Raw genomic sequence first — 144,179 nt, 5'->3', positions numbered from 1 at the left:
CACCATTCAGCCTCTCTCTCTCTCAAACACACACACACACACACACACACACACACACACACACAATTCACATTTAAAATTACTTACTTGGTCTGTATATGCTCCAGAATGGCTTGCAGGTCGTCAGATTCGTTCTCATTTTTAAAGAGGAGACCAAGGGGATGCTATGAAGAGTATATTGACAATATAGTGATTATAACAACACAGGCTTATGTCTATACACATTGACAGTGAAGGTTAATACTAATTGCATTGTTTAGCTAACAGCACTTACATGGGTGGAAGCCTTTGACATGTTCTCTGAATACTCATGGGGAATGTGATGGACTGCAACGTTGCGTAGGGGTTTGAAGGCGTCAAGATGCTGGGTGAGGATTCTTGCTCCGAGTACAATGAATTCCTGTTCCATGCTCCATTGCGATTCACGGCTAGGCATAGATGTCTTAATGTCGTACCCTGTGAGAGACAGCCGGGGTTTCTCGTTGCTGAGGTGGTGGGTGGGTACTCTGTCTTCCACAGCCATGAGATGAGTCCAGTGTATAGATTTGTTGCTTCTATCTATTGCCTGGTGGTGTGTGGGCATGTAGAAGTCCAGATTGTCTAATATTATTGAGTAGCTGTGTGGTGGCTGGTTGGTTAACTCTAGGCTTAGTGGTGGTGATGCCTCTGCGGCAGCCATTAATGCATTGAAAGTCTGGAATTCTAATTCACTGGTCTGCTGTTGTGAAGTGCTTTGTTGTTCCTCTGTGTCCTGGATGTCCATGTCTAACCAGTCCATGTCCTCTCTGACACTTGCCTCGTCTACAGCTGAAGTGCTCGGTGCTCCCTCTATTGCAAAAACAAAAGTAAGAATAATAGGAAATCATTACATTTATTATAAGGCTCTGGGTATGAATAATACAAAAAAAATCACACTGGTGTTAAGTCATGCATCATTATAGTAATACACAAAGAAAAAATAAACAACATTTATTTTCAATTTGAGGGTTAAACATTTAAAAATTCTGTCCCTCTTACCAGACAATTCAAGCATTTCCATACATCTCAAAACATCTCCATCCGAGCCTTGCTGGGGGTTGAGGTCCAGGTCACCATCTGAGTTTGGCTGGGGGTTGAGGAACAATTCGTTGGCAGCTTTGAGCTTCTGAAGTGCTTCACCACATGTGTTTGCCAGTAAACGTTGCTTCTTGACTGCTGAGACATGGCTGGTTGAAATCCCTAACTTGCAAAGTCTTTGAAACACAGCCTTTTTTGCCCCACCATACTGCAGAACACTGTTTATATAATATGCAAAAGCAGATGGCAATTTTTCATGTCTTCCTCTCAAGAGTACAGATGCAGCAGCACAGATTTGGAGTGGAGACTGGTTTGTGATGGTGGACAACAGTGAGAACAGGAATGGAGCTAGACGTTGGAGATCTGACCCCATCTTGGCAAATGAAAAGGATTTCAAGTTTTTGGGAGAACAACGAAACAGCATGAAATCTTGTTTTGGCTGGCAAAGTCTCTTGCATTCATTGTTTAGGAGAATGAGCACAGATTCTTTGATTGTGTCCAGCAGTGTGTCGTGTTTCATGATGAGGTTTGCAGCAGTTGACCATTTTTCCTTTGCGATGTTCTCCAAAATCCCTGCTGCAGATTTGGGGCATCTCAGTGTGATTGGTTTAGCCGTAGGATAATGAATGATAAGCTGAAAGATTAAGCAGAGTGTGCATTACAACTTAAATACATAATTATAGGTTTATAATAGCCAGTGCAGCATTCCTTTTTGGGTTTATGATCCGGTCGGGAACGGATGATATCGTTGCAGTCATTGTTTTGTAGTCATCAGGCAGGAACCATCAATCTGGAACTTCCTTTCCCTCAAACCGATTTTTCTCAATAAAAGCTGCAGGCTACGAGAGAACGAGTCACGCTTTTATTATTTTGTTATTCTTCCGGTTGCTGCCTGATGACTACAAAACAATGACTGCAACGATATCATCCGCTCCTGACCGATTCACACAGCAATTTTGTAACACAGACTAGGCTTTCCTCAGAGGTGGAAAGCCTGGTGACGTGAGGTTAGGTTTATATTTTATAATAGGCTACATCTTCAGTTATCAATAAACGGGTGATGATAATAGGTTTTGGAGCTTTATATTGCCAATTTTAAAACAGAAAAAGACAGTCCAACAAAACACATTTTTCTTACACCATACTTTGAACACAAAGTGGTATGCAGACTTGCAGAGCAAGAGCAATGTCAAAGTAAAACTTAAATTTTAAATTGATACAGGAAAAGCGCAAATGCTTGATCTTAGTCAGTGGTTTTCAACCAGTGGTCCAGGGACCACCAGTGGTGCTGGTCCCCAGCTAAATGATGGAGTTTGTAACCAATTGGACCCTTATAAGTTATTTACCTTTTGACCCTTATGGGTCCATTTGGTTTCATTTTACGGTCTCAAGAGTTAAATCAGTTAAATCATTGTTACATCTGCATTACTTAATTTAGAAGAAGTCTAGTAACTAGTCTACATAATTAGAGAATGAAATTGTGGACAAAATCGTATCCAACGATAACAGCATTCTTTAGTGTTGGGTCAGCAAGACTAAATCTCATGAAATGGTGGTCCGTGGCTCAAATGCTAAATAAAAAATTGGCATTGATGAAAAAGGTTGAAAACCACTCTCATCTACTCTACCTAGCTGTAAATAACAAACATAATTCATGTTTGTGATTATTTAAAAGGTATTATCATATTAATTTATCATTGTTAAGTTCACTCTGTATATCCACGGGCATAATAGCATGATGATGCCATTACAAATCATGGGCAACATGGAAGAAATGTGATTAATAAAAACGAAATGAACTGCTAGAAGGTCTTAACTTAATTAAGCAGTCACCGTCTCTATGACATGTTGTTCTTTATAAAGTAAGTATAGAGATCGACTACTATGCAATCAAATAAATCTGTATACAAGATCATTTCAGATTTCAGGGAAATACTAAATTAACTGTTACATTTAAAAAATTGCGGAGCGAGTTGGTAAAGGGGCGAGCAGTCTCGTATTCCTCATTTTTTAACTCATAATAAATAGCAGGTTAGTACATCGTTGTGATTGTGAACTTCTTACCTCTATCACACTTTGTCTTGTGGCTGTCCCAGGAGTTTTTAGTGGGGTTAACTTGCGATTTGGTGTAGGAGGATAGTATCTTTTCCTTTTCGCTGCCTGTGGTGTTTTCATAGGGGAATCTCTCATCCTTTTCTCTGTTTGGGGTGGTGTAGTTTTCGTTGTTGGGGACTGGCTACTAGCGGCCGGTTCGGCACCAGTTTCTACCTGTTTCCATTTGTTGAGTGTTAATAACGACTCCTCTATTGTTGTCATCTGTCTGAAGCACTTATTGCAAATACGCAAAGACTTGTCATCTTGTGGAAGCAGCTGTAGGCCAACGGAAACCAGACGCTGATATATGGTTCTTTGGCTAGGATCCCGTTCGTAAATCTTCCTGGTGTTAGATAAACGGCCGGCTTTCCGACAACTCTCTTTGCAGAGACGGCAAAAATCGTTTACATTCGATTCAGCCATAACAAATAACGATCGTTTGTTGCTGGTTTGATTTCGAAATAAACTAGTGTGGCAAGGCAAGAAGATTTCAATAGCTGCTGTGTGCAATGCATAGAGACTATGTAGGCTACTGGTGGAGGAGGAAGGAAGTAGGAAGTAGGAACAGGAAGTAGGAACGGAACGCGTTTAGATGACGCCACTTATTTTGATATACGCTGATTGGCTGAAGGGGTTGTCCGTCAACGCTACTCTCCCGCCCCACGGCTAAACAGCCACACAGGCGATTATGCCAGACTCTCCCCGCAGGCAGAATGAAAATCTGGCGAGGGGGGAGGGGTTTACCCAGGCTAGGCACACACACGCAAGAGACAACTAGATAGACAACCAATCACACTAGACCCCACCTACACATAGTAGGCCAACCCCATACATACCCCACCCACACACCCACTGACTAACCATTATACAAACCGGTTTCTAATATATTTGCGGCATCCACAACACCAAAGCTGGTTCAAGCTTTCTTCTCTACGAGGTCGCACGTACAACATTAACTCCAAAGTCTGGTGAGTTTCATTAGTCGTGTTTCACCAAAGTACTGGATACATTTTGGCACCGCACAATGTATATTGTATTATAAATGCATTATAGCATTATATGATGATAATATAAATCATATTCATGAACAATACATATGTTTTAGTATATGCAGTACCATCGATAAGACACATTACCCACTAAAACTTCTTGATTTTCCCCATTTTTCTACTATTTTCATTTTTTTAAGTTTTTTAACTGTTTTTGAACTGTTTAAACTTTTTTTGAACTTTTTTAAACTTTTTATCCTTTTTTTAACTTTTTTAACTTTTAACTTTTTAACTTTTTAACTTTTTTTTTCTTTTTTTAAGTTTATTTTTTTAATTTTATATTTTATATTTTTTAATTTTAATTTTAATTTTTTTAATTATTTTAATTATATTAATTATATTAATTATATTATGAATAATACATACATAAATTAGAATTAAGGGGGGCCAATAGCGCCACCTACGGTGATATATGGTATGTACAATGGAATTTAAATAAATTAACATAAATTAACATAAATTACTCACTAGCGCCCCCCTAGTGGTAGTGGCCAAAATGTGTAACGAACACCCACACTACTTAACTACTGGTGTGCGTTTGCAACCTGTAGCGGAGGAGAAACACAGAGGTAGGCCGATGTTTATTTTACTCCCGAAAAAGATGATTAAAATGCCTCTATTTAAACACTAATCCCGAAAGAAAAAGGTTCACTGAACACATAGCATTGTGTGTTAAAGGTATTTTGGTTTTGATGTTTGATGTTTGATGTCATGACTGGTACTTATTTAAACGTGATAAAAAGTTGATTTATGCATTACTTGGTTTAATAGTAGGCTCAATGGCGATGCATGTATGATGGAACCTTTTATATGAAAACAAAAGTGCTGAAAACCACTGATGCATTCCATAATTTCAATGTATTTAGAACAAAAAGTGAACAGACATGTCTCTAAATGTTCTGATGAATTCAACATGGTGGACCCTGTTGTAAACCAGTGTAATGCTTTATCAGTGTGTCGTCTACAGTAACAGTATTTGTATTGAGTTGTGCTTTCATGTGAAATGTAGCCATTCTGCAAACTGTTAAATACTTCAATCAATCATAAACCTGGTCATTTATATGTGTATTCTTTTTTGTTTGTACATGATTGATGAGACAGTGTTGAATGTTAACATGTGTGAATGATCATTTGTCCCTGCATTGTATCTGTACTTAACCTATATACAGTATTTATTTGTTGAATAGCAAAAATAACCAATTGTCATTAATTGATATATATCAAAATCAAAATGTCATTATATCAGTTATTGACAATAATGGCAATCTTGGTTTTTATTCAGGTTTTTGCATACTTTTGAATGAGAAATTGATTAAGATCATTGTTTGATTCTGCTTTTCTTTACACGTAGAATGGAAAGCAAACCAACACAGAGTCATTTCCCTGACTCTGTGTTGTTTTCGTCAAAACATCTCTGCAGGTGGAGCGTTCCGGCCCATGTATGGACAATAAGGACGCCCTGACCCGCTACGTCCAGCGGTACCCTGAGGTCCAGAGAGCCATCAGTGCTCGCCGGGTCAGGGACGGCGTAGCCTCACACCAGGAGGAGGACAACAACGTGGTGGGCTTTGGGCCGCATGCCGTCAAGACCTACAGGGCCCTGTATGACTCTGCAGAGACGGAGAGGTTAGTAACTAAGAGTTATATTGCTTCTTGTTTGTCTCTTAATGCATATATATATATATATATACTGTTATGTTACCCCCCAGGTATGTCCAGTCCATAAGGGACATGGTCCCCAAAAAAAGGGGGGTCGCCTGGAGATGCTGAAGAAGTATGTAGCGCGTAGGGATCAGGAGAGGAGGAACTCAGCAGGTTCCACCTGTCAGCCTCCTGACCCTAAGCGCCCACGACTGGCATCTGCAGGCCCTGGTGAGTGAATATACAAACATTGAATTATGTGGTGTGTGTAATACATATTAAATCTCAGCCTGTCTGTCTGTCTGTCTGTCTGTGTGCGTCCGCCCACGCAGGTGTACCCTCCTCCCAGGCTCCTGCTGCTGCTCCAGCCACCAGCTCTGTGGCAGCAGCCTTGGAGAAGGACAACCCAGGTATAGAAATGTATTTCATGTCAGTGTGTACTGTCCACACCTATCCACAATTGAGGTAATATGAAATGTAACCCGTTGTGACTGTTCTGTCATTCATTAGCTTAAACTGGATAACAATTGAAGCAGTAAGGTAGGTAACAATGACGCCTGCAGGGTAGGTATGTTGTGTTTGGTAGGGCAGGTAGGGGTTTATCAATTGTCTGGGGCCAGTGTCACTTGCTCCCCGAGTGGGAATCGAACCCAGAACCCTCAGCATTAGAGTCAGTTACATTGACCACTAGGCCATTGCCCACCATCCATCCTGAAGAGATCCAGATTTTATATAAATGGATATTAGCTTGCTTTAAATAGCTGTAACTTGGGTTTGCAGCATGTTACACTCTCAATTTTTTTATGGACATCGACCACCGATAGGGGCATGCTGTCACTGTATAAGCTACGCCCCCTCCCGTCTTCCTATTGGCTGGGCTTTAGACAGCTGTAACGTTGGATTGCAGCATGCTACAGTCTCGAAAATTGGTGTATGGACATAGACCACCAATAAGGACAAGCTGTCACTGCCCCCTCTGTCTTCCAATTGGCTGGGCTCCTTACATGCTATATCTCTACATACCAGCATGCTACAAGTCTCAAACGTGGTGGGTGGTCCCACAGACCTCCTATTTAATCAAAATGTGCCGTTTTACGGGCTCCCCACGCCAAACTGGAGCACCATAAGAGGACACCACTTTGCCAGGTGGAACCAGAGTAAAGCCTATTTCTGTGGTCTGCAGCCTACCCGGGTCTTCTACACTGTAGTGCCCCTGGTGTTTCTCCAAATTGTCCAATATATTGAATGTGTGTGTGTGTGTGTGTGTGTGTGTGTGTGTGTGTGTGTGTGTGTGTGTGTGTGTGTGTGTGCGTGCGTCAGTGTGTGCGTTTGCGTCCGTGTGCACGTGCGTGCGTGTGTGTGTGCGTGCATGCGGGCGTGCATGCGTGCGTGTGTGTGTGTGTGCGCGTGAGCGTGCATACGAGAAGAAGAGAGGGCGATACGAGAAGAAGAGAGCACGTGCAGAGCACATGCGTGTGTGTGCTTGCGTCTGTGTGCGTGCGTACGTACGTGTGTGTATGTGTGCGTGCATGTGTGCGTGTTTGTGTGTGCGTGCGTGCATACGTACGTGCGTTCGAGCTGTTCGCCGAACTGTCATCCGGGAGCACCCAGGGGAGCCCGACGCCCGCCGGCGCCGGGAGCTCGCCCTCCATCATTTCTGACACCTCCAGCACTTCCAGTGTTGCTGACGCCGACAACACAGCCGTCGTCGCTCCGGCTCTAAGCGCCGCCACCGCCGTTCCTCAAACCGAGGGCGCCCCGCGGTCCAACGGATCCCCCATCCCGCCGTCCGGCCACGCCACCACCGCGTCTTCAGGTCTGCCCCGATCCCACTCGCAGAGCAGCACCCCCAGCAGTTCGCCCTCACACCGCCGCAGCTCCACGAGACAGCACAATGCTTCTCGCAGCTCCGCTGCCTCGCGCCACCGCAGTCAGCCACAATAACCCAGCCAGCCACAACCCGCCATCACGGACTGGACCGTCTCCAGCGACAGCTCCGCGCTCGGAACATTCTCTTCCCTCGCGCCACCAACAAGGCGGGCTTATTCCAGCTGCTCTGCAACGCCGACTGCACAACAACACCGGGGCCTTCCTCGAGCCGGACGCGCGATGATGACGTCACGAGTCGCGCTCCTCGCGCTACAGCCGCGACAACAGTCGATGACGTCACCCGCCGATCCAGGCGGTCCAGAGCCAACCCAGTCTCCCTCCCCCCCCCACCTCCAGCTTTGGGTATCTTACATTATATTCGGAATATACTTTTCATTACTATTACCTCTCCTCCCCCCACAGAAGAAGAAGACACCAACCATGCTGAAGCTGGCAGATCTTCAGGATGCATTCAACAAACGCATCAAAACGATGATGGCTGGCTATGATGGACGCATTGTCTTTGATCGGTACATGGATCAGTCTTTAAAGAATAAGACTCGACAGAAGAGAGCAACTTCATCTGTAGAATACGAAATCCATCCAGAGATGAAGCTCACCATGTCCATCAAGGAACTCCTATCTGCATCATCAACCAAGAGGAAGCTGACATGTGTGTTAGGCCAGGGACTGCTTGAGTATTTCTCAAGGGACAGCTCTTTCACGCTGGTTGTCATATATAACTTCATCAAGGGACGTGATTTTGAGAAGGTGCACACACATGAAGAGGCTAATACCCTGATTCCTCATCATGGGCCTCTGTTGCTAATGGTGCTTTGCGAGACATATGTGTTTGGTCACCCGACACTGATGTTCTCCTGCTGTTACTTGACTTGGTGTCTTGTGAATGCATTGCAGCTCCAACTTCTCTGAAATGTTCTCAAACAATAACCTGCCTTGCACTCCTCTCTGCAAATGCTATGGTGGAGACTGTGTCAACACTATTAGGGAGGACATTCAAGAGTGAGAAGTTGCAATACCTTTATTCCCTGCAGTAACACCTGTCAACCATAATGGTAGAATACTAATAAACTATCAAAGTACTTTACATAAACGCAAGATATTCTAATACTATTCGAAATACTTGCAAATCACATACATGGGTCCAAGAATATGGGCAAAACTAGTCCCGGACCCCCTGTGGAAGACCCCATGTATTAGCTACTACTCATTTTTTAATCAGTGCCCAGCTACAAAAACTTTGAATGCTTAAATTATTATCTAATTTGACATTGTTCCGGAACAGGAGCAGAGCGAGGAATGTAATGAGTACTGAGATGAGTCCGGGGGGTCACGGGTGAAGAAAGACCCCAACCAAAAGTCAGAAAAGATTAATCTGGCTACTTTCAAAGTGTAAGAAATCAACTCAGAATATTAAAAAACCTAGAAAACAACCATAATATTATGAAAATTGGACATTAATTGTCTGGCGTACTATTATGGGTGGTCCCAAAATATATAACCCCCCAAATAAGGGGTGGGGGTCGGGAAAATTTGAACCCCATCATTTTCTGACTGTTTGGTCCCCGGAAATACACCTCGTACCACACTACCACCTCCCTCGAGTTCCTGGGCATCACTTTGGACACTGTCTCATTCCAAGCCTCCCTACCACCCGACAAGCTCAATCGCATCTCACTCCTCCTCTCCAACTACCTGGACCTCCCCCAGTGCAGCAAGCAACAGCTCCTCTCCCTGCTCGGCCATCTCAACTATGCGATCCGCATCATCCCCCAAGGCCGCTCCTTCATTTCCAACCTCCTCCACCTCTCTACCTCAGTCCCCTCCCTTCACCACCAAGTCACTTTCAACTCCCCCTGCCAGATGGAACTGCGTCTTTGGCACCTCCTCCTTTCCAACTGGAACGGCATCTCATTCTTCTACAACGATTTCATCTCCTCCCCCGAAGACCTCCAACTCTTCACCGACGCAGCCCCTTCAGTAGGCTTCGGAGGCTACTATGCCGGACGCTGGTTCTCCTCCCCCTGGCCCGACGAACTCCACCTCCTCGACCCAGACCATTCCCAATCCTCCACTCTATACGAACTCTATCCCGTCGTCATCACCACAGCCCTGTGGGGCTCCCAGTGGACCAGCAAGAGCATCCTCATCCATACAGACAATCTGGCCGTGGTCCACATAGTTAACAAAGGCCGCTGCTCCTCACTCCCTGTCCTGTCCCTCCTGCGCCGCCTAACCTGGCTCTCCGTCACCCACCAGTTCCTCCTCCGTGCCGCCCACATCCCCGGCCACCACAACGCCATCGCTGACTCCCTTTCCCGCTTTCTTTTTCAGAAATTCAAGACCTTGGCCCCACACTCCGATCCTCTGCCTGTCCCGGTCCCTCCGTTTTCAGACATCATCTTGCCCTAGAACACCCCCTCTTCCACCTCATTCTCCAGTCCCAGCGTTCCGTCCTGCAGAGCGTAGCCGACTCCACCCTCTCATCATACCGGACAGCGTGGACCAACTTCCAGTCCTTTCACCTCCGCCACCACCTCCCCTTCCCTTCACTCGATCTCCTCACCCTCTCCGCCTACATCAGCTTCAGCGCCTCCACCCTCTCCACCCGCTCCTCCACAATCAGAGTCTACCTTTGCGGGATCAACTTCTTCACTAAACTCCTGACCGGTTCGCCCCATCCTTTCACCCAGCACCTCCAAATCACCCTCCGACTCAAAGGCTTGCAGCGCGGCGAACCGCGGCTTCCTCCCCGACGCCTCCCCCTCACCATAGAGATCTTGGCATCCTGCATTCACACCATCCGGTCCGGCTACGCCAATCAAACCCTCAACTCCACACTCGAATCCATGTTCCTCCTGGCCTTCTACGGCTTCCTCCGCTGTTCGGAGTTCACGGCCGCCAACCAGAACTTCGACCCCACAATCCACCCCTGCCTCTCCGACATAACCTCCCACGACCGCGACACGCTGGTCTTCACCCTGAAACAAAGCAAGTCCTCCCAGCATCGCCCAATCCCCATCTACCTCTTCCGCATCAACTCCCCCACCAGTCCTTTCGAATCCCTGGTCAACCACATCCGCCTCAAACAATCCCAGCACGCTCTCCCCCAGGACCCCCTCTTCACCAACGAACACGGGACCGTCGCCACACGCGGCTGGTTCCTCCTCCACCTCCGCCAGATCCTCACCACCTCAGGCTACCCATCGGAAAACTTCTCCGGTCACTCCTTCCGCATCGGCGCCGCCTCCACCGCCACTAGCCGAGGCCTCCAGGACCACACCGTCCGCCTGCTCGGCAGATGGTCCTCCCAAGCCTACCTGACCTACGACATCAAACAGGCCCACAACTCCCTGGTCTAGTGGTCGCCCCCATCTTCCTTTTTGGGGATCAAGTCTCCACGTGTACCGCGGGCTGACCGCCACACGACCCCCTCCCCAAAGACTCCAGGGTTGGCGACCCCCCGGAACCCGCGCCCCGCTCCCTCATCATTCATTAATTCAATAAAATCTTTAAACCTTCCACAATGTGTGTTCCAACTAGTGAAATGGAGTTGGAACAACAGATGTTCAGGATGCGGAGGAACACACCTTGACCATACCTTCACGCCAATCTCCGCCCTCCACGCCAATCTACCTGAGCCTACTTATACCCGCCCAATACAACCCAGCATCCTCTATGCTTTTCGTATCCCACCTCCATCCCCATCACCACCTCAGGACCAGCAGTATCTTCACTGCTCCATCTCCTCCTCCCTCTCTCCTCACCTCCTCCCTTCCTCGCAGTTCCCACGGGGGGATCAAGTCTCCACGTGTACCGCGGGCTGACCGTCACACGACCCCCTCCCCAAAGACTCCAGGGTCGGCGACCCCCCGGAACCCGCGCCCCGCATCATTCATTCATTCAATAAAATCTTTAAACCTTCCACAATGTGTGTTCATTCCAACTAGTGAAAATGGATTTGGAGTCCCAGGGGCGCGGCCGCTGTGCGCCCGGAGCTAATGGTGAAGATTTCAGGGGGGTGCTTAAGAGTGGGTACCCGGGTTCGGATGGAGAGCCGGGTTGTGGGTTTAGCTGGCTTCGGGCCAGGCCCCACCGGGGTGGTGGGGGCCCAAGGCTCCCTGGGCCCGCGTGGAGAGCCGGGCAAAACGGCTTTCTGCTGTCCACACTTAGAAGATTTTACACTTACGCCGGAAGTCACTTTAGAGCCACCCCCTCCCCCGTGGGTTACCCCGGTTCGGGTGGAGAGCCGGGTTACAGCTTTGGCTGGGTTCTGGGTGGGCACCCCGGCGGGGTGACAGGGCTCCCCGCACTGTATTTCCAAACGGTCAAAGCCCCATAAAAAATGGAGTTGTCTGACCTAAAAGATGCAATAAACATTATATCACCTCAAACGGTGTGAGTTATCAGAGCACATTTCAAACTTCAAGTGAACAATCCTTAGCTTCTTTAATTCATTTCAATGCATGTCAGTACTGAGTGCTCAAAGCTCCGCAGCGGCTCCGAGTGACGTCACGTACGTGCTGAACGTCAGTTTCCCTTCTCAAAACTGGAAATCCGCCATTTCTTCAGTGCGCTAAAAACCCCGCTCAACAACAACAAGCTGTCAAGCCTGCTGCAGCCTGCAACTAAACACCGATATGGGTACGTTATTAATTATAATTATAGACATTACTCATTAAATTGTTTCAGTTGTTGGTGTTACTTTGTGCATGTGTACATTTGTAGATTTAGCTATAGTATAGTAAAGGCTCCCGCCGAGTCCCGCAGTTACGCAGTAACCTCCCGCCTCCTCCTCCCGTTAGCGTAGCATGCTAGCGATGTTGTTTTAGTAGCAACAGTCTGCAGGCTGTATTAAACATTACGAACGTTAATGACGATTATGCCGACATATAGATCTTACTCATTAAATTGTTTCAGTAGTTGGTGTTACTTGGTGCATGCGTACAGTTGTAGATTCAGCCATAGTAAAGGCTACCGAGTCCTGCAGTAACCTCCTCCTCCTCCCGTTAGCGTAGCATGTTAGCGATGTTGTTTTAGTAGCAACAGTCTGCAGGCTGTATTAAACATCACGAACGTTAATGACAATTATGCCGACTTTACATGTCAATGGAATTATGTCCATGGTCGTCATCCTGTTTCAGTAAAGGTATTAGTAATATTATTTAAAGTCACGCCACCAGGCTACTGTGGAAAGCATTGTTTGTGGTGGTCGACGTGCCCAGTAATCATTTAATCTTGTCGGTGGAAATATTTCCATTAACGTCACCATATGTTTCAGTAAAGGTGATATAATTTAACGTCGCACTACCAGGCTTCTATTTATTTATTTATTAATGCTTAGATTGTCTTGTTTTTAGAGCCCCGTTCTGATACTGTGGTTTTGTGTTGGAAAAAAAGTTTTGCAGCCTGTCTTAACTTTTAATATCATCTCTTTTCAGTTTGGAAACAAACAAGAAGAGCTGAAGAAGAAGTAAGTGTGGTATGTACTATTGACATGGTCAGACAATGGCTTGGCGGTGCAAACTTTGTACTGCCAATTTTGAGAAAAGAGCTCAGCTGCTGGAACACTAGCCCTAGAATGGCTAGTGTAAAGCAAAGCACTGTTTACCCAGGGAAGTGGACTAAGCTCGAGATGCTTGTTTACAGCCACACTCTGCTCATAGAACATTTCATGGTAGGGGTTCAATGCCTTGCTCAAGGGCACTTCAGCGGTGGTAATTTTAACGTGCCAGTCCGGGGATTCGAACTGGCGACCTTCCGGTATCAAGACCGCTCCGCAAACCGCTCCGCAAACCGCTCGGCCACCGCTTAGAATGTATTTCACATACAGAGCCATTTAACACCCAGGTTAATTTCTGTTCGGGCGCAACATGGCTGCATTAAACGTGAGTAAAATATGGTCCTCTAGTTTCATATCCATGTGAAACTTCTGGCACAAAACGTGTATTTAGTCAATTATCTCCACCTTTTCACAAGACGTTTTTCTCTCCGGGCAAAGGGGCCCGGAATGACAGCTGGACTTAATTTATCAAAATGTCCTCTGATCACCCACCCTGGGCAAGACCTATGCTGAAAAGACTATCAGCGGAAGTGGCGGAAGTGTTGCGTGTAAGATAACTACGTCACGCGGTGCGGCTGTGTTTACTAGTCCCCACCCAATGATCATTTCAGCGGGAATACATTTTCGGGAACACAACGCTGCGATTGGTCAAAAAACGTTAACTTCCGGGGGGGGGGGGGGGGGGGGGGGCTGGGGGTTACACGGCGGAAGTCCCGCCTTTCGATAGCTTCTCTGCCTTAGGTTGTGACCAGGCTCTTCTTTTTCGCAGTTAAGTGAGCCTGGGACCGAGGCTACTGATCACCACAAACGTCATCACCAATTGACCAGGGAAGCACAAATGTTTGGGACACACAATTGGCAGGTGCCTTTCGTTAGGTGCTGGGTAATTAATCACACCACTTGCCAATTGTGTGACCCAAACTTTTGTGTTTCCCTGATCAATTGGTGATGATGTCTGTGGTAAACAACAGGAAGTATTGGTAAAATCAGTCCATCGATCATTCCGGGCCCCTCGCCCGGAGAGAAAGACGTCCGTGTGCATCTCTTGAAAAAGTGGAGATCATTGACTAAATATACGTTTTGTGCCAGAACTTTCACATGTATATGAAACTAGAGGACCATATTTCACTCCACGTCTTTGGAATTATTTAATGGGTTGGTACAAACGGAGCATTTATCACATTTAGGCCGCTCATAATTCAATTCAACCAGGAGCGGATGGAAGGGTTCTATGCCTGTGATACATGATAATTTACGAAGTTAATATGAATGATCACAGACATTTTAGGTCTACTGGAACACTATCGTTTGCATCATAGCAATGTCTCCTCAGTCAGTCAATAAATGCTTTGAAATGTCACTTATCCAGGCTACATACCCAGAATGTTGTTCCAAGTCACAATGAGCTGGAAAATGTGTAATTTGTCTGTGTAGCGTGTAAATTCAGACAACCTTTTAATGACACAATTAACTCTAGTCATTTAAGGACACATTTAAGCACTCCTGCAAGTGGCCAAAGACTTCATTGAGACAAAGACAAACAGCCAAATCATATACAGCACATCAAAGATCTCAAAGGGCACAGAGTTTGCAAATGGCATGTTTGTTTCTGTAGGCCACAGTGTAGGACTTCCAAACTTCAGAATTGATCAGGTTCAGCTTGTGAACAACTCTGTGTCCTTTCTTTGCAATAACTACGAGTGCTGGTACAGTGAGCATTTGAGATCATTTGAGCTGACCTCCACATCTCTGTGCATCAATTGTCAGATTTAAATCACACATTACCTCTCACAGCGTACAGTATTGATGAGCATTTAATGTTAACGCAGATAATTTTGATCAGAAACTTGCAGGACTAACCACTAGAACCATAATGTCCATATTCTGGGGTGAACATTCAGTGGAAATTGCCAATCTACAAGCTACACGATCACGTTTAGAGATGTGACGTTCGTGAACGAATCGGATCATTTGAACGGCTCTTTGAAAGGAACGATGGGATCCGGTTCACAGTAGGGAGCCGTTCCTTTTTAGAGGAGGAGGGGGGCAGGGGGGTTTCAACCAGGGCCGGTCCTGAGCAATCTGGCGCCCTAAGCAGGATACACTGGGGAGGCACTGGGGTGGACACTGGGCACTGGGGAGACACTGGGGAGGCACTGGGGAGTCACTAGGGAGGCCCTGGGCAGACATTGGGGAGGTACTGGGGAGGCACTGGGGGGACAGAGTTTCTCTTTTTTTTTTGGCGCCCCCCCACCCATCGGTGAGCCCCGTGAGCCAGTCTTTTGAGCCAGTCTTTTGAACGACTCTTTGAAAGGAACGGATCCCATAGATCCGGCTCCCTTCATTTGGTGTACAGGGAAGTACAGAGCCTGGGGGAATACAAAAAAAGTATATAGGGTTTAAGTGAATGGCAATCATTAATACATTATTTGTTTTCTTTATTCTAGGAAATGGCTGCAATATTTGACCTCCATGCCACTGATGTAGACAGGCCATGGCCACCTTCTGTGCCCACCTTCTCATATGAGGTAGAAATCATACTTGGTGATGGAAATGTAGCCTATGAGAGAACGGGGAGAAATCTGAAGTTATATTGGGGACAGAAGCATAACATTCTAGAGACCCTTGCTTCTCTTATATATAGCTTCAACAAAGCATACCCGAGTGAGAAGGACGTTTCAGTGATAGCAGAAGCACTTGTCACCAAGCATCCCTGTCTGAAAGAGCCAGGATCTGGGACAGGATTCTCTGGTTGGAAAAATAGTCTGAAGTTGAAGATGGGGAACTACCGTGCTAAGTTGAGCCATGCAGGATGCCAAGAGGTAGCTGTCAATTCAGGGAAAAGAAGCAGAAACAATCCAGACAGAGAATCTCCCCACACTAACATTAAAAGGCCACAGAGGGGAGAGGTGAATTTCCTCCCTAACTTCCCAAGGGGTGAAGATGCTGCAAGCCTTGAGCGACAGAGACTGCAGATTGTAGAAGAAGTTAAGAAGACCGAAAAGAACCTTCCCCTGATTGGAAAGTTAATGCAGACCACCTTGGCTTTGCGGCACAAATAAATCATCAATGATGGCCCAGCTGTGACTGAGATCCTGGAACGCTGGCCTGCCCTCAAACTGCAGTCACAGGTAAAACTTTGTTTCTACAGTACACATATTTATTGAACTTTCTTCTTTTTTTTTTTACAGCAGCGGTGGCTCAGGAGGCGGTAGTATCTGTCTTGAAATCCAAAGGTCGATGGTTTGATCCCCTGCTCTTCCTGGCAAGGAGGAGCAAGACATTTAATCCCCAACTGCTCCTGATGAGCAAGTTGGTGCCTTGCATGGGTTTTCCTCTGCATTATGTGTGAATGTAATGCACAAGTACTTTGGTGAAAGGCACATGAATGCCAATTAATTACTCCACATGAGTTGTTACTGGTACTTTGTGTTTGTGGTCAAAGGTTTTGCCATTCACATGCATTTAATGTATCATTTTTCTTTTCAGATTTTCCCTTTCAGAAAGGACACACTGTACACACTATTATGTCTATACAGTATACTGTGACTTAAAGTCATTGTATTGTTTTGCAGATCTATGCAGAGTTCCACAGAATCTCAAACAGAAACCTGAGGAACTTTTATGCCGAGTTGGACCGTCATGCCCCTCGTCTTCAGAGCCTGTTCAGGAAGAAAGCTGCACGGACAGGGAAAGTTGCTGAAGTCCTCACTCAGCTCTTCACGACTTATGACCTCCAGGTAAGTTGTTTAAACGGATAGTTCTGTTTTTAGTACTAGCCTGGCATGCCAGGTATTTTCACCATGTGCGTGCCACTGTAAACAATGATTTATAATACAGAAATGTCGACCACGTCCACTTATGTTATTTTATGTGCTCAAGACTTGGTCGGATACTTTTGATTAATTTAATTCTTTAGACTGTCCTTGGTACAGTACAGGAAGTAATTAATTTGAACATCTTTCTACATACTGAGAGTAATAGATTTGTACTGATGACTCTTAAGTTTAGTATATACTGTCCCCACGCCCCCCCCCCCCCAAAGTGGGTTTAGTACCGATAAACGCGGCACAGCGTCGGGCCCTGCACACTGTCACCTTTTTCACCGTGGGCCTGTTTGCATGCCTGTTAACAATACAACACAGATTATCTATTCCATAGTACAGATCGTCTGTGTTGTATTGTTTAGAGGAAGATGAGAGCCCAAATTTCTAGTAACTGGTGTACTGACCATGATATTACTGTGCTTGACTGGCCAGCCAACTGGCCTGACCTGAAGCTCATAATCTGTGTTGTATTGTCAAGAGGAAGAGGACCCCCCCCCCCCCCCCAGAAGCAAATATTTGAGTTAAAAATGTTTGAATATATTCTTTCACAGCAAAGGTTTATGCCACATTTTCACAATTGGAGAAATGGCAGATCTACAAGCTCATAGTGTGGCAATGGCAATGCCGCGCTATGAGCTTGTAGATGCCATTTTCCAACAGCTGAGTTTAAAATAATGGTTAAAGTCGTTAAAAGCGAGACAGGTGCGTCCTCGGGTCTAAATGGGCTAATATGGACATCGTTTCTGCCTGACTGTGACAATATGTTCTCTAACTAAAGGAACAAGTTGATGTCCAGACCAGACGTGCTGCAGTCCTCCGCGGTCTCACTGCATACCTGCAGGAAGATGACGCCAACTTTCTGAAGAAGTGGGATGTAAGTCACATTATCTAATACGACTAAATTACATTTTAGTTCCTGTCAGCCTACTGTCTGTCCCTCCATAAAAAAATAAAATAAAGGCGAAAGCAAAAAAAATACATTTTAGTCATCAGAGGATAGACGGCTAAAATCAGAAATCAAGGATGTGTTGAATATGCTGTCCAGTCATGGATGCCTGTCATAGAACATGAAGTGCTTTTTTTTCCTGTGTAGCCTACTGTATGATACATAAGGGGTTTTAATTTCTATTTATTTCTATTTTGATTGCTGTTGTGCTTGAGGGTAACATAATCATTGATTTCCCCACATATGCTGAAGCGTTTGTTATGCTTTTTGCACTGATCTATGCACTGCATCTAAGTTACCCTAAAGCACTGGCCAATACATTTGATTTCACCCAGAAAGTGTTGATGGGCTGGATGATGGGAAGCTGAAGCCCAGGGTGTTGAGCCTTAGAAATGACCTTTGGCAGTAGAGTAATGGGTGTTTCTGTTTTTGTTTTATTCGTTTTTTGCACACAGTGAAAGGTGTTTTATTTGATTTGATCGTAGAGAGGTTGCACCTTGATTGAGATCCTTCACTTGCACTAAAATAATTTTCTTGCACTGAAAATGTATAGGCGTTTTTCTTTTTCTATTTTTGGAAAACATCCTTCTGATGTGTTAAGTTTTTTTCTTACCTGAAAACATCTTAGTGATGGCTTTTGAAAGTGTTCTTATTGCATTTGAGTGTTACTGTTTAAAACAAGTACCACTAGGTAGATGTGTAAACAGTATGGCATATTTGCCATGAACCAAACATTGATGTCATACCATGTGGGTATGGGCTCTTCTTGATAAATGCCACGTGCTTATGCGTAGAGAAGATTGCGGTCGTACTTGAGGGTAACATTGATTTCCCCACATGCACTGAAGCGTTTTGTCATGCTTTAAGTTACCCAAAAGTTGGCAAATACATTTGTTTGCACAGTGTTTTTCCTTTTTCAAATTGTAGAGGTTGCACCTTTAATTTATATGCTTTAATTGCACTACAGTTATTATTTTGGACTGCTCTTTGATATAATTCCATTTTATATTTTTTTGAAAACATCTTGGTTTTTTTAAAGTTCTTATTAATTTACTGTTACAAAAAAAAGTAAATGCCTGAGATGCTTTTACAAGGCGTATATCTATTCTATGTCCGAGCATAGACATGGTAACGAGCTGAAAAAGTGTGGTATGTACTATTGACATCTAGTCAGACAATGGCTTGGCGGTGCAAACTTTGTACTGCCAATTTTGAGAAAAGAGCTCAGCTGCTGGAACAATACCATCATAGCAATGTCTCCTCAGTCAGCCAGTTGCCCTGTCTCTACAATGAAGGCTTCATACCCAGAATGTTGTTCAAAGTCAATGTAATTTGTTCCGGTCATTTTGTGCGGGCACTGGGGCCACGCAGTAAAAGTAAATTAATTCACAAAACTAGCGTAATTTCTATTGTTGACCTATTTCTAAAATATTAGCGCAACTTTCGTTCAACTTTGACCCCTCTATCACATGGAAAAAAAATGTGGGCGTAGTGATATGGACACAAAAAACATACTGTAGTTCTGTGTGATAGAGGGGTCAACAATGAACGAAAGTTGCACTAATATTTTAGAAATAGGTCAACAATACAAATGACGTTAGTTTTGTGGATTAATTTACTTTTAATGCATGCCCCCCTGTGCCCCCCCAAAAAATACCGGAACTACTTAATATTTTACCAAAACCAGAGCAGAACTCCCACCACGGGACTCGGGCAATCAATTAATTCAGTTGCAACCACTATATTAATGGCAAGTATTTCATACAGCTTAAATTAAAAAAAATCTGAAGTATCCCTTTAAGACACAGTGAGACGATGGTTTGTCCATTCAAAAATTGTAACTACAGCACAAATATTTATTCCTAATTCAATACCCACAAAAGTAGGAGTCATCCAAATTGTGAAGTCTCTGATTTTAAGACTGACATTGTCTTGATGGAAACAGACAGTCAAAGCAAAGTTCAAACTGATGAGGCTGGGCCCTCTCAGAGTCAGAATGTTGAACTGGATGCTCCAGATAATCCTACTGAGTTTAATGACCCTGGTGAATTGCAATCTCAACTGAGAAACAATATGGCTTCTCTGTTCTTGAAAATGCAAAACACTCTGCACAAATGTTTATTCCAATCAGAGGCCCTGCCTGCCTCTGATTGGCCTACCGACACTGCCGGCCTTACCACATGTTTCCTCCGAGGTGGAGGATACATGCTGGATAGTCTGCTGCACGAGGTTACTCCGTGGTGGGAAATAAAAAATACAAGTACGATATAATTTTTGTAGAAGACAGGCAAACTGTAATATTGTTTATGCCGTTGGCCTGTTTATTTGTATACATGTGTACACTTGAAACATTATTGTACTGTAAAGTTCTCTTTTCCCCTGAGCTTTATCTTTTTTTCACTTTCATTTAGAACACAGACAAATCCAACCATAGTACATTCAATCAAAGCAAAGGCACAAGTTGAGTTTAGTTAGCCACAAAAATTAAGTTACAGTCGCGCGTGCCAATAAAGCTGCCATTCTCTTGTACTATTATTATTTCCCACCACGGAGTAACCTCACGTATCGGAGGACAGTCTGGTGAGACCAGACTGGCTAGAAGGGCAGTGTCGGTAGTGTCGATAGGCCAATCAAAGGCAGACGGGGCGTTACCATGTCTATGCTCGGACGTAGAATAGATATACGCCTCACCAAGTACTATGGGCCATACTGTTTGTACTGCTGTGGTTATTTCTGTGATGTTACTGTATTAGGTCACCATGAGAGATTTGGTAAATCAATGAACTGAACTGTCTATGGCAATATTGGATTTTTATTTTAGCAGATTAAATACTTTTTCAAATTGGTGAATTAGCCAAACACATTTCTTATCTGATTGGATCCATAAATAGAGCTAGTATAGAGTCAATCCTAAAATACGGTGTGTCCAGCTGGTTTGGCAATCTAACTGTGAAGTACAAATCTCAAATAAGTAGGCTAGCAAACATGGCTGGGCATGTCCAAGGGAGACAAATAAAGACAACCTTGAACCTTGAACCAAGTGGTCCCCAAAATAAATATATCAGAGCTATGTGAAAATAACCGATCTACAAGCTCACAGTGTTGGGTGAACTATTAGTCGGGGTGGAACAAAAAAAAACTTGTTAATAGACAAAATCAGCTATGAGAAAATAGTCAATCTAAGCTTCTAGATTTGATTATTATAGGCTATTTGTCTAGCATGGACAATCTGTTAGAGATAGCACACAACTTATAGCCTATTATAAAATCCCAGGTTGATATAATACACAATCCTCTGTGATCACCAACTCACCAGAACATCTCACATTAAAAACGTTTGGATTGTCATGTTTGAAAGTGTTCTATTCATGAAACACTGAGGGCCCTATTATGCGTGTCTTAAGTACCAGGTCTTATTACGTAACTTAAGACCTGGAGGCGTGATCAATGCCATTTGGCTATTCTGAGTGGCCAACAGACCATGCTAACGCCGTTAGCATGGTCTGCCTTGGTCAAATAAAAAACGGGCAATCTAGACACACAAGGTTACATGAGTTTATAATGTTACATCATGTGTTTCTGTGGTAAACAACACGTTACCTGTGGTCTGCGCACACTGTATGTTGCTATGGTAACATGTCATCAAATGCTGCTAACGTTGTGGTCCCCACTGTTAGCATGTGTGCTATCAGGCAGAAGCTGAGATAGATAGAAAATTACTGGCCAAAATGTCATAAAAGACACAACACCTAAAATCAGAATGTTAGTGTGACCTATTGAGCACAAACAGACCATCATGATTTACTTGCTGGGCCTATAATGAATTAATTGGCATTACATTTCCACTCGCCCATATAAATAAAAATAAAGATGGCTGCCGGTCAAGTCAGGGAGGCTATTCCATTGGCCTGTGTAATATTAGTGTCAATGTGGTATCTGGTGGAACCACATTTCATCAATATAGCCTAAATCATGTTAAACTAGACAGACTAAATTCACATCTAAAATTGTAAGCCTGATAATACTAGGAGGTCTCACCAACAGGACCAACAGGGTAGACGTTTAGGCCCCATTCTTCACAGCTGGCACCTATGCTAAATAGCTAGGCCTACTTTGATCTAGGAGCATTCAGACCAGAGGTCTCCTGTTGTGCTTCCTGTGACCTGTCCAGACATTTTGGTTTGAGTGTTAACGACTGTCTGTTTCAAATGTGTATTGGGATTTGAGCTTGTATAAAACTCCACTCGAATGTTCAATCTGTAGTAGTGTGTCCTGCCGTCAGGCTGGGTGCATGCATGGCTCCGGCCATGCATCTGATGCTGTATTGAACTCTGAAAATAAACCTGGACTCCGAAACCTTCATTCATCTGTCTGCCTCCGCGTTTATCCTGAGTACTTTTGCCTAAGTATTAGAAGTTTGTTCATGAGCTTTATAGAGAGAAAGGCACTCTCTCTTTGGAGTTTAGATACTTCAATTGGTGCGTCGAAACCGGTGTCTTTGATGCATTTTTTTGCGCCAGGCAGAAGAGAACCGGCGGGGCCTTTGGTGTTTTTTCAGTCTAATGGATGTTTCGGTCGGCGATTTTTGGACGGAGGGGAACGACGGCGATGATGTGCGCAGCGCTGCACATGACCGGCGGCGTTCAACACGATGGCGGGTGGCGGAGTTCACCACGACGGGGATGGCCTGCTCTGGGGGGCGGCGATGCGCAACTGCGGTTCCTGGACGGCGAGGACGGTGGAGCTGCAGTCGGCGTCACCAGCGTTGCCTCTGCTCAGCGGCGATTCGAGGGGAGTCCCTGGCTACTCTGCTCGGCAATCAGTGGTCGAAGGGAGGCGGAGGACCCGCTTCTTCGGCTCTGCTCTGCTCTGCGACGGCGAGGCGAGGCAGCTGCTCTACGGGGCTCACTACGGTCTGCTTTGGTGACCATCCGCGGTTCTCGTGGATTCGCTTTGTCAGTCATGTGTTGCGATTCATGACTGAAGGGAGGAGGTGTGTAGAATTCATTTCGAAATGGACAAGAGGACAGTGTCAAACAGCGGCCGTGTAGTATACAGTGTACTGATCACACATTGTACACGACACGGGCCGAAGAAAGACATCTCCGTGGCGGCGCGTCGAGGAACTGCAGCCTTGACTGCCCGTGCGTGATGACTGATGGACAAAGAGGTTATGTATTGTTGTGAAAGTGATTTTTAATTGCATACTAGGCAAATTGGACAGTCGAGAATAATGTATTGTTTTCAACATGAATTAGTAGGCATTATGTTGATTGTATGTTTTTGTCGTATAATTTGATAAGTTGAGTCATGAGTAGCCTACTTATGGAACAATGAGGTAATTTCCTAGAGACGTGTAGAGAATATTAGTTGAATATTGCTTAGACTCTGGCCTGTTAACGTATTCTTACCTGTATTACCCTAGTAGAGCAGAGTTTTATTTAAAGCATTATAAACTTATATGTTATAGCATGTCCTAAATTAAGCAGTGTAGTATAGGATGTTTTTTCGCTTTATAGTGGTGTCTAGTATTTAATGTGTTGATTAGCAGGGTCGGGCCTTCGCATAAACACGCCCGATCTCGCTTATTTGTAATCAAGCAACATTTCAGATTAGATTTTAATAGAACACTAAAAGATTCTACTTAAGCTGAACCGAAAATTAGTTATGTGTAAAGTGTGTAGTGAGGATCACCTGAAGAAGTTATGTAACCTTGATTCCGTTTGTCTCTGTAACCATTTGAGTTCTAATGTAATTGTTTGTTTGTCTTAGGCCTATCTGTTGTTTTTAATTTTATCTTTTCTTAGTGTCAAGGGAGGAGGTCCAAATGTGGTTCCTCTTATTTTGTGATAAACGTGTAGTACGTTTATCAAGGGAGGAATGTGGTATCTGGTGGAACCACATTTCATCAATATAGCCTAAATCATGTTAAACTAGACAGACTAAATTCACATCTAAAATTGTAAGCCTGATAATACTAGGAGGTCTCACCAACAGGACCAACAGGGTAGACGTTTAGGCCCCATTCTTCACAGCTGGCACCTATGCTAAATAGCTAGGCCTACTTTGATCTAGGAGCATTCAGACCAGAGGTCTCCTGTTGTGCTTCCTGTGACCTGTCCAGACATTTTGGTTTGAGTGTTAACGACTGTCTGTTTCAAATGTGTATTTGGGATTTGAGCTTGTATAAAACTCCACTCGAATGTTCAATCTGTAGTAGTGTGTCCTGCCGTCAGGCTGGGTGCATGCATGGCTCCGGCCATGCATCTGATGCTGTATTGAACTCTGAAAATAAACCTGGACTCCGAAACCTTCATTCATCTGTCTGCCTCCGCGTTTATCCTGAGTACTTTTGCCTAAGTATTAGAAGTTTGTTCATGAGCTTTATAGAGAGAAAGGCACTCTCTCTTTGGAGTTTAGATACTTCATCAACATTAACAGAAAAGCATGTGCATTATGTATGATGTTTGATTTATACAACAAATTAATAAAAAACAAAACCACAGTCATTTTTAGACTCTCTCTCTCTCTCTCTCTCTGTTGGTGGCTTTGACTGGCAGCAGATTTTTATATAGCTCTCTACTCCCCCTAGTGGACATATCTACATTGTGAAATGCGCAGGTCACGCAAACCTCTCAAAAAACAAATGGGTCAAGGTCAGTGGCATTCAACGGTACATGGGCTACTAAAATGCCTTTAAAATACAATATTTATTAATCCTTAAAATGCAGTAGCAAAACTAACTAAGAAACAAAAGAAACAAAATACAAAATCCTTAAAAACGTTCAACTACAAAAGTGTGCTAAAGTGCGTTAGGTTAGACAGTTATTTTCCTTAACAGGGAGGCTCTTCAGGTTAGTCCAGCATCAGATATGTTGAATCAACACAATACGTCCACTTCAATTCCTCATGGAGCTGAAATCACATAAATAGAAAGCCAGTTCCTCCGTTCCATAGATATACACTGCGAGCAGCCTTTAACGGGTGGTGGAATAGACAGACAACGTTGCATAGAGCGGTACTCACTCACACGGACAGTTTCCTGCCCGCCAATGTTCAAAGGTACAGCAACGTTTCTGATGACACCTCCCCTGGCTCAGCTCACTCGATTCCCTCCGTCATCAACAGCTCTGTCACACACGAGTCCTCTCTCTCTCGACTCGTAACAGTGGTGCGCCAACTGATCCACGGCCCTCTCTCTCTCTCTCGGTCCTCCTGTCAACCTCTCGATAACGCACAAGAGCAGCACACATACAACCTTCCTCTCCAAGTGTCCTTTTCAACTGATACAAAAGTCTGTTCCTGAAAGGCAGCTCCTCCTCCTCCGTTCCCCACACCTGACAGCTGTCAGTTAATGACGCTGACGTCATTCTTTAGTCCGGTGGAACCATAAGTCCTGCACAATAAGATCATATATCCAATCAACAGTGGTAAATATATATATAATAAGGAAGGATATCATGAGTCACTGATAGATATACAATAAATAATAAATAATAAATATGCAAAACAATAAAGGAACAACCAAAAAGATGTAACCCAGTTAAGAAATATGTTATGCTTAACTATTATTAAAATCATTTAGATAAGGGTTTGTTTAAAAAGTGTTAAAAGCCTTTATATATGTATGATGTGTTTTTGTTTAAAAACGTTTTGTAACTTTATGACGTTCTATTGGAGTTTGTTTGTTTTTGTTTTAAAATAAACGTGAATCTGTTATTTCTATACCAGCACTCATGGGGTTAACATTCTGTATGGGAACGTAGTGAGAGAGGGTGTTGCTGCACGGACGGGAGAGAGAGAGACACGGTTGGAGGAGAGATGTTGCGCAAGGGGCGGAATGAGTGAGCAGTATTATTCAGATAAACTCTGTTTATATTATAAGTTGCAGTGCACAAACCTGCGTGTATATGTTGTGTCTCAAGAGTGTTTACACAACAGTCAGAATGAGAGGACAATCGACACGTTTGGAGAAGCAACTGAATGTTCTACACGAAATTCAGTGACTGGTTTGTGTTGACATGCTAACGCTAATGCTAACGCTAGCTCAGTGAGTTTAGTGCCTGTTCATTGCATGTGGACAGACGTTTCTAGACATAGTTTAACTTCCACAGTTGGACTGTTGATGTGGTAGTCTGTTGTTTTCGACTGGAAGACACAAAGAGGACATTCCAGTTAGAGCTAGAACAACCAGAGCTTCACTCAAAGTTCTCTGGCAACGTGGGATGAGGATACTGTCTGGACTGCACACATGCTAGGCTGCTGCTGTACCTACAACTGTGAGTGACTGTGCTTGGAGATACAGAAACGTCATCTTTCTTTTGGCTCACCGAGGAGTGAAGGGACCATTGCTGGTTTGAGGCCACAACGCACACGAGCAACAAACAGGCCTGCAACTTAAAGGTTTTGGGGAACTTAGCATAGTTGTGCCGGCTTTAAGGGACTGTGTCATTGTGTGAGTGTGTGAGTGTGTGTGTGTGGGCCCACAACTTAGTATAGGCGTCCTTAAGTGACTCAGAGGTAAAGGGAAGTGTGTTTACTGTTTTACATTCAATTAATATCTCTGAAAGGGTATTATTTATTTGTTGGTATTTTACCATAATAATAGTATTATTGGATATTTGTATTCCTGAAGGAAGAGGGGTATATTCTTAAGGTTTTCAACCTACAGTGTTCACAGAGCACTTGGTACATTTGTTTACATATTGTATTTATTGTCTATTTACTATTTTTGCACAATCTTTGCACAAACATAACTAAATAATTGAGAACTATTTTTCTATATACTGACTTGTGTGAATTCATTTTGATTGCCTATTTCTGTTTAGAATAGAGGGTTCATTTGGTTACAAGTAAGCGCTAAGGTAAAACTGAAGTTAAAAAAGGCTTATTACTATATGCTTTGGGTTAAAACTGCATAAAAAGGTCATTTCATGATAGTGTGGTTTTAAAAACAGCTTGAGCATTTTATTAGTAAAAGAAATCCAAGATAATTAAAACTGAGTTAATCAGAGTTAAGTTAATTTATTTAAAAGAACTCAAAAGCCCTCCCCTCAACTGCATGACTACCGAGGGGACCGCTACATAAAATGGAGGCACTGCTGGGATGATTTTGGATTTCTAAGTATTAATAATTAAAAAGTTAACGTATTAAAAATAAAAAAAGCTACATTTCAAAGTTTACTTACAAGCAGTATTAAAATGGATCAAATCGCACTTATATCAGAGCTAAAGAGCTGGTGTCGTGGCGAGGGCCTAGATGTGACTCATGCCTTGATGACCATCGTCCCAGAAGATGTGGAGATCAACAAAGTGGAAGAATCCCTTGAAACTGTCAAGTGCTTGGGACGGGTGCGTGTCAGAGGGAAGAATTTCAGTGCAAGACTGAACCGTCGGATGGTTTTATGTGAGACCAAAGAGACAGTTAAGGATCCGAGTGTCCCTCCTGAAGTTGTGCCTATTGATGGTGGAGAGGCGTGGCCTATTATCATCATAGGAGAAGCACAAGCAGCTGCTGAAGAGTTTAATGATAAACTAAAAGGGCTACTACAGGCTGAAGGAAAGACAATGGAGGACCTTAAATCACTAATACCCAGTACAGAACCGCCCCAAAGCTCCACTGAATCCATACTACGTGCTGTCGGTGATTTGTTGGACAAGACAAACAAACCGTCTGATGGGGGACACTATGTTCGTTTACGCATGTTCTCAGGAGTCCTACCAACCCCACCAGGAGAAGAACCATTTGACCATTGGCTAGAGCAAGCATGGCTTATGGTGGAGGAGACTGACTGCTCTGACAGAGAGAAAAGAAGAAGACTAATGGGAAGCTTGAGAGGGCCAGCCCTAGAAATAGTGAAAGCAGTGCGACACGCCAGCCCAGACGCCAGTCCAAAAGAGTGCTTGGAAGCCCTTGAAAGTGCGTTTGGAAGTGCTGAGTCTGGCGATGATCTCTACTTCGCATTCCGACTGATGCAACAGCAATCAGGAGAAAAGCTATCTGATTGCCTCAGGCGCTTAGAGCGGTCTCTAGCGAAGGTGATACAGAGAGGAGGCCTTCCTGCTAGCTGCATGGATAAAGCCAGACTGGAGCAACTGCTGAGGGGTGCTACCACCTCAGACTTGATGCTGATTCAGCTGCGCTTGCGTGAAAGGAAGACTGCTCCGCCAACATTTCTACAGCTCTTGAGTGAGATTCGCACTGAAGAGGAATACGAGGCATCTAGGAAGAAGCTCAGTGCTTCAGTACGCCAAGTACATGTCAACCCAGAAGTGGATGTGAAACAAGCTGAGATCCAGAACTTAAAGGCTGAACTAAAAGAGCTAAAGTCAATGGTTGCATCAGTGGTGACCAAACAAGCCCACTTCAAAGAAGACTACGCAGAGGCTACGCACATGAGTACGCCACCTGGTCCGGAGAACCGCCAAGACTCCGAACTAGCTGCTTTGAAGAAAGAAATTAAACGAATGAAACAGAAAGTCAAGAACAAAGTAACTGAGCCTGATGCTGCAGTTGCAGTTTCGACAGTGGAGGCTTCTAACCAGTTCTCCAACTCCCCAAAGAGACCACCGAAGAAGTCAGAGGAGAATTTCTGCTATCGGTGTGGTGAGAACGGGCATTACGCGACCAAGTGCCGGAGCCCTGAGAATCAAGCCAAGGTGATAAAGAAGCTAATTCAGGCGTTGAAGGTGACCAAACAGCAGTCTGGTGAGACTACAACCAGTGAAGTTGGTGTCAAGAAAGGTGCTGTCACCACATCAGAGCCTGCTGGCATCCCTGAAGGTTTGATTGGCCCACCAAGCATTGTTCCGCTGAAAGTGAATGGATATTCTTGTGATGCCTTGTTCGATAGTGGCTCTCAGGTGACCATTATATTCGAGTCCTGGTATGAAACCTACCTGTCTGATGTTCAAATACGTCCAGTGTCTGGTCTAGCCCTCTGGGGCCTAAGTGAGTCTGACCTCAGCTACCCCTACCGTGGTTATGTGGTGGTTGATCTTGAATACCCAGCGAAAGTAGCAGGTGCTGACAAGATCGTGACAGTCCTCGCTCTTATCTGCCCCAGTCCCCGAACTGCAGACCAAACTTCTGTCATCGTGGGGACTAATGCCAGTCATGTCCGACGTCTGGTTCAGCAATGTAAGGAGAAGGGCATTGACATCACCCAGACACTGGGAATTAAAGCTTGTCGCAGAGAGACTGAGCTAAGACCGCATGGTACTGCAACAACCATTGAAGAGGAGGATGATATTGGTTATGTGACATGGCAAGGCCCAGGCCCACTGACTATACCTCCTGGTGGTGACTGCAGTGCAGTCTGCAAAGTCGACTTCAAGCACCAAGTTAACAAAGAAGTTCTGATGGTTGACTCATCGCCTACAGCTCCACTCCCAGCTGGTCTGCTGCTGCAGCCTATGGTGGTGCCCAGCGAAGAAGTGAACATCAACCACTTCAGAATCCTGGTCCAGAATGAGTCGCTGACAGAGACCATCATACCAGTGGGAACTGTCATCGGACACATGTACCTGACTGACGCTGTCACTCCACTCACTCCTTCCAAGACAACAGCACCGGAGTTGGATGCTAATCTGATCGACTTTGGAGACTCACCTGTCTCAGAAGAGTGGAAAGGAAGACTCCGTCAAAAGCTGTCCACAAGGTCTCAGGTGTTCTCACTCCATGAATGGGATGTCGGATTAGCCAAGGACGTAGAGCACACGATCCGATTGTCAGATACCAGACCGTTCCGGGAGCGCTCTCGACGTCTGGCTCCTGCAGACGTGGAAGACGTGAGAAAGCACCTTCAAGAACTGTTGCGTGCAGGGATCATCAAGGAGTCAAGGAGTCCCTACGCGTCCCCAATCGTGATTGTTCGAAAGAAGAATGGGAGCGTAAGGATGTGTATCGACTACAGATTGCTCAACAGCCGAACAGTCCCAGATCAATATACAACTCCATGCATCGACGATGTCCTTGACTCAATGACTGGAAGCAAATGGTTTTCCGTACTCGACCTGCGGAGTGGCTATTATCAAATCGCCATGGCCGAGGAAGATAAGGAAAAGACGGCATTCATCTGCCCACTGGGGTTCTTCCAGTTCGAAAGGATGCCACAGGGAATAACTGGAGCCCCAGCCACGTTCCAAAGATTAATGGAGAAGGCTGTGGGTGACATGAACCTGCTGGAGGTCCTAGTTTACCTAGATGACTTGATTGTGTTTGGCCGAACTCTGGAAGAGCATGAAGAGCGACTTCTCAAAGTCCTTGATCGTCTTGCAGAGGTTGGACTGAAGATCTCAGTCGACAAGTGTCAGTTTTGCCTGCCCAAGGTGAAATACCTCGGACATATTGTGTCGGCCAATGGAGTCTCGCCTGACCCAAACAAGATTGACGTAGTCACCAACTGGCCACAGCCGACGCACCTGAAGGCTCTTCAGTCGTTCTTGGGATTCTGTGGCTATTACCGCCAACTATTCAGCCGTTGTCAGGCCGTTGTCAGAACTCACTAAAGGCTATGCCCCAAGGCAGCGGGGTAAGAAGCAAGAGAAAGACAGCACAAAGACTTACCTTAAGGACTCTGAGCCCTTCGGTGAGAGATGGGACCTGTCCTGCACCGAAGCGTTCCACCAGATTATTCACTGTCTCACCCACGCACCTGTCTTGGCTTTCGCAGATCCAAACAAGCCATACGTCCTGCATGTGGACGCCAGCTTGAAAGGGCTTGGCGCAGTCCTCTATCAAGAACACAATGAAGGACTGAGGCCAGTTGCATTCGCCAGCAGGAAGTTGAAACCGCCAGAAAGAAACTACGCAATTCACCAGTTGGAGTTTCTATCTCTGAAGTGGGCCATAGTGGATAAATTCCATGATTATTTGTATGGTGCCAGATTCACAGTGCGTACAGATAACAACCCACTTACGTATGTGCTCTCAACTGCCAAGCTTAGTGCGGTTGGGCACAGATGGTTGTCTGCATTGTCCACATACGACTTCGATGTCAAGTACAGACCGGGCATACACAACATAGATGCCGACCTGTTGTCCAGGATGACGGATGAGAGTGAAGAGGAATGGGAGACCATACCACAGACTGGTGTGAGATCCATCTGCAAGAAAGTCTGCATCCCTGGATCCTTGATCAACCCACCAAGATACGTGGATCAGTTAGGAGCCTCTCCTGACTGTGTGCCTGACATATATGCATTCCCAACGCACTTGGAGTTGAAGTCATTGGGCCAAATGTCAAAGCAAGACCTGATTAAAGCCCAAGAAGAGGATGCAGTCATCAGATCTGCAGTTCAAGCTGTGAAGCAAGGAAAATGGCCTGAAGAAAAGGGTTCCAGCCCAGAACTGGCTCGTCTGAAGAAAGAGATGGGAAAGCTGATGATGAAAGATGAGCTGCTACATCGCTTAAGTAAGAGACCTTCTGGAGAAGAAGTCACCCAACTCGTCCTACCAAGAGAGTTCAGAGAAGTTGTGTTGAAGGCCTCACATGATGACTTGGGACACCTTGGTGTAGAGAGGACTACAGACTTGTTGAGAAGCCGCTTCTTCTGGCCTAAACTGGCGTGTGATGTCGAACAGTACATTAAGAATTGCGGAGCATGTGTCACACGAAAGACTCCGTGTCACAGAGCAGCTCCGTTACACCAGATTGTGAGCAGTGGACCGATGGATTTAGTCTGCATCGACTTCCTGTCCATGGAGCCAGATTCTGCAGGCATCAGCAACGTGTTAGTAATGACTGATCACTTTACACGTTACGCTCAGGCTTTCCCCACCAGGAACCAGAAAGCGCAGACCGTTGCGAAGATACTGGTGGACAAGTATTTCCTACATTATGGATTACCAGCTCGGATCCATTCCGATCAAGGAAGAGATTTCGAGAGTCAGTTAATCAAAGAACTCTTGAAGATGATGGGAATCCGAAAGTCACGGACCACTCCGTATCACCCTCAAGGGGACCCACAGCCCGAAAGGTTCAACCGAACTTTACTTTCCATGCTGGGAACTCTTGGCTGTGAGAAGAAAAGACAGTGGAGTAAACACGTTGGTTACCTTGTTCATGCATACAACAGTACCAAGTGTGACGCTACCGGGTACTCACCCTATTTCTTATTATTCGGCAGAGAAGCAAGACTGCCAATAGATGTGTGTTTTGGAACTTCTCCGGACGGAAAAGATGAAGCTTGCCATTCCCGCTACGTAGCCAATTTGAAAGAGGACTTGCAGAAAGCTTACAAGCTTGCCTCTGAAACTGCCGACAAGACACACCAAAGGAACAAGAGGTCCTACGACAAAAGAGTCGGATTCCAGAAGTTGGATATCGGCGACAGAGTGTTGCTGAGGAACTTAGGACTGAAGGGGAAACACAAGCTGGAGAGCCGGTGGAGTCCTATCCCTTACGTTGTGCTGGGAAAGATGCCCAATCTTCCTGTGTACAAAGTGAAACCTGAAGATGGAAAAGGAGGAGTAAAAACCCTTCATCGAGATCATCTCCTGCCGATTGGACAACTAGTGAGAATGCCGACTGTGAGTAAGGAGGAAAACTCACCTGTCAAACCAAGGACAAGAGCTGAGACTCAAAAGAGAACAAAGAAAGTCTTACCTGACGAAGAGGAAGCTCTGCAAGAGTTACATGACCTTACAGACTCATCTTCAGAAGAGGAGCACTACTTACCTAAGAAAAAGTACAGTACTTACCTGAATGAAATCCTACAAAGGGAAAGAGATACTGCCAGAATGTCAGACCTCGTCCAAGATGACAGTGATGCTCAACAGTCAGATGGAAATCCTGTTGAAGAGGACTTATCGGAGGATGAGAGTTCAGAAGAGGAGAAGCACATCGTGGAAGAAGTGGATACAGCTCAAGATTCCGTTCCTGAGGAAGAAAGTGATCGCGAAGAAGAGAACGATCCTGAGTCTAACACTCGCCACGATAACCAGACAGAGACAGAGTCTAATTTGACAAATAAACCAGAAACCCGCCCAAAGAGAACCGTGAAACCAGTCATTAGGTTAACTTATGATGAGCCTGGTAGAGCAAGAGATCAGCCTCTCACAATAGTTCATAGAGGTGTGATCATCAAAATAGGAAAAGGTTAAGCTACTACATGCACCTTCTTCTCATAACTTTTGAGGTTATGTTTATGTTGTTTGATGAGGACATCAAAGCCTTTAGAAGGGGGAGTGTGTAACCCAGTTAAGAAATATGTTATGCTTAACTATTATTAAAATCATTTAGATAAGGGTTTGTTTAAAAAGTGTTAAAAGCCTTTATATATGTATGATGTGTTTTTGTTTAAAAACGTTTTGTAACTTTATGACGTTCTATTGGAGTTTGTTTGTTTTTGTTTTAAAATAAACGTGAATCTGTTATTTCTATACCAGCACTCATGGGGTTAACATTCTGTATGGGAACGTAGTGAGAGAGGGTGTTGCTGCACGGACGGGAGAGAGAGAGACACGGTTGGAGGAGAGATGTTGCGCAAGGGGCGGAATGAGTGAGCAGTATTATTCAGATAAACTCTGTTTATATTATAAGTTGCAGTGCACAAACCTGCGTGTATATGTTGTGTCTCAAGAGTGTTTACACAACAGTCAGAATGAGAGGACAATCGACACGTTTGGAGAAGCAACTGAATGTTCTACACGAAATTCAGTGACTGGTTTGTGTTGACATGCTAACGCTAATGCTAACGCTAGCTCAGTGAGTTTAGTGCCTGTTCATTGCACGTGGACAGACGTTTCTAGACATAGTTTAACTTCCACAGTTGGACTGTTGATGTGGTAGTCTGTTGTTTTCGACTGGAAGACACAAAGAGGACATTCCAGTTAGAGCTAGAACAACCAGAGCTTCACTCAAAGTTCTCTGGCAACGTGGGATGAGGATACTGTCTGGACTGCACACATGCTAGGCTGCTGCTGTACCTACAACTGTGAGTGACTGTGCTTGGAGATACAGAAACGTCATCTTTCTTTTGGCTCACCGAGGAGTGAAGGGACCATTGCTGGTTTGAGGCCACAACGCACACGAGCAACAAACAGGCCTGCAACTTAAAGGTTTTGGGGAACTTAGCATAGTTTTGCCGGCTTTAAGGGACTGTGTCATTGTGTGAGTGTGTGAGTGTGTGTGTGTGGGCCCACAACTTAGTATAGGCGTCCTTAAGTGACTCAGAGGTAAAGGGAAGTGTGTTTACTGTTTTACATTCAATTAATATCTCTGAAAGGGTATTATTTATTTGTTGGTATTTTACCATAATAATAGTATTATTGGATATTTGTATTCCTGAAGGAAGAGGGGTATATTCTTAAGGTTTTCAACCTACAGTGTTCACAGAGCACTTGGTACATTTGTTTACATATTGTATTTATTGTCTATTTACTATTTTTGCACAATCTTTGCACAAACAGAACTAAATAATTGAGAACTATTTTTCTATATACTGACTTGTGTGAATTCATTTTGATTGCCTATTTCTGTTTAGAATAGAGGGTTCATTTGGTTACAAGTAAGCGCTAAGGTAAAACTGAAGTTAAAAAAGGCTTATTACTTATGCTTTGGGTTAAAACTGCATAAAAAGGTCATTTCATGATAGTGTGGTTTTAAAAACAGCTTGAGCATTTTATTAGTAAAAGAAATCCAAGATAATTAAAACTGAGTTAATCAGAGTTAAGTTAATTTATTTAAAAGAACTCAAAAGCCCTCCCCTCAACTGCATGACTACCGAGGGGACCGCTACAAAGAGAAACCTGTTTTTGACACCGGTCACACGACCTGCATAATGAGCAACGAAAAAAAGGCAAAGTTCTGTCCCCCCACCACCTCCTTCCACCACACCGAATCGCCGAGGTTTAGTTTGTCCGACCTCCTTACTGTCTGAACTGAAGCAGTCAAAGCCAAGGAGAATGTTACAATACTAATTCACCATCGAGCAGCCTCTGCACTGAATGTCACACTAACATGATAGAACAGCAGGATAAAAACTGATAACCCCGGAGGTCGCCAAACCCGTCAGATGGCGTATAGTAAGGGTTATATCAATACCATGCAGCCGAAGCTCAACACTAACCTTCCGTGCTGCCCAGGCTGCTAGACAGCCTACGTTCTTCCCATCGTGAGGAACAATGCGCGCGCCTCCCTTAAGGATCCACTCATTGTCATTTCTTTGTTGCTTGTTTTCTACGACAAATCCTCCAAATAGTCCAAACCGCCCGGCGTTAAGATGTAAACAGTGATTTCTGATCACATCGCGCCAGCCATGTCACCGCTTGTTGTGAACAGATGTCGGCTGCTGCTCGAAAAAGTTTTTGCCCCTCTTCTCGTTGTATTGGGCTGTATTGACGGTAATATAATGGTGTCTATATAGGGGATATAGCTGGCTCCCTGCGGTTATTTCAAATGAACAGCAGGGGGCGCTGAAAGTGTTAACAGCAGAATAATTCAGTGTTTGTGATGACAATTATGTGTGTCCTGGTCCATTATTCATTACTACAGTTTGTTCGCTGTTCATGTTTTTTGAAGCCTGCTTTCAGTGCTGTTTGGCATGACCCTCTACCATACTGTAAAGTTGCAAAAGGATATGACACTGCATGTATGTATTAGGGACAAAATACAAAATATACTATACTTTCCCATGTCCGTATAGGTCCAAAGTTCACATGTAGAACTTTTCGTGCATTTTGATCAAAGATTCTGGGAGGAGATGCATTTTAATTGATTTTCATATAATTCAAAATGGTGGTTGATCTAGAGGTCAGAGCTCAAAAGTAAGAGCACAACACTTGTTCGGCATGAGGAGACATATGTGTATCGAAGATTCATTGCCAACGGTCAAACGGTTCATGAGCTATGCGTGGTCAAATGTTGCATTTCCAATTGAGTGCTATAGCGCCACCCTTTGGCCAATGGTTGTGGGCTTCGCATCCTCACCATTTGGCATGGCCCTCTACCATATTTCCAAATGTCACGAAAACCGACTGCAAGGTTCAGCCAGAACTGCTATTTTTGACGGAAGGAGAAGAGAAAAAACTAACAATAACAATAAAGGACCAAGTCCTTTCAGGACTGCTTGGTCCATTAACAATAATACACAAATTCAGCATGACGTCATAGAATTGCCATAATTTAGAAACGAGATCGCACATCTGTCAAAATCAAGATATATATATATATTTTTTGTATTAATCTAAAAATTATATGAAATACAATTCCAGCTCATAACTCATAGCACGGCACTCTGTGCCACGATACGAGCTTGTAGATCTGTTATTTTTCAACAGCTAAAGTTTAAAATAGTGGTTAAAGTGGTTACACGCTAAAGCGGCACATATGCATTTCCGTCCTAAATGGTTAAAGTCCTTCCTTATTCACTTGATTTCAGACCGGAGTCCAGACTGCAGGTGAAGACGAACTCTCCAGAGTTTTTGATTTGATTTTTGGTATGGTGTTAGGTATGGTTATAAGGTTTTCAAAAACCATCGCAAACGAGTTGGGCTCGCCCCCTAGTGGTCTGTTTGCAATGAATCAAATATTAAAGTATATGGTTAAAAACCAAAATAATTGATAAAAATAGATTTTCCAATGGATTCTATTAGTATTGGGTATGTTAAATAGCATTACAAATTAGGGTGAAAATAACTTATGGAAAGGCATCATTTTCAAGATGGCGTCCACGGTGGCCTCAGTAAGCTTAAAATTCCTATAAACTTGGATTTAATACATAAAAAAAACATAACAATTATGCACTTGGTGACAAGTTTTTGATTTTTGGCATGGTGTTAGGTATGGGCATGAGGTTTTCAAAAACCATCGCAAACCAGAATCCAATGTTAAATAGGCCAGCATTGGATTCATTGCAAATAGACCACTAGGGGACGAGCCCAACTTGTTTGTGATGGTTTTTGAAAACATTATGCCCATACCTAACATCATGCCAAATATCTAAAACTTGTCACCAAGTGCATAATTGATTTTTTACATATTAAATCCCAGCTTTATAGGCATTTTGCAGCTATTGTGGACGCAATCTTGAAAATGATGCCTTTCCAGGAGTAATTTTTTCCTACATTTTTAGTATTTTATTTAGCATACCCAATACTAATAGAATCCATTGAATTTTTTATTTTATCCATTATTATGGTTTTTAACCATACTGGCCCATTTAATATTAGATGCATTGCAAACGGACCACTAGGGGGCGAGCCTAACTCATTTGCGATGGTTTTTGAAAACCTTATGCCCATCCCTAACACCATGCCAAAAATCAAGAACTTGTCACCAAGTGCACGATTATAACGAATTGGGACCCAGCTATGATGCATCTCTTCCAGGTGAAGATGAACTCTCCAGACTCAGCCAGGGACGATTCTATTAAACAGGAAGCTGAAGACGTTTCTATTAAACAGGAAGCTGAAGACGTTTCTATTAAACAGGAAGCTGAAGATGTTTCTATTAAACAGGAAGTTGAAGACCAGCCACACCTCAGCAAGTTTCATGTTCTCTTCCTTTCTTTAATATGTTCTGTTCTGTAGGGTTTAGGGTTTTTAGGTTAGGTTAGGGTGCATTTTGAGAACCCACACAATTTCCGCGTGCCACAAATGGCACAAAGCGTGCATGCTGTGTGGCCCCGCCCCCACACAATCATTCTACAGCTGTGGCCCCCGGCCTAATCTAGTTGAATACCCCTGGCTTAGAATCTGCACTTTCTTACTTGTTACACAACTGAAACATTACCATTATGTGCGACACAATCAGGTGTGGATAAATACTTGCTTGGCCGACTGGCAGCGTGAACAGGACATTTGTGAGATTTGATCGCTACAGTAGTTTGTGAGATTTGATCGCTACAGTAGTTTGTGAGATTTGCCCCAGACACACAGGCAGACAGATTCACAGACTCACAAACACATTTCCAGACGCACAGACACACAGGCAGACAGATTCACAGACTCAGACACATTTCCAGACGCACAGACACACATGCAGACAGATTCGCAGACAGATTCACAGAGACATTTCCAGACGTACAGAGCTACTCAGTGGAAATCTTTTACATAGATTGTTAAGCTACCGGTACTATCGGTCCACATTTCAAGCTTTCATTGTCGCATGCGACGCATTCACTGAGTCGCATGTCTAATTTACTTCCAAATCAGAGCTCGGGTTTGTTTTTAACATCGTTTCAAAATGTCATGATTCAAATGAAATATTTGCTGTAACATTATTCATGTTGGTGTTAAAGTAACTAAATGTATATTACTTCACATTACTTTTTCAGTATTTTGTGAAAGGTGGCGATGAAAATGATGATGAAGATTCCCACTGCTCTGAGGTTGAAGTTGAACTTGAATCTGACACTGAACTCACTGAAGACAGTGATGATTGGGAGGAGACCAGTGAAGACGATGATGACGAACGGCGTGACAAGAGTTTCAGTGACTCAGGTTCCTTGAAGAAGCACCAGCGTGTCCACAATGGAGAAAAACCTTTTAACTGTAAACATTGTGACAAGAGTTTCACTCAGTCAGGTGATGTGAAGAGACACCTTAGTGTCCACACTGGAGAAAAACCTTTCCCCATGTAAACAGTGTGACAAGAGTTTCAGATATTCCTGGAATCTGAAGACACATCTTCGTGTCCACACTGGAGAAAAACCTTTCCAATGTAAACATTGTGACAAGAGTTTTCTGCATCATCTTCCCTGAAAACACACCAGAGTGTCCACACAGGAGAAAAACCTTTCCAATGTAAACATTGTGACAAGAGTTTCAGTCATCTGACCTGAAGAAGCACCAGTATGTCCACAATGAAGTACAACCTTTCACCTGTAAACAGTGTGACAAGAGTTTCAGATAGTCAAGTGAACTGAAAACACACCGGCGTGTCCACACAGGAGAAAAAACATTCCACTGTAAACATTGTGAAAAGACTTTCAGTGTGTCACGTTCCCTGAAGAGACACCAGCATGTCCACACTGGAGAAAAACCTTTCCAATGTAAACATTGTGACAAGCGTTTCATCAATTCAAGTGATCTGAAGACACACCAGCATATCCACACCGGGGATAAACCTTTCCGTTGTAAACATTGTGACAAGAGATTTACTGCATTATCTTCCCTGAAATCACACCTTTGTGTCCACACTGGAGAAAAACCTTTCCAATGTAAACATTGTGACAAGAGTTTCAGTAGGTCAGGTGATGTGAAAACACACCAGCGTGTGAACAAGGTAGGATGGTCCTCCCTGACAGAGAGACGAAAACTGCATTGGCACCTGTTCTTGTATAAAGCCATGCTTGGAGATTGTCCTAAATCTTTTCTGAAGTACACCCGCACCCGGTCAAGTAGTTTCCCCAAATTCAAGGTACTGTCACGGTGGCAGAATGACTGAACCCAAATGCAGAGGAAAGTTCAAAATAAGGTTTATTAAATGTAAACAAGGTCAAGCTTACAACAAAGAGTTAGCTGTAGCTGCAAGCACAAAAATCAGGAATGCAAATGCAAAACTCTTCAAAAGCAGAATGCTATAAACAGAGAGTCAAAAAGGCAAACCTTACAAAATGCACCAAGAAGTAAAGTCCAAAAACCGCCAAACATTTGGAAGAGCTAAGCAAGGAACCAGAATCTTCAAGGACGAACTCAGGGACAACACTGTAGAGCACCAGACAAAGATTTATGTTCTGACAGTTTGCTTAGTGCAATGAGTCCAGCATTTAAGGGTGGTGGGTTGATTGTAGCAGAGTTCACAGGTTTGTAATGGGCTGGGCTGATGAGAGTGGAACCAGGTGTGTAGGACTGAGGGCTGCAATGGGAAGAGGGAGTGGCCGAGGTGGAAAGACAGACAACTGCGCAGAGGGAGAGATACAGAAAGAGGGGAATAGGCAGGCAGATGACCATGACAGGTACCAAAAGTTAGCTCTGAACTTGGTAGATCTGTTTTTGACTTCTGTGGCCCTAATACATGGAATGACCTGCAAACAACATTTAAACTGACCACATTGGTACCCTTAAGACTTAGAACGCCATTGGCCGAGATCTACGTCAATTAAAGCTCATTATTTAATAAAACCCTCAACGCCGTTGCCGTACATCAATGGCAGTTGTCCAGGACCCGTTTGACTTCCTAGTTTATGTTCAGTACCGTAAGTCTGGAAATGTGGCTTTTCAAAATGGGAAAATGCTGGCATGAATTATATCATTTGTCAATAAATGCTAGCGCTGTAAGTGTTAAGTCATTTAAAACCTTGGTGAGCATACAGATCCCCACAATATGTAACTGTTTTTAGATTGTTTTGAAATTTGTCTTAGCTTTTTATTTGTAAACCTATGTAATTCACATGTATATCTTTTGTTTTTCTTTTCCTGATCTTCTGATTTAGTGTGATGTTTTTTCTATATGATATTGTATTACTCGACGACACTGAAAATGAGTTTGATTACTAAGTGTAATTTCGAGAATAAACAACTTGAATGAATGAAAAATGAGCTCACTGGGAGGATCAAATTAAACAGCTGTATGTTCCTTGGGAGGACGATAGACAAGGACAATATTATGGATTATTATACTGCTCCTATATTTCAAAACAAATATGGGTAAATTCTCCTTCTACAGCACGGCCACCCAGGCGTGGAATGCCTGGGGCCCTTCAAAAAATGCAGATCACTTATCTTTTAAAACAGGCCTGAAAGTCCACCTTTCAGCAGGCCCAATGGGGCGCTAGCTCCTCCTACTGGGCTTTGTCTTTGTGTGAACACAAACACGATGATTTGATTGGCTGATCATCATCCCATAGCGATGATTTGATTGGCTGATGTATATATTGAGGATAAAAAGTGAGGGCAGAAAAAGTGAAGACGCCAAAAGTGATTGGCCGATTGACATTTGTGATGATTTCATTGGCTGAGCATGGAATGTGATGTATGATGATAAGAGCACCCCTCACTACACACAAGTGTGATTTTTGTTATTCTTCATGTCTATGAATTGATTGCATAGGGCCTGAATGGAAACAAGTCTGCAAGGACTTTGTTTTTGTGTAGTCCCTTTTGGAATCAGTGTTTGACTGAACTCTGTTGCTGTTATGTCCAATCAATAGAACATAGAAATGACTAAATTGTTACTAATTTGTTTAAAATGTTTATTTTTCCTCCAAAGCATTGGTTTGATTAATACATTAGTATGTGTATTCATTAAGATTAATACCAATATATTGGTTTGACCTGTTCAATATATTACATTATAATTTACCTGTGGAAATGAAATGCACAGCATTGTTGAAATGAAACATTGTAATTGTACGTATGCAAATATATCTGAAAATAATACTCATACCTCATTAGGGGAGAAATTATCTCTGTAGAAAGTTTGATCATCCAATTACATCATATTTGATATAGTTCTGTGTTGAACTAGTAGTAGAAAAAAGTAGAAATATTCAGTAAACTATTAAAAAAAGTACTACTCTATTCTACTGCCTGCCATCTAGTGTTCACTCCCCCTCGTGCGCTCTCACTCTCTTTCTCTGTCACACACACTGTTTTTTGGGGACTAGTGGATAACTCACCCCGGAAGTAGAGACATCTCACCCCGGGCGACATGTCCGGACTTTCGTCCAGACTTTCGGGCGACATGACCGGTGAGTTATCCGGACTTTCGGGGTGAGATGTCCGCACTTTTGACTCTGAGTTGTAAAAGGGGTGAGCTATCCAGTTACCCATTATTTATTCTGCATTTGAGTCCCTGGGCAAGACCTACGCTGAAAAGACTATCAGCGGAAGTGGCGGAAGTGTTGCGTGTAAGATAACTACGTCACGCGGTGCGGCTGTGTTTACTAGTCCCCACCCAATGATCATTTCAGCGGGAATACATTTTCAGGAACACAACGCTGCGATTGGTCAAAAAACGTTAACTTCCGGGGGCCTTTCGATAGCTTCTCTGCCTTAGGTTGTGACCAGGCTCTTCTTTTTCGCAGTTAAGTGAGCCTGGGACCGAGGCTAATTTGAGTCATGGTGTCACAGTCTCCCTCTCCCTCAGTCTGTGACTCCACCATGGCCACTCCCACATTCATTTCCACCACACTGCAGTCCCACTTACACACCTGTATCCAACTCCCTCATCAGCAAACCTGTGAACTCTTTGCTAATCAACATGCTCCCTATAAGACTGGACTCTTTGCAAACACACAGGCTGCGTTCTAATTGCTAGGGTTGTTCCCTACTCCCAGACTCAGTGGACTCAAATAGTGATTAATTCGGACAATACTCCCTGTATGGGGAGCACCGACTCTGACGTCAATATCGGTAGAGGGCGCTATAGGTCCGCGGGTTCATGTACTTTTTATTTGCATTGTAATCCCCATAGGGTTTTTTCAGATCGCCTCATAAAGAACTGTATGAAAAATAAACAAATCATCCCGGCCGTTTCACTCATTTGGATATGAAGAATCAACTGACTACAAAAAAACAGTCAAAACGCTGCTGCTGAAATGATGATAAAAAGGTTATTCTTTTAAAATAACATAGGCCTATGATTATTATCAATAAATTAATATTATATCCATTATCCAACAATATGAAAACAGTGCACCACCTTGGCAATATGAAAATATCAGCAGCATGAACCCCCGCTAATCCTGGGGGGGGGGGGATACGACAAAAATAGCCGATCTATAAGCAACGCGACGTCCGTGTTGTGAGCTTGTAGATCGGGTACTTTTGGTAAGAATTACCAAAAGTAGCCGATCTACAAGCTCTGCTCACAATACGGACGTTAACAGAAACAGCAGTCCAATAAATGACTGCCTACATAATGAAGTTTTAATGTATTTAGCGCAATTCAATGAAATAATGTTAGATAACATATATTTTTTAATGGCAGGAATTAATTAATATTAATAAAACATATGTTCGGAAACACAATTAATGTGTCTCACATGCATGTACAAAAGATATATTGGACTTTAGCACATAGCTTTACAACCTCACAAACCTTAATCCAAAAACTATTAAAATATAAGGCCTTCTACAGCAAGCAACTCATTCCTCTCCTAACGTCATGCGCTGGGCCTGGGTGATACAATGAATCAGATTAGTAATAGCCTACTATTGCAAATGAATTGTTTTATTATAAATAAATAAAACAAAACAATTGCAAATAAATGCACAGATCAAATTTTGTCTCGAGATCTGTAGCTTCGAGATCCGCCAGGGAAGAAAAGAGAGGGGAAACGAAAGTTTAAAAAGTACATTTGTGCTGGTTCAACTTCTGCCTCTTCTGAGTTGGAGCGCAATAAGCGCATGCATGCAGAAGCAGCGCACGTGCGCGCAAACGCCTGCATGTGCGCTCAAGAGCGAGCTTGCGCAATGCATTATGGGTCAGATTTGCTTCGCTGTGTTTTTGTAGTGACCATCGGATGGTCCCTACAATTCCCGGTGCATTGTGGGATACTTCAGTCCACTACATTAGGGTGCAAAAATGCTCACTACATATTCGGACACTATAACAAAATGGCGGAACCCCAAAGTAGTGCACTATATGGGGCATAGGGAATGAATTCGAACGCAGCCACACTTCAGTTCATAGCTTGTTGTTGTTGATGCAGTTGCCTGTTCCTGGTTCCCTGTTCTTGACTACTTTGTCATTCTGATGATTCCTGTTCCACTGCCTACTTCCTGCCAGCAAGATCCATGTAAGGTTTGCCTCAGTCTTCATTAAATACTTAATACCTGCTCTGTTTCCTGTGATCCATGACACATGGACCACCATTTGATGACATTTAGCCTCTCGGACCCCAAAGTGTCGTTGGATAAGATTTTGTCCACAATAACATGCTGTATTGATGTTGGTACCATTAGGAGCGATAACAGGCTGTATTGATGTTGGTACCATTAGGAGAGATAACAGGCAAATGTTGATCAAAATAACAATTCTTCTACATTCTCTAATTGTGTAGAGTACATTAAGTAATGCAGATGTTTAACAATGATGTAACTCTTGAGAGCATAAAATTAAACCAAAAGGGTCCATTTGGTTTAATTTTACACTCTCAAGAGTTAAAGATATATATAGGCTAATGGTTAAATATGTAATAAGGATCCATTTGGTTATCAACTCTCCATCATTGAGCTGGGGACCACCTGGAACCCCCTCAAGGACCACTGGTTGAAAACCACTGCAGTAGAGCATATATTTCTATATTGCAGGAAGTATAGAGAGTATGCGCGTGACATCATCATCAAACCAGGAAGTTATGCAGGAACGCCTACTGAGTGGCAAAAAACTACTTTCTGGCCTTGACAGCCCTTACGAAAGAAAAATATATTGCAATATATTGGACAATATCATGCAATATATTAGGCAATATATTCCCATATATGAGATTTAGTATTTATATTTTACAATATATCGCAATATATGCATATACCATATATGTGTATATATTGATACATATAAAGATATATATTGCAATAAAGACCAAAAAGGGCAATATATTTTTACATATAGTTTGTCTTTATATGCTCCAATATATTGCAATATATGCATGTGCCATATATTGTGCCATGTATGATTATACATTGTACCATATATGGTTATATATATACTTTATATGCTCCAATATATTGCAATATATGCATGTCATATATTGTGCCATGTATGATTATATATTGTATCATATATATGTTATATATTGTACCATATATGGATATATATATATACTTTATATGCTCCAATATATTGCAATAAATGCATATGCCATATATTGTGCCATGTATGAATATATATTGTACTATATATGGTTATATATTGTATCATATATATATATATATAAGTGTTTTTTCTCAAATAAACAACCATAGCATATACATGGACCATGCATAGCATAGCTATATAGCCTAAAGAAAATACATTGAAGACAAAATAATCTGCATTACACAAACAAGTTTATTGAAACAAACATTAAATGCCATCGACAATGAAAGGATAATTTAAGTCATGTGTCTGAGCAAATCGGCTTTCTTGTGACCCTTTTTTTTCCTAACACAAACATTAAATGCCATTGATAATGCAAGGAGAATTTACATCATGTGTCTGAGCAAATTGGCTTTTTTAATGTTAAATTGATATTTACTTTAGTTTTATTGGATGATCTACGATGATACGAGCACCCCTCACTTCACATAGGTGTGATTTTTTTTCATGACAATTGAAATGTTCTTTGCGTTTATATTTTCAATCCTCCACACTGGATCTTGGAGGTATACATGCATAGAGGCTTGCATATTGTGGCAGATCAATTAGCATACATTTTCTTTTGAACAATGTCACATCAAATATCTGTTTCCTGCCCCGAAATTCCCTTTTCAGACCAACTACATTCTCAACATTAATCAGCGTACTATGTGATCTGTCATACGATCTTCCAAAAGCAAAGCATTTTCTGTCACCATGTTGCACTACTACAATGTAATAGTATACAGTGATGATGTGTCCATTCTGCAACAGCACAGTGAAACTGTTCCTTTTCACTACTCTTGTGAACTCCTGAGAGTAATACAGCTCCCCGTTGACTAGAAGTCGTCTGAATATTTTCACGACTGTATCCGTGGTGACTGAAAGTTGCTCTCTCATGACCAGTGTCTCTTCACTAGAAAGTTTTCGAGAATAATGTAAACCAAGGGTAACAAGTTGATCGCCTACTCTTTCAAACTGCTTCAGTCTTTTTCGTCCAGTTAAGTTATTAAATAGCTGGATGCATTCAGGAACAGCATTTCTCAGTGCATCATTCCTCAAAAGAGGCAATACTTGTCTATACGTGAATTGTTTCATTATCTGTAAAGGAACACACTGAGTGCCATGAAACATTTTCAGTATTTCACCATTATACGATTCAAAAATATACCCAGAATGAGCCCACAAAGGTCCCCAATTCCTGACAGATTCAGGCAAATGAAGACATAAATGTACATTAAATGACACATGGGTCTTTCCATACAGTGTTTCAAATTGTTTGACAAAATCTACAACAAGTTTTTCACATTTTGTTACGTCCTCTGTTGTTATAATGTCCTTGCAAAGAATGAACATAAAGGTGACAAGGACTAACCAGTGCTTGTAAAATACCTGGGGCAGAATTCCTTTTAGCACAAATATACTATAAAACAGTAACCAGTTCTGCCATTCACTAGCCTTCCAAAATCTCCTTTGCTGAAAAGATCGGGGCACTCTTGTTATATTGCAAGGAGGCTTAATTAGCAAGAGCTGTTCATCAAGTTCATTCACTCTATTGCCAATGTAATATGGCTTCTCATGATTCTCACTGTCCAGCCACATGCTTGCCATTTGGCGAACCACACCAAGATGTACATTATGCATATGGTCAGGAGGCAGGCCCGATATGATGTCAAAGTGTGGAATCTTTATCAGACATTTGGGCCCTTTAACACCTCTCACTGATTTTTTGGTATGCAACGCCTCTCTTGCATCACTTATGGTTGAAGCGTGGTCCCTCTTTGGGACGTCTTTGTATGGGTATACCCTGACGGTGCCACGACCCTTTTCAACTTGTTCACCGGGATGTAAACAGAGGCTGCAACCATACTGACCATTAAACTGGGTCATGTTTTGAAGTATGGGCCTAGCTACGGAATCACACATCATAAGAGCTGCCACAACTCTACATTGTTCCAAAATGCTGTTTCTTTTAATCTTAAAGCCCACACTTGACAACTTCTGACACTCTAAAGTGAATGGCTTTAAAAATGAATTAACATTTGGCTTTTTATTACCAAACCACAAGCCAAACATTAGAACATTTTCTTTGCGCAAAGCATAAGGAAGCTCGTTTACAATCCCATATAATGGCCAAATACTATAGAGTGATGATTTGAATACAGGCACTCCATCACAGTTAAGTGTTAAGGAGTATCCATGAGTACAGTCAAGAGGGCCTCCAATTTTGTTCAGATTATGGTACATTTTACCATTTCCAATATCTTCATAAATGTCAGAATTACATGTGCCATCTCTTGACTTGAGACAATGTGCAATATCTTCCCTTTGAAGGAGATGTTCCAACTGTGTTTGGATTGGTAAGTATATGAAGAAGTTTCCATTCTTTAGTGAGCTGTTTTTATCCCATGTTGTGTTGCATACAACACATTGTCCTTCACTATCCTGGTCACCGATGTAGTACTCACAGTTTGGACAATATATGTGACATTGTAGGTGACATTCTACTGGCTTAAGCTCTTTTAAGAACAGATACTTTGAGGTTAACTGTGTGTTTTCTGGACAGTGAATATTGATCAAATCTAGGAGATCAGACAGAGCCATGCCTGTGAGGCTGTGTCTCAAAACAAATGAAAGTATAAGTAAAAAACTCTGAGCTTGGGTTAGTCTTGAACCAGTGTAAAGGGGGTCTTCATTTTCCAGAGTAAACTGTTCATGTCCAAAATGTGATTCCTCATTTACTGACTGATCAGGGCTATCTTCAAATACAATTGAATCTTCTTCTTCACTTCCAATAATGGATCCAAGACTGTCATCAAAGTCATTAGGAATAAAGTTACTGGTATTTGGTGAAGCTTGACTGAAATTAGGTCCATCATTGAAGTGAAGTTCACTCTCTGTGGAACATTCATCCTCAAACAAGAGTGGGGAAGTAGGACATCTGGGAATAGAATCTCCACGGTCATCATACAGGCTCTAGATATGGAGAAGAAAAAAAATCTGATTGGATATCTATCTATCACACACACACACACACACACACACACACACACACACACACACACACACACACACACACACCTTCCAAGGTGTAAACTAAGATAACATACAGCCACAGCTAGTACAGTACATGGTCAATGTGATGTCTAATCTTTCTTATGTCTGAGGACCATCAGTGAGGGATCAAACAGGTGAAGAAAATCAGTGAGGATGAAATGGAATTGGGAAGTGGGGTGAAAGAAAGTGAACAAGGTGAGGAGAGGATGTGGAAAACTAACAATAAAAAACACACAGTTAACTTACATAGACTTCAGCTCCTCCTGATACACTTTGTTGTTGTCCACTGAGAGGAGTCCATGGCTCAGTATCATCATCAGTTACCTAAAGAAACAGATTACAAAATAATAACCGGCGACCGCCGACCACATAGATTAGATTGTTTACTTAAGTGCAACATGGCTAGTTCTTAAGATGATTAACATAAAATAGAACGTGAACTGTATTGTACACTATACTTACAACATCAGGAGTGACATGTACATCTTCAGGGCCATTGTCGGAGTCATAGAGAGAGGTATTGGCATTTAGGTTCTGTAAATAAGAATACAACATCTTGATTAACTTACTATAATTATAATTACTATCACCCCAAACACAGATTTTATCACATGTACTGTATCGGCTTTAGATGTTTTTTCCCTTTCTGTTTTGACCAGGTTTTCCAAGCATTCAATAGACACAGGCTGAAGCATTTGAAATGTGTGAGAGCCAAGTGTCTGTTTAAGAGGCTATAAGCCAGATACTTGCTGAAGTTTAAAGTATTGCTAAAGTATACATTGTTCAACTAAACACCACAGTTGAAACTTACACAGTCTTCAGCTCCTCCTGATACACTTTCCTGTCCACTAAGAGGATTCCATGTTTCAGAATCATCGTCATCAGTTACCTAAAGAAACAGATTACAAAATAAAAATCAATAGATCGTTTACAATCTGCATGTTACCAAAATGTAACATGTCTAAGAATAAATGTAATGTACACCAGGGTTTTTCAAAGGGGTGCCTCAATACTTTAATATTTGGAATTATCAATATAACTTAAGTTTAACCGCTTATAGCCCCTCTATACCTGATCTCTCTTCAATGTCTCTTCACCTAAAATAGCAGATCTATAAGCTCTCAACACGTTGCGTTGTGAGCTTGTAGATTGGCTGTTTTTGGTAAGTGTAATGCTTAATTGGGTCGTCCACTCACAGTTAACAGTCTTTGTATTGAGTTTGTGCTTGAAATGTACTGTAATTCTGCAAACTGTTAATACATATTTCAATCAAATGCTCCCCCCAGAATAGAGATGCTGGGGTTTAAGACTAAGTGGTTAAACACCATGTCAATCTGTCCTAAAATAGAAACAGAAGTTTTCCTTGTGACATAAACTGCATCTTAGGGGGGAGATTTACATATTTTACATAAATGTACTGTTAACTAACAATGGAATTCAGGGGTGCCATGGATGAAGAAGCTAGTATTTACAGGGGTGTCCTGAGAAAAAAATGTCTGAGAATCACTGCTGTACAGTATACTCACCATAATGTGGCTGATATTATCATGTACATCTTCAAAGCCATTGTCAGAGTTGTAGTGAGAGGAATCTTCATTCAGGTTCTGTGTAAGAAAATAATACAAAGTATTGATTGACCTTTGTTACATGCACAGTTGTCATCCACCAACAGTTCCTTCCAAACTTGAATAAAGAGATCACTCAAGATCCCCAAATAAGAAGTATCAGCTCAGTTAATAGGGAGATACAGGTGTAGCTTTTGCAGCCGGGAACACAACAATTGCTTTAGCTTGACTACCACTAACATATTGCTGGCTACTAAAGTGTACAAACAGATATATGAACAGCAGTGTTGTTTTCGTCGACTTACCTTTTTTCACTGACGAAACCTAATGGAAACTAAATGAAAACTAAGCTATGATGACTAGACTAAAATGTTGGGAAGGGACTAGTGGACAAGAGATCCAGTATAAGTCATTTTACACTTTGTTTGCATGCTGAAAATAGACAATCTACTGTAGATCAGGAAGTATAAAATCAGCTATTATGACGGCATCAACGCCCACATTGTAGTCGATTAAATCACCTGTAGATTTAGTTGACTAAAATCTTATGATATTTAGTTGACTAAAATCTTATGATATTTAGTTGACTAAAACTAGACTTTTAACACTAAACATTCGGGGTGTCTAAAATGTGACTAAAACTAAATGAAAGCCATTCAAGAGACTATGACTAAAACTAAAATAGAACTTTGCTGCCAAAAACAACATTGCTGAACAGTGGCAAACCTTTTTTCACCCAAACATACACACAACCTCGGCTATCTGATGTACTCAACTAAACATCAATACCACAGACGAAAAACAGTCTAAGTCCAAATTTCATTCTGACCCCTCCACGAAAAGGCCTCGTTGTCCTGAACCCTAATCTATCATTTATACATTATGGATCAATATTGTGGACTTAGACTGTTATTCGTCTGTGGCATTTTATTTGCTGCTACACTAACCTACTAATTATAAACATAGAATTTACACTATGTGCTCAAACCAAAATGCTCAACAAAACTTGAGCTGGCTGGGTCGATACCAGCATAAATCAAATATATTAATATTGCTCTATAATGTTAGTGCTACAGGCCAGATTTTTGCAAAAGTTGAAAGCATTGCTAAATAATACATTCTTCAACTAAACACCTCAAAGTTGAAACTTACAGAGTTTTCTGCTTCTGACAAACTTTGTAGTCCACTGAGAGGAACCCAAGGTTCAAAATCATCAGTTACCTAAAAATAAAATAAAAGACAACAGAGGGGGGGAAAACAAAATAAACAAAAGTTAACACCCATAAAGTCTACAAACCAAAATAGCAGATCAACAAGATCTGCTATTTAAAGTTTTCCAGCAGCTGAAACTTACATTGCCTGTCTCTTCTGTTGTTCCTGATAGCCTTTCTGAAGATGGTTCACTTAGGGGGGTCCAGGCATCAGAACTGGCATGGGCTCTTGGCTAAAAAAACAAAAGAGGGCAGGTTCAACATAATGTCTGCAACAAATTTGACAAATCTGTATATAATCCGATAAAAGAGCATATTGCAAGATCACTCATAATATAGTCATGGGCAAAATGTACTCGTAAGCTACACATATTTCAATATATTGATGAAGATCTCTGTTCTTGGAGATCCATTTGGCAATACAATAGTATAAGTAAGGTGTAGTTTTACGTATGTTTAAGTTCATGACTTACAAGATCCTGGTTTGGCTGATCAATCTCACTCATTTCTTTCCTGGGTGCAAGTGATAGAAAACATGGATTTATTTATTGATTGAATACTTTATTAGCAGGTTGCATAGGAAAAGCACAGTGCAGAACAGTTCAGATACAAGGTCTACTAATAGGATTTAAACCCAAGAAAGCACAATGGCCTTTTTGTACTTGATTCATATTTGCAGGCCACAAATGTGGGGTTCCTGCATGCCTTTTTGGGCGAGGTTATATGTTAGACAATTTCACACCATAAATGTTGTACACCGCACTAATGGAGAATTACTATACTGTACTTGCTCAGACTGAGTTAGCAGTCTATCTATAAATATACGTGTAAATGTCAAAGCACATGCTATCTATCCCCAATGACAGAATGTACATGTTTTACATTATATAATAATATGATTGATTGTAATTCAATTAGCCTAGTCCAGTGGTTCCCAAACTTTTTCATTTCAAGGACCCCCAGTTTGACATGCATTAGTCTACTGACCCCCATTTAATGCCATTTCTATCTCTGGGAGCCCCAATGTTAATTTGACTCTGAAAGGGTCCGTTTGGTTCCAAACTATTATTTAGCTGGGGACCCCCTGGAACTCCCTCAAGGACACCTGGGGGTCCCAGGACCCCACTTTGGGAACCACTGGCCTATAGTAGCCTATTAATTTACATAGGCTACTCATTGTTGATAGATAGAGTGATATATACCATGTTACCTTCATATGAGTTTTACCTGAAGCAAACAGGCACTAGACAGACTATCTGTCTATAATGTTAGTTTAGAGTCTAAACTAACATTATAGACAGATAGTTTGGTTTAGACAGTGTTACAGCTGACAGCTCACGCAGGCAGCTGCATTCAATCAGGCTATTTAGTTACTTTACAACACTACGTAGATAGACAGTGCATTATCATGTGAATCAAGAAAACAAAGACTAACCTTCTTTTCCATAATAGTCTTGTTCTTTTTGGAATATCCGTTTGATCAGAACCCGGGAGAATATATTTCCTTCTTCGGTCCATTTTCGATGTTTTCTGCTACTTCTGCTGACTGCTCTAGTGCTCTGTATTGTTTTTGTTTTTGTATCTATTCAGAGACGCTAACTTCCTTGAGACGCTAAGCATTCTGGTCGATGTAGTCCTACTGTATTTAGCAGTAAGCAGTGCTAATTACATTAGGACTACATCGACCAGAATGCTTAGTGCGCGACTTGCGCATGTGCAGAACCCTTCGCCCTTCAAGCCAGCCAATCATCGCACACGGATGTATTTCGCGCATGCACATGAGCGAGAGGTGATGACGTCAGAGTTTGGCGCGAGTTACACATTGAAGAGTGAGCAGACACACCGCTGCGGTACACACAAACTTTTAGCAAACAAACATTTTTAAATTGCACTAACACAAGAAAAGTATGACAGAAAGGTTTGCCCTTGTTAGCTGGGCGATGGGACCAGACAAGAACACAACCAGCATCATTCCAACCAGCTGGATACTTGATTTTGACGGTGATACTGACAGGTGAGTTTGAAACTATATGACCAATGACAAAATACTCCCATACTAATTAATTCTGATGAATTGAAAAAGGTGGACCCTGGTGTAAACAAGTGTAATGCTTTATCAGTGTGTCGTCCACAGTAACAGTCTTTGTATTGAGTTGTGCTTTCATGTGAAATGTACCCATTCATCTGTACCAAAATGGTTGCAAAAAATTGCTATTTGTTTCAAAAAAGCTTTATACCCTATAAGATGTATATAATGATGCAATGTGACATGGCTCTGGTTACACAATGCTGTACCCCCTCCAACTGTATGTACTTTCCCCATTTTCAACTGTTTTTTTTATTGTACTTTGGCAATGTAAACGTATGTTTTCTCATGCCAATAAAGCTCATTTGAATTGAAATTGACAGGACCTATCTTGTGGAGTGCCGTACACCAGGCCGCAAGAAACCTCCTAATGGATGGCCGGTCGAGAGGGCTGATATTCTTAAATTAGCAGGCAAGTCAGTCTTTACACACACTCGCACACAAAATATACATTTGAAAACTTTAAATGGGACATTCTGCATAATGAGTACTTTTACTTTTGTTACTGTACATTTTTGATGCCAATACCTTTGTACTTTTACTCAAGTATATTTAGAATTCCAGACTTACAGAGTATTTCTACATATTAATACTTTTAAAGTTAAAAAAGTACTTTTTCCACCACTGCATATTTGCACAATGGTGTTGATTTTTAATCTATCCTAATCTATATTTAATGCAGAAAAAGAGGCTACGCTCAAAGCTGCTGAACGGGAACTCTACCCAGTTGACGTTCCAAATCCTGGCAAGAGGGTGAGGAAAGCAAAAAACCTGGACTTTGATGGAGAAGATTCCAATAATGGTGACAAAGAGTCTGGCTCTGGAAATCCCAAACTGGTAATTAAACAGCAGAGATTGATAGCATTATATTAGGCATACTTTGTGTATAGGATTATCATTGATTAAATAATAAAAAATAACATCTTTGCCCTACAGAAAAAGGCCAAAGTTGCTGCGCAAAGACAGGCGGAGGAGGAAATCTTGTCTGAGGACAGTCTGTTCAGCCCCGGTTCAGAAGAACTGTCAGTGTCAAGCCAAGAAAACACCAGAGACCTGCATGGCCAGATCAAGGCCTTACAGAGAGAGAACGCCAAACTAAGAAGCATGGTAGTTAAAGGCAAGTATCTAGTATTAATTATGTAATCAAATATTACTGTATATGGAATGGTTTTAATCCATTTAGACCCGAGTGATTCTAAAACTCACAACACATGTTGTGAGCTTGTAGATCTGCTATTTAAGACATGTAGCTCAGTGAAAATCAGGCCTGCTAAGATACATTTTAGTCAACTTAACACTCCCAACGCGGATCGCGTATCAATACGTTATCAATTAATCAAACGTCGGGTGCGGATCACGTATCAATACGTTTCAATCACTTTTTTATAGCATACTTTCATTCATCTTTTTACCCACCCGGACAATGAAGAACCATCGCCCTATCATTGTTGCTTAGTCCCGCTCACGTGATCAGAAAAAAAACCAAAAAAAAAACCCCCCCCTCCCATCCTGAAAACAGGAGGGCGGGCCGCTTTACGTGTAGAAGCCACTAAGCCAGTCTAAAATGGACGCGCCCATGGAATGATCCAGTCGGTGTATGAAAATAATCAAATTTAACCTAACCTCGCCTCACCAGGCTTTCCTCCAGCTATTGGCTTTCACACAACACTATACTACTCGATTCCCCCCTCCCCTCCTGTTTCTCCTGCAGGAGGAGCCTGCGAGATGGGGGCTCTGTCCTGGCTGGCTCTGTCTCTCGGAAAGACACGACAAGACAGTGTGCCGTTGGTGGATCACGTATCGCCATGCAGAACCGTCATAATCGGAGATCGCTCGGACGTGTGATTGTAACGCTTTTTTATTCATTATAATTGTAGTGATAAGACCGCAATGAACGCATCGGGGACGTAATCGACCCGGGTGTAATGTATAACGAACTTTTCCGCGTCCTAAACCGTGGTGTTGTGATCCGTTGTCGTTGACATCACAGCCGGGGGAATCTTTTTTTTTCCTCCATCGCCTCCAACCTGCATGCCCAGGCATGTTCTCTTGTTAGTAAATATACTTCACTAGCTTGAAAAACAAAATCAGCTGATGATGACAACGCGTCTCACCGTTGTACTATAGTTCTGAACCGAACGGTGAAATGGGACTTTTTATAGCCGTACGGATCAAGACTTTTGCTGCCCAATGTGCCCATGACCCCCCCCCCCCCCAATGTTACTGCGATCAAAACAATGAAAGCAGTGAGATAGATTAGGCGAGGCGACAATCATCATCAAAAAGAAAGCATAGTTATGAAGGTTTATAGTCAGACATTGACAGGCAGATATAACAATAAACACAATAAATATGCTATACATCCTATACATCGAATGAAAGCCCTGAATGTGTACTTTTACGAGGAAAATAGTAAACATTGATCCCATGTACAGTTTGTCATAAATTGGATACTGGGTGGATGCACATTGCGCCCACCAGATATAACTGCAGAGAAGACATGGACCTGAACTCAATATTCACAAAATAAGGCCTATAGCGACATATAAATACTATATACCGTATGAAACAGAAGACTCTCTGCTTTCATAAGAAAAAAACTTCTACTGTAGTAATAATAAAAATCACACCCATGTGAAGTGAGTGGTGCAATATGGGACAGAGTTGCACCGCTCACTTCACAGGGGTGTGATTTTTATTATTACTACAGTAGAAGTTTTTTTCTTATGAAAGCAGAGAGTCTTCTGTTTCATACGGTATATAGTATTTATATGTCGCTATAGGCCTTATTTTGTGAATATTGAGGAGTTCACGTCCATGTCTTCTCTGAAGTTATCTGGTGGGCACAAGCTGCATTCAATAACCAATTACTGTCTAACTGTAGATGGGATCAATGTTTACTGTTTTCCTCGTAAAAGTACACATTCAGGGCTTTCATTCGGTGTATAGGATGTATAGGATATTTATTGGGTTCAATTTTATATCTGCCTGTCAATGTCTCTGACTTTAAACCATCCATAACTCTGCTCGCTGTTCAAGATAACCACTTCCAGGCAAATGCAGGTGTTGCAAAAAGGTCAATATCTCCAGAATGGAACATGGTAAAATCAAAATGTATTTTTTTAATTGAAGTGGACAAGTTCAGCTTTCTTTTGATGTAGGCGTGTGATTCTCGCTATAAGAGAACATTTTACTGTGGGCCCCCGAACAAGGCCTTTGTGCAATGTTAAATGGCAGCAACATCCAAATAGGCCTGTTGAGATCTTCCAGCAATCAAAGTGTTAATTAACTGTAGATTTAGTAGACTAAAACTGTATGATATTTAGTCAACTAATACTAGACAAACACAATTTCGGATTACTAAAATGAGACTACAATTAAATGTTTTACTCAAAACACGACAAAAATCAATCAATATTTGCTTTCAAAATGGGGTCAGTGTCTGTCCTATCGCTTAATTGTTCCTGTTCTGATGTGTTGTGATGTTTGCTGTCTGTATAATTTTGTAGCATTTTTTTTCTCAGAAATTCCTGCTTTGTTGGTTGATGTGAGGAAGCTCATATCCATCAACAAAGATGTTGATGGAACAGAGCATCTTTCTGCATCAGACGGAAGAAGAAGATCAACCAAAGAGGACATCCCTGATGCTGAGAGTGATGGCCCAGGTGAACTGATCCACACACCAAGCAGACCTTCACAACCTTCACAAGTAAGTATTAATTGTTTTTTCTTTGTTTTTGGCCTTGTTTGCATTCTATTGCTTGTGGTGATTTTCCTTTTTTTTTGCTCATTTATTTTGTTTACATAAGGTGAAAATCGGGAAGGCTGGAACAGTCACCATCTCCGCGCATTGTTGGGAGACGGCAAAATCTTCAACCACCGCCAATGGGATGGCACGAGTCCTACTACTGGGGCTTTTCGAGGTGGATGTCCTCCTCATATCAAATTTGAAAGGAGGGGCCAGCAAGGTGGATCCCTTGGCTGAGCGTCGGCAGCCTCTCGACCCAGTTAAAGTTCAGGCTTTACTCGGTAAATAGTTCTCAGAGCTGGTGCTTTCCAAATTTGATTGCATCCCTGCCAGGTGGGGGGATATTTTTGAGGGAACTAGAGTGTGTGTGTGTGGGGGTGGGGGGGGGGGGCAGAGGTGAGGGAGATTTGAGGAGGGGGAGAGTAATCATTGTTGTTCTGTTCTACAGATGCTGTTCTAAACCAGTTTCCGACGGCCAAGGAAGGTGATGTGAAAAAGTCCATCAACTGCAGAATCTGCGAGCTTAGGCACCAGGTGAAGCAAAAGAGTGTGACGTTATAAGATAAGTCACTTGTTTAATTTTTATTTTGTTCCGCACCAAGTTTAAATCGGTGAAGTACCAAGATGGACTGTTCTTTTTGCAATTTATTTCTTTGCTTTGAAAGTTTGTTTTAAAAAAAAAAGGTCTTGGATGTTTTTAAAAAGAAATTGTTCCTTGAAAGTGCCAATTGAAGCTATGTATTTTGTTAATATTAATTTACTTCACCACTTTTCAACCTATCTTCATATGATAGGTTCTCACTAATAATCATGATAAAATGGGACAATTTTTTTCTACTCAGTCTGTGTCTCATAGGAGGGCTGTGGGCAGTTTAGAAACCGTCCTCCAGTGACATCATTAGGCAGATGTTTTTACAAAAATGTTTAGATGGCTTCCATTTTCGCATTGCAACTTTTCAGGACTAGAAAGCCTGCAGTTTATATTAGCTTGTATTCCCCATCGATGATGTCATTGTGACTGGAGGACGGTTTCTGAACTGCCCACAGCCCTCCTATGAGACACAGACAGAGTAGAAAAGAATTATGCAATTTCTTTCATGATTATTAGTGAGGACCTATTATATGAAGATAGGTTGAAAAGTGGTGAAGTGGTCCTTTTAATGGATAAGTTCATCCAACATTGGGGTCAGTCTGGAATCTTGAAATCTTGTGACTTGCTTCGTATATACTTACATTATACTACATAATAATTACTACTAGACAATATTGGACAGTTTGGGCTGGGTATAATTTTAAATCTCCCGATATCTGTACTACCGGTAATTCGATACCTTGTTCGAAACAAACAAAACATCTAAGACGATGACTGCCCCCAAAAAGAGAAAGAACTTATCCATTATCAATTCAGGATTTTTTTTTTGCATCTCACATCTGCAGTTATTTATTTTTTGTGCATTTTGTTTAAAGATATTTTATTTATATTGTATTTATATTTTATTTATAACTGCACTGCTGAACGTTTGAAATGGACATTGGTCATTGACATTGCTTTAATTTATATTTTGTATTTTTCTTAAAAGAAAATAAAGGTGGCTTTTGATAGATTAACCATTAGTCTGAAGTATAAATGTTTGCATTGTATGTGCATGTTCTCATATATGTATACATATATTTTGCATACATTTTAGAATATATGTATATATATATTTCAAATGTTTACATATTATATATTATACCATATATTGCAGGTATATCTATACGTGTATATTTCCATATAAAACTACATATATGTAATATATATTCTACCATATATGTAATGTGTGTTTCCATATAATATTGCATATATGTAAAATATATTCTACCATATATGTCCATATATATAATGTAGTTTTCCATATAATATTGCATATATTTAAAATATATTCTACCATATATATCCATATATAATGTAGGCTTCCATATAATATTGCATATATTTAAAATATATTCTACCATATATATCCATATATATAATGTAGGTTTCCATATAATATTGCATATATTTAAAATATATTCTACCATATATATCCATATATATATAATGTAGGTTTCCATATAATATTTCATATATTTAACATATATTCTACCATATATTAAACATATATCTCCATATATATAATGTAGGTTTTCATATAATATTGCATATATTTAACATATATTCTACCATATATTGAACATACATGTGACACTATATCTTTACATATATTTACCAATACATTTGACCATATAAATCGCAATACATTGTTTTATATTTATCAATATAAATTTGCATATATTTTGGGATATATAATGTAGGTTTTCATATAATATTGCATATATTTAACATATATTCTACCATATATTGAACATACATGTGACACTATATCTACATATATTTACCAATACATTTGACCATATAAATCGCAATACATTGTTTTATATGTATCAATATAAATTTGCATATATTTTGGGATATATAAACTCATATATTATATATTCATGTTCAATATATTGCAATATATGTAAAACGGCAATAATTGGTGTATTTTGCAATATATTGCAATATATTACATGCATATATAATATATTGTATAATATATGTGTCATCAATATATTATTCCATGTATTTGCAATATATAATATATTGGAAAATGTATTGGACAAATAATATATTACAATATATTACAATATATTTCAAATAATATATTGGTACATATATTTTCCTTTCGTAAGGGAGCCCAGACATCCACACAGAAAAGTCATATCTGATTGCATTAAACGACATTAAACAATGTTAAACTCACTTTGCATGTTGCTTTGCCACTCGATGTGCCATTCACTTTAAGCATGCGCATACCCTCTATACAGAAGAAAGGAGCGAATGGAAAGAGCTGGATTAGCTGGAGTTGGAATAAAGGAAATATTGGTGTAATGTATTCGCTATAATACAATTCCTATGCTGCATAGATTATTATGTATTTATTATTTGAACATTTAAAAACAACCCATTTGGAACAACAACATATTGTAGGGTTGTGCAGGTGAGATTTAGAAAACCTTGTGGGGTTTATAAGGTTGATCTCACCTCATTTAACTACAACAATACAAATGTAAGGAGGTGAATTGACTGGTGCTGCCACCAGAGGGCACTGTGGTATTATCCATTGTTTCTGTTCTGTGCAGCTGGTGACCTCATTGGTGGGGGCGGCCATTTTAGTTCACAATGTTATTTCTCTGCGAGGTAGGAGCGCCCAAGGGGCCAGTGAGGCTATTCAACGTTGAAGCTCTGGGCCCTAGTGGTAGGAGGAGGGACTACAGGCGGACCCAGGGATTCATGACCGGGAAACCCCGTGCAGCTGGGCTTTAACATTGTGTCGTGACGTAGGACCATCGCTCCAACGTCACCCCGGACCTCAAATTTGAGGTCCGGAGGAGGGACTTCCGGCAGTCTTCCGGGTGCTTCAAAACGCCACTGAGCAACTTCCACTGACATGAATAGCTGGGGGGGCGGAGCTTCGCGCCAGTTCAGTCTCTATCCTTTTATATACTCTATGGGTAGGAGTGAAATCCACCCTCTCTGAATAATCCACTTGATATAAATCACTAAATTAGCCATCCATGCTGTTTGATTGACAGATACTGTTGTTGGGGAGTGCATGCCTTTTGTCCGACATACCAGAGGTCCGACAGGGCATAGGCCCGACGGGGCATAGGTCCGACGGGCATAGGTCCGACGGGCATAGGCTCCGACGGGGCATAGGTCCGACATATATATCATATATTATAATTATTAATTGATTAATTATAATTATTAATTGATTAATTAATTAATTAATTAATCTCTCTCTCTCTCTCTCTCTCTCCCTCTCGCTCGCCCGCTCGCTCACTACGGCTTGTCGATACGGCTTCAAACCCCTATATAAGGAATTAAAGAAAGTCGATATTATAATTATTAATTGATTAATTAGATAAAGATCTATAACATATAATTCATTATATATCATAATATAATATATATTAATTATATATCATAATATAATATATATAATACAATATCTGTCTCTCTCTCTCTCTCTCTCTCGCCCGCTCGCTCACTACCGCTTCTCGATACGGCTTTGGGTTTGGGTGTAGCCTATACAAAGCAAGGGCGAATTATCTCTCTATATATAAGGAATCAAACCCCTATATAAGGAATTAAAGAAAGTCGATCGGTCTCTCCCTGTGGGGGGGGGGGGGGAGTGTCTTCAAAGAGACGCGCGTAGGCTATATGTTGAATTGAAATAAATACGGTCGTCTGTCTCTCTGTATCGCTCAGCCCCCCTCTCTCTCTCTCTGTGTCGTGTGTGTGTGTGTGTGTGTGTGTGTGTGTGTGTGTGTGTGTGTGTGCGTGCGTGCGTGTCACATCATGCATATAACTACTATAGGCTACTCTTGTGTATACGTGTGTTGTTTCTGGACAAACCGTTATGGTAACCACTTAGCATATTTATTTATTTATTTAACTATATGAAATAAATAAAGACGAGAATGGATCGGCCTGCGTAATGATCATGCAGGTGATGGAAGCGCTTGTTGCTATAGGCTTAGGCAAAATTCTTTACACTAGTCCTTACCCGATATTGCCCCCCCCTCCCATCCCCCATAAATATAGTTAATTGCGTTCATTTTTACTTGTATATGTTTGTGTTGTTTTTTTTAAAGAGTTATAATGATGAATGATGCATTCCTGTTCTGTTCTTTGGCTATATAGAAGTGTCTATTTGTACGTCTCTAAATGTTTTGATGATTTGAACATGGACCCTCTTGTAAACAAGTGTAATGCTTTATTGGGTCGTCCACTAACAGTCTTTGTATTGAGTTGTGCTTGAAATGTAGGCTACTGTAATTCTGCAAACTGTTAATAAATATTTCAAGCAATCAATCAATCAATAAGGAGATTTGTAAAGTGGGCTGTTATCGCGCACACCATGAGGCCGACTGATGTAATTATTCATTACATTCATTTTAATAATTATTATGACTCAACCAAGTGTTGTAACTGTAGTTCCGACGGTTTCTGAGAGAAAAATACTTGATGTGAGTTTGCGCATTTCCCCATGTAAGTGGATGGGAATATTTAAATCACTAATAAATTCGTTATTAATTTATACTTTGTTAAATGGGTAAAAAGGGCTTCGTTAAGACCTCCATATTATCATGGTCAATGACTGTGTGAAAAGTGGGAGCGATTGGTCATGCACGCAGTGAGGAGCTACGGCAGTGTTTCTGACACACATTCATTCATTCAAACATTCATTCAGACAGACATTGAGTTACAGTATGATGATGATATGAGGATGATGATGATTATATATTATTCCTGCACCCCATTACATTGCAATGGGTAATAGCCTAGGCCTACAATGTCATTGGTAAATTCCCACATAAGGATACACTAACAAGCTATTTCTGTGGGCTTTAACTGTCACGCCTTTACATTAATTAATGGGAATTAAATAAATGAATAAAAAATGCAAGCTCACACACCAGCTTGTAATAGATCTTCTATTTTTGGTTCATTAAACAAAATTAATGAGGCTGATTTATAAGTCTCTAAATAATGGCCCGGGTGTTTATGGGGGTGGGGTAAAGGTGTTTTGGTAAATTGGTTGGTTTATAAAAGTATATCGGAATTGACCGGGTGTGTTCAATTGGCAATATTGATTACCTGATCAAAGATGGCTTTTATTCAGAGTGGAAATCGCGGTGGAAAGATTTTGATACATGATGGTCACAGATACCAGAAAAATAAAGAACAGGGACAGAAGATTTTTTGGCGCTGCTGGCGGAGGACGTGTAACGTTTTCATCCAGACGAGTTATTTTGACGTCCATGCACAGAACCCCGCGATACACGTGTTGACGGTGGTGCCTCCACATCACAACCATGGGCCAGAGGGCGACGTAATTGAATGTTCAACCTTTAAGAACACGCTTCAGAATATGATCGTACAAGACCCAACGAAACCCACAAGACGTGTCTACAGAGAAGCCGTGAGAGAAGCGAGAAGGGCGAGGCCGGGAGTGGTTCTACCCGAGTTCCATAAGGTTGTCACCATTATGAATAGGAAAAGGAGGCAAGTGCTACCACCCATTCCCGCACGTGCGGACAACGTGGTCATCGAGGGACCGTGGGCTGTGACATGGAAACGTAAACGTTTTCTGTCGCGCGTTAATAACGGTTGGGGCTACGTAGTATTCGCAACAGACCAAAACTACCGAAACCTCGGCCAGTAAGTTTATTAACTATCTTCACTTTGTTATGATACTAAATTATTAGATGCTAATGTGCCATTTAAACTTAAACTTTGACTCACTTCACAGGTGCCGAGAAGTGTACATTGATGGGACTTTCAAAAGCTGTCCAGCGCCATATCTGCAGCTGTTGACCATACATGGAAGGTAATTATGGCTTTTTGCCTTTATTGATCGATATACAGTATAGGTTGACAGGAAGACACGCAGCAAAGGTCATCAGGATCGGGAATCGAACCCACGACACACCCGTGCCCGGACCGCTAAGCCGGCCCAGGCCAAATACCAGCTTTTAACTTAGTGTTCATTATTATTATTAGTATTAGTATTAGTATTAGTATTAGTATTAGTATTAGTATTATTAGTATTAGTATTATTATTATTATTAGTAGTAGTAGTAGTAATCGAACTTCCGCTGTGATTGGCCGAGCTTTGCATAACGTTTGTAGCAGCTAATTGGCTGTTGTTGGTTATGTAACCAATCTATGTTTTACAATCGTTTATAAAGACATAAAGACATTTAAAAAATGTATAGAATCTCGTGTTTGGCACAAACAAAGCTCTAAACACGAGATATCTCTTGAATGGCACAGAATTTACCCTGTGGGATTAATATAGGTCTACATGTAGTAAATGTCGGCTTTGAGTTGTTATTGGTGACTCCTGTATAGGACTACACCATACAATGTTATAAGTATGACTACACCATACAATGCAATCAGGGGCTTAGGATCAATAACCTTAATTGTATGAAAAGGTACACCTGTCCAAAATGTAATTTTAATGACCCCTTTTGTCCATAACAAAACGTGACATTGTAATTGGCTGACAATATTAGTGGGAGGGGCCTATGTAAGCAACTGTGGCAACCACACTGTAATTTTTCTAGTTATTATTATTATTGTGTTCATGGTCAAAATTGTTCATGCTAAATATAGCCCTGGTTCTTGGGACCAGGGATAGGTAGTTGTTATTATTGTGTAACTACAGGTGGGGGTGAACAATTGCCATGTTTGTACGCTTTTTAAGGCAATAGAGGGTATGACATCATCATCTTACCCGGAAGTTATGCAGGAACCCCTACTGAGTGGCAAAAAAGTACTTTCTGGCCTTGACAGTCCATACATCCAAACTGAAAAGTCCTATTTGATTGCATTAAATTACATTAAACAACATTAAACTCACTTTACCACTCACTTTGCCCCTCGATTTGCCACTCTATACCTGCACTATTATTTTATATAAATGTCACTTGTTTTTACAGGTTCATGGAGAGAGTGATCCCTTTGGTCATGTGCCTGGCGACACAGAAAACGGTGGGCCAATACCGGAGTCTTCTCAGGCATGTGAAAAGGAAAGTACATCAGCTAACGGGCAATGAATGGCAACCACGGCGAGTTGTGACTGACTTTGAGTCTTCACTCCTCCTTGCACTAGAGGCAGAGCTGAGAGATAGCAGGCTGAGCGCCTGCTATTTCCATTTTTGCCAATCACTGTGGAGACGCGTCCAAGAGCTGGGCTTGGTTGTGCCCTATCACAATAACAGGAAACTTCAGAAATGTATCCGGAAGGTCATGGCCATCGGGTATGTGAAAATGTGATAGGCCTGTGTCCCATGTTGTAAAAATGACATTTCTGTTTTTGTCTGGGGAGTAAAATGGTGACGCATGGGACGGACCAGAAAAGTCTGTCTCATGTTATCCATAGGGCTCTATAGGTCTAATTTCACGTTATTGCTATCCTTTTCCTGGGTTAAGAGCTGTTTAATTTATAATAATTACTTTCTGTTAATCATGTATTACAGGTACCTGCCCGAGGATACGGTGCAGGCGAACTTCCAGAGGCTGGTCCAGAAGAGGTCCACAAGACGTCTCGTGGTAACATTTGAAGACCTAGAGGACTTCTTCATCTATGTAGAGCGGAATTACATCCGAGATGGGTGCCGCTTTCCAATAACACTATGGAACGTCCACATGAGAACTATCTCAAACAGGACCAACAACCATGTTGAATGTAAGATTGAATGCACCAAGTCTCTGTCTATATGTATGTCTGTCTGTGTGTAATCCACGTAACTTGACAACCGTTAGCCCCACCGACTTCAAATTCGACACGTGCGTTCCACACCACAGCAGGGGGTGCAGTGCCCATTGTTGAGTCGGTCGGACCCGTCTAGAACCGCCCCAAAAAGGCCTCTGCCCGGGCTCTGGACCGGGCCCCTGCCCATGCGTCCATATATGGAGCTGCCTGTTCTGACCTCACAACACTCCATATTTGGGCATACCTGACACAGAACTCCATATATGGGCATAAAAGGGAGACAGACATAATATCTGGGTGGGGCATGAATTTCCAACTTGCATCGTTCCAATAGGCCAGTGCCCAACGGGCACCGCTGTAGAGGCCCCACATGGGCACAGTTCTAGTATATATATAAACCGGTTATAACATGGTTTTAGACGGCCATTTAAAATTGCTCAGCGGGCGGGCATCTTTCATTGAAAGATATAGATACAATTTGGAGATGTCTGAACAGTTTTATTTTCTCATTATGAAAACATACATTTTTTTCTACTTTAGCCTTTCATCACAGGTGGAATCAGTTGCTGGAGAGGCGGCACCCAAACCTCTGGGTATTCATTTCGTACCTGAAGGATGAGCAAGCCAGGACAGAAAACACTGCCAGGGCTGCCCGCCGTGGATCACCTGGTCCACCGATGCGTCGGAAATGGCGGCGCTTGGAGACCAAGATCATTCGCCTCAAATTACAGTTGCGGCGGGGGCAACGTGATCTGGGGCAGTACTGGGATGCCGTGCGTTATGTGATACAACACTTCACATGAGGTGAGTCAAGAAAAAATACAAATGAGCGCCCTTACTGTCATAAAATAGACATAATTACTTCTTTGATTCGACATTCCAATGTTTTTAATATTATTATTATTGTTATTGTTATTGTTAGTTATTGTTATTGTTTGTTATTGTTTTCACAGCACTGAGGTCTTCCGCAGGCGGCTGCTCCAAGATGGCTGTTAATTACTTGCGCAAGCAGAGCGTGCAAGTAATGTTTTTCGTCAGGTGCTACAATGCGTATGTCCCGTAGCAGCATAGCGTAGCTCAAATGATGTAGGGAGTACTAGGGACCTTAGAGTAGGGACGCGAAAGCCCTCCCCCCAGACAGTTTCCGTTTCCTTTCGGACCGGATACTGCAACAAGCGTTCATAGCAACGCCCTAGCAACCAGTAACAATAAACAACAAACTATTAACCACGGAAAACATCGTCGTTCTAAAATACCCTCACTGAACGAAGGTTGTTATGATAGAATACACACATCTTGTTAGAAAGTGTTATCCAAATGCGTTTCGATGCTGAAATCATCTATAAATATCGCATTTACACTGTTTTGTTTTGACAGATAGTCACGTGACTGACGTGACTGACGTCATTCATCAAACAATAAAATAAAATAATGTTTTGGTACTTTATCCACTCAAAATATAACTTTTGCGCATGCATTGCACACCATTTGGAAGTGTAAAATCATGTTATTTTTTACACAGAGTGAAGAGATGAGGGTTGCGTCACAAATTACTGTATAACATTATTTTATATTTAATATCAAGCCAGCCAGTACAAATCATTACCCAGAATGCATCACGACTGCTCTCATAATAAACAATAGTCTTTTTTATCCTATTCTCCACAAATACAAATCTTAATGGACCTACATTTAACAGAACTTATATTTTCTAGTTGGATGTGAGACACCTCCTATTTTAATGTAATTTAATTGCATTACGTTTCAATACGAATTGGATTAGTTGTTTCGCGCATGCGTACTGTGTTCACCATTGCTATGGACGCGTCAGACTGTGAAGCGGCCAAAAATGAAGCGGCTGGAGGAACAAAAGGCTTCATAATTTGAAGCATAGGGGTACTGACAGATCTTCAAAAAAGGACGAGTAGGGGGTGAGATTGTGTTGCTCTAGATGCTGCTAGATCAAAGTATATTTACCATAGAGTGCAAGCTGTGAAAGGTGCCTAAGCGTCTACCCTGTTGGTCCTGTAGCCTCTCACCCACCCATGAGGAGAGACAAGAGACTCAGGATAACACTTTTAGTTTAAAACAATTATTTAGGCTATATTAATGTGAATTGTGGTTCCACCAGATACCACATTCCTCCCTTATAGTAGGGGATATTATTGTCGGAATCGTTACGCAGCGGATAAAAGCATGAAATTTGGTACAGATGTCCCTTGGGTCATCCTAAAACATCCCAGAAGGGGTGCCGAAAAAAATCTTAAACAGGAAGTGAGTTATTTACTAAATTGAAAATGTCTACAGTGTTGTCGATTTACTCAAAAGACAACTATAAAGAATCGCATACAAGCATGACATTTGGCACACATGTCCCTTGGGTCATTCTAAGACATCCTAGAAGGGGTGCCCAAAATAATCTGAAACAGGAAGTGAATTATTGACAACATTGAAAATGGCCATATACAGTTGACAGATAATGCAAAAGACACCTAAAGAATCGCATAAAAGCATGACATGCAAATGTCAATTGGGTGATCTTAGCATCCTACAAGGGGTGCCCAAAATGTTTTAAACAGGAAGTGAGTTTTTGGCTAAATTCAAAATGACCACCTAAAGCATGTGATACAAAAGAAAATGTATGGTTAATCCCTTTGAAGTGCTTAGGCAGGAATCAAACAGTTTTGCAGTAATTGAAATATGCACCTGTGTTCTGTATGGCAAGACAACTGACATTGAAAATGTCAATGATCTCTAAGGAAGGACCTGTTTGCTCAAAAATGTCTCTCAATGGACCATATTCCTCCCACACAGGCTGCACTTCAAAATTGAGCAGTTTACCAATCTGAATTTTGGTCCAGAAGCTGTACCTATGCTGGTCCTATGCAAGCTCTACCATCTCCTGAAAAATAGTTTGTAGAGAATTCCTCAAGTGTTGCTGCAAAGCTGAGCCCCTCTGTTTGAGAAAGTGTAGGCTAGTTGCTGGGATGCTGGGTTACCTTGCACAGCATTATATCAATGTGCTGGTAATTGTGAAATGGCACACAGTTACTAGAAGCAAATAAATAAGAAGATAGTCCAAAGTAGAGTGCAAAATAAATAAGATGCAGAGAGTAAAATAACAATATGCAGAGTAAGATAAGATGCTGAGTAAAATAAACAAGGATATGCAGAGTTAGATGAATACAGATTCAAAGTAAGTAAAGAAAAGGAAATAAATATGATGATGTAGTGTAAATGTAAACATAATATGCTAGGTTATACATTATGCAGTTGTAAACAGTTTAAACATCCATTTAGAATTTCTTCTAAATGGATTTTATTTTCTTCTAATTATTCTAATGTATCACCTTTAGCAATAATAGGTATGCACAGGTGCGTAGGCCTCATAGACTCATATCATCATGGTCCCTTCCTAAAAAGTTCAATAAAACAAACAAACAATAATAATCCCTTTTAGGAAGGAGCACAATATGCTTTTATGACGTCTCTTCTTTTGCATAAACTGCTTTAGGCGGTTATTATAATTAGCTTCCCTTGTAGGATGACCCAAGGGACATTTGTGCCAGATTCCATGCTTTTATGAGATTCTTTAGGTGTCTTTTTCATCATCTGCGGTCATTTTTAAATTTAGTCAATAACCCACTTGCTGTTTCAGATTATTTTGTGTGCCACATTGTATGCGATTCTTTAGTTGTCTTTTGAGATAATCACACTGTAGGCAGCCATTTTCAATTTTGTCAATAATTCACTTCCTGTTTAAGATTTATTTTGGCACCCCTTCTAGGATGTCTTAGGGTGACCCAAGGGACATGTGTGCCAAATGTTGTGCTTTTTGAAAATTCTTTAGGCTTTTTGAGTCAATCACCAATAACACCGTAGGCGGCCATTTTCAATTTTGTCAATAATTCACTTCCTGTTCAAGATTGTTTTTGGCACCCCTTCTAGGATGTCTTGGGGTGACCCAAGGGACATGCGTGCCAAATTTTATGCTTTTTGGAGATTCTTTTGGTGTCTTTTGAGTCAACTGTCAACAGTTTTGGTGGCCATTTTGAATTTTGTCCATAACTCACTTCCTGTTAAAGATTTTGTTGGGCACCCCTTCTAGGATGATTTAGGATAACCCTAGGGATATCTGTACCAAATGTCATGCTTGTATCGATTGTATCGATTGTCATGCGTGTATCCATTGTATCGTGTAACGATTTGGCTATTTTTTGATGATAGGAGTTGTGCCCCAATAGAGGGCTTGATCTCTGGTCATATGAAGATTTTTACAATATATTATCTATTGGTAATCATTCATAGGGTCTTTTAAAAGTTTTTAAAAACAATTGTGTATTTTTAGCATTGACAATATATCACTCAGAAAGGGATTCATGTGGAAGGTCATCTCATTCCGAGTGGTTTTTAAGTACATTTTTGGCATTTAAAGTGGTTTAAAAAATATTCAAGACATTTTATGGGTTTGTTTTTGCCAAATCCTTTAATATTAGTGTATTTACTATAAATGTAAAGGTTATACTTGGCACAATCAGTCAAAATGTCAGAATTATATCACCTTTAGGAATAATAGGTAATTTCTGGCAGCCATTTTGGATTTTTCCCTAAAAAAAGCCTTTAATGTGTCTACAATTTTTGGCACCCCTTCTGAGATGGTGAGATACACCCTAAAGAGTGCGTGTACCAAATTTGGTGCTTTTATCCACCGCGTAACGATTTGGCCATTTATTGCCGATAATATCCCCTACTATTATGACCGTCCACAAGATGGTCATACCAAAATATGGAACCACAATTGAACCTCCTCCCTTGACACTTAAAAGATAAAAATAAAAAAACAACAAATAGGCCTATGACAAACAAACAATTACATTAGAATTCAAATGGTTACAGAGACAGACGGAATTCAAGGTTACATAACTTATTCAGGCGGTTCTCATTACACACACTATACATAACTACATTTCGGGTCAGCATAAGTAGAATCTTTTAGTGTTCTATTAAAATCTACCAGTAGCCGGGTGAAACTTAAGATGAAACCCTTATTTTATAATATATATATAATAATATATAATAATATATATTTATAATATTTTAGATATATTCAGTGATTTGCATTTATGTTTATGTTTATATTTATGTTTTTCTGCTAATACTCCTTACCATAGAGTGCGCTGACCATATAAGGAGTTCCTCTCTATCCCCAGTGAGCCCCTGGGGCCAAAAACCCTAGTTTCGGTTTGGGCTTTGGGTGGCAATTCCCTCATCCAATCAGGACAGAGGGGGGCCTTCCTCCAATCATGATCGAGCGGGGTTACGAGCCTAATGCTCGTACCCAGAGCAGAGCGGGTGCACACTCAGAGTTTGTTTACAACATGGCGGAGCAGTCAGACCAACACGGGAAAATTCAAATTCCAGCTTTCCCAGCTACAGAAAAACAAGCTAAAAGAATAAAGATTGTGCAAGACAAGAAAGCAGCTGCTGAAGAGAAGAAAGCCGTTTCTAAGGAAAAATTAGCAGTTCAGAAAAAGACTCAGGGAAAGACGAGAGTTTACATTGGACCTGCTTTTGAACGGTGGAGAAAACTCAAAGAAGAAAAGAGTTTGAGAAGCGACGCAGAAGTAGCTGTACTACTACTTGACCAGTAAGTAATATCTTACTCTATTGTGTATTCTATATTGTTGTTATGCATTTACGTTAGCTGCTCTGGTCCATATCCCTAATGCCCTTTGCTGGCTATGGTACGGTTCTCTTCCTGGCTCGCATGAAACGAAGCCTCTCCTGTTACGAAAATAAAAAAATAACGTTCCACCTAGGCTACTCACGAGCTACTCTACTACTACAAGGCGGATTTTGTATTTAGAAATGTTGGTAACAGAGGAGAGCTTGTTCTTCGTTTCATACGAGCCATGAAGAGAACGGTCCATATAGCCAGCTAAAGGGCATTAGGGCTCTGGACCAGAGCTACTTTTACGTTATTTGTGTTGTTCATTAGTCTCTTTGTCTTTACCGAGTGTGGTTTGGTTATAGCCACAAGGTTTTGTAAATGGCGTTAGTTCAATGAAGCACAAACTGTAACCTAGTATTGATCTGTACAGCTTCACAAGATGATGCCTGAGAAAATGGCCTAATTTGTGTGTTTTTCTTTTCTTTCTTTTGTTGTAGTTATGAAAGAGACTTGCTACAATCAACGCCGTGTAAATCAAGGAAAAGACCCCCTCCCCCATCTTCAGTGTCAAGCCTTTCAAGGAGCGAGAGAGAGTATGTAGCATTGTACTTATTTTATGTATAGCTAACGTTGGTTCTTGTATTATCCAGCATAATGTAATTGTTTTTTTTTATATATAAACAGGGATGATGATAATCCACATCTAGAGGAAGAAATCCCGAAATCACAAGAAGCTGCCTCTCATCTATTTAAAATTAGGTTTGTGCTCTTTGTTTTTGCTGCCTTGTGTTTTTGAATCATCGTTAGGCCTATGTCTTGTGTACTTATTGGTTCATATATTTAGTTTACTGTGGCCTAAAAACTGTCTATATAACCATTGCATTCCAACATAGGTTGAATCAACCAAATAACCAATAGTGTCTTGTTACTGTAGAGCTCAAGCAATGTACCTTCGGCTAGTTGCAACGTGCCTGAAACAAATAAACTATCAACAGTAGCGTGAAGATCTAAAATAAATCATCTGTTTTCTTTATTTTTTCAAGGGAGGAGGAATATTTCCAGGATGTTCAGGTGGAACTTGAAATTCCATTTCAGGAATCAGCTACTGCTCATCAGCTTGAATTAAGGTTTGTACTATATTACAATATAATATAGTTATCTGTTTACACAAGCAAAAACAGGAGTGATCGTTACTGAATTTTAATAATTTTATTCTGCATTTTATTTCTGTAGGGAGCAGGGTAACTTGCCTGGTGTCCAGGAGGTACCATTCCAGGTATATCCTGCTCCTCCACTCCAGGAATATACTGCTCCTGATCAATTTCAAATAAGGTTTGTGCTACAATATAATATTTTGATTCTCATATAGTAGTTATGTGGTTAAACAAAGTGATGAAAAATTACATATCAGTTGTACTCATGACTTCAATGTATTTATTTACCCCAGTATGTCCTCTCTGGATTTGAATGATCCAATTGATGCAGAGGAGTTCAACAGCCTTCATAATGCTAGTTGACATCTTTTTTTGTTTTTAAACAACGCTAAAAAAAAAACAGAATAATTGTTCTGTGTACTATTACATGTAGTAAGAACTCTACACATTGTATTCTGCAGAATCGAGTGGGAAGATGATGAGACCTGGCACAGTGGTTTGGAAAGTTTGCCATTTTCATCGTCTGAAGAAAATCGCACTAGATAATTTGACAGCGATGAATTTGACAGTGATGATGACTATCGTCCCCGCTTATGTGTTCGGTAGGTTAATGTAACATAATTCATTTCAATGACATATCAATTTCTTGTGATTATTTCTGAATCTGAATCCTACTTATTCCTGCAGTACTGGTGGTGCCCTGAAAGTGACCATTGATCATCTTCCAGTCTTAAGTCTTGATGAGTCTGTACATGATGGGGGAGATGACATTGAAGAAAGCGATCCACTGCGAGATGAAGATCACAAGTTAGATGGCGGGCCCACCATTCTCAGGCTGCCTGTATAGCTTACCACATGTCTCTACATCAACTAGTGGAACGGCTAGAATTACCAGAGACTGAATGTAGAAAGTGTGGAACCCCAAGACCTTTTGATGTTCGGATTACTTCTCGTGGTACAGCAGCCATAATTGAATGGGTGAGTTAATTTATTTATTTTGTACTGTGTCATTTGCTGTGGTACTGAATGCAGATATTGTACATTCCTGCATATACTTTTCCTGTGTTTTACAGGTTTGTACACAGGGTCACACTGTGTGGAAGTGGTCATCCCAGCCATATGTGAGTAATGCTGTATGGAAACTTCCTTCTGTCCTGCAATCTCCTATTCTCAGGAAACAATTATGCCAAGCTCAGACTCCTATTCAAATTCATGAATATGGGCATGGTAAACAGGACCACATTCCACAAAATCCAAGACCTCTACTGTGTAGACACGATAACAGCGTTCTGGAACAGAAAGAGGAGTGAGATAATCACGTGACTAAAAACCAAAGCCAATGTTGTGGCCCTGGGTGAGTGTCTCTATATATATATGAATAGGCCTTTACACGGTGTGAATAGTCCAGATATATTTGCAACGTAATGACATGTGATAGATTTTGATATTTTTAATGATAATGACTATGACAAGGCTAACTTGTGTCATTATTTAATTTGTTTATACCAGGTGATGGTCGGATGGACAGTCCAGGTCATTGTGCACAGTATTGCACATATACCACCATGGACAATGACACAAAATAAATCATCAATGTGGTCAACATGGATAAGAGACAAACTGGGAGAAACTCTGTGATCATGGAGAGGGAGGCATTCATCCAATCATTTGACCAGCTCCTTGCAGAATTGAACCTGTCCGAGATCTGTACCGATGCACATACCGGAATTGCCTGTCTTTTTAGTAAGTAGTTTTGGATTGATATATCTAATTTCATTGCTATTGTATTTGGAGCATTATGTCCAAAATATATCCTGTCATTATAGTGCTTTATGCAGTACCAACAGAAGATGGGATTCCATGTTTTAATTATGCAATAATTGTTTTTCAGACAAGGGGAAGTACAAAGACACTGGAGTAATTCACTCCTGGCATGGAGCAAGAAACCTGGGCAAAAAGATACACGCTGTAAGTTCACTGAAAAGTACATTTGATTGCAGTGTGCTTGGGTAATTTAGCACATCTAATGGTCATGAAATAATATACATTCAATCTAATTCATTTTGTCCCTCTAGGTACACCCTTGATTGATTGAAATAAAATGTTTGTTTTTATGTATTTGTTTTTATTAGGCTGCTCAACAAAAAGAATGCTCAGCCCTCAATGACTGGAACGCTCACATCTGCACTCACTTCTGGTATTGCTGCGAAAAGGCCAATGACTATGACACATTTTTTGTAAGTATTTAAAAACTATCATGTATTGTTGTCTTGATTGAATTGTCTACACCACACAAGCGTGACTTTGCAGAGTAAACACAACTTGTTTTGAACACCTCTATCTGTATATCACCAGCATTGTAAACACCATTCACATGACCTACAAACATTACGTATCAGCAAATTTGCTGGTGTACAAAAAAATATCAAACTCAGGTCTGTTTAAATACATAACTGAATTTATTGTTGTTTTTTCAGAATAAATGGTCTGGGGTCGTACACCACGTCACAAACAAACACCGATGGATTTGTAATAACGGTGGATGTGACCACGACATGCCATTGCCAGCAGAAGAGAGAGACAAGCCGTGGATTTTGCCAGACTCAACAGCACATCAGAGACTTCGAGAAATTGTTTTCAACAAATGATGGCTCAAGTCTGTTCACCACTACCTGACATTCAGGTTAGTAAAACAGTTCAGTTTTTAGGAGACTCATGTCTGATGTGTAGCACTGCAAAATACTGGCCAAGAAATTGTTTTGTTGTGAATGAAAAACACAGACAATAAGTGCTAAATACAAAGGCTCTCTATTCTGTGTGTCTCTGTTTAGATCAACCGCCGAACTGGAATCGTTCCATAACCACATGTTAATGTACGCTTCCAAGCGGTTTTCATTCTCACCCCCTGCGTACGGAGCACGGATTCTGCTCGCTGCAATTGACTACAACCATCATGTCCATCGATTACCGAAACTGAAGGCAGATGGATCAGTAAGGTATGTTCTACATGAACACATCGTAAGCTTTTAGTATTCATTATATGCATGAATTAATGAATTATTATTTAGTTTTACAATTGCTGTTATTTTTACTTAGTCACAGCAAAGCATGGAGCAAGAAGTCGAAAGTCTATCACTTGGTGCCAAAGAAAGTGGACAAGGACTGTAGCTACATCCCAGACCTTCAAAACGCTGTCCTCCAGAAAAGGTTGAGCAGTGGGGGGGATGGCGTCAAAGAGCCACAAGAGGCCAGACGATGCCAGGCGCCTTGGAGTTCTGTCTGGAGTCCCAGCCCCTCCCATAGAACACTTGTTGCAGCAAAGAGCGAGCAGAGAGACACTTCAGTGATACAGGCATAAAGTGCCAAGCACTATATAAATGCAACATCACATATGATCTGAAACATCACATTAAAATTAACCCCATAAGTGACATTTGTGACGTTTGAAAATAATAAATAAATCTATCTCAAATGAATGTAGTACATAAGACCACTCAATAAAATGAGTTGTAATACAGAACGTCTGAAACGTACTATTTGCCTCGGGATACGTTAGAAATAAGCTTTGATATTTGTGAATACTGATATTTTGTTATCGTAAAAATAACTGCCTGACCTGTAGTCTACTATAATAATAAACTTTATTTGTATAGCACCTTTCATACATAAATGCAGCTCAAAGTGCTTCACAGGGCAGGACACAAAAATAGAATACAATAAAACACAGTCAAGTAGTTAAAATGATAGAACAATGGCAAAGAACAAAATAAAAGTATAAAAACATAGAGAAAAAATAAATAAAAACACAACATGCAGCAAATCAGTCAGGACAGAGTAGGAACGCAGATATTAAAACTCAACTAAAAGCAAGAGTGAAGAGGTGAGTCTTGAGTTGAGATTTAAAAATGTCTACAGAGGGTGCGTGTCTGAGCTGGAATGGTAATTTATTCCAGGCTGTTGGGCCGTAGAAGCAAAAAGCTGCCTCACCATATTTTTTTGTGCACATTTTTTTAGGCACTTCAAGCAGGCCAGCAGTGGAGGACCTGAGGGGGCGGTTAGGGACATATCTAGGTAGGCAGTCACGGAGGTACGAAGGTGCAAGACCATTTAGGGATTTATAAACGAGTAAAATAATTTTAAAATCTATTCTAAAAACCACTGGGAGCCAATGCAGTGATGTTAGAACTGGAGTAATGTGTTCTCTCATTTTAGTTCTAGTTAACACTCTAGCAGCCGCATTTTGAACAAGTTGGAGTCTATCCGTCGATTTCTTTGGCAGGCCTGAGAGGAGGGCATTACAATAATCTAATCGAGAAAATACAAAAGCATGGACCAATGTTTTAGCATCATCTAAAGATAAATATGCTCTTATACGTGCGATGTTTCGAATATGAAAGAAAGCTGTCTTGGTAGCTTGATTAATGTGCGCATTAAAATTCAGATCTGAATCGATAATAACCCCTAGGTTCTTTACTGTCGACTTACTTCCTACATTTAGGTTACCGAGTTTATTTTTATCAATTATTTTTGCTCATTAGAGCCAATTATAAGAACTTCTGTCTTATCCTCGTTCAGTTGGAGAAAGTTCTCACTCATCCAGCATTTAATGTTGGACAGACAGGATAGCAGTGGGTCAAGGGCAGAGGGGTCATCAGGGGCTACGGAAAGATACAGCTGCGTATCGTCCGCATAGAAGTGGTAATTCACTCCGAGGGCGCTAATGAGTTCTCCCAGCGGCAATATATAGAGGGAGAACAATAGAGGACCAAGGATTGAGCCCTGTGGAATACCGGAATCAATATTGTGCGTGTCCGATACAAAGTCGGCTAGGCTGACAAAATAGCTTCTTCCTGATAAGTATGAGGAGAACCAGGATAAGGCCGTGCCTGAGAGGCCTATCAAGTGCTCGAGACGTTGTATTAAAATTGAGTGATCAATTGTATCGAAAGCGGCCGTTAAGTCCAGGAGTAGTAGAACGGACACATGTTTCTTGTCGGCGGATACCCTGAGATCATTGATTACTTTTACAAGTGCCGTTTCAGTGCTGTGCCCTTTTCTGAAACCGGATTGAAATGTATTATGTATATTATTGTTCTGCAGAAAAATGTCTAGTTGGAGAAAGATGATTTTTTTTCTATTACCTTGCCCAGAAAGGGGAGATTGGAAATTGGTCTGTAATTTCCCAACACAGAGGGATCAAGGTTATTTTTCTTAAGTAGTGGCTTAACTACAGCCGGCCTCAGTGAGTCAGGAAAGATGCCTGATTGTAAGGAGCTGTTTACAATTTGCAGGATTTCTCCAAGTACACACTCTAGCACCTCTTTGACGAAGGGGGTGGGAATACCGTCCAGTGAACATGTGGATGAGGACATCTGCATTATGGTTTTGCGGAGTTCCTCTTCCTCGACTGTATGGAAAGACGCCAGGCTTCCCCTAGGGCGAACAAGCGAGGCACCATTTGCTGTGTTTGCAGCAGCTACATTTATGATGCCAGCTCGAATGTTAATGATTTTGGCATCAAAAAAGGATGCAAACTCGTTGCACTTAGCAGTAGAGGCGGGAAATGATTGCTTGTAAGACTGGGGAGGGTTAAGTACACGTTCAATAGTGGAAAATAGTACTTTTGCATTTTTCTTGTTCTTATCAATGATGGCCGAGAAATATGCCTGCCTAGCCAAGCGCAAAGCTCTGTTGTAGGTAGCTGTTGAGATCTTAAGAGTCTCTAGATTGATCGTGTTTTTATTTTTTCTCCAGACACGCTCTGTTCTGCGACAGTGTGTCTTAAGTGAGCGTGTATGCTCATTTATCCAAGGTGTTATTTTGGAGTTGAATTTCTTTTTGGTTTTTAACGGAGCCACTATATTAAGGGCAGATTCTACTTCGAAATTAAATTGTTGGACCATATCATTCACTGAGGGAGTGACCAGTGATGGGGGAGCAGGTGTGAGATGACGGGAAAAAGCAGTGGCGGTGGATGCGTTTTTTTATAGTATATTATGTGTTGTTTTTTTCTAGAGCCGTAGTAGTCATATTAAAACATAGCAAGTAATGATCTGATAACTCAGGCCTTTCAATGGTCCTATCAATCCTAATATTCAGGTTTCTGCTCATGACCAGGTCAAGGGTATGGCCATGGTTATGAGTAGGCCCAACAACATGCTGAATAAAGTCGAAAGAATTTAATAGTTGTAGGAAGTCCATAGCCACGCTGTCTGAGGCATTGTCCACGTGCAAATTGCAGTCACCTATAATCAGTGTTTTATCATAGTTTGTGGAACAAATAGATAAAAGCTCTGACAATTCGGTTAAAAACAGGGCTTTACTTGATTTAGGAGGACGATAAATACTAATTAATGGCACAGAGGATTGACTCTCCAGTGTAGTGGCCTGGATAAAAAATTGCCGAGGGCTAAAGGCTTGATTTTTAAGGTGTCAGAAAAAATATTGGCCAGTCCACCCCCTTTCTTAACCTCACGCACTTGGTGGATGAAGCTGTAGTCCGGGGGACATGCGGCTGCTAACAGAATAGCTCCGTCGGAACCAAGCCATGTCTCTGTTAGAAAAATGATATCAAGCTTTTCTTTTCTAATGATATCATTTACTGAGGAGAGCTTGTTAGTTATTGATCTTATATTAAAAAGGGCAAGTTTTAGCTGGACTGGTGGTGACTGATTAACTGTGGTGGGGGCCATTGGGATGGATAATAAGTTTGAGTTTATAGCTGAACGTTTTGATGATTGGGTATGTCTGGCATAAATTAAATCATGCTCGTTTTGCTGATGAGCTCTATATGTTATTACCACAGGAATAAAATATTGTGGGACAGTCTCAGAAACTCTAATGATAGGTGCAGGTGTCATCTGACTGCTGGGCCACAAGGGGGCAGGCATAGTACAGATAACAGTGGTGGAACGAAACTGAGAATGACCAGAAGTGACCATGTTCTCGTCGGATATGTTATGGTGTGGGACAGAGAGTCAGGGGTGACCGTCCAGCGAACGCTGCAAGTGAAATGATAAAGAATTATTTCCTAGTGTACTAGGATGCAGGCCATCCCGACAGTAAAAGGCATGGCGAGCCCAGAACAAATGGAAGTTATGGACGTAATTGACGTTGCAAGAGGAGCAGACAGTTGCAGCCAGTAATGGAGGTCCAGCAATCTGTCGAAGCGGCTCTTTCCTGCACGGAGCGGCGCTATTGGACCCGATATGAAGATGTTTTTTCCACAGCTGAGGAGGAGGTCGAGGATGTTTTTAAAGTTGTTGCGGGTTTCAACGGACTGTTTATCATTGACGCCTACGTGAAGAATGATCTTGTTGATGGTGGATGGGAGAGAGGCGAGAATAGTGGGAAGTCGGTCGAGGATGCACTGTGTATTAGAACCTGGATAACAATATTTTAAGGAGTTGGGGATATACATATTCCTCGTAAAACTGTCGCCAATGATTGACACTGTGGGGGGAGGGGGAGGGCGAGAGTGCCGAGAGACGTTGGACCCTCCGGAGAGACATGGGGTCTTGTTTGTAAACAGAGGGGCGTTAAGCAGGGATTGTTTACTTCTAGCCCTGGCGGAGCTCACAGTGGTGGGCTGAGATGTAGCAGACCGAGCCTGCGAACGTGGAGCAGTACGGGACGGAGGCACAGGGGTGAAGTGGACAGCAGCAGGAGGGCGGGTAACAGCGCGTCCGCGGCGGTCAGGGACTACCACCTCCACCTCGTTACGAAGCGAGGGGTCAACATCCCCAACAGGTCTAGAGCACGTAGTGCGTCCGCGGTGGTCAGGGACTCCCGCCTCCACTTCGTTGTGAAGCGAGGGATCAACATCCCCAACTGGTCTGGAGCGTGTACCCGGGCGCTTGCTGCAGGTGTAGGCTGCTACCTCGCTGTAGGAGAGTGATCTGGGGTCGATCTCTGTCGGTAGAGCGGGTGGAAGTGCAGCTCTATCCCGGCGCCTAATCCTTTTTGCCCTGGGGGTGGACTGGCGATCCTCCAGGAGAGAGCTCAGTAGCTCAAAACTGTTGCCCAGAGGAATAGGTGGTGAATCAGCTCGCGATGTGTTTCTATACTGTTTGAGCTTTGAGCGGTGGACTGGAAACCAGGCATCCGATGCAGCAGCACTAGCGGTAGCACAAGCAGGCTGTTTCGGCTTGGCGCCGAGGGTAGGCCAATCCTCCACCGTGATGAAACCACCAGCTCCGGGCAGTGGATCCACAACTGGAGGCTCCTTCGGCTGGCAGCCAGACACGGAGTGCTCCGGAGTAGGAGAGGCTAAGCCTGAGGCGGCGACAGCCAGGGAGTCTAGAAAGTACTCGTCGTCTCTTATCTGGTGGAGAAGCGAGATACGGACCTCCAGTTCTTTAATTCTCTGCCCCTGATGGAGACAGCTTTCACAGTCGGGAAATAAATAATGACGGCTGTCTTTTGTGTTCTCAAAGGTCAATCCTTGCCAGAGAAAGACACGTGACTTCAACGTCGTCTGCTGTCAGAGACCCCGCACACAGTGACCATCAGGTTTCCTCACAGACGTCGCCATGCACAGTGACCATCAGGTCTCCTCACAGACGTCGCCATGCACAGTGACCATCAGGTCTCCTCACAGACGTCGCCATGCACAGTGACCATCAGGCTCCTCACAGACGTCGCCATGCACAGTGACCATCAGGTCTCCTCACAGACGTCGCCATGCACAGTGACCATCAGGTCTCCTCACAGACGTCGCCATGCACAGTGACCATCAGGTCTCCTCACAGACGTCGCCATGCACAGTGACCATCAGGTCTCCTCACAGACGTCGCCATGCACAGTGACCATCAGGTCTCCTCACAGACGTCGCCATGCACAGTGACCATCAGGTCTCCTCACAGACGTCGCCATGCACAGTGACCATCAGGTCTCCTCACAGACGTCGCCATGTGTAGAGTCAATCAGCTTGAACAATCCAGGCTTCTGCCAGTGAAAGACTCCTTTAACCTATTGGCCTTGGACCCCCCATCTGAAAATGTTGTTCCAGGCACCCCCCAGAAGCAAAGACTTGAAAGCGCGGCCGCGCTATGAGCTTGTAGATCTGCTATTTTTCAATATCTAATGTATAACATAATGCTTACAACACCAAAAGGGGTTCCTGTTCATAAGAATTACACCTATGCTCAAAATGATGTCAGTTTTATTGTGTGTATACTGTGTGAAATAAACATTTTAAATCGTGCAAATGTATTCTTGTTGCATAAATAGAACGATACTGACAATTATGTTATAGTACATATACAATCTTTTAGTTCAAAGTGTTATTTCACATTGCAAAATGTTACTTTTTACAAAATATTGACACCAGAGTTGTAAAAACGAAATTGTAAACTAGTATTGAATATATCTGTATTCAGAGTCAAGAGTCAAAACAAAATTAATTTGTGTTATGAACTAATTAGAAATGACATTCACATCGTATAGCCAATATTAGGCTTGTGCAGATCGAAGGTCAGTGCAGAATAATTAAAAATATTTGCACACTAGAGATCCAATATGTAAAATGCTGTATTGGACCAACTACTGCTGTGACTTCTCAGTTGTAGGGTTGTAAAACTAGTATGTCTAAATATATATTTATTACATATTTGAAGTTCCAAAATGTGTTGTAATGACACGCGTTGTGAGCTTGTAGATTGTGAAAATTGTCACTTTGATTCAATACTTTATTGGCAGAAATGTAAACGGTAGGATAAAGAATACAGTCAAACACTTAGTCCCAAAGGATGTCACAGAATGAAACAGATATTGTGTCCTGGTGGCAGCGGTGGCCGAACGGATTGCGGAGCGGTCTTGATACCAGAAGGTTGCCAGTTCGAATCAGCGGTCCGACACGTTAAAATTACCACCGCTGAAGTGCCCTTGAACAAGGCATTGAACCACTACGATGACATGTTCTATGAGCAGGGCCTGGCTGGAAACAAGTTCTTGAGCTTAGCCCGGATACCCTGGGTAAATATAGTAATCATTTAATTTCATTTCATTACACTAGTTATGTATTCGGGCTTACATTTTAATCTACGTAAATATGTACATACATATGCTGCCCAATGACATACTCGTGGCATAGAATAGGGGTACGCAACTTAACGCAACCTCAGTCACAGGTGCTACCATTGGCATATGTGAAATAAACTTTTTTAAATAAAATTGAATTTCAGTCTACTCACAATTGACCCCCATTTTCAAGACTCATTTGTGGTAAAAGAACAGTGAATGTCAAATAGTCTATTCCCCGATTATGATACGACCTCGTTTTTTAGGATATTTACTAAAAAGGTAGTCTTACATAAAGCACAATAGTGTATATTGAAAAGACAGCCTGAACATAATTCTCCATTCCGTCAAAATGTCTGGGACGGGACTCTGGGAGATAGGTGGGTTATTGTTGGTTATGAGTCTAAAGATCATTACAATTGTTCTGTATAGCCTATGGACAGACAAAATCATTTTGAAATACGTAATTTTTATGTAGGGTCATATTCAAACTTCATGTTGATATGCAATATGAAATGCAAGAAAATGAAAAAATGAGCAACCTGGACACTCATGCATGAAGGAAGCATTAGCTCAAGTCCGTTGCTCTACCCTGGCTAGCGGAGGGTTTGTAGAGCCCAGGATCACATTAGATAATTGACACAGGGGTGAAAAATTAGTTACAAAATTGTGGGATGAAAATGATATATTAAAAAAAATAAATGAAAATGAAAACATGACAGGTTGCAGGGCCCTGGCATAGACAAGAACAACAGTGTAATACTGATGAAAGACCATATTTAGGAGGGGGAAAAACATTCAAGTATTTGTATATTTTATATAGCATATTCTATAGAGCACCATTAAAGACACATTGATTGATTGGGGGCACGGTGGCACAGTTGGTAGTGGCCTCACAGCTAGAAGGTCCTGGGTTCGATTCCCGAAACTCCCCCCTGTCAGGTGTAAAGGAGCAACTTGGACACTCAGGCATGAAGGAAGCATGAGTTCAAGTCCGTTGCTCTCCCCATGTCCCCCATATATGGGGACAAGGTTGGCGGAGGGTGTGTAGAGCCCAGGATCACATTAGATAATTGACACAGGGGTGAAAAATGGGTTACAAAATTGTGGGATAAAAATTATAGTAAAAAGAAAAAGACACGTTGATTGATTGAAACATTTATTCTCAAAAAGAGCATTGATGTTCTCCCTCATTTGCAATGATGGTGAGATTACACACACACACACACACACACACACACACACACACACACACACACACACACACACACACACACACACACACGACATATGTAGTAATACAAATACAAATAAATCAACATGCATGTAAGGCAGATATATAAAAAACTGAAACAGTTATGAAAAAAGCAACAAAGTGAATAGTTTTAAAAAGTGGTAGTAGTTATTGGGTATATCGTATATACCAGCAGCATATTTCTTTAGTAGCAGTAATTATTTATAAGTAGCTGCTACCTGACTTAGTGCAAACAGCAATTCACAGTTTATTCTATGTGCAAAATATTTGAATGTTCTGTTTCACATGGAGGGTGGCTTTGTTCGTTGTGACCTACACCCTACTGGGGCGAAAGGTGTGGAATCTGGATATTGATCTCGAATAACCCAAACACAACACGATGGCACGACAACTCTATTTCCAGCTCCCAGCACACCATGCTGCGGCTTGCTGCCACATAACAAACTGCCTGTAGGCCGCATGACGGAACTGTCTGTTGTGTTCATTGTGGTTTTGGGGTCTCGCCTGAGCACGGACATCATTCCAAATACCAACGGCCAGATGCAGAACTCCTCCCTCGATGATGTACACATTCATATGACGTTGCCTGGATGTGCAATGTTGCGGCTGCTGACCACAGCAAAGGTTCTCTACATCGGTGCCCATCTCCCGACAATGTCCACAAACACACCAGTATGGTGCAATTCCTGCGGGTGGTGGTGGTGGTCTAGCCTGGCTAATAAGCCAGACTAATATCACACAACACTGTCGCGGTATATCAGTCTGGGCTGGCTCCACTTGGATTTCATTTCCCGGGGGGCGGGTTCAAACATTTTCTCTTTGACGCAATTGGTCAGAGCTACTGTCAGTCAAAAGTCTCAAGCATTGAACGTCACTGTACCAAAGCCCGCCCATATTGCATACCGTGTCCCGATTGGTCCGACCTGTTCTCGATTGTAGGAAAGAGGCGTGCTACTGAGCCTCGCCAGACCGAAATCCGCTGGTAGGCAACTTTTTTTTGCCAACGGCTGATTCGGTCTGGTTTATTAACCAGGCTAGTGGTGGTCCTCCTGAGGTCTGGAAACTCTGGATGTTCGGGAAACGGCGCAATGCCCAATAGATTAGGCCAAAGTCAGTGCCTTGGGCCGTCAGGAGCGTTTCCAACATCTCCTCTCGAGATAAATTACCCAGTACTTCCTGAAATTACAATTATAAAGTATTAGTTCGATCAATACAAATACAATCTGGTTATATTTTTTCTTTCGACCACGTCTTTCAATTTCAGAAGTAAACAAAGCTCTGACCGACACAAAACAAAGCCTCTGACCGAGGCGGCCAATGGATAGATGTTATACGGGTAGACTAGTAAAACTAAATAGCGATTTTATTTCTAACTGCATATGCCTATGAATACTACTAGCGTAGCGTCAAAAGCAAAACATAGAAGATTGTATACGGGTACTAATAACGTCTTGAGCAGTAGTAAAACTATAGCTACTCTTATACATACATCACGTAAACACTAAGCAAACAGGTGTAAAGTAGCGTTAGTAGTCTCAATTTTCTCAAAAAGATTATATTTTGTAGGCCTACTTACTGATTTGAAGATGTAGAACTGGACTGATCCATGATGCATCATGCGGTTTGTTTATTCTGCTTTCTCCAAAATCTCCTGGTGTAAAAAACTCTGTGCGCGTTCACGAAACAATGAGGAATGCGAGGGAGGGGGCTTCCGGAGAAAGAGGCGACTCTTTGGCGCCCCTAGCGGAACCGGGGTTCTGAAATCACTTACATCACCTTTAAAGAGTTACTAAGCTAACTTACACAATGACTAAGCTAATCAATCACATTAAATACTAGACACCACTATAAAGCGAAAACACATCCTATACTACACTGCAATATATTTTTCTCGGCTGTCCAATTTGCCTAGTATGCAATTAAAAATCACTTTCACAACAATACATAACCTCAATGTTCATCAGTCATCACACACAGGCAAGCAAGGCTGCAGTTCCTTGACGCGCCTGACGGAGTGTGTCCTCTTTGGCCCGTGTCGTGTGCAATGTGTGATCAGTACACTGCACACTACACGGCCGCTGTTTGTTGACACTGTCCTCTTGTCCATTTCGAAATTAATTCTACACCTCCCTCCCTTCAGTCATGAATTACAACACATGACTGACAAAAGAAAATTCACGAGAGCCGTGTGGGTCACCCACGTAGACTGTAGCGAGCTTGTAGAACAGCTGCCTCGCCGTCGCCGTCGAGTAGAGCAGATGAAGCGGTCCCCCGCCTCCCTTCGACCGCTGATCGCCAAGTTGAGTAGCCAAGGATCCCCTCGAATCGCCGCCGAGCAGAGGCAATGCTGGTGACGCCGACTGCAAAACAAATATAAAAAAATATATAAAAAAAATAGCAGATCTACAAGCTTGTAGCGGGGCACTCTGTGCCACGCTACGAGCTTGTAGATCTGCTATTTTTCAATAGCAGATAGCAGATAACATAATGCTTAAAACACAAAGGGTTTTCCGCCCAGATGTGTGTCGTCACCTTATTAAACTAATGGCCTAAGTAATTTTTTGCCGAAAATGAGTTTTTGGCCTAAATCAACTCCTGGTGATGCTGGCCACCTCTGGTAAAATCGCCTAAGCCCTAACGTAAAAGGCCTTCCTGTTACACCCTATTCAAAAAATGGCCTATGTCAAGAGTGAGACTTAGGCCATTTTATTTTGCCTAAGTCATAATAAAATGTGACTTAGGCCATTTTAACACACCTTTCAAAATGGGAGTGAATGGGACTGAATGGGAGTGAATGGGAGGTACTGTACTATGGGACTGATACTATGGGAGTGAATGGGAGTGAATGGGAGGTACTGTTACTATGGGACTGATAGAATGGGAGTGAATGGGAGGTACTGTACTATGGGACTGATACTATGGGAGTGAATGGGAGTGAATGGGAGGTACTGTTACTATGGGACTGATAGAATGGGAGTAAATGGGAGTGAATGGGAGTGAAAGGGAGGTACTGTTACTATGGGACTGATAGAATGGGAGCGAATGGGACTGAATGGGAGTGAATGGGAGGTACTGTTACTATGGGACTGATAGAATGGGAGTGAATGGGAGTGAATGGGAGGTACTGTTACTATGGGACTGATACTATGGGACTGAATGGGACTGAATGGGACTGAATGGGACTGAATGGGAATGAATGGGAGTGAATGGGAGGCACTGTACTATGGGACTGATACTATGGGAGTGAATGGGAGTGAATGGGACTGAATGGGAGGCACTGTTACTATGGGACTGATAGAATGGGAGTGAATGGGAGTGAATGGGACTGAATGGGAGGTACTGTTACTATGGGACTGATACTATGGGAGTGAATGGGAGTGAATGGGAGGTACTGTTACTATGGGACTGATACTATGGGAGTGAATGGGAGTGAATGGGAGTGAATGGGAATGGATGGGAGTGAATGTAAGTGAATGTAAGTGAATGGGACTGAATCGGAGTGAATGGGAGGTACTGTTACTATGGGAGTGTCACTCCCATTCATCCCATTCACTCCCATTCAGTCCCATTCACTCCCATAGTATCAGTCCCATAGTAACAGTACCTCCCATTCACTCCCATTCACTCCCATAGTATCAGTCCCATAGTAACAGTACCTCCCATTCACTCCCATTCACTCCCATAGTATCAGTCCCATAGTAACAGTACATCCCATTCACTCCCATAGTAACTACCTCCCATTCAGTCCCATTCAGTCCCATTCCCTCCCATAGTATCAGTCCCATAGTAACAGTACCTCCCATTCACTCCCATTCAGTCCCATTAAATCCCATTCACTCCCATTCAGTCCCATTCACTCCCATTCAGTCCCATTCACTCCCATTCAGTCCCATTCACTCCCATTCACTCCCATTAAATCCCATTAACTCCCATTCACTCCCATTCACTCCCATTCACTCCCATAGTAACAGTACCTCCCATTCAGTCCCATTCAGTCCCATTCCCTCCCATAGTATCAGTCCCATAGTAACAGTACCTCCCATTCACTCCCATAGTAACTACCTCCCATTCAGTCCCATTCAGTCCCATTCCCTCCCATAGTATCAGTCCCATAGTAACAGTACCTCCCATTCACTCCCATTCACTCCTATTCAGTATCAAATGTCTTTGTGCTCTGATATTATTTTGAACACTGATACTGATACTATGGGAGTGAATGGGGGTACTGTTACTATGGGAGTGAATGGGAGTGAACTGGACTGAATGGGAGTGAATGGGACTGAATGGGACTGAATGGGAGTGAATGGGAGCTACTGTTACTATGGGACTGTCACTCCCATTCATCCCATTCACTCCCATTCAGAGTGAAAGGGAGTGAATGGGAGTGAATGGGAGTGAGTGGGAGTGAATGGGAGGTACTGTTACTATGGGACTGATTGAATGGGAGTGAATGGGAGGTACTGTACTATGGGACTGATACTATGGGAGTGAATGGGAGTGAATGGGAGGTACTGTTACTATGGGACTGATAGAATGGGAGTAAATGGGAGTGAATGGGAGTGAAAGGGAGGTACTGTTACTATGGGACTGATAGAATGGGACTGAATGGGAGTGAATGGGAGGTACTGTTACTATGGGACTGATAGAATGGGAGTGAATGGGAGTGAATGGGAGGTACTGTTACTATGGGACTGATACAATGGGACTGAATGGGAGTGAATGGGAGTGAATGGGACTGAATGGGACTGAATGGGAATGAATGGGAGTGAATGGGAGGCACTGTACTATGGGACTGATACTATGGGAGTGAATGGGACTGAATGGGAGGTACTGTTACTATGGGACTGATAGAATGGGAGTGAATGGGAGTGAATGGGAGTGAATGGGAGGTACTGTTACTATGGGACTGATACTATGGGACTGAATGGGACTGAATGGGAGTGAATGGGAGGCACTGTACTATGGGACTGATACTATGGGAGTGAATGGGACTGAATGGGACTGAATGGGAGGTACTGTTACTATGGGACTGATACTATGGGAGTGAATGGGAGTGAATGGGAGGTACTGTTACTATGGGACTGATACTATGGGAGTGAATGGGAGTGAATGGGAGGTACTGTTACTATGGGACTGATACTATGGGAGTGAATGGGAGTGAATGGGAGGTACTGTTACTATGGGACTGATACTATGGGTGTGAATGGGAGTGAATGGGAGTGAATGGGAATGAATGGGAGTGAATGTAAGTGAATGTAAGTGAATGGGACTGAATCGGAGTGAATGGGAGGTACTGTTACTATGGGAGTGTCACTCCCATTCATCCCATTCACTCCCATTCAGTCCCATTCACTCCCATAGTATCAGTCCCATAGTAACAGTACCTCCCATTCACTCCCATTCACTCCCATTCAGTCCCATTCAGTCCCATTAAATCCCATTCAGTCCCATTCACTCCCATTCAGTCCCATTCACTCCCATTCAGTCCCATTCACTCCCATTCACTCCCATAGTAACAGTACCTCCCATTCACTCCCATTCAGTCCAATTCACACCCATAGTATCAGTCCCATAGTAACAGTACATCCCATTCACTCCCATAGTAACTACCTCCCATTCAGTCCCATTCAGTCCCATTCCCTCCCATAGTATCAGTCCCATAGTAACAGTACCTCCCATTCACTCCCATTCACTCCCATTCAGTCCCATTAAATCCCATTCACTCCCATTCAGTCCCATTCACTCCCATTCAGTCCCATTCACTCCCATTCAGTCCCATTCACTCCCATTAAATCCCATTAACTCCCATTTACTCCCATTCACTCCCATTCACTCCCATTCACTCCCATAGTAACAGTACCTCCCATTCACTCCCATTCAGTCCAATTCACACCCATAGTATCAGTCCCATAGTAACAGTACCTCCCATTCACTCCCATAGTAACTACCTCCCATTCAGTCCCATTCAGTCCCATTCCCTCCCATAGTATCAGTCCCATAGTAACAGTACCTCCCATTCACTCCCATAGTAACTACCTCCCATTCAGTCCCATTCAGTCCCATTCCCTCCCATAGTATCAGTCCCATAGTAACAGTACCTCCCATTCACTCCCATTCACTCCTATTCAGTATCAAATGTCTTTGTGCTCTGATATTATTTTGAACACTGATACTGATACTATGGGAGTGAATGGGGGTACTGTTACTATGGGAGTGAATGGGAGTGAACTGGACTGAATGGGAGTGAATGGGAGTGAATGGGACTGAATGGGAGTGAATGGGAGCTACTGTTACTATGGGACTGTCACTCCCATTCATCCCATTCACTCCCATTCAGAGTGAAAGGGAGTGAATGGGAGTGAGTGGGAGTGAATGGGAGGTACTGTTACTATGGGACTGATTGAATGGGAGTGAATGGGAGGTACTGTACTATGGGACTGATACTATGGGAGTGAATGGGAGTGAATGGGAGGTACTGTTACTATGGGACTGATATAATGGGAGTAAATGGGAGTGAATGGGAGTGAAAGGGAGGTACTGTTACTATGGGACTGATAGAATGGGAGCGAATGGGACTGAATGGGAGTGAATGGGAGGTACTGTTACTATGGGACTGATAGAATGGGAGTGAATGGGAGTGAATGGGAGGTACTGTTACTATGGGACTGATACAATGGGACTGAATGGGAGTGAATGGGAGTGAATGGGACTGAATGGGAATGAATGGGAGTGAATGGGAGGCACTGTACTATGGGACTGATACTATGGGAGTGAATGGGACTGAATGGGACTGAATGGGAGGTACTGTTACTATGGGACTGATAGAATGGGAGTGAATGGGAGTGAATGGGAGGTACTGTTACTATGGGACTGATACTATGGGACTGAATGGGACTGAATGGGACTGAATGGGAGTGAATGGGAGGCACTGTACTATGGGACTGATACTATGGGAGTGAATGGGACTGAATGGGACTGAATGGGAGGTACTGTTACTATGGGACTGATACTATGGGAGTGAATGGGAGTGAATGGGAGGTACTGTTACTATGGGACTGATACTATGGGAGTGAATGGGAGTGAATGGGAGGTACTGTTACTATGGGACTGATACTATGGGAGTGAATGGGAGTGAATGGGAGGTACTGTTACTATGGGACTGATACTATGGGTGTGAATGGGAGTGAATGGGAGTGAATGGGAATGAATGGGAGTGAATGTAAGTGAATGTAAGTGAATGGGACTGAATCGGAGTGAATGGGAGGTACTGTTACTATGGGAGTGTCACTCCCATTCATCCCATTCACTCCCATTCAGTCCCATTCACTCCCATAGTATCAGTCCCATAGTAACAGTACCTCCCATTCACTCCCATTCACTCCCATTCAGTCCCATTCAGTCCCATTAAATCCCATTCAGTCCCATTCACTCCCATTCAGTCCCATTCAGTCCCATTCACTCCCATTCACTCCCATTCACTCCCATAGTAACAGTACCTCCCATTCAGTCCAATTCACACCCATAGTATCAGTCCCATAGTAACAGTACATCCCATTCACTCCCATAGTAACTACCTCCCATTCAGTCCCATTCCCTCCCATAGTATCAGTCCCATAGTAACAGTACCTCCCATTCACTCCCATTCAGTATCAAATGTCTTTGTGCTCTGATATTATTTTGAACACTGATACTGATACTATGGGAGTGAATGGGAGTGAATGGGGGTACTGTTACTATGGGAGTGAATGGGAGTGAACTGGACTGAATGGGAGTGAATGGGACTGAATGGGAGTGAATGGGAGCTACTGTTACTATGGGACTGTCACTCCCATTCATCCCATTCACTCCCATTCAGAGTGAAAGGGAGTGAATGGGAGTGAATGGGAGTGAGTGGGAGTAAATGGGAGGTACTGTTACTATGGGACTGTCACTCCAATTCATCCCATTCACTCCCATTCAGTCCCATTCACTCCCATAGTATCAGTCCCATAGTAACAGTCCCTCCCATTCACTCCCATTCAGTCCCGTTCACTCCCATTCACTCCCATTCACTCGCATTCACTCCCATTCAGTCCCATTAAATCCCATTCACTCCCATTCAGTCCCATTCAGTCCCATAGTAACAGTACCTCCCATTCACTCCCATTCAGTCCAATTCACTCCCAACAGTACCTCCCATTCACTCCCATTCACTCACATAGTAACTACCTCCCATTCAGTCCCATTTCCTCCCATTCACTCCCATAGTATCAGTCCCATAGTAACAGTACCTCCCATTCACCCCATTCAGTCCCATTCACTCCCATTCAGTATCAAATGTCTTTGTGCTCTGATATTATTTTAAACACTCTGTGGCTGACCCTAAACCATGGTCTATTAAAAATAATTGGAATAAAAACATTTTGCCTAAGTCACTTACTGCAGAAGTAATTTGGCCTAAATAAGGTTTATAATTGCCTAAGTTAAAATGGCATGTTCAGATATTGGCCTAAGTCATTTTATCCTTACATGTTACATGATTGACATACACCTTTATTTGTATGTCAATAGTCATATTTTTTCATATTTTTTGGAATTGAAATAATTAAGAAATATAATATATTCAACATTTGGCACAGTTTTTTGTGTTTCCTGAAAATCTTGAAAAAATGACTTAGGCAATTAGTTTAATAAGGTGACGGTGTGTAAAGCACACTGCCTTCCTTGTTGAAATGTACAAATAAACATGCTTATGGCTCGTACACACTGCCCGATATTTGCTCCGATTATGCTTTCGGGGACCATTTTTGGCGCTCACCGACAAAACCCCCGATCTGACGGAAGATCAGGCTTTGATCGGCAAGGTTTTGCTCGCTGTGTGTGAAAGGCTCTGCGAGAAGACCCAGCGCCGATAAAAGTGCTGATATTTAGCACTGTCGCAGACTGCAAATCTTGCTGTTAAAGTCTATAAAACCAACTCATTTCACTTGAATAATATTATGTTGATAAAACGGCATCGGTGCAAACTTTTGGACCTCTCTCTCTCTCTCTCTGTGTGTGTGTGTGTGTGTGTGTGTGTGTGTGTGTGTGTGTGTGTGTGCCGAGACGGAGTTATTTCATGAAGATCAATATGTAACGTCCTGTCTCGCTGCAGCCCACGTCGGCTACACGCTATCACAAACATTTCGCCCTGTGTAGCCTGGCTATCCTGTGTGTGTGTGTGTGGCGTGCACAGAGAGAGAGAGAGAGAGAGAGAGAGAGAGAGGCGTCCTGTGTCGGTCTCGCGCTTGTATCATTGCATCCTGCACATGCGTGAGATGTCAAAATGAATTGGAAAGCCTATAGCCTATATCGGGTCTGGATCGCATCTTGGTGAACTCTTGTAGTATGTGATGCCTAGTCTGCGACCAATCGTTTAGTGTGAAAGCCACAACGATATAATGACAGCCGATTTAAAAAAAAGACTCCTGTAGTGTGTAGGGGCCATTACTCTAACGGGCAAAGCAGTGCTGTAACTTCATTACACTGTTTAGTAAATCAATTCATAAATCACAATGTTATTATTATTATTAGACAATGAATCACTTTGTATATTATTCAAGAGTACATTTGCCTTTTATGATCAAATGGAATAACAGAATAAAGTAAGTCTATGGTATGTGTATTGAAATAAGACACCTTGACGCAGTGACGGCTCCAAATTGTGCCTGGGGGTGCTATGGGGGGGGGCTGGCTATTTAGAGGGGGGCTAATGAATCTTGGTTTACATAGAAGTCAGTCAATTGGGCTTGTTTTGAGGGGGGCCCCCCTTGCCCCCCCCTGGAGCCGTCCCTGCCTTGACGTCTCTCCATGTTGCAGTTGGCATACAGTCTGAGTCAGGATACACAAAGCAGCAGTAGATACAGTTAATTCATCTACTGATGCATGAACGTGCAACACTTCCAGAGTTCCAGAGTTCTTCAGTTAATTAAACATCATGAACCGGACACATCATCAGTGTTGTAAACCTGGGATCGTTGGGTGTTTCTGGGTCTTACAACAGACACCCTCCTCCATGCAACCCAACCATGGCTGATCAGACCCCGGCCTGTGTCCAAGTGGCATGCTACACTACAGTCTCCACTGTCTCTGTCCTGTGTCCAAGTGGCATGCTACACTACAGTCCCCACTGTCTCTGTCCTGTGTCCAAGTGGCATGCTACACTACAGCCCCCACTGTCTCTGTCCTGTGTCCAAGTGGCATGCTACACTACAGCCTCCACTGTCTGTCCTGTGTCCAAGTGGCATGCTACACTACAGCCCCCACTGTCTCTGTCCTGTGTCCTAGTGGCATGCTACACTACAGCCCCCGCTCTCTGTCCTGTGTCCTAGTGGCATGCTACACTACATCCCCCACTGTCTCTGTCCTGTGTCCTAGTGGCATGCTACAGTACAGCCTCCACTGTCTCTGTCCTGTGTCCAAGTGGCATCAGCTTCGGTACAACTCCAGCTATACAGCCAGCCTCTCAAGCTGCACCGAGGCTAATTTTAAAGTGTTTTGGGCTGCCAACCCTCTCCACCCTCTCCGGCCGTCCTCTGTCTCTCCAGATGTCACCACCCTCTTGGTGGCCGTCACCCAGGCTGTTCCTGGTTGTCACTGGTACTACAACTCCCAGAGTTATTAAGTCTGTTCCTGGTTGTCACTGGTACTACAACTCCCAGAGTTATTCAGTCTGTTCCTGGTTGTCACTGGTACTACAACTCCCAGAATTATTCAGTCTGTTCCTGGTTGTCACTGGTACTGCAACACTTCCAGAGTTCTTCAGTTAATTAAACATCATTAACTTGGACACATCATCAGTGTTGTAAACCAAGACTTGTTTACATCAGGGTCCTGCATTTTCAATTCATCAATAAATATGTATACTTCTGTACTGCAGGAAGTATACAGAAGAAAGGAGGGAATGGAAAGAGCTGGATTAGCTGGAGTTAGAATAAAGAATATTGGTGTAATGTATTTGCTATAATACAATTCCTATGATCGATAGGATTGTTTTTATTTTTTTATTTGCACATTTTAAAACAACACATTTGGAACAACAACATATTGTAGGGTGAGATTTAGAAAACCCTGTGGGGATTTATAAGGTTAATCTAATTTAACAAAATAAATCATAAAAATCAAACCAAACAATGAATACACAGTATGAATGAAAAATACACATTAGTAGGCCTACAAATGTAAAGTGCATGTGTGTGTGGAAGAGACTGACATTGAATTGTTAGATGTGATTCATCAAATGGTTTTACGTTTATATTTAAAATGATTTAGTGAAGATAGACTTTGATGACTTCACAGTATAGAACGGAATCATGACCATAAAACCTCTGATTCTGTGAATAAATGAAAATGAAAGACGCTAAACAAAGAGCATTTATTAAATGTAGTAAATCATATAATTAAATATGCAATCTTGTTTGTTTGTTTTTCTCACAGAATCAGAGGTGTTATGGTCATGACTCACCAGGATCCTGGATGGATTGATTCTAGGCTCAGAATAATTGATATAAATATTTGAATACATTTAAGTATATTTTTTAAATAAATGTATAAATATTTTTGGGAAAAAAATGAATGGTAGTAAATCTCTATGGGAGAGTTTTCAGCTATATAGCTGCTCCCCACTGTATTACACTGTACCATGGCTCCACCTAGTGACCGTTTATGGTATGTGCACCGTGCACGCCCCAGGCTCCAGCAGGGCAGAGCCACAGAGAGAGTTGACATTGAGGGGACAGAAAACAGCCTGGTCACGTGGTTCATGTTCTCGCGCGAGCCCATAGACTCCAATGCATTCCGTAAACTACTGGATGTAGAAGAGCCGCCATTGGACTGAAGCCCCGTGACGTGAACAGAGTTGTCGTAACTCTGTCTTACATAATGGCTCTGCAGCAGCAGGGCTAGTGCGCATGCTTGTACAGTAGGTAGGCCTATGTGCGTTCACACACAGCTAGCTAGCAGTGTGGTTTGAAAACACAATAATAATAATAATAGTAAAAGGTTTGAAACGGTTTGAAAACAGTGTGGTCGTTAAGCAGCTCAACCCTGAAACACAGCAGGTAAGATGAACTGATTCACCTTGTTTTTACTACATTTATCTTTTATATTATTGACTCCTCTTTTAACATGGATCAACACGACGATTATTTCTCTCATATACACTGACACCACGCTAGACAGGAACGCCCAAAAACGTCACATCCGGGGTAAGAATTTACCCCGGAATTTTCTATGGCTGCCAATGCAACTTGGTCCAATCCTTAATCACATACGGACAAACATCTATGCCGATGCTATCTAACTTGCGGAGGTAGCGTGCCTTGTCCACGGGCAACAGATCTTTCAACGTATGGCATTGCAAATACGTTTGATAATCGCTACTCTGCTCAATATTGTTTTGAAAATGCCGCAAATTGCATTGCAGTGAACGAGCGAAAATCACAACTTCCCCCGTTTGTGGGCGGAGTCACAGTTTTAGGCGCTGTTTACGTGCCGTGGTGTCAGTGTATCTGCTTGTTAGTTATAAATGATCCTAAACAAGCAGTAGTTAATACTAGCAGCAGTAATACTATTGTAACTTGTTTTAAGGCCACCTACGGACGGCTGCAATTCAAAACTGGCCCCCTTTACCCCTCACTATGGGGTATATCTTGTGCCATCCCTTATCCCTGAACTAATTTGTTATTTTTTTATATTTAAAAAAAAAAACCTTTTTAAAATAGTTCAAATAGCTGATATACAAGCTCACAACGTGTAGATGTAGATGGGCTAGTTGAACTATTTTAAAATGTTTTTCAAAATAGTAAAAAAATGGCAAATACGTTTAGGGATAAGCGATAAGGGTGGCGCAAGATGGAGCCCTAGATGTTTTCCCCTTTTACCTGCTTTTGATGATTTCCTGTTTCTGGTTACTATATAGAAGTGTATCTCTGTACGTCTCTACATGTTCTGATGAATTGAAAAGGGTGGACCCGATTGTAAACAAGTAATGCTTTCTGGTGTCGTCCACAGTTTTCTATTGAGTTGTACTTGAAATGTACTGTAATTCTGCAAACTGTTAAAGGACCACTTCACCACTTTTCAACCTATCTTCATATAATAGGTCCTCACTAATAATCATGATAAAATGGCAAAACAAAATCCACTCAGTCTGTGCCTCAGGAGGGCTGTGGGCAGTTCAGAAACCGTCCTCCAGTGACATCATCATTAGGCAGATCATTTTTTAAACAAGGGTTGTTTTTTTTTACAAAAAATTATTTGTATTATCGTGAGAACGATAGTTTCCATTTTCGCTTCAATCAATCAGTCTGTTATAAATGTGCTCCTAAACAAGCAGTAGTTAATACTAGCAGCAATAATAATATTGTAACTTGTTGGGGGGTTTGGGGACCAGTTTTGAACTGCAGACACCCATAGGTTTTGAAGGGATTTGGGATTCACATTTATTAATTGCTGTTGGTCGGGCGTTCCACATTTTATTGGCATGGGAGCAAAACAAATAATCCATTGCTTGAGCTGAATCTGGGTTGCATGTGGTTTGTTGAACTCCCTCTGGTTTTGAGATTGTGGACTTAATTGTAGTGAATCTTGTAGGCCAGGCCCATTGCAAAATGCTGTCGTCAACCTAAGCCATTCCAGCGGCAGCCTATGGAAATGGGCAGGGGTGAGGTGGGTTCGGGGAGTGAGGCCAAGTAGTAGACTGACCAGTTTGTTTTGGGAAGTCTGGAGCCTTGTTTTAAGGGCCATTTGAGGTGCTGTGGTACCAAGAGGTGCATGCATAGTTTATTCTATCTACGTTTATAAATGTACCGGTAGCTAGGCTAATGGTACCTACTGGTGCTATCTACGCGTATGTCCGTAGACAACCGTTTACTCCATATATTAACGCTCCGTCCGTCTGTTTACCTTTTAGCATTGCTCCAGCTAATATGGAGAGCCTCCGTCCCCATCAGCGATGGGATTTATAAATCCAGCTCCGTTGAGCCTCCATTATAACCTGATTTTCAAAGCGCCGTATCTCCAAAGGTTCGAGAGCTGTCCATGGTGGGCCACCACGCACCCGACGATCGTAAATCATTTGTGAGTTTGTACCGCATCGCTGAGAAAAGGTAGCTGGTTGTACTGCTAGCTAAAGGCTGTGAGCTAATGCGAGTGGTGTTGTGGTCCTCACAGAGGCCCCCACGTTCCTGTTTCACCCGGAAAGGAAACAAGCTCCGTAGAGTGGGAGCAGACAGGCGGAACCTCTGCAGTGTGAGCATGCTAACACTAGATTTGCGCTAAAGGATTTAAATAAACCTTGTACGAGGGTTCCTGTTAGGGTCTTCATGGTGTTTTTGTTGACCAGTGAGAGACGAGAGTGAGGAGATCCTGTATAGGAATCTTGTTCTTTGGTTGAGTTTTTATTTTGTTTTTTACATTTGGCCATTTTATATCACAGGAAAAATGTGCCTCCAGGATGGAACCTAACATCTTTCCCGGAAAGACTTTCCGTGTGATAATATTGTCACCCACTCTAACCAAGATGCCATCTGCCTTGCTGAGATTACTATTTGATCCAAAGAGAATGGATTCAGTTTTTCCCAGGTGTAATGATAGTTTGTTATCAGCGAGCCAGGTGCAGATTCTACCGAGTTCAGAGCTGAGCTGAAGGCCTTTTCAAGCTGCAGGTTGTCAAAGGTGCAAACGTAGTTTTGAAATGAGCAGGAATTGTGCTCTGTCCACTGTAATGTTAACACGTACATCTTAGTCAATCAGATTTTTGTCTCCACCAGGCCAAAGGCGTGGGGAGAGAGTATGTTTTGCACTCCGTCCGTGTGTGTGTCTGTCCGTCCGTCCGTCCGTCCGTTACCAGCTAATCTCCGACACCGTTAACCTGGTCGATGCCAAACTTTGCATACACACTCCCTGGGTGCCAACGATGAACCTCTGCCCCACATTTTCCAGAATGGCCTGTTATAGCGCTACCGTGAGGCAGCTTTTCAATTGTTTTACCTATAACTGCACCAATCTGCGTGAAACGTTGTATGCACACTCCCTAGAGGCCAAGGACAAACCTTTGACCTACATTTTTCACATCTGCCTTTTATAGCGCCACCAGGAGGCCGACTTTTGTAAAACACATTTTTTTATATTACTCCTCATTCTGTCTCTAAAAATCTTGCGAATCGTTACACAGTATCTCTACAGTCATGTGCTCAAGTCGGATATGTCCGATATTTCATATCCCATCCTAATTGGCTATAATTAGCTTTCAAAGTTTGCAAGATTGGCCCGTTTTGAACAAAAAGCCTCAAATCATGAATGCAGCGTGCAATTTACGGGAAGTCTTTCACACACTTTTTTACTAGGCTGAAGATTATAGCCACAACCTGACGGAGACCTGTGCCCCGAGGGCCACTTTTTAAAATTATTTGTTCGACTTCTTCTGGTGTGAGTTGACTTGTGACAATGAAGTCGACTTGTTGAGAAGTCGACTTTGGTTACTGCCCTATTGTGTTGTGGTGCACACACCATTGAAATGTAACCCTAACACACACCATTGAAATGTAACCCTAACACACACTGTACATCTTTCTAGCATTCTGTGGTTGTCACATTTAACTATGGTAGAAGACACCTGAACTCGGAAGAGCGTAGCTAATATTCACGCCAACATACTTTAGGACTACAGAGTGTATTTTATAACTTTATTATTAATTCATCGGATTCAACAAACAACATTTAGTTAACACATCTAAAAATGGCTTATCTGCACAGACTGCCTGGTTTTAGATAAGTATGGTAACAGATTAATTGAGCTATTAAAGACAGTGAAAAGTGTCTATCAATTATAAGTAGTCTAAATGGACAGATGTTAGTGTCAGGTATGGCATAGTTATATGCTGGTGATAGGCATAGATTTTAAACCTGAAATAGATATAGAAACACAATAATATACATTTGTTACATTCCCATAATACGTTCTAATTATTTGTATTAAACAGAGATAGCAGGCAGAGTATAAACAGTAATTACCAGTCCCCCATCCGGATCTCTCTCTTTTCTCCTTTCCTGGGAGAGGTATGGATTATTGGTTGGATGTTTACAGAATCTAACTTACTAGAATCATCGCAAGGCCTTTTAAAACCTCTGTTTCTGACAGGGCCGCCCTCTGGGCGGTTCTATACTAGCTTACATTCATTGGCTGCTTAGTTCATGGTAACAGTTACTATTGGTTGAAAGACCAGAAAGTATTACCACTGACATGTGCTAGGCTGTCTTTGAGAAGCATGCTGGCTAGTAGAAGCGGTTTGCAGTTAGTGGCTCTGGTCACACTCTTATCAGAGCACCCCCGCTGTGCCTCTCTGGCCTGCTTCCTTTATGGCAGTTCGTGAGGAAAGAGATTTCAACTCCCTCACAGTCCTCTGTCTGACTACTCCAAGGCTATAAGTTCAACCCATGACATTACTGCTACATTACAATAATTAGACATTCAATGGATAATTGATAACTTGAGGAGTTTTAGTAGACAATTATTGGTACATACAATAGTTATAAGCACTGACATTCTCTTTCGCTTGAGAGGGAGACAGAGGTGTCACATTTCACACCTTCCTGTTAACTTAGCAATGCCAGGCCCTCTGAAAAGGCCATCACTCCCATAGTTATAGCACTAAGAATTATTGAAGTTTATACAGTGCATATTTATTAACCCTTAGAAGATGAAAGACGCCAATTGGCGTCTTCATCAGAATTCCGTAAATGATCAATGACGCCAATTGGCGTCTTCAGCTTTTCTTATTAATCTAACCATATTAACATCCTCCGGAGCGCTGTTTAAACTCCTGAGCTTATATTCCAACTACATTACCCATAAAACCCGTGTCACGTGACACACCGGCATCCTTTGCTATAAAACCTGGCCACCCCCCCGGGATCTGCGTGGGGAAGACAGTTTTGGAGTAGTCTATGGTGCGTGTCGAAAGTGAGTGAGTAGTATTGATTGATTGAGCGAGTTTTATAGCAGTAGTAGTAGTAGTAGTAATAGTAGTAGTAGTAGTAGTAATATTAGTAGTTAGTTGTAGTAATTTAGGTTTATATTTAGTTTAGATTCTTTAGTTAGTAGTCTGTTGTCTGTCTGTCTTTGTCTGTCAAAAAAAAAACAAAAAAAAACCAAAAAAAAGTGTCCGCGTCTTGCCGTCTTATCTGTGTATAGTATAGCTTTAGATCGTTAGTTTAGTGTGTTTATTTTTACCTGTTTAGTGTGTGTCTGTCTGTTGGTTGAGTGTTGGTTTGTCTGTACGTCTTGTTAGTTTATATAGTAGATTACGAGTGTAGTCGGTCAGTAGTCAGTGTCAGAGTGTAGTTCGACATGGCGCCAAAAAAACGCTCCAAGCGTCCATCTCCCCTTCCCTCTACCTCCACTGGTGGTGTGCGCCAAACAACCATGGAGGAACATCTCCGCATGGTCTTCGTCGGGAAGAAGGGCCGGCCCCGTAATCCTGATCCTCTTCCACCTCAGACCGACGAGGAGTTGTCTGGTAGCGACGGAGAGAAGCCAGGAGATGCGGTGGTGCCTCTTGTCCCCCCCGGGCCTGATGCTAAGCCCCTTGTCCCCGATGTCGAGCCTACTGTCGTCCCCGATGTGAAGCTCTTGTCCCCCGTCAAGAAGAAGAGCAGGCAAGCGGCTTCGCCCGGTCCCCAGCCCGGTGGCAGCGGGTTGCAGGATCGCGGCCTTCTCGCATCTACTAGCCCCAAGCCTGCGCCCAGTGTTAGCGGTCCCTCTCCCCGGCCTGGCTCGAGCGACGACACCGTGCTCCGCCGATCTACACGGGTTACGAGGTATTCCAAGGGGTTTGTCGCCCCCCCCCCCCAATCTTCCTCCGAAGAGGACTTTGAGCCGTTTCGAGACAGCGATGGAGCCGAACCGTCCCCCGATGAGCTCGATGGTAAGAATCTTATTGTCTGAAACATTGTTACGAAAAATGCCAACACATTGTAGCCAACACACATCAAAGCAAAGTGTCCATCATCATCACTGCTACAGCGGTGGAGTCCTAAGCGAACCAATGGGGCTTTCAAATAGATCTGTATTGAGCTTGCATGATGATCAAATGAACGTATTGTACCGTGGTTTATATGCTATATATTATGAGAAATGTTCCATTACTTTTTTCCCCATCTATTCAGTATTGTTTTATCGTTTATTATGATCCCTGTTTTTTTGTATTACTTTTCCGCGCCGCTGGGGGAAGGGTGGTGTAATGCAGGCCGCAAAGCTAAGCTAATTCATTATACTACTAAATCTATATAATATTGCGCTTGCATGATAATCAAAATAGTGTATTGTACCGTGGCTTATAGGCAAAATCATATAAGATGATCGCTAGAAATAAATGATTTGGATGATGTAGCATGCACGATAAAACTATCATATAAAAAATGTATTTTGACGATGACGAAGGTTTTCAGGAGGAGGCCGCCATCATGCGGCATGGCCGCATGATGGCGGCACCTTCGTCAAACCTTCGTCATCGTCAAAATACATTTTTTATATGATAGTTTTATCGTGCATGCTACATCATCCAAATCATTTATTTCTAGCGATCATCTTATATGATTTTGCCTATAAGCCACGGTACAATACACTATTTTGATTATCATGCAAGCGCAATATTATATAGATTTAGTAGTATAATGAATTAGCTTAGCTTTGCGGCCTGCATTACACCACCCTTCCCCCAGCGGCGCGGAAAAGTAATACAAAAAAACAGGGATCATAATAAACGATAAAACAATACTGAATAGATGGGGAAAAAAGTAATGGAACATTTCTCATAATATATAGCATATAAACCACGGTACAATACGTTCATTTGATCATCATGCAAGCTCAATACAGATCTATTTGAAAGCCCCATTGGTTCGCTTAGGACTCCACCGCTGTAGCAGTGGGGGGGGGGATACAACGATGGACACTTTGCTTTGCTTTGATGTGTGTTGGCTACAATGTGTTGGCTGAAATGGATCAACACTGAATAGATGGATGTGTTGGCCACAATTCGTATGTGATTGGCTACATTTTTGTATGAAGGAATGTAATTGTAGCGTGCACTCCAGCTAAATGATTATTTATTTGTACATATTTAGAACCGGGTGATGAGGAGTGGCACGATGATGAAGATGAGGTGAACAGTGATGTGGATGGAGGTGAGTAACTAGAGAGCTAAATAACTTGTGGATGTGGCTAAAGTCTGTCTGCATTTGGCACTATGGAGAACGCTACACCATGCCTCTAATTGATTGAAATGGTTGTTGTTTTACAGATGATGAACAGCCCATCATCTCGACAGCTGCAGATGCTGCCCCTGTGCCCATGGAAGCAGGTATAAATACAATGCACAGAACAAAATCATGTATATCATTTTATAGTCTCATCACATGTTACAGCTCCACCAGATGTATTCTACATGAATAAAAACAATGTTTTTTATGCTAATAATTGTGTATTCCTGTAATTTAGGTGATGCCAACTCAACGGCTTCGCCAGGGTGGTCTGCTGGTGGGTGGGAGCCACAGGACATCCCGTTTACTGGAGAGCCGGGTGTTCACTGTGACCTCAGTGCAGAGAGTGATCCAGTGGAGTTCTTTGAGCTGTTGCTGACCGATGAGCTGCTCCAGTATATTTGCGATGAGACCAACAGATATGCAGCGCAGTCCATCGCAATGGTGTGTATTGTGTATATTCCACATTGATGTTTTCCCAAATTGATGACTTTGTTGTAATTTCTGCAAATAAATCTAACTTATATATCTATCTATCTAGATCCAGGACCCACTCCCACACTCCACAGTGAAGAAATGGACGGATGTCTCTGTGATAGAGTTGAAGAACTTCTTCGGGCTCTTTTTCCTGACGGGCCTTGTGAGGAAGCCAACCCTTGTGTCATACTGGTCCCGGCGTAAGGCTAATGAGACACAGCAGTTCAGGCGCACCATGAGCCTGACCCGGTTTCTGCTGCTCAAGCGGTTCCTTCACTTCAGTGACCAGGAGACTCCAGACACAGCGGACCGCATGTACAAAGTCAGATATCTTGTGAACTATCTTCTGGCCCGGTTTCAGTCCATGTACACCCCAGAGAAGAACATATCCATCGACGAAGGTGTTATGCTATGGAAGGGAAGACTGGCTTGGAAGTGCTATAATCCGTTGAAACCGGTAAAATGGGGGATTAAATCCTACTGCCTAGCCGATTCAGCGACGGGCTACCTCTGGAACATGAAGCCATATACCGGAGTAGGCTGTGGGCTGGACACGACCGTGATGGAGCTTCTCGGACCGTTGTCCAACAAAGGCTACCATTTGTACATGGACAATCTGTACAACTCAGTGAACAGGTGTATTATGCTACTGTCTTTGGGAACCCATGTATGTGGGACGATGAGGAAGAACAGGGGGGAACCACCGGAGATGAAGCGGCTTAGCAAACCAGGCGACATGAAGCTGGGCGAGACTCTGATGCGCCACAACAATGACGGGGTGATGCTGTTGGCTTGGCGGGACAAGAAGGTTGTCAAAATGTGCAGCACCATCCACCCACACACGATGGTCACAGTCACTGAGAGGCGTAAGAAAGCCAGAGTGACGCCAGGCGAGCCAGTCAGGGATAAAAAAATTAAGCCACATTGTGTCAACGAGTACAACAAGTACATGAATGGTGTGGACAAACTAGACCAACATATCTCCTACTATCCGTTTGCCCGTAAGTCCTACAAGTGGCCTGTGAAGTTTGTCTTTTACATGTTTCAGATGGTGATGTACAATGCGTTCGTGTTGCACAAACTCAAGCAGGGCAGGACAAAAACTCTCCTGGACTATATCATGTTGGTGGTGGAGAGGTGGACATCACTGAGACCAGGGAGGCCGGAGGAGGAGGAGGAGGAGGAGGAGGCGGCGGCGGCGGAGGGGGCAGTGGGGGGTGATCGTCCATATAGGGCAAGAGCAGGTGATGAGAATAGGAGACTTGAGGTGCATTTGCGTGGCCATGTGCCAGTGAGAATTGACAAGAGAACCTGCAGGCTCCACCTGCTCAGTAACGGTCCCAATGGTAGACCACTCCGGCATATGACCCTGTATTACTGCCCTGATTGTGAGGTGCCCTTGTGTTTGTTCCCATGCTTCTTCGTTTACCACAAGGACAAGAATATCAAGCACTACTTTGAATAACTGTTCTCTTTTTTTTTTCTTTTTTTCTGTCTTATTTTGAAAGTCTACACCCTCAACGTCAATAGAACTGTAACTACCCTGTATACCCTACACACACACTGTCAACGTCAAATAGAACTGTACCCTGTATAGCCTACACATACAATGTCAACGTCAAAATAGTGTAACAGTGCGGCTAAGCTGCTTCATCTCCGGTGGTTCAGGGGGGGGGGGGGGGGAGGGGGTCCTACACACACACTGTCAACGTCAAATAGAACTGTACCCTGTATAGCCTACACATACAATGTCAACGTCAAAATAGTGTAACAGTGCGGCTAAGCTGCTTCATCTCCGGTGGTTCAGGGGGGGAGGGGGGGTCGGTGTCCTACACACACACACTGTCAACGTCAAATAGAACTGTACCCTGTATAGCCTACACATACAATGTCAACGTCAAAATAGTGTACAGTATGTACACTATGTATTGCATTAGTATTTATTTATTTTCTGTAATTATTTTAAATTATAATGTTTATGTTCTGGTTATGTTCTGGTTATGTTCTGAAAAAATAAAAGTGCACTTTTCCAATTTGAGATACCTGTCGGGCTATTTTTACACTATTCTGAGGTTTATGGTTTGACTAAGCGAGTTTCAACTGTGATTTACTCTGTAATTGTAGATGGTAAGAACCCAATTTTTTTTTTATAATGCAGTATACATTCAAGTCTATATTTTGATACATATCATGGGCACCAAGTCATATCAAAACAATGTCCTTGGATGTGTTTTTTATCAAAACTGTGTTTCTTCGTAACAGGTTTTTGAGATTCATGCATGAATATACAAGGTACTGGTAAGACTATGTAGACATGGTATATATCAAAATGTGCGTTAGAATGTCTACATTTACCCCAAAAAGAATTTGAGTTTCTATCACGTTCCAATGCAGAGCTATGGGAACTTTTAGCTGGATAGGTCAGATTGGTCCTGACTGACCATGCTATTTATAGATGGCAAAATATCTACAGTGGTACATGTGAGAAACTTTTTTCTTTTTCTTTTTCTAACTAGACAACTCACCCTTTAAAATGAGATATGGCATGGGTGTGTACGCCCAGCAGAAAAAAAGTTCTTTAGAAAATAAAACTTCAACTGGTCATAACTTTTTTTGTTGTCCTAGAAACAGAAAACAGTGTAAATGCAGGCTCTTTTAAATGGCTTCCAACACAAGAACTAAACATTTTATCAACTCAGTTCATTTTTTTCCTGGAAGCAGACAAGTCAAGCTTTCTCTGAAGGTCTTTCGTTGTCACACATTCACAACAGAGAATTTTCAATAAATCATTCAAAAACGCCATTCTGCCATAGAGAAGTCTAAAAACTATATAGAAATCCATGAATATCTCAAAGAGTTAATATAAACCAAATGCTGATTACTATATCCAGCGGAACACCTCCCGCCAAAACTAATCTATAACTTATTGAGTGGTTTTCCGATATCCGTTCTGCCGGTTTGGTTCAACACATGATTGATTATCTGTGCCGAAGTGAGGATTCGATAAACACAAAATTATAATTATTTACAACATAACATGCCTTGAACTGACTGTCACGAAGAATTATAAGATTGTTCTTTCGGTGTCGGTCTTTTGGTGTTCTTCAGAATTAGTCACTTATTTTAAGGTTTCTGTTTTGTTTCCTTGTAATTGTAATTCTGTTTTAATTTGATTCCACTTTGTTCGAACAAATACATTGACTTGTGATTATCTTTGTGGATCACTATTTCAATTTGTTACATTTATCTAACATCCCATACTGTTAAATAAAGTCAATTTTGTTAACATTTTTACTTTTAGAGAAGCAGGTTTTCCTGTCACTTATTGCTCCCTAACAGGAGGTGAGCAAGCTCTCTGTCCTGTTTGAGCAGATTGGAGATAAGATTAACCCAAGGCTTTCTGGTTAACTTTTACAGCATTATCAAATACCTTTAATTTTTGGTCGTAAAAGGCCCTTGGATATTTACTTCTCAGTAAGTTACATAGCACGTAAATGTTTTAAAATGTAACGCAGAGAATTATCACATTTTGACAGTAACTGATACAAACAAGGTTTGTCCCTGTCATTGACATGGGCTGTCAGTTTGTGTGTGTGGCAACTAAGTAAGTGTCACAATTCACACCTTCCATCCAGGCTTTTCCCTTGACTGGAAAGGAAGAGTTAACATTGTACAATCAAACATTATTTTCCATTTAACCCTAGGAGTTATGAGTTACTTTTTCACTCTTGGTGCGTACTCGGTCAACCGGGGAATGTTATGTATCTGTAACACAATTCACACAATTGTTTAAAACACAACACAGATTTCCATTGTCTCTCACTGACATTTTGCAATGGGTCCCACTTCGTTTTGCTGGACAAGTCACTTTGTCAGCCTGGTGGCCTGGCCCGAAGCATATGTGTGTGTGTGTGTGTGTGTGTGTGTGTGTGTGTGTGTGTGTGTGTGTGTGTGTGTGTGTGTGTGTGTGTGTGTGTGTGTGTGTGTGTGTGTGTGTGTGTGTGCGCGCTCCCTCATGGCCATTCCTGGTGGTGGCCGTCTTTAGATCTGGAGCAATGCACTTTCACCATGCGTTTGTTTGCAGGAGGGGCTTGTGTGTGTGCGTGCGTGCGCTCCCCCGATTGTGCCAACATTCTTTGTGGCGGCCTTCCTTGGGCCTGCATCTGTTGGGGGGGGGCTGGTGTGTGCGCGTGCGTGTCATTCATGACGTAATTCGCAGACACTGCACTTTTTCATTTTAACTTTCCCTCTGCTGCCCTGATCAGTGCCACCGGTAGGTTTTATTGTGACCTGGCTGGCTGGGCTTGTGATGGAGAGCGCTGCTTTACAGAACTTCCCCCAGCTGCCGCCACCTTGCCCCCTGGGTAGGAGGGGCTTGGTTGTGGGTAGAAATATTGCAGCGGTCGCTGGCGTCCTGTCGTTTCCCACGTCGGACGCTGGGCCTCGTGCCGATTTCAGACCCCCGACACTTTTGGCTAGGTCTGCTTGACTGATAGGGTTGCTGCTGGCACTGGTGGAGGAAGATTTCGTCTCACCAAGTTTTGCAGCCCTGATGTCATCTTGCCCTCGCGAGGTGAGGGGTTGCTGTGGCGTGTGCTGTGTCTCGTTTCCCACGTCGGACACTGGCTCCGCTGGGCCTTGTTGTGCCGTGTCTCTCCCTGGTGAATGTTCTCTGCACGGCTGGAGTGGGCGCCGCTACCTCTGTGTGGTCACAGCAGATTTCATGCTGCTCTGGCGCTGGTTCTGCCGACTTGGCGTCATCTGTTGGGGTGAGAGGGCGGTCAGGCTCCTGCCGCCTCCCTGCCGTTTCTTCCCCCATCGAGGTGACGGGGCCTGGGTCTTCAACTTCCCCCGCTGGCTCGGCGGTGACTTCTCCTTTGACCCCGCTGACCTTCTGCTCCGCTGCTGTGACCTGGATCTTTTGTGTTAGTTTTATTGACCCTATTTGGGCTATTTCCAGAGCGGCTTGCAGGTTAAGCCTGTCTCTTGCTAGAACAAGCTTTTTATAGCCAGAGAGCATTTGAATCGATCTTTTCGGACTTATTAAGGATTTGTTGTCCTGTAATATTGAATTCAAAACGTTCAGAGTACCCTCCAACTTTATTAATGCCATTAGCCCGGAACAAAGCAATTTGTTCACTTTGTCATTTAACTGGGCCCACTCTGGCTTTAGTTTCAACCAGACGGCAGTTATCAGCAACTGTCTCATGTCATGGTATTTCCTTACACAGACTTGAAGCTCATCTTCCATTCGCAAAGAACATTCTGTTAAACCAGTTTCTTTTAACATTTCGGAATAATCTGTAGAAGTGTCCACTACATTCTCGAAAGCTGTTTTAAGATTAACAAATGCTTTTGCCTTTTTGATGATGGGAGTATTTTGTGACAGACAACCTTCACATTCAGTTGCTAAATAATCAAATATTGAGAGTGCTTTCTCGCCTTTAACTTTTAACTCGTTGATTAATAAATTAGCCATCTTTACTTCACCTATCAATTTATTTGAATCTTTGGGATTTTAGTAAGTAGTATATATATTATCACGGTTTTATAGCTTTTTAGCGTTGACACAGGGAAGTTTAGCCAGTTTAGCGTTTTCAGTCTTTTGTTTCTGCTACGGTTCTGGTCTAGTTTAAATAGCTAGGTATGCGTTTAAAGTGGATTCACTTTTCCTAACTATTTTGTCCCTCTCCCTTCTATTTGTTTAGCAATAGTGGTTAGTGCTGTCCTATTTACAGCCTGCCTGCATGCGTGTCCATTGGGCTGCAATTAGCATTTGGGCTTGTTTTTATGACTTCTCCCCCCACCCCTGCTGATAGCAGAAGTTAGAGTGTCACCCCTGTTGTTGCCTGTTTACCAAACTCTACCCTTCCCCCGAAGTGTTTAGAGTGAGGAGGCAACAGTTGCCATTATGCCCTGTTCTGCCTGTTTACCGACTCTGCTTCCCCCGCTCATGGCTAGGTTAGAAGTGTTTCAGAGTAGAAGGCACCAGACAATAGGCTAATGGTTTTAGCAAATTAGCTTTGCACTGGCGGCCATTTTTATCCTCGGTGAAAAGCGAGGAGCAAAAATGGGAACTATGGACCCGTTTTCTAGTCTATAATAAATCACCCTAATCAAATGACATTCAGCTTGCTTTGAATCAGAGGCTGGAATAGTCATTGACTTGGAGTAGTTATTAAAGTCCAGAGCAAGGATCACATTGTCGCCTGTGATTAGGTTAGCAACTTTTTAGCTTTTACAGTAACGCTTTATATCTTAAGGTCGCTGGCTTCTTTTATAGAGCTCTGTGCTAAACCGGATTTTTAGCTATGTACTGTTTTTCGCGTAGTCAGCTTTAATTGTACATTTAGTACTAGGCCTGTGGTTGTACATCAGGCGATTTACCATCTACGCTTTGAGACTTTTGAGTCTAGCCGTGGCGTCTATTAACCGTGCTTTGAACTATAGTTACAAGGCTATTTTAGTTACAAGGCTACTGGTTTAAAATTGTACATCTTTCTAGCATTCTGTGGTTGTCACATTTAACTAAGGTAGAAGACACCTGATTGAGAACTCGGAAGAGCGTAGCTAATATTCACGCCAACATACTTTAGGACTACAGAGTGTATTTTATAACTTTATTATTCATTCATCGGATTCAACAAACAACATTTAGTTAACACATCTATAAATGGCTTATCTGCACAGACTGCCTGGTTTTAGATAAGTATGGTAACAGATTAATTGAGCTATTAAAGACAGTGAAAAGTGTCTATCATAACCAATTATAAGTAGTCTTAATGGACAGATGTTAGTGTCAGGTATGGCATAGTTATATGCTGGTGATAGGCATATATTTTAAACCTGAAATAGATATAGAAACACAATAATATACATTTGTTACATTCCCATAATACGTTCTAATCATTTGTATTAAACAGAGATAGCAGGCAGAGTATAAACCGTAATTACCAGTCCCCCATCCGGATCTCTCTCTTCTCCTTTCCTGGGAGAGGTATGGATTCTTGGTTGGATGTTTACAGAATCTAACTTACTAGAATCATCGCAAGGCCTTTTAAAACCTCTGTTTCTGACAGGGCCGCCCTCTGGGTGGTTCTATACTAGCTTACATCAATTGGCTGCTGAGCTCATGGTAACAGCCTTTCCTGTGGTTGGCTTACAGCCAACCTTACTATTGGTTGAAAGACCAGGAAGTATTACCACTGACATGTGCTAGGCTGTCTTTGAGAAGCATGCTGGCTAGTAGAAGCGGTTTGCAGTTAGTGGCTCTGGTCACACTCTTATCAGAGCACCCCAGCTGTGCCTCTCTGGCCTGCTTCCTTTATGGCAGTTCGTGAGGAAAGAGATTTCAACTCCCTCACAGTCCTCTGTCTGACTACTCCAAGACTATAAGTTCAACCCATGACATTACTGCTACATGACAATAATGAGACAAAAGATAACTTGAGGAGTTTTAGTAGACAATTATTGGTACATACAATAGTTATAAGCACTGACATTCTCTTTCGCTTGAGAGGGAGACGGCGGTGTCACATTTCACACCTTCCTGTTAACTTAGCAATGCCAGGCCCTCTGAAAAAGCCATCACTCCCATAGTTATAGCACTAAGAATTATTGAAATTTATACAGTGCATATTTATTAATAGAAACCAAACGCTGATTACTATATCCAGCGGAACACACACCATTGAAATGTAACCCTAACACACACCATTGAAATGTAACCCTAACACACACCATTGTAACACATCTTAACACGGTATTGGTTTGTTGTTCTTCACCACACTCCTTGAAACCAAAGTGCTTCCAAATAGATTAATTTGTTGTACTTTTCTTGTTGACCAAAGGGCGGCGCTCTTTCACTCATCTGGGCTAGATCTGAACTAAACATCTCACTGAGCTTTTAGGGAGCGGAAAAAGAGGGTGTTCATAACAAAACACAAGACAAAACAAAGAGCATCATTGTTACATGGAATGCTTCAAAATATATACTTTTTAACACACACACACACGCAGACGCGTGCGCGCACACACACCACACACACACTTGGAGATAAATGTTGGAGAGTTGGGCTAACACCACTAGTAGTCTGGCAGCCAACAGGCTTCTTTTGTTTAATCGTTGTTTTTCTTTTCGGTTGTTTTTGTTGAAATATTGTTTATATGCATACATTCATGAGTCGACTTGCTGACCGGCTGACGGTAATGAACTATTGTTTTTTTTATAGGAGGATATATGTGACCATACCATTAACCTATATAAGGCAAGGATTCTGAATCCATTCCATCCACAAAAACACTCCTTGGGCTAAAAACGGCAATAGCCACTTGTCCAAATGTGCCCAAAATGTGCTGACCTCATCACATTTATGATGACGGCTATGGCCGTTTTTAGCCCAATGAGTGTTTTTTTGTGCAAAACTAATGCTTGGAATGGATTCAGAATAATGACAACCCCCTAGTTTGACACATCACATGCTACTTAAAACTTAGTCCGCCATTGCCGTAGATCAACGGCAATTCGTCTTTTTATAATGCTTTTGATTGATCAAGTCATAATGCTATGCATCGGGTTGCTCATTGTCGTTTCTTTGCTGCTTGTGTTCTCCGAAAGATAGTCCAAAGTTGTTGTTTTAATCCAATCCGCCCAACGTTCAGATGTAAATAGTGATTTCTTATCGCATCGCACAAGCCATATTACCGCTTGTGGTGAAAACTAACGGCTGCTGCTCGTAAAACCTGTTCCTCCTCTCGTTGTATTGGGCTGTGTGGCCCGGAAGTATTTTACGCTTATTCACAGATATTGCCTGGCTGCCTGCAGTAATTTCACATGGACACCAGGGGAGCGATGAAAGTGTTAACATTATGGTAATTGTTAGGATCTGGCCGAGCCTCGGGCCGACCCAGTTAGGGTAGGGTAGGGCCGGGGTTTGATTCTGTTTCTTTCAATCGCCTTTATGCCCTATTCCTTGTCCCAGATGGCATTTTTGGTCCAAACAAGGTTTATTCCACGGCCCAGAGCCGGCGCTGTGATGCGCCTCCATTATGTTTTAGCAGCACCCGCGGTAAACATGGAATGATGATGCATCGTCACACACCCTAACATAGGATCATAACTTCCGGTCTTGGTGTTTTGCTCTTCAAAATAAGAGTTAAACAGGGAAAAATGCTGGCGTGAATTATATCACAAGTTATCAAATGCTGGCGGCCTAAGCGTTAAAGCATAATGAAATGTTGACATCAATACCGTCAGCCGGTCAGCAAGTGGACTCATTCATTTAAATATTTTTAAGTATATAGGCAATATTTTAGGCCAATAAAAACACATTTCCCCCTCCCCACCCCTGGCTGCCGGACTATAGGTCTCCAGTTATTAAAGTCCTTCCTTATTCACTTGATTTCAGATCGGAGTCCAGACTGCAGGTGAAGACGAACTCTCCAGACTCATACGAACTACAATACCCATGATGCATCACTCCCAGGTGAAGATGAACTCCCCAGACTCAGCCAGGGACGTTTCTATTAAACGGGAAGCTGAAGACGTTTCTATTAAACAAGAAGCTGAAGACGTTTCTATTGAACAGGAAGCTGAAGACATTTATATTGAACAGGAAGCTGAAGACGTTTCTATTGAACAGGAAGCTGAAGGCGTTTCTATTGAACAGGAAGCTGAAGACGTTTCTATTGAACAGGAAGCTGAAGGCCTTTCTATTGAACAGGAAGCTGAAGACCAGCCACACCTCAGTAAGTTTCATGTTCTCTTCCTTTCTTTAATATGTTCTGTTCCGTAGGGCTGCCACAATGTCTTATTTTCACTTTGCAATAAGGTTTGGTGATATTCAGATTTGTTCCTATCGCCAATCGTCTGCCCAGAATAGCCAATGGACGATATATTTGTGCATTGTGATTACAGCTTAGAGCGGGCCGCGAGTCAAAAAAAAAGGCAGATCCACAAGCTCTCAACTGCGTCAACTGTGTCAGGGTTCGTTCACGTTGTCAATAACAAAATAACCTAGATTACAGGCGGAGATGAAGTGTAGTTCAATCAGTGCGTTGAATCAGCAGCAACAACAAGCTAAGCTAACACCACCACCTTAGCTTGTTGCTAACGATGTGTCACTCCGTCTTTTCCTTTGCTCTCTTTTTTTTTTTTTACTTCACAGGTCGCGCTTTGGGTTGTGATGAGACATGAGACAGCAGTGTGCATTCTGGTGTGACTGTATATTATTAAACGGCATGGTTTAGGAGCGTAAACATGTACAGTACAGTGGCCCAAATTGATTCGCATTTTGCTCATACATTATTTCGCTGTAGGCTACAGGTTAATTGGGCTACATAGTATTTTGCAAAAGAAGAAAATGCAGATAAATCGCCTAATAAAAATATTTGGCGATAGACTCATCCGATAGACTCATCCAATCCACGATTGCCAGACTCAGCCATCTCTATAGCTCCAATCATCACCCACATAATAAACCTCTCCATCAAACAGGGACAGGTCCCCCAAGATTTCAAACTGGCCAAAGTAACCCCCCTGCACAAGAAAGGGAGTAAATTAGACCCCGGCAACTACCGCCCTATTTCTATTCTAAGCTCCATCTCGAAAGTGATGGAAAAAATTGTCTATGAACAGGTTGAAAAGTATCTTGCCACTAATAAATGAATGTACGAGTTCCAATCTGGCTTCAGAACATCCCACTCCACTGACACATGCCTCAAGGATGCAATCCTACCTGGAGGGGAGAGAACAGATGGTGGAGGTGAACGGAACACTGCCCCCCAGACCAAAAATGCTGCCCAATGTCTCTGTAAGCTTGCTGGCAGGCAGCCAAGACGAGAGTGTAGCTTGCTTGTTAGCTGTCTCGTTGATTAATTTGTTCCACCTGTGTAGGCTACTCTCAGAAGCGCATTGTGTGTGTGTGTGTGTGTGTGTGTGTGTGTGTGTGTGTGTGTGTGTGTGTGTGTGTGTGTGTGTGTGTGTGTGTGTGTGTGTGTGTGTGTGTGTGTGTGTGTGTTTGTCTCTTATGCTGTCATGCAGGACTTTCAAAGTATTGTAAACACAACATAAACATAGTACTCTTATTATGCATATCGCATATTTTCGAGTAAAATAATAATAATAAATTCAAGCCCATTAATTATGATTTGAGTGCCAACCCTAACGAGCGAACATTCGAACCCTGAATGTTCTGGGACAGCCTTACAGTGAGCTGTGGCGTTCCACAAGGAAGCATACTAGGGCCTTTACTGTTCCTAATATATGTAAACGACATGACATCAGCTTGTGACTGCAACTTGTTCTTGTTCGCAGATGACTCAGCACTGCTAGTCTCGGACAGGAACAAACTGCAGGTTGAAAAGGCCCTCTGCTCTGAACTCGGTAGAATCTGCACCTGGCTCGCTGATAACAAACTATCTTTACACCTGGAAAAAACTGAATTAATTCTCTTTGGATCAAATAGTAACCTCAGCAAGGCAGATGGCTTCTTGGTTAGAGTTGGTGACAATATTCTCACACGAAAAGATGAAATTACCTACCAAGGTTCCATCCTGGAGGCTAATCTTTCCGGTGATAAAATGGCCACCAACGTAATCAAAAAAGTCAACCAAAGAACAAGATTCCTTTACAGGATCTCCTCACTGGTCAACAAAAACACCTTGAAGACCCTAACAGGAGCCCTCGTACAAGGTTTCTTTGACTATTTATGCACCTCTTGGTACCACAGCACCTCAAAGGCCCTTAAAACAAGGCTCCAGACTCCTACTTGGCCTCACCCCCCAAACCCACCTCACCCTTGCCCACTTTTACAGGCTGGAATGGTTTAGGGTCGATGACACATGAGTACAGCATCTTGCAATGGGTCTGTTCCACAAGATTCGCTACACCACCAAAATACCCATGTACCTGTCTAAATACTTCTTTAATGTTAACAAAGTACACACCCACAACACCAGAGGGAGTGCAACAAACCATGTGCAACCCATATTCGGCACAAACAAGGGACTAAATTATTTCCGCTCCTATGCCACCAAAATGTGGAACGCCCTACCAACCGTCATTAAGACATGCAAATCCCTTGACTCCTTCAAAACCGCTCTCAAAGGGCACCTACGGACGGCTGCAATTCGAAACTGGCCCCCGTAGAATCTGAATCCCCTCAGCCCACCACCCACCCCTTTTCCCCTCACTGTATATGTTTCTTTTCCTTTTTGTACCTCCTTCATGATGAATTCCTGTTCTGTTCTTTAGCTATAGGCTATAGAAGTGTCTATTTGTACATCTCTAAATGTTTTGATGATTTGAACATGGTGGACCCTCTTGTAAACAAGTGTAATGCTTTATTGGGCCGTCCACTCACAGTCTTTGTATTGAGTTGTGCTTGAAATGTACTCTAATTCTGCAAACTATTAATAAATATTTCAATCAATCAATCAATTGCCGATATATTCGTATTGTCACCCAACCCTACTCTGCAATAACAATTGCAAACTAGAAAAGATTGTTCCTGAAGAAACAATGTGGGCTCGCTGCAAGCCAAAACATATTAGTATAAATTGTACAAATTCAGTTTGACTTGGTATCTCTGTCTGTGTATTGTGTGTGGGTGTAGATTTACCTCCTCCGGTTAATCAGATTGGGAGCACCTGTTTCCATTCTCCTAATCGTCATCAGTTGCACACCTGCTTGCATAGCTGATGGTAGTAAGGGGGTGGAGGGGTATGGGGGCAGGAGTGATGGGTGTGGGGTGTCCCCTGGCTCCAGTGAGCTTGTCCATCCATCCATCTTCAACCGCCTATCTGTAGTCGGGTAGCGGGTGCAGCAGCTCCACCAGAGAGCTCCAAACTTCCCTCTCCACAGCAACTTAGTTAGTTAGTAATTAGTGACTTCCTCCTGTGGGATCCCGAGACGTTCCAAGGCCAGTGAGTCGATGTGTTTCCTCAAACTGTGCCTTGGTCTGCCCCGGGGTCTCCTCCCAGGGGGACGTGCATCGAGGACTCCGGAGAGGCATCGTAACCAGATGCCCGAACCACCTAAGCTAGCTCCTTTCCAGGCGAAGAAGCAGCGACTCTACTCCGAGTCTCTCTCGCATGACTGAACTTCTCACACTATCTCTAAGGGAGATGCCAGCCACCCGTCGAACAAACCTAATTTTGGCCGCTTGTATTCGCAACCTTATTATTTTGGTCATGACTCCCACTTCATGACCATAGGTGAGAGTAGGAACGAAGATTGCTCGGTAGACGGAGAGCTTTGCCTTCTGGCTCAACTCCCTTTTCGTCACAACAGTGCGGTACAGCGACTGCAATACCGCCCCTGCCGCTCCGATTCTCCGGCTGATCTCCTCTGTCCTCCCCTCACTCGTGAACAAGTCCCCGAGATACTTGGGGTAATGCCTCATTCCCTACCCGGTCCCAACTGCACAATCCACTGGTTTCCTGCTGAGAACAAGTGAGCTTGTAGATAAGCTATTTCCAATGGTTTGCACCAGAGGTTTTTGCGACAAAGGTCGCAGTTAACTATGAAACCTTGCGTTTTTGACACCTAACCCACAATCCCCATCACTCTGTCACAACACCTAACTCAAATGCCTGTCACTCACCCCAGGCAAGCCCCTAGGTCATGTGACATCACATGACATCAGCCCCCTGGGGACCACAGGCAAGCCCCCAGGTGCCCAGGTCATCATGACGTCACGTGACATCAGCCAAGAGATTTGGTGGAAAAAATAAAAGTACAGAGCCGACTGTTCGTTCATGAAGTACAGAGGGTTAGTTCACCAAGTATAGAGTTTTAAGTACAGATGTTAGTTCACTAAGTATAGAGTGTTTAAGTGGTTAACAAGTTTCAAACTCAGCATCTGCACTTTCTTACTCTTTACAAAACTGAAACATTACCATTATGTGAGACGCAATTTCATACAGGTGTGGAAAAATACTTGGTTGTATGATTCAAATGAAATATTTTATATCTGTAACATCATTATTCATTTTGGTGTTCAAGTAACTAAATATATTTCTTCACATTACTTTTTTAGTATTTTGCTAAAATCTTAGCAAACTTCAGAACAGTAATAAACAGTTTTGTCAATCTTATCTTGGTAGGCTCATTTTGTAGGTGGAACATGGAAGAAGAATATATTTACATTTTAGGAATCCAGTGTTGACCATAATGTTATGTTTCTGCTCCTAGACATCTTGCACATGGTTGTGCATAAAGAGGAGGTTTCCCCTGAAGAGGAGAGGAGCCCCAGTCTGCTCCAGGAGGAACCAGAGCCTCCACACATTAAAGAGGAACAGGAGGAGCTTAAAGAAGAACAGGAAGAACTACTTCAAAGACCAGAGGAACCTGTTGGGTCAACGTTGACATTACTAGCAGTGAAAGGTGATGATGCAGACATATCTTCCCACTGCTCTGAGGTTGAAGTTGAACTTGAATCTGACACTGAAGTCACTGAAGACAGTGATGATTGGGAAAAGACCAGTGAAGACGATGACAAACGGCGTGACAGGAGTTTCAGTGACTCAGGTTCCCTGAAGAAGCACCAGCGTGTCCACACTGAAGAAAAACCTTTTAACTGTAAACATTGTGACAAGAGTTTCCGTGTTTCAAGTTATCTGAAGTCACACCTTCGTGTCCACACTGGAGAAAAATCTTTCCAATGTAAACATTGTGACAAGAGTTTCATAAATTCAAGTAATTTGAAGACACACCTTCGTGTACACACTGGAGAAAAACCTTTCCACTGTCAACATTGTGACAAGAGTTTCCGTGTTTCAAGTTATCTGAAGTCACACCTTCGTGTCCACACTGGAGAAAAACCTTTCCAATGTAAACATTGTGACAAGAGTTTCATAAATTCAAGTAATTTGAAGACACACCTTCGTGTACACACTGGAGAAAAACCTTTCCACTGTCAACATTGTGACAAGAGTTTCAAAAATTCAAGTAATCTGAAGTCACACCAGTATGTCCACACTGGAGAAACACCTTTCCAATGTAAACATTGTGACAAGAGTTTCTACTTTTCAAGTCATCTGAAGTCACACCAGTATGTCCACACTGGAGAAAAACCTTTCCAATGTAAACATTGTGACAAGAGTTTCAGTTGGTCAGAACACCTGAACAGACACCAGTATGTCCACACAGGAGAAAAACCTTTCCAATGTAAACATTGTGACAAGACTTTTACTGCATCATCTTCCCTGAAAACACACCTTCGTGTCCACACTGGAGAAAAACCTTTCCAATGTGAACACTGTGACAAGAGTTTCAGTAGGCCAGATGACCTGAACAGACACCAGTATGTCCACACAGGAGAAAAACCTTTCCAATGTAAACATTGTGACAAGACTTTTACTGCATCATCTTCCCTGAAAACACACCTTCGTGTCCACACTGGAGAAAAACCTTTCCAATGTAAACATTGTGACAAGAGTTTTACTGCATCATATTCCCTGAAAACACACCTTTGTGTCCACACTGGAGAAAAACCTTTCCAATGTAAACATTGTGACAAGAGTTTCATAAATTCAAGTAATTTGAAGACACACCTTCGTGTACACACTGGAGAAAAACCTTTCCACTGTCAACATTGTGACAAGAGTTTTACTGCATCATCTTCCCTGAAAACACACCTTTGTGTCCACACTGGAGAAAAACCTTTCCAATGTAAACATTGTGACAAGAGTTTCAATCAGTTATGTAATTATAAGTCACACATTCGTGTACACACTGGAGAAAAACCTTTTAACTGTAAGCATTGTGACAAGAGTTTTAAAGCATTATCTTCCCTGAAAACACACCAGCATATCCACACTGGAGAAAAACCTTTCCAATGTAAACATTGTGACAAGAGTTTCAGTCTGTCAGGTGGCCTGAACAGACACCAGTATGTCCACACTGGAGAAAAACCTTTCCACTGTAAACATTGTGACAAGAGTTTTAAAGCATTATCTTCCCTGAAAACACACCAGCATATCCACACTGGAGAAAAACCTTTCCAATGTAAACATTGTAACAAGAGTTACATTCAGTTATCTAACCTGAAAATACACCTTCGTGTCCACACTGGAGAAAAACCTTTCCAATGTGAACACTGTGGCAAGAGTTTCAGTAGGCCAGGTGAACTGAACAGACACCAGTATGTCCACACAGGAGAAAAACCTTTCCAATGTGAACACTGTGACAAGAGTTTCAGTAGGCCAGATGACCTGAACAGACACCAGTATGTCCACACTGGAGAAAAACCTTTCCAATGTAAACATTGTAACAAGAGTTTCAAGAGGTCATCTTACCTGAAGCAACACCAGCGTATCCATACTGGAGAAAAACCTTTCCAATGTCAACACTGTGACAAGAGTTACATTCAGTTATCTAACCTGAAAATACACCTTCGTGTCCACACTGGAGAAAAACCTTTCCAATGTGAACACTGTGACAAGAGTTTCAGTAGGCCAGATGACCTGAACAGACACCAGTATGTCCACACAGGAGAAAAACCTTTCCAATGTAAACATTGTGACAAGACTTTTACTGCATCATCTTCCCTGAAAACACACCTTCGTGTCCACACTGGAGAAAAAACATTCCAATGTGAACACTGACAAGAGTTTCAGTAGGCCAGATGACCTGAACAGACACCAGTATGTCCACACTGGAGAAAAACCTTTCCACTGTCAACATTGTGACAAGAGTTTCAACTTTTCAAGTAATCTGAAGTCACACCAGTATGTCCACACTGGAGAAACACCTTTCCAATGTAAACATTGTGACAAGAGTTTTACTGCATCATCTTCCCTGAAAACACACCAGCGTGTCCACACTGGAGAAAAACCTTTCCACTGTCAACATTGTGACAGGAGTTTCAAATGGTCACATGACCTGTACAGACACCAGTATGTCCACACTGAAGACAAAACCTTTCCACTGTCAACATTGTGGCAAGAGTTTCAGTGACACACATTCCCTGAAGACACACCAGTATGTCCACACTGAAGAAAAACCTCCCCATGTAAACATTTTGACAAGAGTTTCAAAAGATCAAGCCATCTGAAGTCACACCTTCGTGTCCACAGATCTCACAGTAAATAAAATAGATGTCCACTTTAAACGGTGTGACCTAAGTTTAAATAACTCACTTGCTAAGACACCATTGCATTCACACCATGGGGTAAAAAAAAAAGTTCCCACTTGAGTTCCTGTCTGTCTTGGATTATTAGACATAATCTATAGACCTGCAGCAGCATCCACTCTTAAATCCCTAGACTCTGTTTATCACTCATCGATTAGATGTATTACGGGTAATAGCTATGGTACTCACCAATGTATCTTATTTAACAAGGTTGGATGGTCCTCCCTGACAGAGAGACGGAAACTGCATTGGCACCTGTTCTTGTATAAAGCCATGCTTGGAGATTGTCCTAAATACATCTCATCTTTTCTGAAGTACACCCGCACCCGGTCAAGTAGTTCCCCCAAATTCAAGGTACCAAAAGTTAGTTCTGAAATTGCTTTTGGCTTCTGTGGCCCTAATACATGGAATGACCTGCAAACGACATTGAAACTGACCGCATTGGTACCCTTAAATCGATTTTAAACATTGGTGAGCATACAGACCCCCACAATATGTAACTTTTTTTAGATCGTTTTGAAATGTGTCTTATCTTTTTATTTGTAAACCTATGTAATTCACAATTCTCATTCACATTGTTTTTCTTTTCCTGTCTTCTGATGTATTGTGATGTTTTTTCTATATGATATTGTATTACTCGACGACACTGAAAATGAGTTTGATTACTCAGTGTAATTTCGAGAATGAACAAAAGTTGAATGAATGAAAAATGAGCTCACTGTGAGGATCAAATTAAACAGATGTATGTTCGTAGGGAGGTCGATAGACAAGGACAACATTATGGATTATTATACTGCTCCTATATTTCAAAACAAATATGGGTAAATTCTCCATGCCACCCAGGCGTGGCATGCCCTGCCCCCTTCCCTCAAAAAATGCAGATCACTTACATCTTTTAAAACAGGCCTGAAAGTCCACCTTTCAGCCGGCCCAATGAAGAGGAAATTATCACTTCTCTTTTAAACTGGTGACCACCCCCCCCCTCCTAACTTTCTCCCACTCTGTACATTTAGTGTTTTATTATTTCCTGTAATGATATATTTTGTTGTTTTTGATGATGTTGAATTTTTGTTGAGGGGCGCTAGCTTCTCCTATTGGGCTTTGTCTTTGTGTGAACACAAACACGATGATTTGATTGGCTGATCATCATCCCACAGCGATGATTTGATTGGCTGATGTACATATTGAGGACAAAAAGGGAGGACAGAAAAAGTGAAGACACCAAAAGTGATTGGCCGGATTGACATTTGTGATGATTTGATTGGCTGAGCATGGAATGTGATGTGATAAGAGCGCCCCTCACTTCACACAAGTGTGATTTGTGTTGTGATTTTTTGTTGGAATCAGTGTTTGACTGAACTCTGTTGCTGTTTTACATTTATGTCTAATAAACTATTCAATCAATCCTGTCAATAGAGGCCTCCATTCTCCTGATCTTTTGTTTTTCTCCTCATGTTAAAACCTTAAAGGACAACTTTGGGTTTTTTCAACCATGGTTCATGTTTTAGGGTATTAGAGAAAGTAAAAGATGAGTGTTATCTTTTTTGAGTGGTGTAAACCACTCCTACAACTGGCTTTGTTAGTTTTTGAGTGGTGTAAACCACTCCTACAACTGGCTTTGTTAGTTTGTCTGTCTGTCTGTTCGTAGCCTACCAAAAATGAGCATGGTTGCTATGGTCACCCAGTTCACACGGGTGTGATTTCATTACGTCAGACATTACGTCAGACCACAGCTGATCAGTCTATATAAGACCTTACACCACTCAGTTCACACGGGTGTGATTTGTTTTTTAATTTGCTGCTTTCTTTCGTTTAAACAATTGTATTTGTTTTACCAAATTATACAGCGATTTCTTAATTATTGTTTTCTATAGTTCTACTAGACCCCAGGAAATTGCATCTGGCCACAAAAGATCACGGGATCTATTGAATGTGAAGAGGGAAGTGACAAACTGACATTTTGGAAAACAGTGAATTTTATTCCAAATACTATAGGGATTCACAGTTATTGAAATGTTAGCCCATGTCTGAATATAAACAGAGTGTTCAACAGTCTGGCTGAACCTCGACCTAACCCAACTCCTGTCACATCTACACTTTGTTTGAAATCAAAGCCCAAGACAATTCATGAATCAAAATATTACTATTAGATAATGAATCAATCAGTATATTTATTCAAGAGTACATTCAACCTTTTTGATCATTAGAATAAAAGCAAATCACACTTGTGTGAAGTGAGGGGCAATCTTCTCATATGACATCATACATCATCTCATTCTGGCCAATCACAATAGGTATGCATTCTCACTTGTGTCTACAATGTTTGTTCTTCCAGGTGGTCCCCAGCTAAATAATGGAGAGTTGGTAACTAAATGGACCCTTATTAGATTTAAATATTTTACTCTCCATTTTATGCTGGAAGACATTTCAAACTGATTTGATTCAGAAATGGTTTCTATAAGTTTATATTATTGACAAGAAGTGTAAAAAAGGAAAATCAATATTCAGTTTCCTGTATCACCACCTACACTCCCCAGGCCTACATGATTAAAAGCACAGTCATGAAATATTGGCATATTTTGACATCAGATCCAGCTCTCACAACATTTTAAGGATCCACCTCTGTTTGTATATAAAAGAGGACCAAATATACGGGACAAATTGGTTAGAGCCAACATATTGCCGCAACCAAAACAGACTCTCCTGCCCCCCCTTAAACCAGGCAATTACGCCTGTGGCAACTGGCGTAATTGAAAACTAATGTCTTTAGTAGGGCCGGGACTTTAACGCGTTAATTGAGATTAATTAACTACAGAAAAATTACCACCCAGTGCACTGAGTGAAGTGTCCGACCACCAGACAGTTCACCACAGACTGGGGGAAGCCGCTGAGATCACTTTGCTTGTCCCCGTGGATTGGAAATAGGATTTAAAAGGCTATCCGATGATAGTGTGGATTACAGCACAGTTGTGTGCAATTATTCAATAAAGAATTTGCATATCGCCGCACCTCGTCAAGCCTCCAGTATCGGCTCGATGCGAAAAATGTTGCACCGAGCCTAGCCTGGAAGCTAACGTCAACAACAGTAGCCCTGGTCCATAGCGTAGTTAGGACTCAGGAGGAGTTCTATGGTACTTAATTTGATCCTTTCCCCTCACACCCACGGAAGTGCAGGCTGTGCAGCCCCTCGTTTTTAGCACAACAAAAAAGATGTGAAAGCCTACTTTCCTCCTTCTAACACTATGGATCAGCGCTAACGTTATTCCAACTACCAGTAGCAATTCAAGGACCCGACCAGATGACATGGTTTCTAACTAAACGGTTATGGCCAAATAAAATGTAAAATCTGTTATGGCTGTTAGGCTACTGTATGTCCACGGAAGAAACACAGAGGTGCTTTCTCATGGTCATGTCACATATTTGCTGCACCAAGCCCCCCCCCCCCCCCCCCCCCAACCCTGTGGAATACATTCCCCAAACTCTCAGAGACATGCCCCCACCATCCAAACCTTCAATATTGCTTTCCCCAGCTATTTCATTCCTTAGTGTTTTTCCCCTAATAAAGTTGTTTTTGATTTATCATGTCCCCCTTGTAAAGCATTTTTGGGTACTCAGAAAAGCTCTATATAAATTATTAAATTTGAGATATTATTATTACCCCTATTATTACTACAAAAACAATGTTTTATTGCTTAAACTTATGTATTCACTATGCATTGATTCACTAGTATACCAAAATCCATTTGAAAAAATAGCTTTCTCACTGTTCTCGGGTCAAATAATGATATGCGATTAAAATGCGATTAATCGAGATTAATTAACTACAAAGCCTCTGATTAATTAGATTAAAATCTTTAGACATCCCAGAACAGAGAAAACCTTTCCAGTAAAGGGTGTCATCACATGTAACACAAAAATCTATATTGGTAAAACTATCCGTCCCCTAAAACAAAGGATCAGTGAACATAAAAGTTCAATCAGAAGAAAAGATGAAAACTACCCTGTAGCCTGTCACTTTAATAATCACTCTCATCCTATCTCCTCCCTTAGGTTTGAGGGAAAAGAGCAGATTACTCTAGCTCTCATCCTATCTCCTCCCTTACAGGTAGGTTCCAGGGAATAGAGCAGATTACTCTTCAGAGAGGGGGTGATGTTGACAGAAGGTTATGCCAGAGAGAGCACTATTGGATCTTGGATTTTTATATGAGTGTTGTTCTATAAACAGATGACAAAAGATTACATTTGCTCTTTGCTTTATGATGGCTATGTGCCTGATGTCTTTTGTTTTTTGTTTACTTAGTTTGTAAATAATTGTAATAATATGTTTTCCTCGTGATGTTTTCTCTATTTGCATATATAACTCTTTGTTGGAGCAACCATGCCTTTCCAACATATACTAATTTATACATTTGAAAGGGAAAATGGGAGAGAGACTGACCAATTCATGGTTTTACTAACAAATAACATAAAACAACATAAATCACCAAATAATTCCACATCAAAACCCTAAACACAATGAACATAACATAACTCCAGTACACATTCTAATATTCAAATAATAACACAAATAAGAACAATAACACATTGTCCTTGGCGCCCCAGTGTATGCTGGGAAATTGACTTCCTCTAGCCACTCCCATTTTACCTGGCTGTATTTATAGCACATTAGTACTTAATATACCTAAACTTAATATACTGAAAGCAGTTTATACTTTTATTGTATTTATGTATTAAAAATATAATCTACAAATATATTTACTTAAAATATGCATTTTTTAAAAACACAATCTACAAATATATTTTTAATTATTATAATTAAAGCTGCTATAAGCAATACAATTTTAATGACTTTAATGACTTTTTTCTTCATAAAGCCTGCCATTATTAGATTACCTCCAAAAATAAATATAGTCTCTATAACAACCCTAGGGACCGCAGTGGGCCTTCAAAGATGTTCCTATAAGCTTTGTCATTGCTGGAAAAAAAACCGTCGCCCTATGAGTAGCCAATCAGTAAGTCTCTCGTTCTGACTGGTTACAGCAGTCTGTCTGTGGAAATATCCAGGATATTGGGATGTGTTAATGTTTAATAAATAATAGGTACTATACCAGTGTTGACTACTGCTAGCACAGACATACCTAAAAAGGGCCCCCGCCTGTGAAGTCCCTAAGATAACAATGGGGGTAGGGGTTGAGGTGTGAAAAGGCTCCCTCCCAAGGGAAGAGAGAGGCCACCAGCAAACTGCTTCTCCCATATGCCAGACCTCATGGCAAGCACATGTCAGGTAATACTTCCTGGTTTCAAACCAATAGTAAGGTTGGCTATAAACCAACCACAGGAAGGAGCTCAGCAGCCAATTGATGCCAAGCTGGTTTAAGACCGGCCCACAAGGCGGGCTCCACTAAACAGAGTTTTTATAAACCCTGCGAGGACTCTAGTAGCTCAGATTCTAGTAACATCCAGAAGAGTCCACACCTCGTGCCAACCGTACGATGAACAACACAGCTCACATAGACCAATGGTAATTATTGATACATAATGCAAACTATTAATAATCAATGAATAATGTGTTATCCATGTGTTGTAACCTGCCTGTAATTGACGAATGCTATGTGTATCTCTGTCTTCATCTGTACAGGTTTTTTACCTAAACGAACCTAACTAACTAACTAGTTAAAACTAACTAAACGTCTAACCTAAACTGGGTTAAAACTAACCCTTAAACCAATCCTAGATAAATAGTTTATGTGTTTAAATGTATGTTTGTTAAACGACAATAAAAGTATAAAAGACACTTGAGTTATATTATTTAGACAGTTTGAGTAAAGACATTACTCTTTGTGCAGTTGTGACCTTTTCAGTAAGGGTAGTTATGAACCACGATGCTATCATCTTAGCAAAGAAATCGTAGATAGCTATAAATCTGAACACTGTCAATCATTATAGCTCCTGAGCGGGCGGCCCTGCCCAATGAGCTGCTAACGACCGCCTTTTCAAATCCAAAACCCGCGAGGAAGAAGCTAACCCTTGAAATGAAATGAAATGATTACTATATTTACCCAGGGTATCTGGGCTAAGCTCAAGAACTTGTTTCCAGCCAAGCCCTGCTCATAGAACATTTCATCGTAGTGGTTCAATGCCTTGTTCAAGGGCACTTCAGCGGTGGTAATTTTAACGTGTCGGACCGCTGATTCGAACTGGCGACCTTCCGGTATCAAGACCACTCCGCAATCCGTTCGGCCACCACTGCCACGTTTCACTACTCACTTGTTTATTCAGTGCTGTGGTATGGTCGTTTTGCGCTCTTGAGACAAAACAGTTAGACATTGTAGACAGACACTTGTAGATAGATTGTAGATAGATACTTAGAGAGAGAGAGAGAGAGAGAGAGAGAGAGAGAGAGGAGATAGATAGAGGTGTAGATAGAGAGAGGTGGAGAGAGGTGTAGATAGAGAGAGGTGGAGATAGATAGGTGTGTAGAAGATAGAGGAGAGGAGGAGATAGAGATAGCTTTAGATATGGAATAAGACTGGGGGAAAAAGCGTCCCATTCCACCGCTGTGTACCACGGCATACACGGCTAAATGGGCGAAGAAAAGAAGAACGGAGGAGGAAAAGAAGCAGACAAAGTTGGGAAACAGGGTCCGAGAGAAGACCAGAGTATTCCTCGGCAACGCATTTGTGCGTTGGAGGGAACTTCGTGACACCAAGGGGCTCAAATCTGACGAAGAAGTTGCTTTGTTACTCCTGGGAAGGTAGGCCTAATCATTAGTCTCTTTCTGTATTTTTGTAGTAAATTACCGTATCCCGAACTGTGCAAACAACGCTAACTAGTTATTTCATGAGGGGGTCTCAGCTCGTAGCCACTACTGTAGCCTCAGCCGGGAGGCGTTTAGGCCTTTATTGCTTGTATACTGTCGAAACGTTGTTAAAAATACATCATAATGCTATTGTACAGTGGACTACGGGCTGGTCGACCTAACTGACCGACACTTTATCTCCCGTTTGTGTGTATTGTTCACGTTCATTTGATTACCTAGCACTTAGCATACTGCTACAACCAGGCTAATGTTGAGACACAGCTAACGTTAGCATAGGCATACAGAGACGCAACACGTGTCTGCTTTAGAGGCTGCAGGCTGATTACCGGCGCCGCGGGATGGGATTTTTTTTATTGATCCCGTGATTGGGACGGGATGGGAATGAATGTCAGTGGAAGCGGGAATGACATATCGGCAAATAATGATATGTTCGTGACTAGCTCTGAAACATGACTGCTGAACCAAGCTTCCATCTTTGGAGTCATCTTTCAGTGAGCCAAGACTGTAACGCAAGTGAAAATAACTACACGCCTAGGGACTGGGAAGGGAGGAGGAGGAGGGAAAGTTTGTTACACACACAACAACGCGGCGGATGATGTAGTGAATTCCACCGTGAAATCTAAATTAGTAGCCCTATACTATAGTCCCAGACAGTCCTGCCATACGATCACATGGTTTATATTGTATACGCTAGGAAGATGAATGGCCCACTAATGATGTTGGCAATATGTGTGTTGTAGTTACATGAACGAGGAGGATGTTCAGGACATGGACAGTGTGGAGAAACCTGTGACTGCAAGGTAAAGCCAGCAATTGAGCATGCACATTTAGATGTGTATAAGAAAATTATTTTCTTTGGAAATGCAGCTAATTATTGATACGCTATTGTACCTGTCTGTCTAAGACCAAATATTCATCCTCACTGTAGATTATTATAAATTTATATTGATATTTATTCTGTATTATACAGCTTGTGCTTGTAGTTATTGACAAATAAAACCTAGCATCTACATTGTTTGTATTTTCTCATTTTAGGAAGTCATTGGATTTTTCCATTGGTGCCATTGATGTCGAAGAAGTCTGTGTCATCTGGGGAAGGGGTCGGGGAGGAGGAGGATGACTACGACACTGAGCCAGATGACAGCGATGATGATGATTATCTGCCTCCGCTTTATGTTAGGTAGGTTCCTATCCCATAACTGATTGTTGTCAGTGTTTTGGCAGAAAATGTAGTCATTAGTCTCTTCAATAGTTTTAATTTAGTTTTAGTCACATTTTAGTCACCTGGAATGTTTTAGTGTTAGTCTAGTTTTAGTCACAACGTGTCGCGCTGCGACGCGTTGTGAGCTTGTAGATCTGCTATTTTCAGCATGCAACCAAGTGACTTATACTGGATCTCTTGTCCACTAGTCCCTTCCTAACATTTTAGTCTAGTTTTCATTTGTTGACAATTGTCAGTATATTTAGTCTTAGTTTTAGTCATCATGGCTTAGTTTTTATTTAGTTTCCATTTAGTTTCTGTCAGTGGAAAAAGGTAGTCAACGGACATTTTTCGTCTTAATTTTAGTCGACGAAAACAACACTGATTGTTGTATTTTATTTTTCATGGCTGAATTTGATTTAATTCCTAAAGGACTGGCGGTGCTCTACAGTCGGGCATCAACATAGAGGACTTCCCAACCATCACCATGGAGGAGACTGTACATGATTTTGTACAGGACGAGGCTCCGGTGACTGATGAAGAGGCCACTGAGGAAGACCTTGCATTCCCAGACAAGCCACGGTTCCGATGTGCAGAGGATGTCATTGGCCATCCAGCATCCATAGCATACCAGGACTGTCTGAAACAGCTGGCAGAATATCTTCTGCTTCCTGTTCATGTGTGCACTGCAAAGGACCGTGATACGTCTGAAGAGTGTGGGGCAGCCAGACCATTTGTAGTCAGTGTGAAGTCCAGGGGTACGGCAGCCATCATTGAATGGGTGAGCCCTTAGCACAAAATATAAATGTGAAATGCCTTAGTCTGTGTTGGTCACACAAACATGTCAATGACAACTATTGTGTTTTCTATTCCATGTCTCATTTCTCAGACATGTCGGTTTGGTCATACTGTCTGGAAATGGTCTTGGTGGCTCTGTTGTTCAAATTCATGAACATGCAGATGGTTAACAGCTCCACCTTCTTCAAGGTCCAGGAGAACTATTGTGTAGACACAATCAAGGACTTCTGGAGTGAGAAGAGAGAGGCAATTGTTTCCAGACTGCAGTCAAAAGACAGTGTTGTGGCTCTAGGTGAGACACACACGGCATGTGTAGCGGTAACTAATGGAAGAGACTGTAGTTACCAGTTGACCAATTTCTTATCCTTTTTAATAATGTTCAAATTACTTTCAAAGGAGATGGTCGGATGGACAGCCCGGGATTCTGTGCTCAGTATTGCACATATACTGTCATGGAAGATGGAAGGCTTCGTCCAGACCTTTGACATGATCAGACGAGAGATGAACGTCGTGGAGGTGTGCACCGACGCTCACTCACAAATCTCTGCCCTCTTCAGTAAGTGTTTGTTTTGGGGTTTATTATAGTTTGAGAGATTGTCACAGCAATCTATTTACTGTACTACTCTGACTACAGTATTGGATGTTCTTTATTTATTATGAAGTACAAGTTTTACGTTTTTTGTTTGTCTTCCATATATGCAGACCCAGACAAGGGGAAGTACAAGGACCTTGGGATTCTCCACACATTGGATGTCTGGCACGGGTCCAAAAACCTCGGCAAAAGAATACATGCGGTATGTTTATGAAATGTCTGTCTCTATATATCTATGCACACACACATATGGAGAGAAGATGTATATATATTTTTCCCTCGTCTAGGAATGCCTTGAACAAACAACCAATAAGTTGCACACTGGACACGTTTTCGGATTTTTAGCAGCGTCTTTCTGTCTGTTTTTAGAAAAACGCGTCCACCGTCCAGTGTGCAACCACCTATACTGTTTTCTTTATTTTGTTTCTCTCTCTACATGTGCAGGCAGACTGCGTGTACTTTTGATGAGTTATTTGTAAGTACTATGACATTCTAATCAATATTGGTCTATGACAGCAACTGTGAAATTCTATGGTTCCATGCATTTCTGAGAAGACAACAGCAGTAACCTTCATCTATGCCTTTACGTGATCTGTAGCACGAGTAATGATTCTTTGCTTTTTTCCAGGACATGTGGTCTGGACTTCTGCACAATGTTGCTGGGGAGCATGAGTGGCTATTTGGAGCTTGTCATCACAAACCAGACCATGTGGAAAGTGACAAGGAGAAGATCCTTCCAAATACCGTGGCAGTCTCCGAGACATCATACTGAATGGCCGGTTTCTGAAGGATGTCCACAAGTACCTGACTTTCAGGTAAAAGTCAACATAGACTTTTAGTCAACTTGCCAGCTCCCTTATGCAATACATATTTGACAGTCTTTCTGAAATGGTAAAGTGCTGTGCCTCGAGTAGTAAATTATAATGATTTGTTTCTGCTGGACTCTCAGGTCGACTTGTGAATTGGAGTCCTTTCACAACCACATCCTGATGTACTGTGCCAAGAGATTCTGTTTCTCCCCTCCCGTGTATACGGCTCGGAACCTGCTGGCAGCTCTGGACTACAACCACAATGTTCACCGGCCATACAAATTGAAGGCGGATTGATCACCAGAGTATGTCAAAAGCACTAATCCACTGGGGTTGCAAGGGTGTTTTTACTGTTCTGAAGGATGTTTATCTACAAATTATCATTTTGTGTCCAGATACAGGAAGCTGCACAACAAGAAGTCCAGGAAGTGGAGCTTGTACCCGCTGCAAGTGGCGAAAGACTACAGCTACATCAGCGAGCTACAGACTGCCATCCTTGACAGCAGATTGTCCGCTGACAGAGGCCAGACGATCCACGTCAGCATGGCGTTCTCTGTGGCGTTCCGCCCCCATCCACACAGGAGCTGTTGGAGTCACAAGTTAGCCGAGGTCTAACTCAGCATGTGATGGTCTATTATGGTATAGAGTATAGACAAATGCGTGATTATAACATTTGCATGTAAAGAGGCCACCAGGACTTTATCGAAATGCAGTATCCCTGAATCACTTATCCTGGGCTTAGTGGGCTATGATTGTATCGGTTTAGTTTAGTAAACTATCCATGGTGGTTTCGAAGGCACCATTGTAAGTGCTGTTTAGCAGATTTCAGTGTGATTCTAATTATGTTTTCACTTTACCAGGCCATGGACTTCCACAGTAGGGAGCCACGCCATGCCGCCCATCACGCAGCCCATGCCAGGCACGCCACGCAGCCTCGCCAGCCGCCGCCATGCAGCCTATTCCAGTCTCGCCATGCAGCCTATTCCAGCCGCCGCCAGGCACCGCCATGCAGCCTATTCCAGCATCGCCATGCAGCCTATTCCAGCATCGCCATGCAGCCTATTCCAGCCTCGCCATGCAGTCTATTCCAGCCTCGCCAGCCGCCGCCAGGCACCGCCATGCACCGCCATGCAGCCTATTCCAGCCATGCCAGCCTCGCTGGTGGTCCCCAGATCACTGGTTGAAAACCACAGAGTGAGTCAGTCAGCCAGCCAGTCAGTCTTGTTTTACCACTCAGGACACTAGATCCTGCGTGGTATGAAACAAACATAATTATTATTATTAGGATCTGGCCACCGGCCCCTTATTTTCCAAACACAACCACTTGGAACGACAATTCTGTAGTTAGCTCCCAGAGATCCATGGCACCACGCCATCCTGTAAGCTGCAACCAGCAAGTGTCTGCTGGTTGCACTGTTCGTGCCTGACAGTGAAGACAATGGACACAGACAATACTTTAGAGAAACAATTATTTTCTAAATAAATGGTAGCTCAGGGTTCTGACACTGTTGGAGTCACAAGTTAGCCGAGGTCTAAGTAAGCCTCAGCATGTGATAGTCTATTATAGGACCGGTCCGGTCCCTTATTTTCCAGACACAACAACTCAGAATCACAATTCTGTAGTTAGCTCCCAGAGATCCATGGCGCCACGCAATGACATTTCTGTAAGCTGCATAGCGGGTCGCTCTGTTGTCCTCTCCTGGGCCTGGAGGGTCTGTGCTAGCCCGAAGGTTGTTCCATATCCGCCTAGCTAGTCGCAGATGATCTTCTTCCATGACCAAGTGGTCAAAACGGGCAAGCAGTGAGATGCACAGTGCAGGCTGTTGCATGCAGCACTTCTGTTCCACCAACGTTGGCATGTCCCTGCACTTGTGACAGACACACCAATTGGGTGGTGTGTGGACAGGAGGCTCTTGCGGGGGGTCACCGTCTAGCAGGGGATCTGGCAGCCTTGGCAGGTCAAATGGCAGGCCTGGCTCTTTTTGAAGCACCCGGTGAAGAATGTCACGGCAACCATCAAGTGACAGTATGTCAATTCATGCCCGACAATGAAGACAATAGACCAAGACAATAGTTTAGAGAGACAATTATTTTCTTTTTACTACTCAGGGTTCTGACACATTCAATTTCAAATGGCCATACCTTTTCCATAATTATTCCTTTTCCATAATCTAATTTCTAGACTATTCATTATAATATATATATAATATATTACTTTTTACTGTAGCATTTAAAAATCTATATCCGATCTACCAGCTCACAGCAGGTCATCACAGGTGATCGATCGGTGATTTATTTTTGCTATTTGTGAAAATATCAGAACATTTTGCATAGACTGAAAGAGTCAAAGTGCAAACATATTCATGCCGAATCCAAATAATTGTTTATACACATAAAGTTATACCCTTTGTGACTAAATTTGACTGAGGGACTGCCATTGGATTTTTTTGAATTTTCGTTTTTTCATGTCATATGAAAGCAGGGAATCATAGCTTCAAATTGACTTATTGGTTGTTCAGTTTGGCCCACCAGTTTTGGAGATATGGCTTATAGAGTAATGTCTTGCAGAAAACAGCGAGTTGAGAAAACAGGTTCACTTCTGTGGTCTCTAACATTACACCTAGCTACATGTTTAAGCATTTATTTCATATTTACATGTTGATTTCAGCTCTGACACTTATTTCAGACATGCTCTAGTATGTGAAGAGTCTGCCTGTGCTATAAACTCATTTTGGTAAAAAATAAAAATAAAAAAAAGTTTTTCCTCTGGTGAACAGCTGGAATTTGCGCGATGGCAGTCTCTCAGTCAAATCTGGTCACCTTTGATCCTGCATGGCTCTCTCCCTCAACTGCCGGATCCTCTGGACGTCGTCTTGGTGAAGATGTCCCTCTCCAGACTGTACTGCCACGGCCACTGGTAGTGGCACTACTTGTAGTGGCACTAGCCTTGTTGCCACCCCTGGTTTTGTTCGTTTTTTTGCGAGGCGGTTCTGGTGTGTACTGCTCTCCACTACCAGAACCATCGCTGTACTCGTCCGCCCTGGAGGAATTGAGCTGTAGCGCGCGCACACACACACACACACACACACACACACACACACACACACACACACACACACACACACACACACACACACGTTTCTTTATTTTAATGCGCAAATTAAAATTACTCTTACAGGGAAGCAAATATAACGGGGTTGACATTTCATGAACACCTAAGGATACACATGACACCAACTCCTCCACACAGCCAAACTGCCTCTAACAGCCTAAACAGAGTTTGGCTTTGAGTCACCTCCTGTGACTCAATTCAATTCAAAGGAGCTTATTGGCATGAGAAAACAAACGTTCACAATAGGATACAATAAAAACAGTTGAAAATGGGGAAAGTATAGTCTAAGTATAGTATAGAGGGGGTACAGCTCAACTCATGTCACCAATAACATCATGTTACATCGCATGCACAACTAAAACAAACAGACATTCTCCTCGTTGCATGGAAACTTTTTCCGGCCAGGTGGTGGTGCTGCTGACGCGCAGCAGAATCAAAACTAGCAATCAAGCATGCACACTTCTTCTTCGGTGGTGCTGCCTTGTGAAGCCAGCAAAATAGACAGGCGGGACCTATGGTGGAGGACTATGAAGTTTGAAGGCCCACTGCGGCCCCTGAGGGTTGTCATAGAGACTAGACATTTTCAGAAAGTAATCTAATAATGGCAGGCTTTATGAATTCAAAAAAGAAAAAAAAGTCATTCAAATTTTACATTTTATTGCTTATAGCAGCTTTAAAGTACATCTTACAATAGTTCAGGAGAACTAGCTATGAATATATTGATAAAGTACTTAAAATATAATAATTAAAAATATATTTGAAATGATATGTATTTAAGTTAGACAACTAAAAACATAAAATGAATGCACTTATGAAAACCATATTTTCATACTATTATAAATATATTTCTCATTTAGTACACTTATCACACAATGCTAAATTACAAATTAATTTATGTTCACTTATATTATATTTAGCAAAAATATAATTACAATGCATTCTCAATGTAATAATTACTATTGTAGTAAATATGAATTGGAAAAAAAAATATTATTAATATGATTCGAGGCAGTACAAGTATACTTTTAGCATATTTTCTGTGCAAAAAGTGTACTTAAGTATGGAAAAATATATATTTATTTTTCGCCTGGGATATAGTACTTTGTTTTTCATCTTAATTTAGTACTGTTCCTCAAGTCACAACCACAAAATACATATCTAGCCTATTAGTTGAGTCACAGACTAAGGTTCTGTGACCATCCTCTGGCAAGGATGTTTTGATGATTGATTTGACCTCTATGGACCCTTTATACAAGATTTAGCCCCCAGGTCCCTCGCAAAAATCCCGGCATTTTTTGCTAGAGGGCCAAATTCAAAATGGCGTCCGGCGCCATAGCCAAAAATGAACTTTTATCTAGATGACCTAGAATCATGTATGAAGACACTTTTCCATACAAGTCAAGCATGAGGATTCAAAATCTGACAATTTTAATCATAAGACCTCGTTTTGGCCCCGGAATTCAAGATGGCCGCCATCCAGTGGAGTGAAAACATTACTTTTGAATAGGAAAGCAATCTATTTGGGGGTTGTAATATTTACAGACACAAAACACATGTGTCAGATAGCATTCTGTCACTGGTTTCTGAATCATCAGATTCAGATGACTCCACCCTCCTCCTCTGTGCATCCTCCTCCACCTCCTCACTCTCAACTTCCTCGTCCTCTTCAACTGGTGCAGGTAGGTGTGTTGGGAGAGCAGGCCGCAGGTGGCAGACAGGACGACAGCGACCACCCACCAACTCCTAATCTGTCCGAGTGGTGAGGGGTGGTGCTTCAGTGTGGGGTGGAGCACTAGATACACCAAGTAGTTGGTGTGGAGGCAGTGTTGGCGTAGGCTATCTCCATCTGGAGGGAGACCGATTCATTATTTTTTCTTCATTCTCTTCTACTTGGCAGCACAGGCTTCTTGTCTCCATAGATTACCTGTCCCGTATTATGCAAATAACTATTGTTCTACCTCCTTCTCAAGGTCAAGGCTATCTCCACGGTAATTTCATGTATGTGTTGGTAACATGTGCCTTACACTTACACGCAGGTCTCGCTCATCATCTTTAGTTGAGTATGCTGCATCGTATGGGTCATTCACACAGATGATATGGTGAGCATCACAATGGCGGGCAAGGATGATGGATTACACCTTGTGGACATAGTCCAACCACTTGTATGGGTTGCCTTCTTGATCTCGATCTTCCGCTGATGGAGTTGCCATCCTCCAGATCATGCCCATTCGGGCCACTTTCCGCCTGCTTCCTCTTGGCTTCTTTTTGGGTGGCAAGAGTGTTGTGTTCCGCTCTTATGCGGGCCAAATTGTAAAAATTTCTGGAGTGCACCAGCAGCTGCTTTTCATTTTAGAGGATGGAGAGCCAGCCTGTCTTAATTTTGCTGCCCTTGTTCATTGTACATTCAATCTACATGTCCTAGGCCATATTGGAATAATGGTTACCTGTGATGGACTGAGTGAAATTGGCACAAAGGAAGGCAACCTGTTCAGCAGGAAGAGCTGTCAGCATCATCCCAGAAGTCAGGCAGCCACCTCCAATACGTATTGTTGTTGTATGCTACCATCCACGGCTGCATAGCACACAGAGAGCTGACATACTCTTCCCAGTTGTAGATATGGACTGTATGCACATTCTGCATTAGCTGTCATGAACAGGAAGTCCCTCCAGTAGTCTGCCATCTCACTGACCTCTAATTGGGAGAACAGGTTGCTGATGAGATTCTTGAGATCTGCATCATCCACCAGTGCTGCATGAGCAGCAGCAAGGGTTTCCTGGGAGAGATTCTTCAGAATATCAAGATTCTCTCATCTCCTCTGTTAGGTTGGATATCAGCCTCTCCTTGGCCAGCTCAAAGTCAAAGTCAAAGTCGTACGATTAGTCACACACGTTACCGCAGTGAAATTTGTTCTCCGCATTTGACCCATCTCTTGGAGCGGTGAGCCGCAGCGTGCGCCGCGCTCGGGAATCATTAGTTGATTTGACCCCCAATCCAACCCATTGATGCTGAGTGCCAAGCAGGGAGGCATTGGGTCCCATTTTTACAGTCTTTGGTATGACCCGGCCGGGGATCGAACCCACAACCTCCCAGTTTCAGGGCGGACACTCTAACCACAAGGCCACTGTCTGCTGTCTGCTGACTCATAAGTGCCTCATACATCAGCCTCAAGAAACGCAGCCCCTCTTATAATGCTTGCCTTTCAGCGCACAATCAACAGATCCCTCAGCAATGACTCCTCCCGCGACAAGTATATCTCCTAGCTCACTCCCCTTCAGTCAGAAGCAGTGAGTGCATTCTACGGCAATGAGACGCGGCGCTGCCAGGGGGAGGGCTGACAGCTGCCGGGGGTAGGTGGATGGATTATGACAGGTCCGTTCTGCTGCACTGTCGGTACATTCGGCAGCTGTGCTCCAGACGCCGCAACTGCCGGTAAACTGCTGGTAACAGCTGTGGCGCTGCCGGGGGGAGGGGCGGCATCTGCCGGGGAAACTGGGATGACACTCAACTGCCGCTCGCTTCCGTGGCTGTGCGTTGGTCCAACATGCGTTGCGAGTGAGGAGGAGGAGGAGGAGGAGGTGGAGGAGGAGGATGATGCACAGAGGAGGGTGGAGTCATTTGAATCTGATGATTCAGAAACCAGTGACACAGAATGCTCTGACACATGTGTTTTGTGTCTGTAAAAATCACAGCCCCCAAATAGATTCAAAAGTAATGTTTTCACTGTACTGGATGGCGGCCATCTTGAATTTCGGGGCCAAAACGAGGTCTTATGATTAAAATTGTGTCAGATTTGGAATCCTCATGCTTGACTTGTATGGAAAAGTGTCTTCATACATGATTCTAGGTAATCTAGAAGATTCATTTTTGGCTATGGCGCTGGACGCCATTTTGAATTTGGCCCTCTAGCAAAAAATGCCGGGATCTTTGCGAGGGACCTGGGGGATAAATCTTTTATAAAGGGTCCATAGAGGTCAAATCAATCATCAAACCATCCTTGCCAGAGGATGGTCACAGAACCTTAGTCTGTGACCCAACTATATAGTTGGTTTAAAGACTATGTTCAGGACAAAGTGCAGAGTAGAGATAGGCTACTGCACATTTACACTTTGCAACATTTGTTATTATATAAAGGGGATAGCAACATTGTAATGTTCCCCTCTGTTTCTAATGAAACGCATGTTTGTTATTTGAACATAGACAATGTTTCCATGAGCATATTAAATAATTGACACTATAAATAAATATAATACTGAGCAATACAAATATTTAAAACATCAATGGAGCCATTTTTAACCGCAGGACTGTTTTCTTTTTCCTATATTGTTTCTTCAGTTTCATAGCAGCATTTTTCACAAAAACCACCCACCGCCTTTGACAAAATGCACAGTTAAGTGTGCTGTACTCTTTTCCACTGCCCACTTTGCCCACGTACTGAAGGTCTTCCGACACTTGGAGTTGCATTAAAAAAAGCACTGCAATATGAAGGTTAGTTACCCTCTATTAGCTTTGTGATATCACAGTGATTTCCAACTCTTTTCATTATTTATTCTGCATTTGACCCACGGACGACATTTAGCCTGCAGACCCAAAACGAAACAATATTTTGTTATAGTTGGTTAAGAGTTTGTCCACAATTCCATACTGTATTGATGTTTGTACCATTAGGAGAGATAACAGGCCAACAGTGATGAAAAGAACAATTCTACATTCTCTAATATGTAGACTTCTTGTAAATGACCTAATACATGCATTAACAATACTTTAACTCAAATCAAATGGACCCATATGAGTCCATTTGGTTAAATTTTTCGCTCTCAAGAGTTAAAGATCTATAAGGGTCCATCTGGTTGCAACTCCATCATTTAGCTGGGGACAACCTGGATCCCCCTCAAGGACCACTGGTGGTCCCTGGACCACTGGTTGAAAACCACTGTTGGTTGCTACCTCTATCTACACACTCCAGGTTAGGACCTTTGACATAATGAGCACTTACAGTAAATCCTTAGACCTGTCTAGTCTGTAACATTACTTTATTTGTTTTACGTTTTATTTCATAGGACCAGGAAACCACACAATGCATTGTGGACATGATCATTTTGTCTCCTTATAGATTTCTACATTACCAGATGTAGTCAGGCCTGCAGGACTGGAGGTGACCATTTCCACTGCCCTTTCTGCACTAAAACAATTGTCCGGAGGGAGGATGCAGAGAGGCACTTCCAAATATGCCGGCCACTGTCCGTACGTGTTTGTGTGTGTACACACTATTCATTAAAATGAAAAGTAGTACTACATTACCTGTTAGTGTATTGTGTTGAAAACCCTGTCGGAGGTTAAACCTTTGACTCTTTTTTGTCTCAGGTAGAGGAAAAGCTGAGTGACCCCATGATCTCCAGCGGACAGGCTGACGCCATGATCTCAAGCAGACAGGCTGACCCCATGACCTCAAGAGGACAGACTGACCCCATGACCTCCAGAGCACAGGCTGACCCCATGATCTCCAGACGGACAGGATGACCCTGACAGACAGGTGGACACATCTGAAGACTGCAACGGACAAGAGGACTGCAGCCCTAGCCTGGACAACAGTCCCTGCAGAGTGCAGCGAGCAAAATCAGCGAGTAGTATTTGTCAATACTGCAATGTAGAGATGCTAAAAAAAAACATGAAGAAGCACATTTATAGGAAACATACGGACACTACTGTCCGAGACATAAATGCTGATTCTCATCTGGATGCTCTATGCATAGATCTGAAGAATGGCATATATGCGGTGAATACATCTTTTCATGGACCATTTGTGCCTCTACATGTCCAAAAGAAAACCTGGGGTAGAGAGCATCACATCATGTGTGAGTCCAGTGAATGTCAAACAGACTGTGACTTTGCGGTCCGGAGTGGTATTATGACATTTCAATGCCATCATGTCCGCTCTTTGGATTACAGTAAAGGCAATGCCACCCAGACTGCACTCCACGAAGACACTTTAAGTAATATGGTGAAAACCAAGTTGTACCAAGAGAACACAAAACAGCAGTGTCTCCAGCTGCAGTTACAGGCAGTTGCTGCCACTGTTCCAGTCTCAGTTGATGTTTCCATGAAGTCAGAACACAAACGATACATTTCCATCTATGAACCAACAGTAAGCTATTACAGCCGACTTGGGCGAGTCATGGTCACTCAATACTGTCTATGTGCAAAGCCACAGCAGTCATGCATTCACAAATACATGGCCAAATGGCATTTATTTTAGACACAGGGACATCTCTTCAGGAAGGTACGGAGCACAGAGAGGACGTCTGACAATGAACAAGAACCATTATTGGAAACTGTGGGATTCTTTTTCAAGCATTATCATGAGCCACAATATTATCACAATTGTACAACCACCTGCAACTACAAGGTAACAAAAACAGACCAGTACTTTTTGAATGAAACCGTTGTTATACAGAAGTATAAATTGAGATGTAGAACTGCAAATCATAGACTGCATTCACTTAAAGATTGATATCTTTAAGTGACATCAAGGGTGACATCAATGTTACCGAAGATCGGCTAATCAATGAATTGATGAATTTGAAGGTATGATTGTGAGTGTTATGCATATCCCTTTATTTTTCTTCCTTTACACAAAGGACTTGCATATTTTTCTGCTACAGTATCGCAGACTCAATCAATACTGTATTGAGCAGGACAGCAGTTTGGAAGTATAGAAAAGGCCGGCAGAGAGCTATGCCAGTTGTACACTATGGCATATGACAATAAAACGACCTCCGAGAACATCATCTCTGCCTGCCTGCGCCTCTTCATCTGCTTGTCAGCCTCTGACTTTTTCTTCGCAGTTTTAGCCTCAGTATCTCAACTCCCTGTGCACGGGTCAGACGGGGGAACTTCTCTCCTTTGTATGCGGAACGCACTCTTCCTATTTAAATTTACATTTATGGGAGTATGGGAGAAAATTGGCTTTGCATGCAGCTAAATACATTGAAGTCACAGCAATAGGCTTACATTTTTAATTGGGGGCTAATGTTCCACATTTTAATTTATTATATTCTTCCCCTTAAAGGGTTAATTCAGATTTTGGCAGTTAATGCTGTAGGTCGGAAGTACTCGCCATTAATATAGTGGTTGAAAAGTTGATTGATTGCTTGAGTCCCATGGTGGGTGTTCTGGTCTGACCTGCACGTATTTCCTACATCTTTAAGTCCAACAATCTGAACAAACCCTTTTACCTACACAGGTGGATGCAATGCGTAAGCTCTGTACTGAATGTGGTGTCGACTCAAGCGGCTCAAAGATGGATCTCCTTCTTCCCCAAATGGAGAATAGACAGGCCTATGAGTGTTCCAGAAGATCTGGGGAGCATCAGGTGAAAACTTAGCATTTTTGGGGATTGTCATGTTTTGCCATCACTGGTAATTTCTTTTAAAGATTTGTTTTAGGCTTTTTGCCTTTATTGATAGTTATTAGTGAAGACAGACAGGAAAGTGGGAGGGAGACATGCAGCATAGGTCGTCATGAATGGGACTCGAACATGCGACGCGCTGTCAGGCCAGAGCCTATATGTGTCATGCGCCTGGACCACTAGGCCAGCGGGCGCCCCGCCATCACTGGTCATTGCTGATATTAACTGTACTTATGCTTCATATTCCCAATTGTTTGTTCAAAGCAAGTGGCAGCAATCTTTTGAAGTCATTTTGTGACAAAGCTGCATTTTTCCTCAAGTATTTAAATGGAAAGAAGGCAAAATATTATTACATAATATTCCTAATTCTTTCTTTTCCATCTATCAAGGTGGTTTGGCTGCCATCAAGTGTCCCTGCGGTGTAGTTTACAGCTTGAAGTTTGACATTAGAGCAGAGGGCCCAAGAGACTTTGCTGATCTGCTTCTCTCGTGGAAACATCTCCCAAATGTCTCTGTGTACGACTTTGCAAGAGGTCTTGCAAACCACACCAATGTGAGAGTTGGTGTGAGAGAGCCAGAACGTTTGCCATTCCAGCCACATGAAGGCCGCTTTGCTCCTTCAACCCCTGAGAACATCCAGGCAGCTAAGGACAAGAAGCTGAAGATCAGCCTTCCTTGGCTTTTGGAGCCAAACGCGGACTTTGGTGATGACAGCCATCCAATAACCAAGTCCTCTCAACATTACGTTTTAAGTGACAAATTACATGAAAGTAATAGTAAAGACGAGAGAGACTTGCTCGTACCAGAGCTAGCTGGCAGGGTTGGGAAGGTTACTTTTAAAAAGTAATCCCCTACAGTTACAAGTTACTTGCTAAAAATTGTAGTCAGTAACGTAATCCGAGTACCACAATTTAAAAAGTAGGGGGTTACTTTCAGTTACTTTTGGATTACTTTTAAAGGTAATTTCAGGGATCTGAAGTCTTTGGAGAACCCCGGTCCACTAGGGGCGCCAAAGAGAGAGTAGCCTTCTCCTGACGTCACTCCTCCATGATATGGGGGCGCGCATGCCGGTTTTTGGCTACTAACTACTAGCTAGCTCTTAGCATTGAACATTGGTTAAATATGGCATTAAAAAAATATGGATTTAGAAAAAATGTCATGCAGGGTTGAGAGACCATAGGACGGGCAATGATGGCAATGCGAGTATATTATGATGGGTGGTATTGTATACTAGTGTGCTCGCTGCAGAAAGCCCACAAAAATGCACTCCAGGCCACGTCTTGCAATAGAAAAATACTGTTAAATGTTGTGTTGTTCTAGCAAACAGGGGTAGCCCACTAGCCTTACCCTACCGTGGCCAGCATCAATGCTGGAGTCCCCGCTATGACACTGGCCAAGCATGGCTGGCTATGGTAGTGTATTTAATTGATTACGACGATGTGTTCATATTTTCTAATGTACAATACTAAACTAGCCTACATCAGCACAAGCAAATGGTGGAAATATTAGCAACAATCATAACATGTTTTATGATGTACAGTAGGCCTATAATTATGCATAACAGTTTGTAATAATTTGAAATGTCAGGTTGTTGTGCCGTGATTCCCATCATCATATAATATATTCCTATAATATGCATTTATATGTATATAGGCAAACCTGTTCAAGTAGAGAAATGTACATTAATTTGCTCATCATGAAAGATTATAGGCATCAAATGAATAATGCAACTAAAATGTGAAGAATCGTTTTTATTTACAAACAAACATATGGAAACCAACTGCTGTCATAAAGCTTCATGTCCAGTGTCCACAGTACTGTCCCGTTGCAGATGGAAATCGTCTGGATCTGGCCGGTAGACAAAAGACTTAGAACCGTAGACGTGGTCTGGAATATTCCACTACAAATGTATTTCATTCATAAAACGAGCAACTTGTAGGCTATTTAGCTTCCATGTAGGTCAAGTTTGTTGAATGAATAAATATATAATCCATACATGCATGCTCACGTGACATAACTATCACGGATATTCCCATTTGATTCTGTGATTATATTATATTATATTATCAAACTGATACACTCATCATTCAGGACGCGTGCTGCTCCACCAGGCACCATGTAGGCTGGTTGTGGTTTAGCCAGCCAAGCTACAGCTATGCTAATGTAGCGTCCGAAGCAGCAGCTACACAGTCATAAATGCAGCACCGTATGACAGTATAGCCTAGCCTGGCTTGGTCAGCCTCATATTGTGGATTTACTGAAGCTTCCTCCCTGAAGAATCCTTCTCGGGGAGTGAATCCACAATATGAGGCAGCTGGCCAAGCCAGGCTACGTATAGCATAGCATACACAGCAAACTTTACTTACACATGAAAACACCGCAGGCAGGAGTCTGGAAGAATCGTGGCCGACTGCTGCCCGTGGTTCCCGCAGGCATATCGCTGTTCCAGCAGCTCGGGTCGGCAAACAGACCACCCAGCTGCCTAGTGGAAAGCCTGGTGACGCCGGCTACTCCATGTCCCACAGACGGCTAGGAAAGCCTGGGTGACGCGGCCCTACTCCATGTCCCACAGCAGACAGACAGCTGTCGCATGGCTCTTCTCTGTGATCACCAATGGGTCTTCACTAGCAGCTTTCTTCTCTTGGCTATTCTTTATAATTATTTTCTTGTTATTTGAGGTGGTGAATGCATTCAGATTTCCCCTCCTGCTCCGCCATGTTGTAAACAAGATGTGCACACGCTCTACAGTGGGGGAACGTGCAACAAGCCAAGAGCACGCGCACCAAGGCCCGCCTCCGCTCGATCATGATTGGAGGAAGGCCCCCCTCTATCCTGATTGGATGAGGGAATTGCCACCCAAAGCCCAAACTGAAACTAGGGTTTTTGACCCCAGGGGCTCACTGGGGATAGAGAGGAACTCCTTATATGGTCAGCGCACTCTATAGTAAGGAGTATTAGCGCAACATGGTGATATCTGAATTAATCACTGAATATACCTTTAAGCAAAACTCTATTTAATTAGATAAAACACGTTTTACCATTGATAACCAGACAAGAATGTTGAGCTTATGAAATTAAGAAAAGGACAACAGAAATATGGTTAAATCAGTGGTTCTCAACAAGCAGAACCTCCTCAGAAAATATTTGGCTCTCAAGTTCCAACCTTATTATGATTCATGTTAAAATACAGTCCTATTCAGCTAGGCAAGGCACGTGTTCACACAAAAGGCAAATTCATTCCAAATCATAATAATAATTATAAAGAATATAGGCCCTAGCCAAAGTCATGCTGTAGGGCACTGTAGACTACAAAATTATATTGATTACAAAGAAAAAAAAGGGAAACACTAGCACTTTAACACTAAGTTGTCACAGGCAGGCAGGCAGACAGACAGACAGACAGACAGGCAGGCAGGCAGGCAGGCAGACAGACAGACAGATAGGCGCGCGCACGCGCACACACACACACACACACACACACACGCACACACACACACAGAAGCAGACACACACAGCTTTCTAGCGCAACGTTACGGAGCTGATGAGTTTCAGACTGTTTCACTTTGCAATGCGCCATCTGAAATTAATCGCAGATTGAATTACAACTGATTCAACTGAAACTCTTTGGATTTGTA

The 144,179-nt window shown here is 42.3% G+C and overlaps 3 protein-coding genes and 2 long non-coding RNA genes across 5 annotated transcripts; 4 read left to right on the top strand and 1 right to left on the bottom strand.

Moving 5' to 3' along the window:
• Positions 1-33,793: 33,793 nt before the first annotated feature.
• Positions 33,794-52,152, bottom strand: LOC306920805 (uncharacterized protein; the record flags this gene model as incomplete). Its single annotated transcript, XM_079497713.1, has 12 exons — positions 52,064-52,152; positions 51,102-51,141; positions 50,772-50,861; positions 50,570-50,638; positions 49,379-49,456; positions 48,664-48,741; positions 48,315-48,386; positions 48,099-48,176; positions 47,636-47,771; positions 41,632-41,748; positions 38,850-38,893; positions 33,794-33,874 (listed from the first exon to the last, which is right to left on the bottom strand). Exons 1-12 carry the CDS (start codon positions 52,144-52,146, stop codon positions 33,794-33,796), a joined length of 966 nt encoding a protein of 321 aa, XP_079353839.1. The 5' UTR covers positions 52,147-52,152.
• Positions 52,153-52,479: 327 nt separating this feature from the next.
• LOC306924977 (uncharacterized protein) lies at positions 52,480-58,064 on the top strand. Its single transcript, XM_079503656.1, has 7 exons — positions 52,480-52,642; positions 53,038-53,126; positions 53,397-53,551; positions 53,651-53,831; positions 56,239-56,423; positions 56,524-56,743; positions 56,911-58,064. The coding sequence occupies exons 1-7, from the start codon at positions 52,536-52,538 to the stop codon at positions 57,021-57,023; spliced, it is 1,050 nt and encodes a 349-aa protein (XP_079359782.1). The 5' UTR covers positions 52,480-52,535; the 3' UTR covers positions 57,024-58,064.
• Positions 58,065-70,969: 12,905 nt separating this feature from the next.
• Positions 70,970-71,775, top strand: LOC306924721. Its single transcript, XR_013790201.1, has 3 exons — positions 70,970-71,077; positions 71,169-71,243; positions 71,528-71,775. It is a non-coding gene; the product is annotated as an uncharacterized lncRNA (long non-coding RNA).
• A 338-nt stretch (positions 71,776-72,113) lies between these two features.
• On the top strand, positions 72,114-75,029 carry LOC306924715. Its single transcript, XR_013790200.1, has 9 exons — positions 72,114-72,240; positions 72,326-72,616; positions 72,712-72,992; positions 73,148-73,381; positions 73,530-73,606; positions 73,771-73,875; positions 74,116-74,321; positions 74,470-74,634; positions 74,735-75,029. It is a non-coding gene; the product is annotated as an uncharacterized lncRNA (long non-coding RNA).
• A 26,878-nt stretch (positions 75,030-101,907) lies between these two features.
• LOC306927207 (piggyBac transposable element-derived protein 4-like) lies at positions 101,908-107,601 on the top strand (the record flags this gene model as incomplete). The annotated part of the gene is made up of 5 exons (XM_079506897.1): positions 101,908-102,119; positions 102,236-102,295; positions 102,433-102,638; positions 102,736-104,002; positions 107,168-107,601. The coding sequence occupies exons 2-5, from the start codon at positions 102,286-102,288 to the stop codon at positions 107,599-107,601; spliced, it is 1,917 nt and encodes a 638-aa protein (XP_079363023.1). The 5' UTR covers positions 101,908-102,119; positions 102,236-102,285.
• Between the last annotated feature and the right edge of the window lie 36,578 nt (positions 107,602-144,179).

This window comes from Electrona antarctica (genome assembly GCF_951216825.1).
Source record: "Electrona antarctica genome assembly, chromosome: 1".
Lineage (NCBI taxonomy): Eukaryota > Metazoa > Chordata > Actinopteri > Myctophiformes > Myctophidae > Electrona > Electrona antarctica.
Note: the sequence above shows the minus strand (reverse complement) of the source record. Positions and strands in the feature narration are given on the sequence as shown.

Coding starts and splice junctions, on each gene's coding strand:
- LOC306924977 (XM_079503656.1), top strand. CDS start 52,536: ATGACAGAAAGGTTTGCCCTTGTTAGCTGGGCGATGGGACCAGACAAG. Junction 53,832..56,238: donor AAGAAGCATGGTAGTTAAAG/GCAAGTATCTAG, acceptor TTTTTTTCTCAG/AAATTCCTGCTTTGTTGGTT. Junction 56,424..56,523: donor GACCTTCACAACCTTCACAA/GTAAGTATTAAT, acceptor TGTTTACATAAG/GTGAAAATCGGGAAGGCTGG.